This window comes from Cibotium barometz, chromosome 24 (assembly GCF_041138505.1).
Source record: "Cibotium barometz isolate CiBa-2024 chromosome 24, ASM4113850v1, whole genome shotgun sequence".
Classification (NCBI taxonomy): Eukaryota; Viridiplantae; Streptophyta; class Polypodiopsida; order Cyatheales; family Cibotiaceae; genus Cibotium; species Cibotium barometz.
This window is the reverse complement of record NC_141069.1, coordinates 29,890,675-30,034,853: the sequence shown is the minus strand read 5'-3', so window position 1 is coordinate 30,034,853 and position 144,179 is coordinate 29,890,675. Positions and strand designations below refer to the sequence as shown.

General features: G+C 40.1%; 2 protein-coding genes, 1 long non-coding RNA gene and 3 pseudogenes across 3 annotated transcripts; 2 read left to right on the top strand and 4 right to left on the bottom strand.

Annotated features, from left to right (window-relative positions):
- Positions 1-3,602: 3,602 nt before the first annotated feature.
- Positions 3,603-4,114, top strand: LOC147625162 (uncharacterized; annotated as a pseudogene).
- Positions 4,115-8,290: 4,176 nt separating this feature from the next.
- Positions 8,291-9,121, bottom strand: LOC147625161 (heat shock protein 82 pseudogene; annotated as a pseudogene).
- A 7,913-nt stretch (positions 9,122-17,034) lies between these two features.
- On the bottom strand, positions 17,035-17,491 carry LOC147625160 (heat shock protein 82 pseudogene; annotated as a pseudogene).
- Positions 17,492-30,878: 13,387 nt separating this feature from the next.
- LOC147625159 (uncharacterized) lies at positions 30,879-31,501 on the bottom strand. The gene is made up of 3 exons (XR_015269029.1): positions 31,436-31,501; positions 31,062-31,330; positions 30,879-30,944 (listed from the first exon to the last, which is right to left on the bottom strand). It is a non-coding gene; the product is annotated as an uncharacterized LOC147625159 (long non-coding RNA).
- Positions 31,502-77,105: 45,604 nt separating this feature from the next.
- Positions 77,106-81,017, bottom strand: LOC147625158 (uncharacterized). The gene is made up of 2 exons (XM_086818947.1): positions 79,212-81,017; positions 77,106-79,128 (listed from the first exon to the last, which is right to left on the bottom strand). Exons 1-2 carry the CDS (start codon positions 80,090-80,092, stop codon positions 78,969-78,971), a joined length of 1,041 nt encoding a protein of 346 aa, XP_086675073.1. The 5' UTR covers positions 80,093-81,017; the 3' UTR covers positions 77,106-78,968.
- Positions 81,018-84,562: 3,545 nt separating this feature from the next.
- Positions 84,563-138,221, top strand: LOC147625157 (uncharacterized). Its single transcript, XM_086817949.1, has 4 exons — positions 84,563-84,836; positions 84,933-86,077; positions 127,061-127,137; positions 137,882-138,221. The coding sequence occupies exons 1-4, from the start codon at positions 84,563-84,565 to the stop codon at positions 138,219-138,221; spliced, it is 1,836 nt and encodes a 611-aa protein (XP_086674075.1).
- The last annotated feature ends 5,958 nt before the right edge of the window (positions 138,222-144,179 follow it).

Here is a 144,179-nt window from a genome sequence, read left to right as displayed (position 1 = left end):
TGTCTATTACTTTGTTGCATCCTTTCCCTTGAGACACAATAGAGGTCATCCTTAGGTCTTCATCATCTCTCCATAGTCATGGGAGAGAGCTATCCACATCAACAAGAAACTCAGAAATATAAACAAGTGACTCTTGTACCAACCAACCCTCGGCCATGCTACCTTCAGGTCTTGCATTTTGTCTCACAAAACCCTTCAAGGTCTTCATGAAGCGCTCGAGGAAGAATAACCATCGTGCATGTATAGTACCGCATGTAGCAATCTCATCCACCAAATGCACTATGAGATGTAGTTGGCTTGTGAGAATAGAACGTGGAAATGTCTCCTCCACTAAACAAACCACCTCCACTGACATAACTCGAGCATTATCAAGCATGGTGGGATCTATTTCCTTTGAGCTCACATACCTAGAAATGAAAAAGTACACCATATTAGCAATATGAACACCTTGCATGGAGCATTGATACGCATCACATTTTGTATAATGTAAAGTACCTCACAAGCTCGCCCATCTTGTAAATACAATCTTTCACGTTCTTCGATGCACTACGAGAAATGCTAGTAGGTAGTATGAACTAAACACATGAGGAATGGTTGATTAGTTGCTTCTAATACACTCACAAATTTGAAAGGAAAAAGATATTATGCACATAAAATACTTACTTGGAGCATCTTGTGCCAATCATGAGATTTCAAGCACGGATTTCAGTGACGTAAACGAGAACATGTGAACATGTTAATAACACAAAAAATCTTGTGATCACATGTTATATTCACAAAGCTTTCACAAGGGCCTAAAAATTTTATCTTTGTCGGGCATAAAAAATCTTCTTAGGTGGCCACTGACCTGCTATTATGTGAAGATGGTAACATCAGAACATGTGAATAGCTTATTCCCATGTGTAGCCAAGCTTTTAAGGGGTTCCCAAATGGCAAGTGACATGTTATTTTGTGAATTGTTTCCTCCACATCGATCACACATACATTTGATTTTTTTCTCCAACCACATTTCGCGATGGTGGATACGGAGGGATTCATCCTCACTGGAGCTTCCAAAGTTGCTTGCATGGAACGTTTTTTAGTAGCTGCGGGCCGTGGAAAAGGAATAGCACTATTTTTTGTATATGCTTTTCTCCCAAGAGGATGCTCAATGAATGGTCTTGCTCGTTGTATAGAATTTCCAAAACCATCTTGTACAATTTGAAAATTCTCAGCAGGATGCAATGCTCTATGCTCGTCCCTTGCTTGCACCTCTTGCATTTGAAGCAATAGCCTTTGCATTAAGGCATCAAAATGTGCTTGTAAGCTTGGTTTTCCTTCCACCATGTGTACAATGCGCTCATAGCAATCTGCCTCATTAGGCTTCTTCGCATTTGGCTCTTGAGTACCTTGTTGAGAATGGTCTACATTCTCAATGCTATGAGTCTCCTCCATGACAGAAATATGATTTGAGCCAATACATGTGTCATGGCCATTGTCATACAACTCCAAACACTTACCAATGATAGTATTTAAATTAAAACCCTTTAGTAGTATGACCTTTACTTGGTGGCTTACACATATTGCCCTTCATTGCCCATCCACAATTAAATCAACCCCAATCACAATCCGCATTATACACAATGTAATGAATCTTGGCACCCTAAGGATTGACTTTTTACCTTTGCCACCATAACCGTTGTGCCTTCATTAAAAAATAGTATATCTCCATCTGGGATGCTTTGAGCTCTTTCCAGTAATGCTCAATCAATCTTTTTATGGCTTTTTTGATGACAAAGCCACCCTTCTTTGCCTCGTCTATATACCAAAAATACGACAAACATGTCGTCATAAGTTTGTGCAAAAGCAAATCAATTCTACGTCCCCATATGTACTTCTTGCCACATAAGAAACGAGACTTTAAAGCAACATGATATGACTCGATAGCTTCATTTGTATCTTGATTTGCATGTGGAAGAATCCTCATGCTTCTTTCCCACATCTCTACAAAAAGATAACGTCCTTGGAAGTGAGTACTAAAGCAAAAAAAATACATTAGCTTCCAATGATGTATTAAAGCTTCAATCAAACTTTTAACTTCATAAGCTTAGAAGGTTGAACCTACCAACTTTTGAAACCCAATAAGTACGGAAGTATTCAATAAAGGCCTCCTCATGTAAAAAGTCGACCAAGAACTCAAATACACTATCTTTTATATTGTCTATAGGAATGGCCTCTGAAGCTCCCCCTTGGACACACATGTTCATGATTGAACCTAGGCATCTAAACATGATAGCTCTAACTTTCCAATCTTGTACCTTCTTCACTAAGTGCTTCGACCAACTTCAACGAACGTGCCATAAATATAAATAAATTGGTATGTTGAATACCACCCTATTTTCAAGATTGCAATAAATTAGAAATAAAAGTTTAGCTAGTTTGACAAAGAGAAAGAGATAATACTTTGTGAGCAATAATGTGGGCATGCACATGATTTACCTGATGGCATTTATCTCGGGGGTTGCATCATCAACAAGACAATAGTGTCCGTATCAGAGCTTGATGTTATGATCCACGCAATTGGGACTCCATTTTGATAGTTATCAAATACTAGAACACTGTAGAGTTGGAACTAAACAGAAAATATTCAATGAGATAGAATCTTAACATTTCTACATATAAAGTAGCATAAAAAAAGTACATATATACTACATGCGTACCTTGTAAAAGTTTGTTCCAAACATCGAATCCATTGATATGACCCCATTGTTGCTATGTATGTTGAGCCTCTCAAGTTGCTGATGTGTTTGAATACCTAGCACAAATGGCTTATTGTTTGTAGCATCCATCTCCACATAGTAGAAGACATCTTGAGAGTGTTGTTGTGTCCACATGCGAACGCTTTGGACTCCACTAGAATGTAGCTCATGAGTACTACTTGCATGCTTCCTAGCAATATTTAAGATGTCTCTAAGTGATACGAAATCATCTCGTGACAATGTATAGCTAGGATTGTTCACTTTTTTTGGGTGAACAACTTGAATATGTGCTTCATGCACTTGAACATATAGGCTACCCGAACATATCCATATATGGACTTTACACACTTTTTATCGGTCCATTGTAGATGATTAGCATTGAAAGGACCCAGCGGTGGATATTGAAGGTGGATCCTAGTGTCCATTCTACACACACACACACAGACTAGGCGCAACACCGGTGATGCGCTGTTGCTAATGGTGATGCAAACGGTGATGCACTGCTAATGGTGATGTGCTGCAAATGGTGATGTGCTGCTAGCTTTTGTGGTGATGACGAAAACGCTCTCCCTTCGAAGTGAGCTAAATGCGATCTGCCGCATGTGCTGACGAATGTGTTCTCCCTTTGCTAGTTTAACTGAGCTGAATGCGATCTCCCTTTGATCTCCTTGCAGTGACTAAGACACCTGCAGCTTGAACCTCGCGGGCTTCAATCTGTCTGGCTCCGTGTCCCCCTCTCTCGCACGGAGGGAATTGTGTCACATCTTTGTGGCTGCTCCTAGGCATCAGCACCATCTGGCCACACTAGCTGCACAACACCTCTTAGATGGCTTTCCCTTGGAGATTCTTGATGGTGATGCGTGCATGTTTTGCAAAGCCTGGGTGGAGACAGTCCTGATAGAGTTGGATACCCTAACCAAGAAGCAACTGGTGGGCAGACCAGCTAAAACATTTGTTGTCAGTGTGATGGGCTTGCAGAGCAGTGGCAAGAGCACAGTGCTCAACCTAATGTTTGGTACGCAGTAGAGCAGACAAGTGCTAGCCGGTGTACTCGAGGGGTCTACATACTGCTAGTGCCATCAGAGCGGACAGAGTATGATTATGTGCTGTTACTAGACATTGAAGGAATAAGATCCGCAGAATATTTTGGTCTTGAACCATGAGAGGTCCGTGATAATCGGTTAGCCACCTTTGGGCTTTTGCCAGCAGATGCATCTATTTTCATGGTGTCCAATGAAGATGACAGCAGGCTTAAGGAAGTCCTCCCTATGGTGCTGTTGGCTTTCAAGGGCTCTGCCATGGCAGAGAGTTGTGGTGGCAGGATCAGAGCTAAGATGGTGTTCGTAATTTGCTTTCTGTGTGTTCGCAGCCAATAGCGAAGAGAGAGAGTGGCCAGTGGAGGTCGAGACTCTGGAGAGAGAGAGAGAGAGAGAGAGAGACGCTTAGAGGCCGCCTCCATAGTAGCTCAAAACTAGAGCAGCCTGTTAAAAAGTTGACGCTCTGTTAGCTTTTACCTGCTTATAGTGTGTGTAGAGGGGTGGGTTGAAGACCCCCTACATTTCCTAAACCCGCAATAGCAGGTTCTTGACCCCCTACACCTCCAGTCTTGAGCCCCGATGTCTTAGTCTTTTGCTGATTTTCACGTTCTCAAACTGTCACTGGGTGTTGAGCCAAGAAAGCGATAACTGTTCATGTGTGCGGGCTTTAGGCTAGCTGGCAGCGACGAGCCCGGGGGGCGGTCCATGCCACGTGAGCTGAAACGAGAGAAAGAGAGAAATGTGATACTCATGGGTTCCTCTACTTTAAGGGAACTCATCCATATGGGTTTCAATTGATTTTAATGAACTAACTAGTTTCCATAACCAATAAGTCAAAAGCCACTTATGTGGCTCAATTACAAGACTATCACTTAAAGGGAAAGAGAACTGGATAAAACACACAAAGAATAAGAGCAAGGAGAACAAGAGAAGATGAGACAAAACCTTTGGAGCAACAAAATGTATTTTGTCCTCTTGAGATGAGGGGTCTCGGTGCCTCTAAATGCCTTCTTATAAAATGTATGATTAGTTACGCGTGATGATGAGGATGCAAATGTCCAAAGCGACAAGTGGTAAGGAAATCCCAATGAAGCTAAATGTTTGTGCTCACAAACTTAGGTGGTGGTGGGAGTGAGAAATGGGTGTGCTATGGGTGTGTAGAAACTCTTTTACTAAGTGCTTGTGGTGGAGGGGAAAATGAGTAACTCACTATGGTGGAGTGATGTTAGATCTCTGTAGCACCGCTATGGGTGTTACTACAGGAGGGGATGGGGCCTCTGGCTCACCAGCCCGCAGAGGAAGAATGAGGATTGCCCCTCATCCCCCAGGCTATATAGTGTGTGGCCTGCTCTCCAGTAACTCAAGTTTATATGCTACGTCCCCAATATTCTTAAGGATTTTAAAAGGACCACAATATCTCGGAGAAAGTTTATCACACTTTCCCGTTTTCATGGTTTCTGACTGTGCAGGAACCTTGAGGAATACAAAGTTACCTTCTGCAAAAGTCACCTTTCTACGTCCTTTATCCGCATAAGTTTTAGCGCGATCTTAAGCACTACAAATGCTCTCACGTGCGGCTCTGAGCATATCATTCATACCTTCAAGGAAATCCTTGACAGATTGAATCTTCTTCTTTTCTAGGCCTACAGCCCATCGGAGATCTCGGCTGGAATCCATACATTAACATGAATGGTGTAAATCCAGTCGTCGCTGAGTGTTTGGAGTTGTTATAGGCAAATTCCAATAAGGGCAAGTACTCTTCCCAATTAGATTACTTCTTACTAACATAAGAACGCAACGTATCCCACTCTTTCAGTTTGACCATCAGACTTTGGATGTTTTGCCGTACTCATACTCAGAGTAGTATCCAACTTTTTGAAGACTTCCCTCCAAAAATGACTGTTGAACTTTCTATCTCTATCCGACACTATATTTGTGGGCAGGCCATATAGCTTGTAGAGATGTTCAATAAAGAGTTTTGCCAACTCTGGCATTTTAACAGTTTTCTTCGTGGCGATAAACTTTGCCATTTTAGCTAACCTATCCACTACCACCCACACCGAGTCATTCCCTCGACTCGTCTTGGGTAAACCAGTAATAAAATCTATGGAAATGCTTTCCCATTTCCCCCGAGGAATCTCCACAACGGATGGAGTAGTCCTCCAACCTTAAGACGTTTGTGTTTATTGACCTGATACTTATTGCATTTCAGCACATAAGTCTAAACGTCCTTAAACAAACTAGGCCAATAAAACTGTCTTTTTACTAGTGCATAGCACATAAGTCTAAACGTCCTTAAACAAACTAGGCCAATAAAACTGTCTTTTTACTAGTGCATAGGTCTCCTGAATCCTGGGATGATCCGCACTTGGACTATCATGACTTTCTTTAAGAATTTGAGCCCGAAAGTCACCAATAGTTGGTACACATACTCTACCCTTGTAGAGTAAGTACCCGTCGCCCCGTCAATGGAGTAATTAGCATATTTCTCCCCCCGACGACGAAGTTTATTACCTCCCTTGGAAGCCGTGGCAGTCAAAGGTGATGAAGGGCCTACGTCAGAGCTCTTCGGCTCCAAACTATACCTAGAAGACACGACTAGTCTCTCCGGACTAACTCTCGCTTCCCTTCCTGTTGCACCTTCGGCCAGTCTCTCTCCGGACTAGCAATCCGTGCCAACGAGGGAGGTGGTTACGTCTATGAAGAAGTGCATACACGTACAGCACACCAGACCTCTCTAAAAGATGGATCATGCTCACATAAACCACATAGTGACTCCAAGAAATCATTCTTGAAGACTGTGAAACTAAGTTTATTAAATTGTGGCATGCGACTAAGTGCATCTGCCACCACGTTATACTTACCTTTCTGGTAACGTATTTGAAGGTCAAACTCCTGGAGAATCTCCACCCACCGAGCTTTTCTACCCTTCAGTTTACTTTGACTTGAAAGCCATTTCAAACTTTCATGGTCCGTCTGGACCTCAAAAGGAGCACCATATAAATAGTGTCTCCACTTTTTCAATGCATGAACTATCGCTAGTAACTCTCGCTCGTAAGCCGAGTAGTTACGCTATCGTAACGTGGGCGGTATTGCTAGGTAGGTGCAAGACTTCTGGCTGTGAGAGTTGTTTCAAATCCCAGCAACAAGGAAACAGAATATATATCTCTTCAAGGGGCATAAGACATCTCCATTTTGCATGTACATGTGCCAATTCACTTCAAAACATTCCCAAATTCAACTTGATGATTGCACATAAGTTATGTGTCAAGAGCATGACCAGTTCCAAGCATAGATCTCCTGACCCTTTATCCAAGTGCCTCATACATAACACATGTAGGCACAACACAATCTTCAAAAGATTTCCACATACATGTGACCATTCACATCACATATTTCATATATTGCCAACATCATCATTTCAAGATGACTCTTGATCTCATGAAAACCTGCTTTCAGATTCCAACAACTCACAAAAGCAAAAATAACATATGATGTATATACATCATCATGTAATTTCCAAAAGCTTCATGTTCACAAAACTAAGATCCAATCAACCATTTTGTTACAAGGTTCCAAAATCAAAACCACCTTAAACTTTGGAACATTTAAACTCCAAAACTCTCAAATTCAAGAAAAACTCTCCAATCTCTAAGGCCATAAGCATTAAGGCTTTTACCAAGAGTTTTTATTTTTGGGGTAATTAAAGCCTTAAAACTAAAACCTTTACCACTCTAAGGAATTACGATTTTTTTGAAATCGAATTCATAAAAAAGCTTATCTCTGTTTCACAAAAATCGAATTTCATGTCATCTCCATGAGCTTCTACGGCGAATTCTCTCCTTGCATGAAATCGGGCCGTAGTTCTCGCTTCATATTTGAAAATTTTTGGAATGCATATCACTAAATGAAGCTTCTATTACTCTCCAATTCTAACCCCTACAAGGCTCGAACAGAAGCTATAATTCCAAAGCAAGATAATCTGCAAAAATCGAGCTCTGGTTTTTTCCCCTCCCTTTTTTGCACACTTCTCTCTCTCAAAAATGCATCGTCTTGTTATTTCTGATTTTTCCCGCAAGGAATTCGGGCCGAATTCCTTTTGCAGCCCAAAACTCGCGTTTCCCAAAATGAAAATACGTTGCGCCTCCTTTTTTTTTGCTTAGAATTCGGATATTCCTTTTAAAAAAATGCCTTCGTATTTTTCCCATGCAAGACGCCACCTTGACCTACGGGCTATACTGTAAACCAGCTACCTCTTTTAAGAGGTTAAATTAGTCCACTTCCTCCATCGTACTGCCCTCTACATCAGCATCGTCTTTAAGAGGTGGCATGTCTGCATCAAAATCTGCCGAGGCGGTAGAAGCATCATTATTTATACTCAAGCCCAGCTTTAACATCCTGTGAATCCTTCCTCCAAAGGTGTTGGGGTTCTCAAGGCTGAATCCAGAGGTAAGAAGCGCAGTTTTATGCAGTAGTAGGACCAAATCTTTCACAGACTTATCATTCTTATCAGCTTCAGACCTCTTTAGTTGCAGACACAAGTTTTTTGCTATCATACTCCTTAAGCTGTCCAACTGCATATTTATCAATTGCATCAACCAAAAAGAGTACCTCATAGCCCTTTTTCTTCAGACGCTCAAGGAAAGGAGAATTTTCCACAGCCTTCTTACTTTTGCCAGTGATGCAATAGATGTCACTCTGCCCATCCTTCATACGTGTATCATAGTCTTTAAAACTAGTCATATCGTCACCATTTTTAGTAGAATGATAACGTAGTAGGTCGGCAAGCTTTGCCCTGTTGGAACTATCCTCATGGATTCCAAGTTTAATGTTCTTTCCAAAAGACTCATAAAACTTGTCAAAATCCTCCTTGTTCTCTATAATCTTTGTAAACAGCTCGAGGCACTTCTTAACAAGATTTTTCCTTATAACCTTCAGGATCTTGTTTTGCTGTGCAGCATCTCATGGGAGATGTTCAGGGAAAAATATTCTGAATCAACCATACCTTTGACAAAGCCAAGGTACTCGGGAATCAACTCCTCACTCGCTTCCCCCAGTAACTGCTCTTGCCATCTTTGCAGCTGTTGATGTTCTCAAAGCCTCCTTTTGAAGCTCTTCCTTTAAGCTCTTAATACTTAGAAAATCTGCCTCATACTATGCAAGGACAAGCTCACAAGCCTTTAGCTCTGCCTCAGCTGCCCTTAGTCCTTCTTCCTTCAGCAATGTAAATGTTTCCTCTGGTGATGTAACCTTAGCATTCTCAGCATTGCTAGCATCTTTTAAAGCTTCTACCGTCCCAGAAGAAATGTTCATAATGCCATTTTGCATGGATGCATCTTCAACCATATTATCTACTCCCTCTCTAGAAGTGATCAGTTGCTGGTCCTTCAGTCTTTCTTGTGCCTCCATCAAGATTAAAAACTGCAACTAATCCCTCTTTCTTGTCAGCCCCATAAGAAAGTGATGCTGCTTTTGGTTCATTGATAATTCGTGCTACCTCAAGGTTCACTATAAGCATAAAAACTTCATGATTCACACCACACTTATGTACAGAGGATTCGAGACCTGGCTCCTCAGCTCGTCTTATTGAACCTCATTTACAATATGAACATATGTACATAGGCATCATAAAATGACTCAAGTCATGGCACTTAATCCCATGCATCTAGATTTATATTTAATGGCCTCACATGTATGGTTTCACACCATAGACGTGCCATGGCACGACATCGGCCCCCTCTAAACCTGCACATGCTCTGGTATGTGCCAAATCATCATCAAGATCCACATATATCTGGATGTCGTCTTCATCTTCTACATTACCAGGAAGATCATCCTCTTCCTCTTCAACCATATCCATGCTATCACTATCAAGCCTCTCATCTTGAGCCTCCTGCGAATCAAAAGGATCACTGTCATGCCTTTTTTAAACATCTTGATCCTTTTGCCTGCTACAAGATTCTTTATCTTTGTTCCATCAAGCTCACACAGGGTATACGTGGCATTTCCATGCACATGCTTGACAATGTAAGGGCCAAACCATCTTTTTGCAAACTTTCTTTGCACAGTGAACTGGTTGTCAAGACTACTATAATACATTAGGACCCAATCACCTTCTTCAATGGGTTTTGGCCGGAGTCTGTGTCTTCTATCAAATCTTTCTTTATTTTTCACCCTTGCATCTTTCAAAAGAGCTTTAGCAAGCTCTTTTAGCAAGCTCTACATCTTCAGGCCTTCTCTCCAACTGCCTCATTCGCAATGCAAGGAGGTCTTCCCTGTTCAATTCTTCCACCCAGGGTAATACATTCCAAGTTGGGACTACTTCTTCAACTGGCATTACCGGCTTCTGACCATACATTAATTCTGCAGGCATGTATCCTGTCACACTGAGCTATGAGTTGTACGGTCAGCCCATAAAGCATATGGTAGCAGCCTTGGCCACTCCCGCATTCTTCCTCTGCATGCCTTAGCCAAAGCTTTAATGATTGGAGGATGTCCTCGCTCGCTTTTACCATTGCCCTCAAGGTTGTAAGCACATGTTAGGGCCAATCTGATGCCAATTCTAGAAAAGAATTCCCTTGCTTCTTCAGCATCTAGCTCACCCCTGTCAGCTGTTATTTTTCCAACACAACCACTGGCAAATCACATCTTCCAAGAGAAATTTGCATAATGTTTCCATGCTCTTTGTTCTAACAGCACGCCCTTCTACTTGATTTGTCACGTCTTCTCTTGCAAGTACTACGTACCGCATCTGCTAGATTCCCAAGGGCATTGTAACTAGATCCACTACCCATTTGTAGTGCATGGCAGGTGGGTAGGTTGGTTGCAGGCCATCACGATGTCGCACATTCGAGTACATTTGACATACCATGCATGTTTCCACATATTGGGATACATCCTTGTACATTCCTTTCCACCAATATCTTTCCTTTATTTCGGTAAAGGTGGCCCACACGCTTCGATGTCCAGCCCAGAGACTCTCATGGAATTCTTTCATGAGCTTCCCTTGAGTCTCTTTATCACATATAACTCTCTGTGTGGCATAGCATTCCTCTACTTAGGATGCTTCCACAGGTATCCATTCTTTAGAAAATACCCATATGCCTTTCTGCGGATCCTCTTGAATTCTAAGTCAGACCAATTTTCCTGCCTTGTCAAGGTACTCAAGTATTGGCCAATAAGCAACCAATCTCCTTCATACATTTCCTCAGTAAAAGACTCAAGTGTATTTGATAAGCAAGCATGGTCCCCTTTTGCATGTGCAGTAGTATAGAACTTTGTGCCTACATCATCAATGTCACTAATCATCCCTTCTTCATCTTCATACCTGGCTCTTGATAGCATATCTGCAACTGGGTTATCCTTCCCTGCAATATGCTCAAATTCAAGATTTAGTGACTTGATATAGGCAATCCACCTGAGCATAGCGATATCTGGAGTGGTGCAGCTTGCAATCATCCCAAGGAGTGGCAAGCAGTCAGTTTCCACAAGCACGGATGTCCCAATGAGATATTCTTTTTCACATTTTAAGGCAATGACTACTCCCCATAACTCCCTCTTGATCTGCGGATAATTTCGTTGGCGAATGCTTAGTACCTTTGCTCCAAACCTGATTACATACCTGTGATCATCCTCATCATCTTGCCCTACTGCCCATCCTATCCCAGTAGGACTAGTATCAACTGTTATAATCACAGGCCTGCCACACTCATAATCTACCTTCCTTAGAGTAGGTGATGTTTGGAGCAGACATTTCAGCTTCCGCATAGCTTTAATATGGCATTCCATAAAAATCTCTGATTTTTCCTCAAAAATTGGTAGAGAGGATCTGTTACATGTGCATAATGTGGGATCCATATAACATAAAAGACACATGCACCAAGAAATCTCCTCACCTCTGTAATATTAATGCATATCTCTTTCATTCTTTGTATTGCATCTATCTTGGCTGGACAAGGTCAGCGTCCATTAGTATTACAAAGATGCCCCACGATTAGTATTTCACCAACCCCAAACACTGATTTCATTCCAGACAAAGTAAGATTCACCTCTTCAAGCCTGGATAGGATTTTGTCACAACCTTTTATATGATTTGCCACAAATTTGCGGCACCCCTTCAAATCCAAATCCCCATCTTTATCTTTCTCATCACAGCCCTTTATGGGCACATCGTCTAGAAAAGGCATAGTTATTTGAGAAATGAAGTCTTGCAAGACTTTATTCATACCATTCATCATATGTGCCATTGAGTTGGTGGCTCCCTGTGGTAAGGTGCACATCCTTACCAACAACCCAAAGGAGTTTTCATTGTGGTCAAGTCCCTACTTTGTATATCCAGCTGGAACTGATCATATCCCGAATACAGGTCACCCATAGAGTATATAGCTTTCCCTGCAAATGCTTCTGCAAACTCGTCCACAATCGGACATGCTCCCACATTCCTGATTGTGACCTTGTTTACAAGTTGCATGTCTTGAATGAAGCACAATGCTCCATTTTTCATTGGCACGGTAAACCATCTGTTGGAGTATGGAGCGCATGATGGCTCCAAAATTCCCATCCTGATCTTTTCTTTTAGTAATTCCATCAGCTTTGGCAAGAGAGCTTTTGGTACTGGAATCGGTCTCGCAGGTTCCAGGGCACATGTGGAACAGTGAAGATCACCATTGGCGCTATTACGCTTGGATCAACACAACCTATCTCATGCGGCTGAAAAGCAAAGGCCTTCCCATGTTTTACAAGCATCTCCTCAAAGCATTCCTTTTCAACTGGTAACAGGAAATCCTTGTCACCAATCTTCAGCTCTTTTAGGGTTTCCTGTGTAAACTTATGTCCAATTTTCTTCGGATCTCTGAGATTCGGTTGCATAGAGGCTTCATCTATTTTCTCCTTGCTTTCTGGTGGCAAGGGCAAGGCAACTAGTTTCACCTTCTTTGCAACCGTTTTATACTTTGTATCAACACGAGCATCCATCTCACAATACATGTTTCTACATTCCATTCCCTCAAATTCCCGGATTATATCATACATCCCCACAGATGACACTTTTACTATCTCATTTCCACCCTGTAAGCATGCGTTTTTCATGGCAAAAAGCTCATCCATAGTATCCACAAATGACACCTCGTCAAGCACACCTGAAATAAACTCATTTTTCTCCAAAAGACCACATTGCTCAAGACTTTTTTGTACATTTTGTACATATTGACGTATACCACGCTTCAAATCCTTGCTTTTTACAAAGACTATTGACCCATAGCTAGAGAATCTATGAAAGTTTGCTGAAAAGTTATTTACATTGATTGAGTCTTGCGAGAACTCATTACCCCTTGTACCATTGCAATCCCGCTTTACAATGGCACCTGGCCAAAATTCCTCATCTCGCTGTAGTTCATGAATTCTCTGTTTATCTTTGGGAGTGACTATTCTCGAAGAGACTCGCAGTTCCTTTCACGGTTAATGTAAACTGTCAAGAACTGTACAGCTTTCTCGCCATCTTTGCTCCTTATTCTTGCATATGTTGAGCCATCATCTAAGACCTTTGTCTCCATCCTCACAGCTGTAATATAGGGTTGCCCAAGGATGAGGGGATACGACGACATCTCCTGGACAAAGAAGTTCTGATCATCTTTCACATTCCCTATAGTTATCCTTACATTTGGACAGGTTGCATAGAGCTCTCCAGATGAGTTATTAGCCGCCTTAATCATCCACCCATGATCTACATCCATTGGCCACTTACATTTATTGTAGAGGTTTTTGGCCATAAGATTTATTTCAGACCCATGATCAATTAAGGCAACATACGGCTCTTCCAAGTCTCCTATTTTGACAAGGGTTTCAATGGTGGCCCTTGCCCAATGGTTCCTGGAGTAATGACTTTTTGCAAGAACTTCTTTTTTATCACCCTCATCCACAAAGCGCACTTGTCGTGCTCCTTCAGCAGAGTGATTACATTCCACCACATTCTCTCTCTCTTCTCCTTTTGCTGTACCTGTACTCCATGAGTCTTGGAAGTGCTTGTCTCTCCCTGTGATGGAATACATTCAATTATGGACTGCCTTTTCCTTCGTATAATATCAATTATCTCATCATGGAATTCTTTCTTTGCAATCCCCAAGACTTCCCCTAGTGTAAACTCCACCCTACTGTTTAGAATCCTTTCTTCTAGCACCTTTTTGAGATCTGTTGCGGCTTCAATATCATATTGGAGCTTGTAGAGCGGACTTTTCCCTTTACCCTTCTCCTTCTCATGCTTCATCTTTGCTGGCGCTTCTTCCATTGATACTTCTTGTGGAGGCTGGGTTATGTGGCGGAGGCACATGTGATGGCCCAGGGTCCTTCTTTCCATTACCACGAGTGACCCTTTTTGATGACCCTCCTTCCTCATTTTCCCTCTTACGCCTTTCCTCTACATGTGCCTCATTATTCTGGCATTTTGCAATGTAGGCATGAATAGATAAAGAATCCACAGGCTCTTCCCATCTAGTCTCAAGACGTATATAGTCTCTTTGCCTCATGCAAAGCCTGCTTAGACACCTTCTTTGACGCAATTAGCTCCATTGTTGATGGCCAAAAATCTTCACTCTCATAGTCTTCATCCTTCTCAGATTCTTGCTTTGATAGTCCGGCTTTTAATCCATAGGTTGCTACCTCAACCATAGAGATGGCATGGCTAGCAGCCATATCCTCAACCAGCTTTTTCATCCCTCCTTTCCCAAAGTTTGTGCTTAACGGAAGACCAGTCTCTGTAAGGTGGATTTTTCCATCTTTAAAAAATACAAGTTGGTTTCTGAGAGCTTCCTTATAGCTGGCACAGTCTTTCTTCGCATGTTCTGGGTCATCACACCATATACATCTGAATGTAAACCCTTCTTTGCTTTGAGGCCTTTGCATAGAAGCCTGCCCTAATGGTAGCCCTTTTTCCTCAATCCTAGACATCTTCAGTTTTAGGTCTCGCATACCCTTAATAAGCTCATCCATCGGCCCTTCTACCTTTGGGATTGCACCAGAGCAGGTTTTGGTAGATTCTCAGAGGTAACAGTTATAGGAGTCGCCGAGCTCATCACCATTTTATCCCTCCTTCGTTGCCGCTTTGCTAGCATGGTGACCACATCCTCGACATCACTCCAATCATTCTTTAACCCCTGCTCCGTATCCTTATCCTCAAGAAGAATTTCTAGTCTTTCTTGGAGATCTTTCCCAGCTGCTTGTAAGAAGAACTCTGTTTTTTCCCTGTCTAAGGTTGTGCGCTCTATCCTTGACACAGCTGGGCATAGTGCTTCTCAAACTCTCTTAGCAATTCTGTGGCAGAAATTCCAATTTTGGGTTTTGTAACCCACTCCAAGAAAGTTCGCTTGGTCACCCGCTCGAAATCCTCCATGAAATATTTTGCCTTCAAAGCAAGCTTGAACTCCTCCCAGTTTCTGCCACCATGTCCTGCCTGTAATCCTCTTATGCGCTCTCTTATTTCAGGCACACATACCAGCTCAAAGCTTCGAACCATATCCTCCTCAGTCACCCTGTTTAGCTCCATTTCCTTTGCGTAATTGCGCAGGTACTTTGTGATGTCTTTACCATCAAATTGATCCACCTTTTTCACGATTGACTACAGTGCTTTAGTCGTGGAAATTTGCCCCCTCTCAGCTACTTGTTGCTGTTGCATATACATAGTAAACATCTGAAACATGTGCATAAGCCCAGGGCCAAAATGAACCCCCTGTCCCTCAGGATTCTCAGCCATAGCTTGCACTGTGTATTTCACCACTAACTCTCACCCCAGCAGTTTCACGTCGGGTTTACCAAAGCTGTCGTGACGTGGGCGGTATTGCTGGGCAAGTGCGAGACTTCTGGCTGTGAGAGTTGTTTCAAATCTCAGCAAGGAAATAGAATATATATCTCTTCAAGGGGCATAAGCCATCTCCATTTTGGATGACATGTACATGTGCCAATTCACTTCAAAACATTCCCAAATTCAACTTGATGATTGCACATAAGTTATGTATCAAGAGCATGACCAGTTCCAAGCATAGATCTCCTGACCCTTTATCCAAGTGCCTCATACATAACACATGTAGGCACAACACAATCTTCAAAAGATTTCCAAATACATGTGACCATTCACATCACATATTTCATATATTGCCAACATCATCATTTCAAGATGACTCTTGATCTCATGAAAACCTGCTTTCAGATTCCAACAACTCACAAAAGCAAAAATAACATATGGTGTATATACATCATCATGTAATTTCCAAAAGCTTCATGTTCACAAAACTAAGATCCAATCAACCATTCTGTTTACAAGGTTCCAGAATCAAAACCGCCTTAAACTTTGGAACATTCAAACTCCAAAACTCTCAAATTCAAGAAAAACTCTCCAATCTCTAAGGCCATAAGCATTAAGGCTTTTACCAAGAGTTTTTATTTTTGGGGTAATTAAAGCCTTAAAACTAAAACCTTTACCACTCTAAGGAATTACAATTTTTTTTGAAATCGAATTCATAAAAAAGCTTATCTCTGTTTCACAAAAATCGAATTTCATGTCATCTCCATGAGCTTCTACGTCGAATTCTCTTCTTGCATGAAATCGGGTAGTAGTTCGCTTCATATTTGAAAATTTTTGGAATGCATATTACTAAATGAAGCTTCTATTACTCTCCAATTCTAACCCCTACAAGGCTCGAACAGAAGCTATAACTCCAAAGCAAGATAATCTGCAAAAATCGAGCTCTGGTTTTTTCCCCTCCCTTTTTTGCACACTTCTCTCTCTCAAAAATGCATCGCCCCGTTATTTCTGATTTTTCCTGCAAGGAATTCGGGCCGAATTCCTTTTGCAGCCCAAAACTCGCGTTTCCCAAAATAAAAATACGCTGCGCCTCCTTTTTTTTGCTTAGAATTCGGATATTCCTTTTTTAAAAAAATGCCTTCCTATTTTTCCCATGCAAGACGCCACCTTGACCTGCGGGCTATACTGTAAACCAGCTACCTCTTAAGAGGTTAAATTAGTCCACTTCCTCCATCGTACTGCCCTCTGCATCAACATCGTCTTTAAGAGGCGGCATGTCTGCATCAAAATCTGTCGAGGCACAAGCATCATTATTTATACTCAAGCCCAGCTTTAACATCCTGTGAATCCTTCCTCCAAAGGTGTTGGGGTTCTCAAGGCTGAATCCAGAGGTAAGAAGCGTAGTTTTATGCAGTAGTAGGACCAAATCTTTCATAGACTTATCATTCTTATCAGCTTCAGACCTCTTTAGTTGCAGACACAAGTTTCTAGCCATCATACTCCTTAAGCTGTCCAACTGCATATTTATCAATTGCATCAACCAAAAAGAGTACCTCATAGCCCTTTTTCTTCAGACGCTCAAGGAAAGGAGAATTTTCCACAGCCTTCTTACTTTTGCCAGTGATGCAATAGATGTCACTCTGCCCATCCTTCATACGTGTATCATAGTCTTTAAAACTAGTCATATCATCACCATTTTTAGTAGAATGATAACGTAGTAGGTCGGCAAGCTTTGCCCTGTTGGAACTATCCTCATGGATTCCAAGTTTAATGTTCTTTCCAAAAGACTCATAAAACTTGTCAAAATCCTCCTTGTTCTCTGTAATCTCTGTAAACAGCTCGAGGCACTTCTTAACAAGATTTTTCCTTATAACCTTCAGGATCTTGTTTTGCTGCAGCATCTCACGAGAGATGTTCAGGGGCAAATCTTCTGAATCAACCGTACCTTTGACAAAGCCAAGGTACTCGGGAATCAACTCCTCACTCGCTTCCCCCAGTAACTGCTCTTGCCATCTTTGTAGCTGTTGATGTTCTCAAAGCCTCCTTTTGAAGCTCTTCCTTTAAGCTCTTAATACTTAGAAAATCTACCTCATACTGTGCAAGGACGAGCTCACAAGCCTTTAGCTCTGCCTCAGCTGCCCGTAGTCCTTCTTCCTTCAGCAATGTAAATGTTTCCTCCTCTCTGGTGATGTAACCTTAGCATTCTCAGCATTGCTAGCATCTTTTAAAGCTTCTACCGTCCCATAAGAAACGTTCATAATGCCATTTTGCATGGATGCATCTTCAACCATATTATCTACTCCCTCTCTAGAAGTGATCAGTTTGCTGGTCCTTCAGTCTTTCTTGTGCCTCCATCAAGATCAAAAACTGCAACTAATCCCTCTTTCTTGTCAGCCCCATAAGAAAGTGATGCTGCTTTTGGTTCATTGATAATTCGTGCTACCTCAGTTGCTGGTCCTTCAGTCTTTCTTGTGCCTCCATCAAGATCAAAAACTGCAACTAATCCCTCTTTCTTGTCAGCCCCATAAGAAAGTGATGCTGCTTTTGGTTCATTGATAATTCGTGCTACCTCAAGGTTTACTATAAGCATAAAAACTTCATGATTCACACCACACTTATGTACAGAGGCTTCGAGACCTGGCTCAGCCTCAGCTCGTCTTATTGAACCTCATTTACAATATGAACATATGTACATAGGCATCATAAAATGACTCGAGTCATGGCACTTAATCCCATGCATCTAGATTTATATTTAATGGCCTCACATGCATGGTTTCACACCATAGACGTGCCATGGCACGACAACGCTGCGCACGATCTAACTTTTTACCCTCAAATGCAATTGGGCATCCCCTTTGCATAAGTACGGCCCCAATGGCCTCATTACTAGCGTCTGTTTCCAAGACAAACGGCTCATTTGGATCGACAATAGTTAAAACAGGTTTAGCTACTACGGCCACCTTGAGCTTATCAAAGCTCTTCTGTTGGGCTTCCCCCCAACTAATATTTTTAGTTGTTGACCTTAACTGGACAGTCAATGGGACTGCGATCTTCGCGTAGTCCTTCACATACTGTCGGTAGAACCCCGACATGCCAAGAAAAATCTACAGTTCCTTGAGATTCTTCGACACTGGCCATTTAAGAATAGCCTCTACTTTTTTTGGCTCCATCCGCGTACCATCAGCGGATATAATATGGCCAAGGTAGTGAATTTTTGTTTCAAAAAATTCACATTTTCTCTTCTTTGCAAATAGTTTGTGCTCTCGCAACAACTCGAACACTAGACGCAAATGCTCTATGTGTTCTTTCCGTGTCATACTGTACACAAGAATATCATCTAGGAAAACTACTACGAATTTTCCCAGATATGGAGGTAAAATGCTGTCCACCATCAGCGTCATAAACGTCACTGGAGCATTGGTTAGCCCAAATGGCATAACCAAAAACTCAAAATGCCCAAAAAACGGATCCTAAATGCTGTCTTCGCAACATCTTCTGCTTTAATTCTAACTTGATGATACCTTGATCTCAGGTCTACTTTTGTAAAGTATCTCGATCCATAGAGTTGATCAAATAACTCATCCATGCATGGCATGGGATACTTGTTCTTAATCGGTATCTGATTAAGAGCCCTATAGTCTATGCACATCCGCATAGATTCGTCTTTCTTCTTTACTAGAAGAATAGGCGATGCCTATGGACTTGAACTAGGCCGAATAAAGCCTTTGTTCAAATATTCTGTCAATTGTTTTTCCACCTCCTGTGCCGTGGAGTGGCTTAATCTATAAGCAGGTTTGCTTATTGGTTTTGATCTTGGCATAACTTCGATGCCATGGTCTACTTCTCGAGATGGTGGTAAGCCATCTAGCAAATCATCAGGAAAAACATCCTGAAATTCCTCTAAGAAATTCATTAAAGTATCTATGTACTTTTTCTTTAATGTCTCTTTCGCCTTGGATTTTTTCTTGTTTGAATCGCATGCATGCCAAACAGGGTTTTCAAACAGTGGGTCTCGTCCAAGGCTATTTTGTTTTCCTTGTTTGTCTATGCAAACATCATCTACAGTTTTATCTACACAAACAGAATTTAAAAGAGGGTAACAAGCATATACCTCTGCTATTATCTTGCCTCTGCGGACCGCTGTGCACAGCTCCATGGAGGAAATAAGTGGTGTGGCGGGGACAGTACGGTCGCCCTGCAGGGTAATGACTCTACCTTCATGCTCAAAACGTAGCGTATTATGTAGGTAACTCCGAGACTAGGGCCCAAGCCATACAGCCACTCCTTGCCTAGATATACGTCTGCTCTGGCTAAGTGCATGACCTGAAAGTCAAGCGGAGCCTCATAGTCTTGCATAGATAATGGGACCCCCAATACTACGGTATTCCATACCGTTTTGTCATACCCGTTGGCTAGGCCAATAGTATACTCATGATCGCTCTGGGTCTCAGTCAACCCCAACTTCTTGACTAACGAGTAGTTCAAGAAGTTGTGGCTAGCTCCATCATCGATAAAAACTGTGACTCTACGGCCACCTATGGTGCCATACATGCGCACAATGTCATATAGACCTACAGTAGGCTGTCACATCGCTGGTGCCACCGAACAAGCGTGATGCTCATCAGAATGACACATGTCACCTCTTTGAACTCTGCGGAACTGAGAGGGAGTCTCTGCACTGTATGCAACTGCCTACAGGATTTACCATCTCTTTTGGGCTTGTTGCCGCTCATGCTGGCTTTAAGCTTTGGACACTCAGCCTTTGTGTGCCCTACATCGTTGCAATTAAAGAAACGATTTTCCTTTTGCGCTTTAATATACTGCTCTTTCTTTTGGACTTCGTTGTCTCTTTTTTTCCTGGATGGTCGCAATTTTTTAGACCAATGACCACCCTGTCCTCCCTGGTCCGTCCTATCCCCTTACTTATCACTGCGGAACCCTTTTCTTTTAAGGCTTCACCTCCTCTTCTCACTACCCTTGGCCATGCTCGAACCATGACGTGCACTACGACGCTTGATGTCATCAAATATCTGCGCATACTTAATTGCCTCTGCTAAGTCTTTAGGCTTTAAGGGCCCTATGTACTCAAGGTGATCATCTTTGAGGCCTCTTTTAAAGCCTCACAATGTCTAGAATGCATCGATCCCCTTTAGCTTGAGTACTATCTCCCTATAGTCTAAAATGTACTGAGTCAGGGATTTGTTCTCCATATCGAGCACTTGTCCCATAACTCCCAGCTTCTCTCCGCCTCATTTACAGGCAAAAACTCTTTTTGAAACATCGTTTCAAACTCCGTCCAAGTGGCAGGAAGAGTTGTCAAACTCATCCACCACTTGTATGCTTTGCCGGTTAATGAGAGGCTAGCCTCTATGGGCTGCACCCAGCTAGGGTGCTGTAGCAGCGCGTGCAAGGCGCATGACCACTTCCCTAGAAACATGTTGACCGAGTCCTTGTTTCTCTCCTTCTCCTCGCCACCAAAACTAGGCGGCTTCAAGTCTTTCAAAATCGATGAAGCTGTCTCTATGAATGGCCCCGTATGCGGCCTGTACTCCTGCAACCACCACTGGTGAGGCTATGCTCACCCATGCCGCAGGAGCTTGTCTACCACAAGGAGTCGGAGTACTAACCGAGGCGGCTGTTAGTGCGTCTAACCGTGTGGAGATGCTCTGTAGCATCGTGACTAAGTCAGCCTGGACTTTGTTCATATTGTTCAGTTTTGCATTAAGATATTTGAAAAGTCCACTAGAGAGCTCCGTCTTTGTCAGGACGTCGGCCGGTAGGGGCCAATAGGTCATAATCATCGTCGTCATATTCCAAGAGGTCCTCCTTATTCCCCTCGGCGACGTCGGTGTTCATGTCATCTGGCTCATTCGGCCAGAAAGGGGTCATTTGCTACTGCGGCCGTTGCGGGCTCGCTGGGTCCTAAGGCGGGGTCAACAGACGAGGAGGGCACTGCCAGATCACGCGTGATTGATGAGCGCACTCCGGACCAGACAACAGTCGGGCATATATGGCCTGACAATTCGGTCGAGGTCGTCGAGGTCAAACTCACGATCGAGGACAAGAGTCCTGAAAAACCCTAGAGAAGTAGAAGGCGATGGAGACACACTATGCCTAGCAGACATATTTTAATTCTTGCACAAATAAAAATGCGAGAACTTGGAAATTACAAAAACGCTAATAAAATGAGCAGTGGAGAGAGAATAGTCACCCCCCTTATGGTCGCCCGAACTGTCATTGACTGCCGATTTGTGTTGCGTTGTGAGCCTCTACAAGCGTCACTACTCCAAGATCCTCCGATCCGAGAGAAAGGTGCGTGCAACTCATAAAAAGAATTAATTGACAGTTATCATGCGAACAACTGCTTGGAGCCGTAAAAGGAGGCAGTCATCAAGTCTCGTGTGTCCCTCTACGAGAACAGCTTCACCGAAACATGTCTCCCCAAATACAAATATCATCTCGCTGTGGGAACCAACCCGTGGTGCTGTGTAAAACTTTTTCCCCCCCAAAAAAAATTTACGGGGACACCCCCTTGCTGCTATAAATTTTTCCCCTGCGCGGGAACCTGTGCATGAACCACCCTGGTGTTGGATTTTTTTTTTTTTTTTTTTTGCATCCGGCCAGGCTGCCACTGCTGCCGGCGCTGGCCTGGTTGGCCGCTTGACCGCCACCGGCGCTAGCCTAGCTGGCCGCCCTGCAGCACCAGGCAAGCCGCCCACTGGGCTGCTGGCCGCCCTTGGGCAGGCCGCCTGCATAGCATGGCTGGCCGGGCGGCTCCTTCTCCCCCGGCCATCCACAACACGAAAGACCTGTTGGGTCTCTACGCAAAGAGCTAGGAGCCTTCGTTGCCTCTGCCTTTGCAAAAGCCTGTGCAAGAAAATCCAGGAAGCCCCGAATAGGCAAAGGGGAAGCGCCCACGCTAAAGTCGAAAGTCCGGCCTCCATAGCATGGCTTGCCATCTTCCCCCTTACATGATTCCCACACACACAGTGTGATATTACACAGTCGACCTCTTCTCCTAGAGAGAGTTAAACACAAAATTGACAAGCTCCAAAGCAAAAAACACAGAAATTGCTTACCTGCAATGGAGAGCTTGGGTGTGTGTAAGGGAGAGAGAGAGAAAAAGGAGAATAGAGAGAAAATAGAAACCCTTCCTTCCAGCTATGGCCAACTTCTTCTGTGTACACGGCTTCTTGTTGCTGTAGAAGATGATGAAGACCTTTTGGATAAGGTTATCCCCCCAATTTTGATTGAGAGCCAATCATTAAACGGTTGGGCCCACTTCGCATGCCACTCGCGATCCCGACGCCAAGCTTTGATACCAATGTTAGATCTCCATAGCGCCGCTACGGGTGCTACTATAGGAGGGGACGGCCTCAGGCTCACCACCCAGGCCTCAGGCTCACGCTGCAAAGGAAGAATGAGGATTGCCCCTCATCCCCCAGGCTATATAGTGTGTGGCCTGCCGTCCACACTAGCATGGCCGCTCATGACTCCGCATGGGTATCCTCTCCCACTGATGAACCTCGGATGGCCACGTCCTCGGCGCTCGGACCGAGGCGTTGACGCTAAAGCCCTGTCTGGCCATCCGGTCTACCGTCGGTCATCACAGGCGTTACAGCCTTCGTGACAAGTGAGCTTGGGGAGAGCACTCTCTTGAAATAGCCTTCCTTGCCTTGCTTCTTAACACACAAGAATTTTTGGGTACTAGGGCATGAGTATAAGGTGGGATTTTGTATGAGAGCTTGAGTGGGCTATGCAAATAGCTAAATTAGGCTTCGCAAGAGCTTATGAAAGTGCATAATGTGCCCAAATGTGAGTTTTTATGATGTGCATGAGTGCGTTATGTGTGTCTTCTTTCTTCCTATAGGGAGTGGGAGTGCTTGAGTGAGGGCCCCATAGGAATTTGACGAACCTCCATAAGCTATTCCAAGATTGTGTAATGCTTGGGTTGTGTAGAGCTTATGAAAGTGCATAATGTGCCCAAATGTGAGTTTTTATGATGTGCATGGGTGCGTTATGTGTGTCTTCTTTCTTCCTACAGGGAGTGGGAGTGCTTGAGTGAGGGCCCCATAGGAATTTGACGAACCTCCATAAGCTATTCCAAGATTGTGTAATGCTTGGGTTGTGCATGCATTAGCTAAGGTGTGGATAGTGTAAGAGGGTTTCCCCTTTGATGCATGGGCTTGTGCTTGTGCTTCCCCCCCAAATGAACTAGAAGTGAGGGGTTTATACACAACTTCTCCCACCCTTGGGTTTAAGACATGTCAAAATTTCCCACAAATAAAGAAATGGGATACAAGGCTCACTCTAGACCCTCTCTTTTCTTTAGGTAGAGGGCCTAGAATAAGGTAATGGCTAGAGAGAGGAGAGATTATACAATGCTTAGTATGAGCATGATACATATACAAATTGGATGGAAAAAAGGTAGGAAAAATGAAGAGGAATTTGATGTCGAGGTTTTGTTCACGCGCTTGGCATTGCTGGACCCTCGTCTTGCGAAGACTTCTTTGTGGAGGCCATCGGATGGCCCCCATTGCTAGTAAACTTATGTTGTACCTGCGAGGGGAATAGAGGGCTACAAATCTCACTATCCACGTGCATCACCTCGCCTAGGTGATGTTGCATGAGTGAGCTCCATGAGTGGGCATGGGCTTGAAGTGTGTATGCCTACATGTGCTTGTAAATGTACATAGACATATGGTGGGTGCCATGAATATGTAGATTAAGCATTTGAATGCTTATGTGCATGGTGATGGTAAGTGGTGCATATATGGTGCTCAAAATCCAAAGGTGTATAGGGTCCATGGGATATATAAATTATGTGCCTTATGTGTGTAAATGTTCTCCTATGTATTTTTTCCCAACCCCCTACTATAAAGACTTTAAAAATTTTCCTCTTAATTAGATGCCACTTCGTGGCATGCATGCCCATGGGGAGGGGGTTGGGAAAAAAAAAATTCCCCCTATATCTTCTCTCTCCTCTCTAAGGGCCAAAAGTATAGCTTTGCAAATTGGAAATATTCTTGACTTCAGGCATTGCTTGTTGAGGGGAGAAGGTAGGGATGATCTCCATTTTTGTCTTATACTTGCCCAAACATGCATGGCTTTTAAATAAACTACATGGCTTTTAAAACAACATTCCTTTTGCTTACTTTCACAAATGAAAACAACATCCTATGTACTTAAATGGGAATGGCTTACTGTTTGTGTCGATTGGGTCCAAGTCTCTTGCCCATAATAATGACTTTGGATCACATTTAGGAGAGCCACCACTTGTGGATCTTTAGCGATATCCACTACTCTACGAATCCACAGCCAAGATAACAAACACACAAACAAAAAGAAAAAAGAAGAGAAAAGCATGCACAATATCCTTATGGTCCCTCCTCTTCATCCTCACACAAGGCATTTTGCAAAATTCCATGCTGATCACTACAAAGATACATCAACCATCAATACTACAAAGAGGAGACGTGGATCTGGCCCCTACAGCCGCCGCTGGACGTGAATGGCACACTCCCAGATCTATACCTCTCTACGGATGGGTTTATTATGCACCCTACATACATGGACACACACCTCTCACATGGTATCTGGAGTGCTATTGGGTAGATTCGCACCTCTTCACACTAGTAGATATGAGGATATATCATCAGAGATCCACATATGCCAGCTTTGCTACCAGGAGGTTGAGTCAGAGGAACACTATATGTGTCATTATATTGACTAATATAAGATTTGAGAGAGGTACCATTGCCTTTTCCATGAAGATTGTATCGGATCATGGACTTTGACGACTAGAGGTGCCTAGGGCTCTTCATACTTGAGCTCGGACACCATAGAGAGATCCTCAATCATGAGGGAGAGGAGGGCAACGAAGCTAAAACCACCTAGAAAAAGAATCCTCACGAATTTTTTCAAGGCCAATACTACAATCCCATCAACCTCTACTCCCCCATCCATGAGCCTACCTCATTAGCAGACCACCCTCTAGAGGAGTCACTCTAGACATAGCCATTACCATTTGTAGAGCAAGATGTCCACAACCACGAGGCTACGACCCCCTCACCATCGACACATTTGAGCCATCATTGCCCGCCACTAGAGGAGCTTACCATGATGATTCAACTGTTCAACTTTTAGATTTTAACATCAATACAAAGAGGAGCCCCAAAGTTATGAAGAGAGAGAGAGAGAGCTATTCAAACACAACGCCCAACTCTTTTTTTTTAAATGCTACCTTATGGCTTTTTTTAATTTTAGTGGGGAGGTCATGATCACCCCCACACACCGCGATACTTCCTCCCCACCTTTGTGTACCTTTGATCACGATCATCCCCACATAATTTTAGTGGGGAGGTCACGATCACCCCCACACACACCCACACACATCCTCCCCACCTTTGTCTACCCCTACTTCACAATCTGTCACTTCCGCTTGCTTTAGGAGTAGTGATGGCTTAGATAGGGGGGAGAAAGGTGATTCAGCTAGTCTAATAGGAAATCCCAGGGGCAACTCAACCTAGCTAGTCACTCTCCGAGAAAGGGAAACTACAGGGTACACAATTTTTCATGTCCAAGGCTATGAGTGAGAGTTCCAAGAGCATCACAAAGTTTGTTGTGCTTTCAAAATTTGGTTTGATCATCAACTAAAGGACCAAAACATTCACGAGGGGGATATGGTACTCTTGTTTGGTGTAAGAGATAAAAAACAAAAACTTAAATACACCAGCATGGGTCATTCTGAGTTTGTGAAACGGGATACTGCTTCTTCTGATGATTGGGCATAAAGGAAAGTCAAGCGTATTCTTCATAGCAAGAGGTCTCGCATTCAACACCAAGCAAGGGAGGCAGTGGCCAACTGTAATGAGCGGCGTTTGCCCCCTAGCGGTGTCTACATTGAACTACTATTTTTTAAACCCCCTCATGCATGTATACACCATGTAAGTCCACCTAATAAAAAAATCCCCCTCCATTAACTAAGGTTCTGTGTTACGTGTACACTAAGTGACCCCAAGGGCATGCCAGCAGGTGTTGACCCGAAGGAGCACTCCCCCTATGGAAAGTCCAGCCACCAGGAGAGGGTCCCGCCACCGTTAACTAACGGAAGGCCGTTGGGAGGAAAAGCCACTTCGAGAGTGGGATGACATGGTAGTCTTGAAATGTAACCACCTTTGTATGCACCCTATATAAGGGGCTAGTATGCCATTTTGTTGTTGTTGAATCTCTAGCTAGTCTTGTAATGTGTTGAGATAGTAATGAACAAGATACCAGTTTGTTGTCGATTGTCTCTTCCTTGTGTCTATGGTTGTCTCCTGTGATATGTTTTCTTGCGTGAGGTCATCCTAGTCTAGGGATACTCATTGTGTTAAGTAATCTGATTAAAGAGAGAGAGTGTGTGGAGCATGAGGCGGCTGGCTAGAGAGAGGACTTTGGCAATCAAGGGGGCCAAGCATTGGTTGGAGGCCTACTACCTCGGAGCCCCACCTTGCTAGTTGATACCCCCGGGAGTGCACCTCCCCAAGTGTCAACAATAGTATTCTTGGACTTATACAGGATAAGCATAGTGCAAAAGATGTATGGGATGCCAAAGCAAGGTTGTTTGAGACGAGTATCAAAGCTCGCAAGCTACAGTTGAAGCAGGAGCTACACGACGTGGAGAGGAAGTCCACAAGTATTCAAGATTATGTACTAAAGATTCATAGCATTATGGGCCAGTTGGGTAGCATTGGTGTGAAGGTTGATGATGATGGTTTGGTAGGAGCTTTCTACATGGATTGGGGAAGGAGTACCAATCCTTTGCTACTAGCATATCTGTGAGAGACAACATTCCGTCCTTCAACGATCTCATCCCCTTGTTGATCAGTGAGGGGACTCGCCTTAAAAAGGAGGGTACAATTGCAAGCACAAGCAGTGGTTCTAGCAGTAAGAAAGAGGAACATGCATTAGTTGCAGGTGGCCGTTTTGGTAGAGGTCGCGGAGGAAATGCAAGAGGCCATGGTCGAGGAGGTTTTCAAAATTAGCAAAACCAGCCACAAAATCGGCCCAAAAACATCCAGTACCGGGGTGGATATGCAAGAGGAAGGGGGAGCAACAGAGTTCGACGTGGAGGTCAGTCAGAAAGAAAACCGGGATCATGTAACTATTATGGTATTGCAGGGCATTATGCATATGAACGCAGGGCATTATGCATATGAACGCAGGAAGAAACAGGCAGACATATGCTCAGGAAAGATCCCGCCAAATAACTATGCATCAGGGGATGAGTCTTATGGTGGAGACTTATTGGCTATGCAGCATGTCATTGGTGCTATGCACAAGGTTGATGAGGAGTGGTATGTGGATTCTAGTGCATCCAACCACACTACTTCTCATGTCGATTGGTTTGAAAGTATGCACCTAGAAACACAGCAATCCTTTGTTTACACAGGAGATGATGCTATTCTCATGTCGATTGGTTTGAAAGTATGCACCTAGAAACACAGCAATCCTTTGTTTACACAGGAGATGATGCTAAGCATGAGATCACGCATACAGGGAATGTACCTATTGAGAGTGATAGTGGTGCCTAGCAGACTCTTGGAGAAGTCATGTATGTTCCTAGCGGGTGGGGATATATTTCATGTGCTCCCCCTTGTCCTGTAGCGGGGGAGTGCACGAAACACTTTACACATGGAGCCAGCTCAGCGACGCTTACCCCCTCTCATGCCAACTCAGCGACGCTTACCTGTACGCCTGCATTAGCATTTACTCCTCCAGCCAATCCTCTGCACACATTGAGACTCAAGCAGCCTCTTGTTGGCTTTGGGCATCTGAGTTATTGTTATTATCGCCATTAGAGCCCAGATTGGAGAAGGTTATTATGGAAGATATGGGACTAAGCTCCACCAATTATTTCACGCATGTAGAGGGAGTGATTGCTGGGACGTAACAACACAAAACATGATAGAAAAGCAAGCTCTCAACCATCTGCTCGAGGTACATATGGTGAACCCGATTCTTCGAGAACAAAGAGGGATCCCACAGGAACTTGTTGAATATCCCAGCTAGTATATTGTTGATATATCTTGTTTTCAGGCACGTCTAGGAAACTCATAACGTACCCATCCTCGTCACAATGTAGACCATGCGTAACGGAAAATTTTCCTCCAAGGCATTATAAAACTATCACACAAACGTTTGGATTTCCCTATACTTTTGTTAGCTCAAAGTAAAGGAAACATTTCCTCCAAGGCATCATTTAAAAAAAATAATTATGATATTACATGAGTACATAAAAGGGATGTCTAGACTCTTGGTAATAATTAAAAGTCCACCTTTCATTCAAAAGATTACTAGTACTTGTCATTAATGTTTATGTTCAAATTGGGTCATGCAGTGCATCTCAAGAAAGCTATCTTTGGAGCAAACTATAAAGGCTGGTAAGGATAAAGGACTAATAGGAATAGTAAGTATGTTTGCTTGTTGCTTAGTTTGATGTTTGTGGTGCCAAGCTTTTGGAATATCATGACTTGTCTTTGATTAATTTATAGGATAAATCCATAATGAAATCGAGGCTATTGAGTCGAAAAGCCAAAACTGCTTATAAAGTAGACGAGCGCTTTGTAGTTGTAGTACCAGGAAAGCTACTATTGTTTAAGGTAACTCCTCTTCTATGATAGTATTTACATTATTTCTAGTTTACCTTAATCAATGCAATAACTCATAATACCCAACCTATGCATTGATTAGGGCTCTCATATTTCTTCAAAACGTGTTAGATATGTCACAACCTTGGCAAGAGCAAGGGTTGAGGTATGCTCTCATCTCTCTTATAACGTGTAACAAACTCACAACATAATGTGCATATGCTGAACAAATTCCTAATACTCCATACTATTCTTAACAAGCCTATATTCTCAAGTCGTTTTATATTGACTTGCTCTTAACAATCCTACATGGGAAACTAGAACAATAGGGGTACATTGACTTGTTCTAAACAATCCTTCATGGGTCCCACCACCATAATAAGGGCACACTTTCCTAGGCTCTCTAGGAGATACTCTCCACTTTGCCTCCATATGTTCAATCACTTTATACACAATTTTCTTACCATCCTTCTTGGAAGGTCTACTTTTAAATTGGTTCAAGAGTATTGAACCATTGTCACACATTCACAATCGGCATAATACACAATCGCCAAGGTGCTTTTTATAAGAAAGACTTTTCGATCAACATGCATCAATGCTATACATGGTTCAAAAAAGTTCATATCCATTAAAAGGAAGCTACTTGAAAGTTCATATCCATTAAAAGGAAGCTACTTGAAAAAAAAGTTCATATCCATTAAAAGGAAGCTACTTGAAAAAAAAGCACTAGCATAAGCATAATGAAGAACAAAATTCAGCCCAAGTGTTTCATGTCACTAGCTACAATGATCACTCTGCATCCCCATCCAAAGCTTTGGCATCCAAAGTTGCTTGCATGGAGCGTTTTTTGGTAGCTGCGGGTCGTGGAAAAGGAAGAGCACTATTTTCTGTATATGCTTTTCTCCCAAGAGGACGCTCAATGAATGGTGTTGCTCGTTGTATAGAATTTCCAAAACCATCTTGTATGTGTACAATCTGAAAATTCTCAGCAAGATGCAATGCTCCATGCTCGTCCCTTGCTTGCACCTCTTGCATTTGAAGCAATAACCTTTGCACATCAAAATGTGCTTGTAAGCTTGGTTTTCCTTCCACCATGTGTACAATGCGCTCATAGCAATCTGTCGCATTAGGCTTCTTCGCATTTGGCTCTTGAGTACCTTGTTGAGAATGGTCTACATTCTCAATGCTATGAGTCTCCTCCATGACAGAAATATAATTTGAGCCAATACATGTGTCATGGCCATTGTCATACAACTCCAAACACTTACCAATGATAGTATTTAAATTAAAACTCTTTAGTAGCATGACCTTTACTTGGTGCTTACACATATTGCCCTTCATTGCCCATCCACAATTACAACAACCCCAATCACAATCGGCATTATACACAATGTAATGGATCTTGGCGCCCGAGGATTGACTTTTTACCTTTGCCATAACCCTTGTGCCTTCATTAAAAAATAGTACATCTCCATCTGGGATGCTCTGAGCTCCTTCCAATGAATGCTCAATCAATCTTTTTATGGCTTTATTTATGACAAAGCCACCCTTCTTTGCCTCATCTATATACCAAAAATACAACAAACATGCCGTCATAAGTTTGTCAAAAGCCAATCAATTCTACGTCCCCATATGTACTTCTTGCCACATAAGAAACGAGACTTTAAAGTAGCATGATATGACTCGATAGCTCCATTTGTATCTTGATTTGCATGCGGAAGCATCCTCAAGCTTCTTGCCCACATCTCTACAAAAAGATAAGGCCCAGGTGAGTACTAATGCATAAAAAGTACATTAGGTTCCAATGATGTATTAAAGCTTCAATCAAACTTTTAACTTCTTAAGCTTAGAAGGTTGAACTTACCAACTTTTGAAACCCAATAAGTACGGAAATATTCAATAAAGGCCTCCTCATGTGAAAAGTCGGCCAAGAACTCCAATACACTATCTTTTATATTGTCTATGGCAATGGCCTCCGAAGCTCCCCCTTGGACACGCATGTTCATGATTGCACCTAGGCGTCTAAACATGATAGCTCTAACTTTCCAATCTTGTACCTTCTTCACTAAGTGCTTCAACCAACTTCGACGAACGTGCCATAAACATAAATAAATTGGTATGTTGAATACCACCCTATTTTCAAGATTACAATAAATTAGAAATAAAAGTTTAGCTAGTTTGACAAAGAGAAAGAGATAATACTTTGTGAGCAATAATGTGGACATGCACATGATTTACCTGATGGCATTTATCTCGGCGGTTGCATCATCAACAAGAAAGGCATTTGGATCCCATGATTTGTTGTAGTCAAATATTTTATTGCGAAGACTTGTAAGCCATTGGACAATAGTGTCCGTATCAGAGCTTGATGTTATGATCCACGCAACTGGGACTCCATTTTGATAGTTATCAAATACTAGCACAGTGTAGAGTTGGAACTAAACAAAAAATATTCAATGAGATAGAATCTTAACATTTCTACATATAAAGTAGCATAAAAAAAGTACATATATACTACATGCGTACCTTGTAAAAGTTTGTTCCAAATGTTGAATCCATTGATATGACCCCATTGTTGCCATGTGTGTTGAGCTTCTCAAGTTGCCAATGTGTTTGAATACCTAGCACAAATGGCTTATTGTTTGTAGCATCCATCTCCGCATAGTAGAAGACATCTTGAGAGTGTTGTTGTGTCCACATGCGAACACTTTGGGCATCACTAGAATGTAGCTCATGAGTACTACTTGCATGCTTCCTAGCAATATTTAAGATGTCTCTAAGTGATAGGAAATCATCTCGTGACAATGTATAGCTAGGATTGTTTACTTTTTTTTTGTGAACAACTTGAATATGTGCCTCATGCACTTGCATTGGAGTGTAACGTTTGCAAAGCATTTCAAAGACCCATGATTTTATTTCCAAAGAGAGCCATGGTGCAAAGGATAGGTTGTGGCCCAAAGTTGCCTTGATGCCTTCTTTGTGACAAAGCTCATCATTCTCATCAACATGATGCATTTGAATATAGCGAATGCAAGCTACATCTTCTAATAGATACAATCTTTTTACAAAGAAATGACATTGACAACCACACATGCGAGTGCCTTTTACACAACCTGGACGGCTTCCTTTCCCTGTCTTTGGTGTCTTTTCATTGCGAGGAACCATGATCTCCTTTCCACGCATATCTTTAGGACCATAAGCACACCAAAACAAAGTCTCCTCTAAGTAGCTATCAAGAGTTGGTTGCTTTAAGCTACCCTTTTCATGCCTTCGCACGGATTGCCGCCTAAAATTTGTTTCTGCATCTGTAAGAGACTCTTCTCCTTTTAAAAAATCTGTTAAGCGATCCCAGTGAAAATAGGCTACCCGAACATATCCATATATAGACTTTTCACACTTTTTATCGGTCCATTGTAGATGATTAGTATTGAAAGGACCCAGCGGCGGTGGATATTGAAGGTGGATCCTAGTGTCCATTCTACACACACAGAGACCAGAAATCCTAGTAAAAACCTTAGATTTTTTTTACACATAAATGAAAAGCATGAGCTCCTGCATACTTATGTGAATCTAATGTGGAGGTCTCCCTTAGTGCATCCCTTGGCTCATTCTTTGTATTGTTCGATAAAAAAATATCTCGACATACTTAGTGCTTCACCTTAGTGCTCGTAGATCAAACAATATCAGCAGGCTTATAAATATTCATATATATATATATATATATTATAGGCTTCAAAACTTGGGCGGTACAAATAGCATTTACAATATATACTCAAATGGGCGGCATACAATCAATGCATAGAACCCCGGCATTCTTTGAAGGCTCTCTCCCCTCTCTCTCTCTCTCTCTCTCTCTCTCTCTCTCACTCACACACACACCCCTTAAACACCTTAAAGCAATGTAATCAAACACCTTCAACCAGAGAGATGACAGAGCACAGCCTTACTTGGTGAAATGAAGGGAACTCCGCTTGCAAGTGTAAGAGTGCCAGCCTGCACAAAACCAGAGTTAGAGAAACGAGAGAAAGAGAGAGAGAGAGAGAGAGAGAGAGAGAGAGAGAGAGAGAAAGAGAGAGAGAGAGAGGGGGGGGAGGCTTACCAGCAGGTGAACAACAACGCGTAGGAGATGGGAGCTCAAGAGAGGAGCGCGCTACATGGGCCGGCTGAACCAAGCTCGGCATGCTTGAGTCTCAATGTGTGCAGAGGATTGGCTGGAGGAGTAAATGCTACTGCAGGTAAGCGTCGCTGAGCTGGCATGAGAGGGGGTAAGCGTCGCCGAGCTGGCTCCATGTGTAAAGTGTTTCGTGCACTCCCTTGCTACAGGACAAGGGGGAGCGCATGAAATATATCCCCACCCGTTCCTAGCATCACAAAGAATCTTGTGTCAGTGTGCCTTGGAAGAGCCAAGACCGGGATGATGCCCCATAATAGTTGGGAATGTCGGGAATACCGAGCTCGGATCAAGCAGCAAGTGGAGGTTGGGAAAATATCGGCCTGTCAGGCACGGAGACTTGACCAGATCTTTACTCGTCGTAAGAAACGTGCGCATGGGGTGGAACCAAGCCTAAAATTTGAAGCCAGAGGTAAGGCTTCATTGAAAAAAAATGAAGCCTTGAGGTCGACTAATGGGCTTCAAATTGAAGCTTTACAAATAATTTTGGAATTCATAGTCTCTCTCTCTCTCTCTCTCTCTCACGCACATGCGGCCTCTTTTAAAACGTTCCCCCCACCCACCATCGACGTGAGTCCAGCCTGCCAGCCTGGTACGACCATGCGGCCTCCATCAATTACTATACTTATAATTAGTAACTTGTATATAGTAAATATAATATAATATTATATACAATACTTATGCACTAAATAAATAGTACCTATATTATATATACTATATATAATATTTACACTACTATATATCTATATAGTATATATTACACTACTATTTTTTTGAAGCCTTAGTAATTTAGGTGGGCTTCATTTTGAAGCTTTGTAGGAAATTTTGGGCTTCACCATTGAAGCTTTTATAATAATATTGGGTTTCATTTGAGGCCCTACATTGCCATTGAAGCCCAAAATGGGCTTCAAATTTAAGCATTGGGTGGAACGATATTGGGACTTATACCAATTGTTCTTGAGTGATCGCTTGGCCGACGCTTGGAAGAGATTACGTGAGAGGCGTCCCCCTATCCCTATATTAGATACTAGCACTTGGCACACACATGCTACTTCATTATATCATGTACCAGATCAGCCCCCATTAGCTTATCCACAGGAGCCACCCCCCTCCCACTCTACTTCCTTTGCAATATCTATGGTGGGGAGAGAGCTATACACAGATCGCAGAGGGGGAGAGCAGCTGACCGCACAGGTATACGAGGTGATGCACCCACTATTTTAGCGCCTCTTGTTGCCCACACGTTTAATCGGGCCATCATAGAGGGACTTCCCCAATCTTGGATTATGAACCTCATCACACCTATTCATAAATCCGGGGATGCCATGGATCCGGGGAACTATAGGGGATAGTCATGGTAGGCTACCTCTTGGCCAAACTAGATGGATCAGTATTAGAGACAGAGCTCAGTGATATTGCGGAGAGAGAGGGGCTGCGGGCCAGAGGCCAGGTGGGCTTCCAGAGACACTATTCTAATTTCTACTCTTCACTTTGAGGAGCTTAGTTGAGCAGGCCCGGGGAGGAGACTATATTACTGCTTTGTGGATATTCGCGAAGCCTTTGACACAGTACCGAGGGCCAAGTTACTACAGCGACTGCAGACACTAGGTGTTCCACACACGACATGATATGGAGTATTATTAAACTCTATGAGCAGGTGATTGGGAGGGTGAGATGCCCGAGAGGTTGGTTTGAGGAGACTAGGAGCACTTTATTTTGCTAGAGAAGGAGTCGTCTTACTGGGATGATGATCTCCATCTTATTATATGCAGACGACATAGTTCTGATAGCCGACTCAGCAGAGGGACTACAGAGACATATGGTGGCCTTGGAGGAGCTCTACCAGGAGAGGGGGTTGACATGAACCTTGGGAAGACCAAGGTCATGATTTTTCATACATCTGCAGGGGTGAGGCGGCAGAGGACACATATCACTTATGGAGGCAGGGAGGTGGAGGTGGTGACATCATACGTATACTTGGGACTCACTTTCACGAGTCCGAGTGGGCATTTCTCCATGCGACAGGCATGCCAGGCCCGGTTGACACGGGATTATGCAACACTAGCTATGCTAGAGAGACAGTGTCATCATGTACATTTTCAGGAGCCGAGGACTAAGGGGTGGTTTTTTGATACTATGGTGACATCGGCATTGATGTATGCCGCACCAATTTGGGCTTCAGGACTTTCTCTGGAGGATTGGAGACAGATCGAGAGACCCCAGATTGTGATGCTATCTCGAGTTTGTAGCTCCTCCTATGATGATTGATTCATTGTTCCAGACCATTAGCTTCATACAGAGGATCAGGACGATGGATTTTGATTGGATTACCTACAGAGCATGGGAGGCATCACAGAGACTAGCATCACAGGGGAGAGGACACACATGGTATGCTACGATGGCGAGATGGCTCACAGAGCAGGGGATTGATTTCGATAGACTCCCCCCTTTTCAGAATGACCTGGATTCTCCATACATCAGACTCTCCCCGGTGGAGAGGAATCAGGTGATGAGATGCGATCTATGACAGAGGACATGGGTTGATCCACCTAGCCCCCTACACACGAAGATGGAGTACTACAGAGATAATTCGGCATCCTTCCCCCCAAAAGCCCCCCCTGTGTGTGTGTGTGTGTGTTTGTGTAACAATGTGATGCTCCAGGCTCCTGCAATGCAGCTATGGTAGTTGGAGCAGCAGCAGCAGTGTTGGAGTTGGGGTCAGCAATATATTGTCATCCCAATTGACCTCACGGGTTGCCCATTTATGGGGGACCCTATTTCTCGTCTTATTGTTCCATCAAGTATTCACGATAGAGTTTCTTTTTGGTAATTACTGGCATGTTGCGATTGTCTTCTCGCCGTTCTTATCTTTTGCTAGTCTAGCAGTAGTGGACGAATTGTTTCATAATTATTCTTGACCTTGACTTCTCTATTCTCTTGGCACTTTCACTTGTAATACATACTAATGTGTGTCTTGAATTTCTTTCAACCGTGCTTCACATTTTCTGTTTACTTCACACAAAACTCATACACTCAAAAGCTCATTTATGCTTATGACTCCTCGGTCTTCCTTGCAAATTTATTCCTCTTCTCAGTGGTGTGACGGTAATGATGTCGGCTGCTAAGTTAGGCGTGGAATCTTGGACTATAATGACTTGTGAATGGGTTGCCTTATACACATATTTGAGATCAGTATAAGGTTTCCTTCTTTGAACTTCATGGCAACAAAGAAGGGGATCTGCGAAGAGCTTGTAACTTTAAAAAAGCAAGTGTTTGGTAAGACATGGCTATTTGTCTATACTTGTAAGGAGCTTTTCCTTCTGTTTATGGGCGTAAACTCATTGGTTACAAGATCTTCAAACCAAGAAGAATTTGTTCTTCACCATTGTATAAGGAGCCGGCCATACTTGGAAAGAGCTTATCCTTCTGGTTATGTGTCATAAACCCCGGATCTCCGTGAGATGCACACCTGCAAAACAACCATGAAACATAGAACACATAGCCAAGTGATTTTCTTTCTTCAGTTTTCTTTTCAAACCTTTTATCATCAAAATCACAATCAAGTCCGCAAAAGCATCATTAGTTAGGCTAGTGGAGTGGGCTAGCAACGGCTACCACCGGATGACACATATAAGGAGGAGCCATCAGGTGGTAGAGGGTTATAGAATTTTGATGAACGGTAATCCGAATACCATTAAGTTTCATGAACTAGTGGCTATACTCTTGCAGTAAGATCAGTGCAAGCCAAAAAAGTCTAAATAGCGTGTTGCAGATAAAGCTTTTGTGGCTACTCAAGGGGCAGGCAGTTGTGCAAGCAGGCTGCTCATCTAACCAACCAGGTGCGTGCACGCATCATGCAAAGCCTTCGTTTTATTTTAAACAAATGCTTTGATTGAAGACTCTAGCCGGGAAAAAAAACTAGATGCCCCTTGCCAGTGCCCGAGTTTACTTTTTTAAAAGTGGTCGTGAGAGTGGCCCGAGTTTAGTGCATGGCCATCAAGGGCTATTGTTGGGGGAGTGCAAATGCTGGGGGGTGCACTTGTAAGAAAATATCCATATCACCTGCATTCAAAGGGTATTAAAAAAACCCCTTTACATAAAAGGGTATTAAAAAAACCCCTTTACATAAATGTTATGAGGCAATAAAATGACCTCTCTTCCTTAACGAAACTTATAGGTTTTTTTTCAAAGTGCCATAAAAAACCCCTCTTGTAAATATAATCCTGTAAATTTTTCCAAATTTTATCAAATAAAATACCCCACCTGGTGAACTCACATGATACACTTACATTTTTTGAGGTGCACCCCTTGAGTGCAAATGCTCCCAATGCACTAACATCATCAATGGTGCACACATACGCATGACCCAGTGCATTCCAGAGTTTGAAACTGCTAAAACATGCTCCCAACATGCATTTATGATTCACATTTTGCATTTGAGCACATATGGGGTGTATTGAGCCTATTTACAACCATCCTATCAAGTTAGATGCCCAAAATCATTTTTACAACTCCATATGACCAAAAACGCGTTTTTGGTCATTGAGAGTGTTTGGCATCCATTTTGCACAAAAACCATACCACCATGTTGCAAATGCATTGAACAAACCCCATATGCACACCTTGCATCATTGCAAGCATGTACTTGGCCCATTTCCGCTCCAAAAATGGCAAATTAGGCCATCTCCTTCATTCCAATGTGCCAACTCTGGGTTCTAGGCCAATGGGGGTGTCTATTAACCTTGCTTGACATGCCTAGGTGGTCAGAATCTCAAAAAACCCTCTAGATCATGAGATGACCAAAAATGCATTTTTGGTCATTTAATGTGTTTGGCACCCAAATTGCACAAGAGTTTCTCCATGACGTTGTTCATGCATCCTACAAGTCCCATAAGCAGTAAAATCACATTGTGCATCAGTGTAAGCATGTCAAGAACCCTAATCTGCTCCAAAACTGCCCAAAATGCTCATCTCCTACAATCAGAATTGTCAAGTCACTATCTAAGCCCATATGCGGGTGATTTAAGCCTTGTTTAACATGATTATGAACTCAAATTGCTAAAATCATGTCCAGATGCCTACATGTCCAAAAATGCATTTTTGGACAAATAGGCTCTTCTCTCATCAAAATCACAAATGAAGCATTCCATCATGTTCACAAGCATCTCACATGAATCCCAAGCCATCAAAATCACAATTTTCATCACCACATGCTTACCAAGTCACAATTCAGCTCAAAAAATGCCAGATTTGATCCTAACATGCACTTCAAAAACACAAATGATGAACCAAGAACATTGGGGGATGTTTTGAGCCATGCACATCATGCCCATGCACTCGAGTCATCAAAATCACCTACAAGTGCACACAGTTCTTTACACTACAGCGCCCGAGGACGTGCTCAGTTTAGGAGAAGGGGAGAATGTTCCGGGAGTGCCTAAACAGGAGTGCGGGGTGCCATGAAAGAGAAGGAAAAGGAGTCAAGAACAGGAGTGCTGAGTGCCATGAAAGAGAAGGAAAAAGAGTTAAAACGCATGACAAGAGAAGTATATGAATTTTTCGGAGATACTCACTATTTTAAACAATCCTTTGATAACTTTCAAGTTAGAAGACTAGCTTGACTCTTTATAGGCCCCTGCTAAACATCGACGAGCATGCAACCCCTCCTTCTCTTGTGCTCTGCACACCCAACACGCACCCCTCATACACACACTCTCCCCTCCTTGCCTCTCTTGGGATGTGGTGCATTTCAGGTCAATAAGATAAATGATGAGGATCCCAAGTGGTCAGATATCAAAGTGTTTTTGCTAACAGGGCAAATGCCTGAAGGGCTAACCACGAATGAGAAGAAGGCTTTTCTATTGAAGACCCTGAAGTTCACAATGATAGATCAACAACTTTATAGATTGGGCAGAGATGGAGTTCTCAGAAGGTGTGTGCCAACAAGTGCCAGGAGGTAGGTTATACAAGAGGCGCATGCAGGTGAATTTGGAGGTCATTTCTCTAGTGAAATAACTGCCAAGAAAATTTTGCAATATGGTCTCTGGTGGGAGCACATTTCACCAGATATGGCAGATTTTTGCAAAAAGTGTGACATTTGCCAGAGAACAGGTCCACCAACTGCCAGTGACATGATGCCAATGACAAATATATCATCCCAATTGAAGCATTCATGAAGTGGGAATTATACTTCATGGGACCCTTCAAAAAGGTTACATAGAGGAAGAACAGGATATTGTAGTGGCTACATACTATGTGACAAAATGGGCAGAGGCAAAGGCTTTGCCAAATAATACTGCCAAGAGCACCTAGGTGTCATCAAAACAGCCCTGGTTCTCCTTACACTAGGAGTAACCATAGATGGAATGCCAAGCTCCTCATTAAGACTCTACTCAGAGCCACTAGAGTCACCATCCACATATGAGTGACCTGCTCTGCTGACACAGGCACAAAAGGTTGATCTACCTTTTCCTTCCCTTTCTGTGATAAATGTGTGTACCTACATCATTTCTCAACCTACCCTGACCATGAGCTAACATTGGATCCACTGCTCGAGGTCTCCCCAGGTCCACTTAACACTTGTGATTGCTGCTCTACATTTGGTGCAACATCAACACTTCTTACATCTGCATCTTCTGTCGCCTTCACTACTAGTGCTGCATACCAACTACTTATCTCATTTAGGTGCCACCCCAATGATCTACCAATGGGTCACACAACCGGTTATCTTCTCTTGTGGCAAGGATGCTCACAAGATTGAAGTCCTTTGATGAAGAAAATCAGCAAGCTCTTCTTCAACTCTTCAAAGCCTCTTCTTGAGTAGCACCTCCATATTCACATGATAACCTTCTCTTGAAAAATGGTTCTCTACACTTGGTAGAGAAGAAGCTAGTCTTCTTGCCTTCCTGCTCTCAAAAATGCACAAGTTTACATGAACTCTCCTCCTCCAAAATGAAGGGAATCACCTCCTTTTATAGGTGAATTCCTTTATAAAAAGCTTTCTTAGTTCAAAAATAGAAAAAGATTGCACGGCAATAACCAGATTTCGAGCACAAGCAGTTCTCTACTACTAGGACTTCCAAAAAACTAACAAAATACCCTGCAGTGACAAAACAGGGCCCATAACGTACCTCAAACGTGAATTTGGCTGAAAAAACTTAGTCCAATAGGATAGTATACCTGCCGTGTATCTCCTCTACCATGAAGACAGCTCCTCAATCAGAGATGTGTAGCTCTCAAAGCTACTTAGGGGATGTTGTGCCTAAACCAAGAAGGGGAAAGAGATAATGGTGCTCTTACCCGTGTAGTACCCCTTTCTTCCTTACTTGTTCTTGCCTCTTGCTTGCCTCCTTAGCTCTCACACGAACTAGGCTCTGATACCATAAAGAGAATGTGAGGGAAAGGGAGAGCTTCAAACCCTAGCAAGCAAACATACACACACAAGAGTGAACAAGACACAAGAGAGAGATGGATAGTTGAATTTTCTTCTATCTTCTTCTTCTCTACTCAACCAACATAACATAAAGATAAGAGTACACACTATATGGGTTAGTACTCAAATACTACAACATATAAGGGTTGGTCCATAATGTGAACCCGACTAAATGAGCTGGTGCTATAACTATGCCAGTCTCTAGTAATCCAAAATGGCTGTCACACAACCTGTCATCTCCCACTGGCCGCATATCACCCATAATCTCACCAACCATGTCAGTGGTGTAAATGCAGAAGCTATCACCTAGGCGGGTCATCAATGTCCGCCGTAGCACTAGTTGAGCTTGATATCTCAACAGTGCTATCTTTAGTTTGCTGTGTTGAATGGGCTTCTTTTTCCAAACAAAAATTTGTAACTTCTTAGCATTTGCTTTAGCTAAAAGTTGGTCTTGTTTGCTTTTATTGTCCTTCCCTATTTTTCTGAAAGTATTTGCAGTATTGAACCTTGGGTAGGACTTTGGCACCCATATTGTTGTATCCAAGAATGGCCCAAGGGCCATTCTTGCATGACCCCACAAGGGACCATGAGTCCAAGAATGGGCCTAGGGCCATTCTGTTCATGCACAGCATGAGGAAGAATAACCCTAGGGCCATTCTTGCATGACCCCAAGGCCTCAAGGTCATTTTTGGGATGGCCATGGGGAATCCAAGAATGGCCTTGGGGCCATTCTTTTCATGCACAACAGGTGGAAGAAAATGACCCCAAAGGCCATTCCTGCATGACCCCAAGGCCTCAAGGTCATTTTGGATTGTCCATGGGATCCAAGGATGGCCTCCTTTCATGCACACAACAGGTGGAAGAATGGCCCTAGGGCCATTCTTGCATGACTCCAAGGCCTCAAGGTCATTTTGGGATGGATATCAGGGCATCGGAGAATGGCCATAAGGACATTCTTTTCATACCCAATATGTGGAAGAATGGCCCTAGGGCCATTCTTGCATGAGCCCAAGGCCTCAAGGTCATTTCAGGATGGCCATGGGGACATCCAAGAATGGCCATAGGGCCATTAGTTTCATGCACAATAGGAGGAAGAATGACCCCAAAGGAAATTCTTGCATGACAACAAGGCCTCAAGTTCATTTTGCAATGGCCATTGGGGCATCCAAGTATGGCCATGCGCAACAAGTGGAAGAATGGTCCTAGGGCCATTCTTGCATGACCCCAAGGCCCCAAGGTCATTTTGGGATAGATATGGGGGGCATCCAAGAATGGCCCAAGGGCCATTCTTTTCATGCACACCATGTGGAAGAGTGTGCACACCATGCACACCATGTGGAAGAATGGTCGTAGGGCCATTCTTGGATGACTCCAAGGCCTCAAAGTCATTTTGGGATGTCCATGAGGGCATCCAAGACATTAGGAATTTTTTGGACCCAAAAAGGGCCTCCTAAGGATTTCTAATTTTAAGGGATTAGAGCTTAAAAAGCTGGGCTTAAGGGAGACAAAGGCTATGATGACCCCTTTTTTTGCCTTGCCACATTAGCCATATCCCCCTAGTTTCAATTTTTAAAGGGAATATTCTCATACTCTCTCATACTTTTTGACTTTTCTCATACTTTCTTACTTTTTTGAATTTTTTATCTTCACTCTCTATAAAGTGAATCTTTCTTGTCAGTTTGAAATCTCCTTTCTCATTAACTCCCACCATATTCTCCTTCCACATCAGTAAAACATTCTCGTATTTAGGTGGGCTCCAAAAAGTGATTTTTGTAAACATTTTGAGGTGGAAAAAACACCACCCAACTAATATGTATGATGAAAATAATTTTTTTCCTCCAAAAAGCTTGTAATTCAAGGGTCACGTCAGAAGCCTATCAGGAGCCAATACATCTATAATTAACTGTCACAGGTCCCCACAACCCCATAAACATAACTAACTGTCAGATCCCGAAATTGTGGGGACCCCAAAAATTATTATTTTTTAAATTTTCTCATCAATGTAATTTATTGATGAAAAACTCCATGTTAGTATATTTGTATATCAAAAATATCATTTTCTACTTAGAAAAACGGATTTGTGTTAAACCTGCAACATCAAAGTTTTAACAGTCTCTCTCACTCACTCCCTCTCTCCCTCTCTCTCTCTCTCTCTCTCTCACACACACACACACACACACTCCCTCCCTCCCTCTCTCTCTCTCTCTCTCTCTCTCTCTCTCTCTCTCTCTCTCTCTCTCTCTCTCTCTCTCCCTATGTGAGGATCTCTCTGCTTTAGCTTCTTCCTCTGCTTAGCTATGGAGCCTTTGCAAGCTGTGTGTATAGCCCCTTGTGAAGCTAGAAAACGGAAGGTTGATTTACACATTCGTATTCCTGAAGAGTATGGCAACTCTAAAAAAATTCGTCCTACTGATGCACAATCTGTCCAAGCTCACAGGATAGCTAAGGAGAAAAATGTAGATCTTTGGGTTGATGGGCACCTCTATCCAGTTGATCCTCCATTAAGAGCAAACCCGCCTTTCCGTAATTTATCATCTTTTATGCAATTTGTTGGTGAAGGAGAGCTTGGCTTGTTAGGATACTGCAGAAGATTGACTACAAGTGGAGCTTGGCAAACCCATATTCTCTAATCTCAATTGCAAGCATCACAATTCAGCCTTTTACAATGTCAAGAAGGACTTAAAACATCATTAGATAAAATGAAAGAGATCCTCGCAGAGAATGTGGAGAAGGATGCAAAGATTCAAAGGCTAGAGGAACTTATCAAACGACTCAAAGCAACACCAAATGGTGCTCGTGAACACAAAAAGACATTGGCTAGTATAGAATCTGTTACATTTAAAGGTGGAGCACGGAAGAAAAGGATTCATACAACAAAATAAATAACATAAACTTTCATTATAAACTCAGTGATTTAAACAAAATAGTCATGATTTGTGTTCTGCCAAGAATTTTCTGCAAGAGGTGTGTGGTTCTAATGAAGAGGGATGAAAGGATTTGGTCAAAGCCATTCTAAATACCAAGGATATTCTCTCAATTATTAATGACCCTCATCATCCTAAAATACGCCAAGCTGTTGTCAGCAATGTAGTGAGCGAGATTACCACCTCCATCGATTCTTCATTAATTCAACATGCTTGTGATGCGGCTGGAATCAGCATGAAAGGGTACCAAGCAATCGATCAGGTTGTAAAAGATGCATTTCTAAGACAAGGAATCACTGGCACTTTATTGTTGGAATTAGGGTTGCAGGAATGCACACACAACTTCAAGAAGATGAGGAAGCTTGAGCACAACACAGTAGTGTATTATGAGTGCCAAAAATGAAAGATGACAAGCCCTAGAAGATAATGGGCGTATATACAATGCACGGGGGAAAAAACCTCCTAGTGAGGGAAAAAGTGCCCCGGCGGTCCTAAGTGTGTTCACACACATCACTACTATAATATGGTAACAAATCCCCCCTGGAGTGATGCGGTGAACAAGAGCTAGCACTCATGTATAGGGAAGTGTCTAGCTATGTGGACGAATCCACAAAAGGGAGTAAGCCCAAAGCTTTGCGAAAAGCTTCGAACTTCTCACGAGGCAGAGCCTTTGTGAAAAGGTCTGCAAGGTTATCCTGTGTTGGCACATAAGCCAAACTGATCTCTCCTGCAGAGAGTCTCTCCCTGACATAATGGTAGTGCACCTCAATGTGCTTCGTACGAGCATGGAACACTGGGTTCCGCGCAACTGCCAATGCGCTCTGACTGTCAGTGAAGATGGTGGTGGCAGATGGCTGCCCAACACCCAAATCAGCCATAAGGCGTCTGAGCCACACACACTCAACTGTAGCTGTGAAAGCTGCCCTGTACTCAGCTTCACAACTAGAAGTGGCCACAGTAGGCTGCTTCTTGCTCAACCATGATATGCATGAGCTTCCAAGCATGAAGCAAAAACCACTCGTGGACACGCGTGTGTCATAACAACCAGCCCAGTCAGAATCTGAAAAAACATGTAAATCTGGCGGCAATGATCCCCCCTTGGGATAAAACAACCCAAGATGCCGAGTACCACTCAAATAGCGAAAGATACGCTTCACTGCCTGCCAATGCTTAATGCCTGGGCTATGCATAAATCTGCTCACCTGTGAGACTGCAAACTGAATGTCTGGCCTCGTAATGCATACATAAATGAGGCAACCAACAGCTGTCTGATAGAGTGTGACATCAAAGTGATCTCCAGCATCATGAAGACTCAACTTCAAACCTGTCTCCATTGGAGTAGCAATAGGCTTGCAGTCTTCAAGGCCAAATCTCCGCAACAATGTTTCAATATACTTTGTCTGACACAAAGCAATACCTCCATCACACTGCTTAAACTGTATCCCCAAATAATGATGCAAATGCCCCAAATCTGACATCTCAAAAGAGGCATTCAAATCAGCCTTAAAATCAGCAATATGACTCTCATTTGGTCCTGTGAGCAGCATGTCATCGACATAGAGAGCAATGATTAGATGTACACCATCCACACGTTTAACATACAAAGTGCTTTCTGTTGGACTATTCTGAAACCCATGTGCAGTCAAATATGCATGTATTTTTTCATACCAAGCTCGTGGAGCTTGCTTTAAACCATATAAAGCCTTTTTTAACCTGCACACTTTGTTTTCCTGCCCTCTTTGAACAAAACCACGAGGCTGCGATACATACACCTCCTCATGCAAATCTCCATTTAAGAACGCAGTCTTTATGTCCAGCTGATGTACATTCCAACCATTATGAGCTGCTAATGCACAGATGCTACGAACAGTGGTCATACGACATGTGGGAGCAAAAGTCTCATCAAAATCAATGCCCTTCTCTTGAGCATAACCTTTTGCAACAAGCCTAGCCTTATGGCGATCCACTGTGCCATCAGGCTTACGCTTCAATTTGTATACCCACTTAGTGCCAATGGCCTTCTTGCCAGGGGGCAAGTCACATAAAGACCATGTACCATTCTTCATAATAGCATCGTATTCTGCTTGCATAGCAGCCATCCAATTTTCTGAACTTTGTGCCTCATCAAATGAAACAGGCTCACTTTCATCGCACATACTAGAAACAGCCAATGCATAACAATCTGACGCATAAGAGGCACCATGAGAGCCAGAACGAGTGCGACTAGACAAAGGGGCATCCAACTTGCTGTCACGCAAAGTCTGCACCAGCCATCTAGGCATGTTCCTAGAGCCCTCAATCTCTTGTCTCTCATCCTCAAGTGCATCATGCACATCTGCATCAGATATAGGCTGATCTGTGCCATCATTTAAAACCTGCATAGGCTGAAAAACTGCCTCATGAGGTATTGCACTTGACTGTGCACCACTGAAAAGAGGCAACAATGTATCATAGACATCACGTGAGCTGATATCTGTCTCCTTAGTACATGAAACCAAGGGCTGAACTGCATCTTCCACAAATACAACATCACGGCTAACCAAAATGCGCTTTGTCTGTGGATGATACAAACGATAGCCTTTGCTCTCAGCACTATATCTAACAAAAATACATTTGACAGCTTTGTCATCCAATTTTCTGCGATGTTGCACAGGCACTAATGCATATGCCAGGCAACCAAAAACACGTAAATGGCCAACAGATGGCTTGCGGCTATGCCAAGCCTCATATGGAGTGACAACCTGTAATGCTTTGGTGGGACACCTGTTTAGTACATAAGTGGCACACATGACAGCCTCAAGCCAAAAACCATGTGGTAGACTTTGACTCTTAACCATACATCTTGCCATTTCCATGAGAGACCTGTTTTTTCTCTCAGCCACACCATTTTGCTGTGGTGTATACGGCACTGTACATTGGTGTTTTATCCCACGCTCAGCCAGAAATGCATTAAATTCTGAAGACATATACTCCCCCCCTCGATCTGAACGGAGGGTGCCCATCTTACTTTCTGACACATTTTCAGCCATAACCAAAAACTGTTTGAAGCACAAAAACACTTCGGACTTTGCCTTCAAAGGATATACCCATGCATGCCTGGTAAAATCATCAATGAAAGTCACGAAGTAAAGGTAGTTTCCAAATGATGGAGTTTGCATGGGACCACAAACATCACTGTGAACAAGCTGCAATCTGCGTTCAGCTCTCACTGATCCATCTTTGGGAAAGGAAGCACGCTGCATTTTACCCAATATGCAGCCCTCACAAACATGCTTGACAGGTGCCTCAAGCTTAGGCAAAGAAGACACCATTTCAGATTTCTGCAGGCGCAGCAAACTTGCAAAATTCAGATGACCAAAACGTGCATGCCACAGTTTTGCATCTGAAATAGCCTGCGTATCCATAATAGCACATGCTGAATCCTCTACACATTTGCCATCCATATTGAGCTTATACAGCCCTCGACATAGTGAACCAGATGCTACAATGATGTCACCACAAGAGAGATCATGAACAGTACATCTGTCATCCACAAATTTTACAACCAAACCTGTTTTGGCAAATGCGGAGACTGACAGCAGATTCTTTTTTATCCCTGGCACATACAATGCATCAAAAAGTGTAAAGGTGTTGCCATTTGCAACATTCAGCACAATCTGTCCAACTCCTTCAACGGGATAAGAGGAGTTATTGGCACAAGTGACAGTATTCCCTGTGGGAGCAGACTCAAGGAAAGTGAATAAACTGCGCTGCGAGGTGATATGCTTAGTGGCACCACTGTCAAAGTACCATACATCTGAATCTACTGCAGACATACATGTGTCATGCAAAGATGGGTCATAACTGCACTGCGCATTGAATGCCCATTCTGTATCTAGCACAACATTAGCAGATTCATTGTTAGAAGGAGAGGCATCTGCAACAGCCATACCAGCCTCTTTCTTCTTAGCCTCTTTCGCAGCCAGCTTAGGACACGCTTTGATGACATGATCATTTCCCTTACAGTACTTGCAAAATGTCTTCTGTTTGTCACCCTTCTTCTCATCTTTGTCTTCCTTCTTTGGTTGCGCAGCATTTGCAGATTTCTGCTTACTAGAAGAAAAGCCAGCTTTACCTTTCCCGCTTCTCTGACTAGCAACGAAAGCTTGATCTGCGACACGCATAATATTCCTGTTTTGCCTTGACTGGTCTTCTTGCAGCAAAACAGAAACTAACTCCTCAAATGATAAGGCATTGGGATTGCCTTTCATCATCAAGCGAAGAGTGGAAGCAAAACCCTGATAAGAATCTGGTAGACCATTCAAAACAGTCTGCACAAGTGAACTGTCTAACAGGATTTCATCTGCAGAAATGAGCTGCTCTTTGAAATCCTTGATCTTTGTCAAAAAGCTATCCATAGAATCACCTTCGTTCATATGCTCACTCTCCAACTGTTTTCGGAGATAAGCAACACGAGCCTCATTTCTTGCCTGATACAATGTGGCAAGTACATCCCAAGCATCCTTAGAAGTCCTGCAGGAGCGAATATGTGGGATAATGGTACGTTTGACAGACAGCGCAATCAAGGCATGAGCCTGCGCATCTCTACCATCCCAACGAATCTGCTCTGCTGAAAGTGGTGGTTCTCGAACAGCTGCTACAGCACTTGTGCCTGCACCATCATCAACAGTACCTGTTTCTGATGTGTTTGCAGCATTCCCAGCCACAATAGGACGTGCATCAATACCCTGCACAATGTTCCATAACCCCTTTGCTACCAATACATGTCGCATCATATATGCCCACAATGGATAGTTGGTGCCATCCAACTTATCCTCAGCAGCCAACATGCGGAATACATCATTGTTGTCAGCCATGGCCAATGACTGTACTACTAGATGTAAATGCTGTCTGTAAGAGGTAAACTTGTATAAAATCGACCTGTGCTATATAGCGCAGTCCAAAACAGACGAATGGGCACCTGTCCTGCAGATTTTAATCTTGACAGAAAATCTGCAAAGTAGGACGATTTTGCCTGCGCAGTACTTGGAATGCAAAAACGGAGGGCGAAATGACTTCAGATCAAAATTCTGAAACGAACGAGCCCTACGGGCTCGCCCACGGCATATACTAACCTGCAGACGCTCGTGAAACCTCGTCGCAATCGGAGGAGATGAAGCGGCAGGTGCCGGTGATGCTGCCCGGGAGGAGGAAGCCTGCTCTGATACCAATTGTTGGAATTAGGGTTGCAGGAATGCACACACAACTTCAAGAAGATGAGGAAGCTTGAGCACAACACAGTAGTGTATTATGAGTGCCAAAAATGAAAGATGACAAGCCCTAGAAGATAATGGGCGTATATACAATGCACGGGGGAAAAAACCTCCTAGTGAGGGAAAAAGTGCCCCGGCGGTCCTAAGTGTGTTCACACACATCACTACTATAATATGGTAACATTTATTTCCTACACTCAAGGTGATTCACAATGTCAAGCGTATCAATAATGATGATGTGCAGCGAGCTATAGGACAGTTTTATCACGTTGAGGGCACACTAACATTAGACACAGGGTTGAGCAGAAAGAAAATCAAGACAACAAGTACAGAATTCCACTATGATGTTTACAATAACATCTTTGTTCATATTTGAGAGACTACAACAAGCTATGGTGAAGTTCTATGGTCTTTCACCAGAAGGTGAGAACTTGCAATTGCTACTATTCATGTTTTTCAATAGAAAATGAAGACGATTATTTTGTTTTGAATATTGTAAATTATCGTTTATTTACAGTTTTGGGGAGCACATTTTCATTTGTGCTCAGGCTAGATGAGTGCCAAATTGTGAAAGGTCGGAAGTTAGAACATATGAGCACTACACTCATGAATGAGGCCATGATTTGTGCATGGGAAAAGACTACCAATCCAAGTTTTAGTGTGCAATTTGAGAAAGAGGTCTGGTGGCTTGGTGCATTTGAGGTACCACAGGAGACACATGAGGTATTGACATGTATGTTTGAAAGGACTCCCTGGATAACAAATGTAATCAAAAAGCAAATTGGTCAACTTTTAGATGTAGAAAACATAGGAAAGTTCAAGGTGGATTGGCATCTTGGGGGAGATTTGAAGACAATTGAATGCATGATGGGTTGTGCTCAAGGCGCGACATCAAGATGGCCTTGTCCATACTGCAATGCTCAGATTGATATTCCTAGGCAGAAAAAGACAAATAGAAAAGGTATACAGAAGGTTGGTTATGTTGGGAAGGATGCCTCGAAAGGTCCCAAGAAAGGGAAGAAGCAATAAGAAGATGCAGTAGATCCAACCGAGTCAACTGATGATGAAGATGAGGAACAACCAAATGCAAGATGGGTGGAAGGTGTCATGTCTCGTGATATGCTAGGAGAACCAAACATGAATTCAAATTGGAGCCCTATCATTAATTTTCCACTAAAGAATATTCACTTTTGCACACTTCATGCATTCATGAGAATCTTTGATCGATTGCTCAAGTGCCATATTGATTATGCATTCACAATGCCTACACAAGAGAGGAAAGTTGCAGCCCTTGGTAAATTAGAGCATCTTTTGAATTCTCTGGGTTGCCATGGTGGAAACGTGAAAAATGGAGGGGCATAGGGCTCTATAAGAAATCAAGTTTTATCAGAGGAACACTGAGTTGCTGATAAGAAGAGACCCTTTTGCTTGCACAGTGAAGGAGATTCTCCAACGATATAGAACAGAGTTCCGTGTGCAGGGGATTGCCCTTGAAGCATTGCAAGAAGCCTCCGAGGCTTACCTTGTTGGGCTTTTTGAAGACACCAACCTCCTTGCAATACATGCAAAGAGGATTACCATATTTGCCAAGGACATGTAACTAGCTCGGCGCATTCGAGGCGAGTGAGACACGATCTAGAGATCTTAGATGTTAACCTTTTTTTTGAAGCAACTCTTTTGTTTCAAACCCCCCTTTGTAACAAGCCTATCTGGCTTTCATTTGTAACCTTTTGATAATTAAAATTTTAAGTTTCTCTTACAATGTCTCGGTGTCATCATGTTTGCTTAACATGGAGTGTCTCTATCATGTGCCAGTTTGTCACCCAAGGAATCAGAAATACTCCTGGAGGATTGAGGAAGCTGTGCCAGAACAGTGCGAATTTGGCCTATGCCAACAACGATGATGTAGGCTCAAAATTTGCACTATTTTGGCACTTCTCTCCTAGCCACTCAGGATCATTTCTGATGCATTTATAATGAAGTTGAGCACACTAATTGTGAGAAACACTAGTTTATAAGATAAAAACACCTTTAATCATGTGTAAAAATATAGTGTTTATCATCCAATGCATCAGAATTGTTCCTGGAGGACTGGGGAAGCTATGCTAGAACAGTGCGAATTCAGGCTCTGCAGCGGGCAGTGAAGGCTCAAAATTCGCACTGTTCTGGCACTTCTTCCCTAGCCACTCTAGGATCATTTCTGATGCATTTATAATGAAGTTGAGCACACTAATTATGAGAAATAGTAGTTTATAGGATAAAAACACCTTTAATCATGTGTAAAAATATAGTGTTTATCATCTAATGCATCAAAATTGATCCTGGAGGACTGGGGAAGCTATGCCAAAACAGTGCGAATTTAGGCTCTACAACAGTGGCCGTGCAGGCTCAAAATTCGCACCCCCAGCCACTCAGGATCATTTCTGATGCATTTATAATGAAGTTGAGTATACTAATTGTGAGAAACAATAGTAGTTTATAAGATAAAAACAGCTTTAATCATGTGTAAAATTACATTGTTTGTCATCCACTGCATCAGAATTGCTCCTAGAAGACTGGGGAAGTTATGCCAGAATAGTGCGAATTTAGGCTCTGCAGGAGCGGCGGTGAAGGCTCAAAATTTACACTGTTCTGGCACTGCTCCCCCAGCCACTCAAGATCATTTTTTTGATGCATTTATAATAAAGTTGAGCACACTAATTGTGAGAAATATTAGTTTATAAGATAAAAACATCTTTAATCATGTGTAAAATTACATTGTTTGTCATCCACTGCATCAGAATTGCTCCTGGAGGACTGGGGAAGCTATGCCAGAATAGTGCGAATTTAGGCTCTACAGTGGCGGTGAAGGCTCAAAATTGGCACTGTTCTGGCACTGCTCTCCCAGCCACTCAGGATCATTTTTCTGATGCATTTTTAATAATGAAGTTGAGCACACTACTTGTGAGAAATATTAGTTTATAAGATAAAAACATCTTCAATCATGTGTAAAAATATAGTGTTTATCATCCAATGTATCAGAATTGCTCTTAGAGGACTAGGGGAGCTATGCTAGAACAGTGCAAATTTAGGCTCTACAGCGACCATGCAGGCTCAAAATTTGCACTATTCTGGCACTGCTCCCCCAGCCACTCAGGATCATTTCTGATGCATTTATAATGAAGTTGAGTATACTAATTGTGAGAAATAATAGTTTATAAGATAAAAACAGCTTTAATCATGTGTAAAATTACATTGTTTGTCATCTAATGCATCAGAATTTCTCCTGGAGGACTGGGGAAGCTATGCCAAAACAGTGCGAATTTAGGCTCTGCAGTGGCGGTGCAGGCTCAAAATTTGCACTGTTCTGGCACTGCTCCCCCAGCCACTCAAGATCATTTTTGATGAGTTTATAATAAAGTTGAGTATACTTATTGTGAGAAACAATAAGTATACTTATTGTGAGAAACAATAGTTTATAAGATAAAAATAGCTTTAATCATGTGTAAAATTACATTGTTTGTCATCCAATGCATCAGAATTGCTCTTGGGAGGAGTGAGGAAGCTATGCCAAAATAGTGCAAATTTAGGCTATGCAGCACTGGTGCAGGCTCAAAATTCGCACTATTCTAACACTGCTCCCCCAGCCACTCAGGATCATTTCTGATGCATTTAATGAAGTTGATGCATTTATAATGAAGTTGAGTACATTAATTATAAAAATAGTAATTTACAAAATAAAAATACCTTTAATCATGTATAAAAATACATTATTTGTCATCCAATGCATCAGAATTACTCCTGGAGGGCAAGGGAAGCTATGCCAGACTAGTGCAAATTTGAGCTCTACACAGCAGTGGTGCAGGCTCAAAATTCGCACTGTTCTGGCACTGCTCCCCCAGCCACTCAGAATCATTTTTGATGCATTTATAATCAAGTTGAGTACATTAATTATGAGAAACAAAATTTATAAGATAAAATTACCTTTAATCATGTGTAAAAATACATTATTTATTATCCAATGCATCAAAATTGCTCTTGAAGGGTTGGGGAAGCTGTGCCAAAACAGTGCAAATTTGGGCTCTTTAGCAGCAGTGCAGGCTCAAAATTTGCACTATTCCGGCACTACTCCCCCAGGCTCCCAGGGTCATTTCTGATGCATTCACAAAAACATTGATGGTAAAAACTAGAAAAAACAATGATATACTTGATGAAAATAAGTTTGTAAAAATTATATTGTATTCATAATAAGAAATGATACATCATTTTTACAAAAGCTTTCTTACAATATTAAGCTTCCTTCTCTTGTTATTGGGCAGAGTGTGCTCAAGGAGTGATTGGGCTATTTCTCAAGGATCCTCTATGCCTATACTTTTGGCTATACCTATACAAGCAAGAAGCTTACCCCTAAATCTAGAACCAAAAACATCGAAGGCAAGGGATTTTTTAATCAGAACTATACATTTGGTGCTCTGTGCCATAGAGGCTACACAGAGCACCTTCAAAAAGAAGAGAGTGAAGGCAGATTGAGGGGTGTAGTCCCTGTGGATAATGGCGATGCCATCCACAGGAAGTCGACCAAGATAGTGCGCCAACGTAGCATCATGTCCATGAACCTTGGCCTGGTCTCTGCTCTGCTGCCGCCTCTCCCAGCAAATGCGTCAATTTCAAACACCCTCTGTAATCAAAGGAAAAATCAAAATATTTTCCTATGCATAATTACAAATGTTTCTAGGTTGTAAAAGGTCGATTATTACCTCTTGCTCAATGTCTTCTTTTGCCAAAGAGCTGGTGGGGGGCGGAGAGGTCAATCAAGGACTTAGCCTCATTCGTTTTTGGTGCTTTGGTCTCCTCCATTACTCCACCAGCAAGGGTATCCTTTTCAGCCTCTAGCTTGTCTTGTAAGGTTGTGAATTCCTCCTCTCGAACTAGGGCTTGCTTCGTGGTCTTTCTCAACCACATTCCTTGACCAAAGCAACTGTCTCTACGATAGATTCTCCAAGGGGTAATATAGCACTATCTAGGTGAGGACCGAGGTTGGACGTACCAAGGTCCACCTAGGTTCGATGAAGCGTTCAAGGCGCTAGATGTAGGGGCGGGCATATTGTTGAATGTACTTAAGCAGCTCAATAGGCACCCATCGATCATTGGGGCAATGGGGAAAGGAGATGGAGTGGGGAGCCAAGTATTGCTCCATGTATGCAATCTGCGTCTCATAATGTTGGGATGCAAGGGCGAGCAACTTTTCAAAGAGACTTCACAAGAGAACATAACAAAGAGCTCGCTCTTGCCCACCCATGGGGTGGTGGAGAGGAACTCATAGAAGTTGTCAAAGTGGGTAGCCATGTGAATGCAAAGAGAGTGTAAGCTCGTGCTTGGTTTCTATCGCGTGAAAATGAGAAAGAAAGCACCTTTGGCTATTTATAGTTAAAATTTAAAGTTTGGCCTTTTCACACACTAGACCGCTAGACAAAAAATTATAGTTTGCAAAAATATTACGATTTTAATTAAAAAAAGATTGGTTAAAAAAGAGCCTGCTACAAAATTACAAGCATGTCATCTAATCTAAAATTGTTATAATGTCTTCATTTTTTGCCCCTCTTGTGACATTTACTTCATGTTGATCTCCATCTCCTTGTTGACTTGAAAGCTTGTCATTGCCTTCACCTCGATCCTGAAACTCTTGCCCCTCACGTGCATCAAAACAGAGGCTATTTTCCCATATACTCAGTTCATCTTCAAGCTCTTCCACATGCCTACTATGTGTTGGTAGGGCTATGCACCTGCTGAAAATTCAAGGTCCCCCATTTGCCATGATTTCGAGACCATGGTTGTCCCCTCTCCTTACGCTTCCCAATCTGTAAAAATATAGAAAGTGGCACAATAACCAGAAAGTGTAAGGGTTAACTCTAGACATGTAGTGGAATCAGATATACCTTTCTTCTCATCAACTTGAAACTTTACTCTTCCACATTTTCAAAGCCCATGATGGAATCAGATATACCTTTCTTCTCATCAACTTGACACTTTACTCTTCCACATTGTCAAAGTGTAAGGGTTAACTCTAGACATGTAGTGGAATCAGATATCCTTTCTTCTCATCAACTTGAAACTTTACTCTTCCACATGATGCTAAAGTGTTGACGCGGGTCTGCTAGGCTCCAATGCTTACTGGCTGCCACTCACTTTGCATCATCACAGCTACCTCAATAGGCATAATTTCTTCTTCTGTGAGGCTTAAAGTGGGATCCATGTCTCGTGCTTTTGTATCCATCTTTGGTAGTGCAGACGCATGTACAAAATAGAGCGTGCCTTCAAGAACCTGAAAGACACTGTAGAATCTACTACATTGCACTTATACACATCACCTTGATGTGACCCCTCATTAACCTCCCAACCCTCTCCCTAGTAATCCTTGAATGAGGTCAGACCGTACCTCCTTACAAATATACATTATTTTTGTTTGGTGCATTGGCATAGAATTGAACATGTGCACAAAAACATGTAAAGGACAAAACCAATTTAGCCCTACTGACCTAGATGCCTTTGAAAACTTGAGTGATATCTTGATATCACTTACCATCTTAAACTTTAAGCATAAGATGGTCCAAGCATCAGGTTTGGGCCATTCGGGATTGTTAAGAGGGGGGTTGGGGATCTCTTCTAACTTGCCAAATAAACTTGGTTTTTTATCTACAAAATATGAGTGAGAAAAGAAAAAGATATTGTTCTGTACAAGATCACTTGGGCTTTGAGATACAAACATTGCCTCTCCAATGGATGCATGCATAGCATAGAAAACTCCAGTGAGGCTTTGGAGTGGCTGTTCCTCAACATAATTAGAGGGAAAAATATTTGCAGCAGAGAGATAAGAAAATGGAGAATCATAAGAAAATTTGAAACAAAAAATCCAATATTATCATGTTGTTAAAGCTGTGTTCATGTTACACTGACAATTTGAAGGAAACCTTGGTTGTTGGCCTTGAATGTACAGGTCTCCAAGGGTATACACATGTTGCACTATGGCAACAACCAGTCCTTCCTTCTTAGTATGCTCGAAACCTTATAGTCGCCCCTTCCAATGATGTAGCATAATCCCCAGTTGACGCACTCTCGATGTGGTCCCTTAGAGCTTGGCTGCATGTAGACCCAAGCCCCAACCCTGAATCTTATTGGAGCCCAAACTCCATTCTCATCTCTTGTGTTATGCAGCACAAGCTCTTCCACCTTCTCCCTAGGTCTTCTCACATTACTGGAAGAGGCCATGGTGGTAAGAAAAGAGAAGAAGGGAAAAGAAAAGCTTGTTTTACAACAGAAGAGTGGAGAGGAGAGAAAGTTCAGGGTTTTCAGTGCAGCAATGGAAAGCTTAAAAGAGGGTTAGAGTTTGAGAATAGGCTTCCTGAACCTAGAGTAGACTAAAGAGGGATAGAGTTTCTGCAGCAATGGAGAGGGAAGGAGCTTGAGAGAGAGAGAGGGAGCTTGAGAGAGAGAGAGAGAGGGAGATTGAGAGGGAGGGAGCTTGAGAAGGAGGGAGAGCTTGAGAGGGATGGAGTTTCTATAGTAATGGAGAGGGAAGGAGCTTGAGAGAGAGAGAGAGAGGGAGATTGAGAGGGAGGGAGCTTGAGAAGGAGGGAGAGCTTGAGAGGGATGGAGTATCTGTAGCAATGGAGAGCTTAGAAAAGGAAGAAAGAGGGAGAGGGAGCATGAGAAGGAGGAAGAGCTTGAGAGGGATGGAGTTTCTGCAGTAATGGAGAGGGAAGGAGCTTGAGAGAGAGAGAGAGAGAGGGAGATTGAGAGGGAGGGAGCTTAAGAAGGAGGGAGAGCTTGAGAGGGATGGAGTTTCTACAGCAATGGAAAGCTTAGAAAAGGAAGAAAGAGGGAGAGGGAGCTTGACAAGGAGGGAGAGCTTGAGAGGTATGGAGTTTTTGCAGCAACGGAGAGTTTAGAAGAGGAAGAAAGAGGTTCAAAATGAGCTTTCCAAACCTAGAGTATGTTGGGGGGAAGTTTGAGAGAGAAAACACACTTTTGGGAAAAAATTAAAAATTTTCAATTTTTAGGGTTTCTAATCTGCGCGATTCTAGGTGGGGGGACCTCTAAGTCTGGGCCCAAGAGGTAGGGGGACAAGAGTAGTAATTAGGCCCCGATAGCAAACCAAAGCCTAGGCCCCCTAGGGTCAAAGAAGTCAAAAATGTGTAACCAACCCTCTTCCTATTAGTCCATTCCTAATCAAAAGTTAATCCAAGAGGCCCTCTTTGGGTCCAAAAAAATTCCTAATGAATGGCCATAGGGCCATTCTTTTGATCCACAACAGGTAGAAGAATGGCCCTAGGGCCATTCTTGCATGACTCCAAGGCCACAAGGTCATTTTGTAATGGCTATTGGGGTATCCAAGAATGGCCCAAGGGCTATTCTTTTCATGCACAACAGTTGTAAGGTCCATTCTTGCATGACCCCCAGGACTCAAATATCCACAGTTTTACTTTAAAATGCATCCCATATAGCATGAAGTAGTGGCCATGGAGACATCCAAAAATGGACATTATTTTCATGCTCAAAAGGTGGAAGAATGGCCCTAGCATGACCGCAAGCCCTCAAGGTCATTTTTGGGATGGCCATGGGGGCATCCAAGATTGGCCCTAGTAGGGATATTTTTTTTCAAACACATGAGAAATAATGGCCGTGGGGCCATTCGTGCATGACCCCAAGGCCTCAAAATCATTTTTGGGATGGCCATGTTGCATTTTGGATGGCCATAGGGCATCCAAGAATGGCCCTAGGGCCATTCTTTTCATGCACAACATGTGTAAGCACCATTCTTATATGACCCCAATGCCTAAAATATCCACCTTTTTACTTTAAAATGCATCATAGTGCATGAAATAGTGGCCATTGGGGCATCCAAGAATGGCCCTAGGGCCATTCTTTTTCATGCACAACATGAGGAAGAATGGCCTTAGGACCATTCTTGCATGATCCCAAGGCCTCAAGGTCATTTTTGGGATGGCCATGGGGCACCAAAGAATGGCCTAGGGGCCAATCATTTCATACACAACAGATGGAAGAATGACTCCAAAGGCCATTCTTGCATGACCCCAAGCCTCAAGGTCATTTTGGAATGGGGATGGGGCATCCAAGGATGGCCTCTTTTCATGCACAACAAGTGAAAGAATGGCCCTAGGGCCATTCTTGCATGACCCCAAGGCCTCAAGGTCAGTTTCGGATAGATATGAGGCATCTAAGAATGGTCATAGGGCCATTCTTTTCATGCACAACATGTGGAAGAATGGCCCTAGGGCCATTCTTGCATGACCCAAAGGCCTCAAGTTCATTTCGGGATGGCCATGGTGGCATCCAAGAATGGCCTTAGGGCCATTCTTTTCATCCAAAACAGGTGGAAGAATAGGGCCATTCTTGCATGACCCCAAGGCCTTAAGGTCATTTTGGAATAGCTATTGGGGCATCCAAGAATGGCCTAAGGGCCATTCTTTTCATGCACAACAGGTGTAAGGGCCCTTCTTGCATGACCCAAAGGCCTCAAATATCCACTGTTTTACTTTGAAATGCATCCAAGAGAATGAAATAGTGGCCATGGAGACATCCAAGAATGGCCAAATGGCCATTATTTTCATGCACAACAGGTGGAAGAATGGCCCTAGGACCATTCTTGCATGACCCCAAGGCCTCAAGGTTATTTTGGGATGGCCATGGGGGCATCCAAGAATGGCCCTAGGGCCATTCTTGCACGACTTCAAGGCCTCAAGGTCATTTTTGGGATGGCCATGGGGAATCCAAGAATGGCCCTAGGACCATTCTTTTAATGCATAAATGGTGTAAGGACCATTTCTACATGACCCCAAGGCCTCAAATATCCACCATTTCATGCACAACAGGTAGAAGAATGGACTAAGGGGCATTCTTGCATGACTCCAAAGCCTCAAGGTCATTTTGGGATGGTCATGGGGCATCCAAGAATGGCCCTCGAGCCATTCTTTTCATGCACAACAGGTGTAAGTACCATTCTTGCATGACCACAAGGCCTGAAGGTCATTTTGGAATTGCCATGGGGCATTTAAGAATGGCCATAGGACCATTCTTGCCATGCACAACATGTGTTAGGACCATTCTTGTATGAGCCTTGGGCCGCCTCAAGGTCATTTCGGAATGGCCATGGGGCTTCCAAGAATGGTCCTTGGGCCATTCTTTTCATGTACACAACAGGTAGTAGAATGACCCAAGGGCCATTCTTGCATGACCCCAAGGTCTCAAGGTCATTTTGGGATGGACATTTGGCATCTAAAAATGGCCCTAGAGCCATTCATTTCATGCACAACAGGTGAAAAAATGACCCAAGCGCCATTCTTGCATGACCCCAAGGCCTCAAGGTCATTTTGGCATGGCCATGGGGCATCCATGAATGGCCCTAGGGCCATTCTTTTCATGCACGTTAGATGTAAGGACCATTTGTGCATGACCGCAATGCCTCAAGGTCATTTTGGAATGCCCATGAGGCATCCAAGAATAGCCCTAGGACCATTCTTGCCATGCATATGTGTAAGGACCATTATTGCATGATCGAAGGGCCACTCTTGCATGACCCCAAGGCCTCAAGGTCATTTTGGAATGGCCATGGGGCATCCAAGAATGACCCTAGGACTATTCTTGCCATGCACAACATGTGTAAGGACCATTCTTGTATGACCCTTGGGCCTCAAGGTCATTTTGGAATGGTCATAGGACTTCCAAGAATGGCCCTTGGGTCATTCTTTTCATGCACAATAGGTGGAAGAATGGCCCAAGGTCCATTCTTGCATAACTCCAAGGCCTCAAGGTCATTTTTGGATGGCCATGGGGCATCTAAGAATGGCCCTAGGGCCATTCTTTTTATGCATAACTAGTGTAAGGACCATTCCTACATGACCCCAAGGCCTCAAGGTCATTTTGGAATGGCCATGGGGCATCTAAGAATGGCCCTAGGACCATTCTTGCCGTGCACAACATGTGTAAGGACTATTCTTGTATGACCCTTGGGTCTCAAGGTCATTCTGGAATGGCCATGGGGCTTCCAAGAATGGCCCTTGGGTCATTCTTTTCATGTACAATAGGTGGAAGAATGACCCAAGGGCCATTTCTTTCTTGCATGACCCCAAGGCCTCAAGGTCATTTTGGGATAGACATTGGGCATCCAAGAATTACCCTAGGGTCATTTTTTTCATGCACAACTAGAAGATTAGCCCAAGGGCCATTCTTGCATGACCACAAGGCCTCAAAGTCATTTTGGAATGACCATGGGGCATCCAAGAATGGCCATAGGTCCATTCTTTTCATGCACAATAGGTGGAAGAATGGTCCAAGGGCCATTCTTGAATGACCCAAAGCTCAAGGTCATTTTGGAATGGCCATGGGGCATCCAAGAATGGCCCAATAGGTGTAAGAACCATTCTTTTCATGCACTTTTCTTTTATAAATTGGATTTATCTCCTCCCCACACTTGGATTGATCCTATTGGCCCGTAGGAACCTTAATTGAACCATAATCCAAATTTTTTTGAAAATCTAGACCCTTAGGCTAAGGTCCTTTATACCTATTTTCAATTAATTCCAATTGCACATTGGAAAGTTCTTTTTGAATTTCTGTTTCAAGGGAAACCATTTTAGACACTAGGAAGATTTTTATATCCAAAAATATCTCAATTTTGGATTACCTCCCTCTAGACATTTTCTCTCTCCAGGCCAAAATAGGGCAAAACAGGATCTTTCTTTTATTTCAGAGAGGGGAATAATTATAAGATCAGAAGGGAAGGTTCTTACACCTGTACACCTCAAAAGTTGGAGGGAGGAATCTTACATTAGCCAAATAGCAAAGGTATTTATATGGAGTTGCTGTAAGCTGTGGAAAACTTGTAAAGAAGGATTGATTTGTGTTGCAAGGAATAGGTTGAGCGGGTGGGTGGGCCAAGAAATATGTGGGGTTGCTTTCTTTGAGTACAGGGAAAAAGCTATTTTTTTCAAGACCTTGAGGAGATTTTGGGCTTACTAGAGTGCAGCAACAAGAACACACTGCTGTTGGATGATAGCCACTACAAGTGCTATACAAACTAGGATGGAACATACGTTATCCTGCCTACTCTTGATAAGCAAATAGAGTCACAGTGGATTAATTTTCTGGGAAGGGATGTTTTGGATTTTATGCACATGTGGGTGGAGTCAACTAAGTGCAGGGATCTTGTAGAAGAGGATGTTTTCAATGCAAGATCATAGTCTGTGATCAGTTCCGAGTGATGCAGCACATAGAAGAACACTTATGCTCTGGAGAAGCTCACATATTTTCCTATGGAGAGTGGATGCGCAAGGGAGTTGTTAGAGGGTGATAATGTGGTGTTAAATTTGCAGCAATGTGATGAGCTATGGTGGATCAAATGCTAGAATCAACATCATTAACAAAGAGATTAGATGATAATTAAGATGTGATTAGTGAGCAATCAACTGATAGCTTAATGTAGGCATGGGTAATAAAAAACCAACAAATTCTCATTAGGCCAATGCCTCAATTTATAGAGTTTACATCCAAGCATCTAATCCCACTGATTTCTCCTTGATTCACTCCACCTCTTTTGCTTGATTCACTCCACCTCTTTTGCTTGATTCTCTCCACCTCTCCCAGAATATCTCCACACCTCCTAAATCTCCTCATGCTACCCTTTATTCTCTCCTAGTAGATACTTCTCACCTTTTCACAGGTTCTCTCACATTTACAGATTCTCTTTTACAGCCTCTTGCTAAGGGCTTGTTCCTGCACACACCCTATTCACTTGTATATTTCAACACCTCCCCTCAAGTGAATACTCCTAGCACACCTGGACCCTATACCAAGTTTCCCTCTTACTTGATAGTCCGCGATCAGTGCCTCAAGTCCCTAAACGATAACCATTCTAGAGATTGGCATAGTTATAACACCAGCTCATTTAATTGGGTTCACACTATAGAGAACCCTAGTATGTATTTGGTTGAGTACCTTTTCATACTCTTATCTTTGTATATGGTGTGTTGAATGTTGTGTGAAGATGAAGAAGATTTTTAGCCTCTCACCTTGTGTGTTCTCTTTTAGGGTTTTGTGAGTGTGTGTGTGCTTGGCAAGAGCTCAAGCTCTCTTCTCCCCTGCATCTTTTCATGGTATCAGAGCAGCCTGGTTCATGCTAAGGGCTGAGCTGCAAGCAAGAGAATCACAGGAAGCGGTACGAGGGTAAAAGCTTCATCTTCTCTTCCCTATTTGTGTTGGCGATGTTAGGCAAAAATCTGAAAGGTGTTTTGGGCTTGTGTATATATGGAATGCATGGCATGTGAAGAGCTTGGCCCTGGAATGCCTTGGCAGATGTACAGGGTGGATGGCTTGGTAGTAGGCTTGTACAGGTTTGTCCGGAGCATGGTCTGCTGGAGGTGATATCAATCACTCGGTCGCTCTATATGTGTACGCGTCCCCAAAATAAGTGGGCACTCGTAGGTTATATTTGAAGGTGTGTGGAAGCATGGGGGGCAATTAAAAATTGAAGGGGCCAACGTTGCCTTGAATATGGTGTGAAATGGAAGGAGAAGGTGGCAAGGTGTGCATGGAGCAAAAGAGACCTTAATACACAAGGGCTTTAATAAATATTATGTGATTTTATAAAAAAGGTGAAAATATCAACCAACCAAATGGGCTGCAGCAGTATGGTGTGCGGGTGGTTGCCAAATGCAGGGCACCGACTAATTCGAAAAGGTGGCAGCACAACTGGTGCGAAGGTGGCGGCCTCTGAGAAAGATGGGATGCTTCTTTTGTTGGCGGTGTGGAGCTGACTGAGCGGGGAGAGTTGGCAGGAATGGAGGGCATCCCACAGCCTGCACTGACGAGGCTGGTTGGGTTTGCTGGGAGGAATGGAGCTGGATGCGCAAGGTCCCTGGTTTTGATGGGCTAGCATGGCTAGCAGCACGCAGGCAAGAGACGCAGGCGAGAGGTTCGCGGGCGGCTCGACTGGAGGGACCGACGTGTGAAGGTAGCCGTCTCAGTGGTGGAGAGATGCTGACGGCAACGAGTTTGCTGGGTGATTACTTGTCTATGGTGCCCCTGTTTTGGGCTGTCTTTCTGGTGTGGGTGGTGTGCATGCCCGAAGCTGGCTTAAAGATTTTGAAGCACAGGATGCGGCATATGAGCTACATGATGTTTTGACCTTAGGCAGGTTGAAAGAAGGCCTTTTGGAGCATTTTCAACAAGCGGAGGAGCCTAGTGTGCTTTGGCAGGAGTTGAGCATCTTGAACCAGGTCCAAGGCAATCACTGGGGATGATTTTGTGAAGGTATTTACATGTTTGTGGGGTAAGTGGTGTGTACGACATTGAAGCAGGAAGTTCCTCCTATGTTTTTGAAGAAAAGCTTGTTTATTGATGGTTTGCTACCCCATTAGAAGGTCAGGGTTGAGTTGAAGAATCCCAAGTCATTTGATGATGCAGTTAGGATTGCTAGGGAAAAGGAAGGCAAGATTTTGAAGCAGATGGAGATGGGTATTTATCCGCATGAAGGTGTTGTGTCTGCAAGGGATATGCATGTAAATTTGGTTGAGGTGGATAAGAGTCCTCTGCAAAGTTTGATTAGACAGGAGCCTCAACAAAGGCCAATACAGGTGCAAAGGGGGATGTTCTATGTGCCTTCTGATTTTTTTCCAAAGTCTTTAAAGCAGGTGAAAGTGGATAAAAAGTAGGTGAAGGAGCAAAGTGAAGATATGTGTTTGGTGAACGATGTGGATGTAGCTAAGGTTTTCCCTATTGATGTTGCGATTGAAACTAAGGATGTGCATGTTGAAAAGCAGGATGAGGAATCTAGCCCAAGGTTTGAGACCTTTACAGTTGAAGAGTTGCCAGTGGATTCTTCTTTGGATTGGGACGTCATGGCTGTACATGACAGTGATTTGGAAGGCTATATTGAAGATCATTTGCATTCAGATCTGGATGACATACATGCACATGGAAGCAAAGAGGATGATGCGCTGATGATAAAAAGGAAGAGGAGTTGGATACAGAATGCTTTGAGAATGATTCTTTGCCAGATTCTACAAGGGAGGAGGATGGGGTAGAGACTTGACTTGTGATGAAGTGAAGATAGTTTGCAATGCGGATATGGAGAGTATGGAGGAAGATCCTATTGTTATGGATTTTCTTGGATAGCTTGATGATGGTATGGTACCTGCGATGAATGAAGTGGATGTTTTTCCATTTGATGCATTATGTGCTAGGGAGTCTTTGGACAATGATACCAGGGGGGATTGGGCTGATGAAGAGCATTGTGATGTGGGTATTGTGCTTGAGAATGATATGTGGGAAGTTGCTAGCCTTGATGAACAGGAGCCAGAGATGGACATGGATGCAAATATGGTTGAGAGTGTAACTAAGGCTTCTTTGCGTGGTGTTGCTGAAATGCTAAAGGCAAAGTCCATGGATGACAAAGATTTTGAACCAGTTGAGTTGTATGGTTGTGAAGAGATGCCTATTTTACAAGAGTTGGAAGTGCTTGTGGACACTGCTGTTGGAAAGGATGTGGATTTTGGTCTGCATAAAGGTCAAAATGTTGGAACTAGGCCTTCACTGGTATTGATGAATTGGATGCTAGATGTTGCAATGCCACAGGTTTTGAAGACAAGGAGGTTTGTTGTGGGTGAAGTGTACTCTTATGGTTTATTTGAAGTGCAAAGACTTGAGGGTGATGCTGCCTGGTCAGAGTTTGTGAATGCTTATCAAATGATGGACAAAAATGATATTGTGGCACATATGGTTGACGTTTGGTATGTAGTGATGCAGCCATTGTTTTTTACAGATGTTGGGAAATGGGATGGTGAGTTACAGCTGTTTCCTTTTGATCCTGGTGGATAGCTATTGGACTTTATCTTTTTGCTACTAAACATAAATGCTCTAGCAGACAGGGGGTTGGCAAAGTATGTAGGCAAAAATTTGAAAGGTGTTTTGGGCTTGTGTATATATGGAATGCATGGCATGTGAAGAGCTTGGCCCTAGAATGCCTTGGCAGATGTACAAGGTGGATGTCTTGGTAGTAGGCTTGTACAGGTTTGTCCGGAGTGTGGTCTGCTGGAGGTGATACAGTCACTCGGTCGCTCTATATGTGTACGCATCCCCAAAAAGTGGGCACTCGTAGGTTGTATTTGAAGGTGTGTGGAAGCATGGGGGGCAATTAATAATTGAAGTTTCCAACGTTGCCTTGAATATGGTGTGAAATGGAAGGAGAAGGTGGCAAGGTGTGCATGGAGCAACAAAAGAGACCTTAATAGACAAGGGCTTTAATAAATATTATGTGATTTTATAAAAAGGTGGAAATATCGATCGACCAACCAAATGGGCTGCAGTAGTATGGTGTGTGGGTGGTTGCCAAATGCAGGGCACCGACTGATTCGAAAAGGTGGCAGTTGGTGCGAAGGTGGCGGCCTCTGAGAAAGATGGGATGCTTCTTCTGTTGGCGGTGCATAGCTGACTGACCGGGCAGAGTTGGCAGGAATGGAGGGCATCCCACGGCCTGCACTGACGAGGTTGGTTGGGTTTGCTAGGAGGCCGCTGCTGGATGCGCAAGGTCCCTGGTTTTGATGGACTAGCATGGCTAGCAGCACGCAGGCGAGAGGTTCGCGGTGAGACTGGAGGGGCCGATGTGTGAAGGTAGCCGTCTCAGTGGAGAGATGTTGGCGGCGACGAGTTTGCTGGGTGATTACTTGTCTATGGTGCCCCTATTTTCGGCTGTCTTTTTGGTGTGGGTGGTGTGGTGAACCGTGAGAGAAGTGTTCCAGCCGCCGGTGGCTGGTGGTGCCCTCGTTGGTGTTAGTGTTTTCCAAGGCTGTTGGAGGGACAACTATAGAGGCAGGTGTGATTCTGTGTCCAGAATTTTCGATAGCGACTACAGCCTTCGAGAGCTCTATGGGAGACACTGGCAAACGATCTGTGATTGAGGACCTTTCTTCACGGGAGTAAAGTGATAGGGCAACTATTCTATCCTATTGGACCAAGTTTTTCAGGCCGAAAATGCATTTCATGTGCGTTACAACCTCCGTTTTTGGAAAGCAATGCGGGTAAGTCATCGATTCTATGCAGAACGCTGTTTTAAGAACTGCATGAAGACAGATTGGTTGTGCAAACATTGTGTATGCTGCAAGGAGGTCAAACAGTTCCCATTGGGTATATGTATGCACATTAAGGTCACTGGTTGTGACATTTGAGTGTAGTACAGTAGTACCATTGCAGAAAATACAACACTTTGTGTAGGACAAACCAGAGTGCTATTTCTGGTAAATTTGTGTGTCTGGCAAGATGTCAAATGATGACATAAACCAGATTGTTGCTGAGAAGCTTGACAAGAACAACTTCCATGCTTGAAGGTTCAGGTTGACAAATTTCCTGATAGGAAAGGGTTACTGGTGGGACTACATAGAAGGTGAGCATGAAGAGGCACCGGAGATACCAGAGATCAATCCAACTGCTGCTGCATATGTGAAAGAGTTCAAGGATTGGAACCAAGGAGCTAGAAAAGTTATGTATTCGCTCTCTATCAGTATACAAGACACCATGATTGGGCACATACAGGATGCCAAGTCTCCCAAGGAGGCATGGGACACCTTGGTAAAACTCTATGAAATGAATACCAAGACACGAAAGATACAGTTGAAGAATGAACTTCATACTGTGGAGAAAAAGAGTATGTCTGTGAATGACTATACATTGAAGATCAAGGGTATTGTGGAATCCCTTGCATCCATTGGTGTTTCAATAGATGATGAGATGATAAGGTGGCAGTCTGTCTACATGGTCTTGGGCCACAATACAAGGCATTCAAGACGTCTATTCAGACTCGGGAGAACATTCCCAATTTCACAGATTTGGTGTCTATTCCTTGCATCCATTGGTGTTTCAGTAGATGATGAGATGATAAGGTGGCAGTCTGTCTACGTGGTCTTGGGCCACAATACAAGGCATTCAAGACGTCTATTCAGACTCGGGAAAATATTCCCAATTTCACAGATTTGGTGTCTATGATGATTATAGAAGAGAAGAGCTTGGGTGAAGACAAACAATCTTCACAAAACAAAAACAGTTCAGAGCAACAGGCCTTCTACACAAGTTTAGGAAGAGGACGAGATAGAGAAGGCCGTGGACGTGGCCAAGGAGGTGGCCAAACAGGTAATCATAATTATGGCCACAGCAGCAGCAATAACAGTCCCATAATTCACAACAACAAAAACACACAAGTGGAAGAGGTCAATTCAGGCAGGGGGAGTCAAAGAGGTCATGGAAATTGGCAAAGGCAGTATAATGATACACGTGGATGCTTTTATTGTGGTAAGCCTGGACATGTGTAGGCAGATTGTTATTAGAAGAAGGATGATATGCAAAGTGGAAAATTGCACCAAAATAACTATGCATCCTCAAGCAAAAACAATCAAGATAATGAAAGGTTATTTGTTATGTAGCATGTCGTTAATGCCATGTCTGAAAATGTTGAAGCAGCACATAAAGATGATGTATGGTACGTTGATTTTCAGGTGCTTCGAGCCACATGACAAGTCATGGGGAGTGGTTCAAGGAGATGAAAAACCTTGAAAGACCAAGTTTTGTGGAAACAGGGGATGACACTACTCATCCAATTGCCCATGTTGGAGATGTGCCATTGTCTATACAGGATGGCAAAGTGAAGTACCATGCAGATGTACTTCATGTTCCAAACATAACAAAGAATTTGGTTTCAGTTGGCTAGATGATTGAGCATGGTTTGCAGGTTCGGTTTAACCCTGATGGTTGTTATATTGAAGACTTTAAAGACAAGTGCAGGTTGGTTGCAAAAGGCAATAGAGTGGGCAGAATGTTTACATTGAATGTAAACATGCCTGAAGTGAGTGCTGCGATGTTTGCAAATGGTTGCAAATGGTTCAAGAATTGTTGGCAGACACAAACATTTGGCATAAAAGAATTGGACATGTGAATGTGCAGAGAATGAAGTCTATGCAGACTAAAGAAATTGTGACAGGACTGCCAAAGTTTAAAGTTGAAGGTATGCAGAAAATATGTGAAGCATGCCAATTTGGAAAGCAAACAAAGCATGTATTTCCACGTGACAGAAATGTGAGCAAAAATGCACTAGATGTTGTGCATTCAGATGTATGGGGTCCTTTAAAGACCATGTCTATGGGAGGCTGCAGGTATTATGTGACATTTATTAATGACCACAAAGTGTGGGTATACTTCATGAAGGAGAAGAGTGAGGTGTTCACTCATTTTCAAAATTTCTGAGTTATGGTTGAAAAGCAAACAGGGAAACATGTAAAGTGCCTAAGGTCAGATAGAGGGGGAGAGTACTTCTTCTCTAAATTTTTACAGAAGAATGGTATTCAGAGACAGTTTACATGCAGATACACTCTACAGCAAAGTGGAGTTGCTGAGCAGAAAAACAGGCACATTGCTGAGATTGCGCAAGCATTGATGGGAGAGAAGAATATGCCACATAGTTATTGGGCTGAGGCTGTTTCTATAGTAGTTTACATCATGAACAGGACTCCAACTGCAGCCATCCATGATGTAACTCTAGAGGAGAGGTTTACTGGCAAAAAACCTGATTTGTCTCATTATTAGAAAGTCTTTGGGGATGTATTGCATATGTGCATGTGCCAGATGAGCTGAGAACTAAGCTGGATACAAATGCTAAAAAATGTGTGTTTATTGGGTATTCCCTTGAGCAAAAGGGATACAGGAGTTATAACCCTGCTACACGTGAGTTGAGGGTAAGCAAGGATGTTGTTTTTAATGAGATGAGCAGCTGGTATGCTGCTGAAAAAGAAGCTGTTGGGGCTGATGTGAGTGGAAATGTGGTTGCATAGAATACAAGTTAGCAATCACAGTCATTGAGTGGACCAAGAGAGTCCTCATCTGGTGGTTCAGTTGTTGATAGACCATGGAGTGGCAGGCTGCATCATAATACCAGTCCTACAAATGTGATTAGTACATCACATAAAGGCAAAGAGAAAGTGGTTGAGCCCCTTAGTATGCCTGACATTTCTGCAAGGCATTCTCATGTTGATGGAGAGTCTAGTGGCTCAGAGATGAGCCTTGATGAGGATCTTGGGATCCAGCTATGAGAACACCTTGTGTAAAGAAGGCTATGGAAGCCATGAATGCAAAGCTACGAAGATTTGGGAGAGTGAAGAATCCTGTGCAGAGGTTTACCTACTATGATGGTTATGTGGCACATCACTATGCATACATGGTAAAAGTTATGCAGGTTGTAGAGCCCACATGCATTAATGAGGCTGTTTGAAATGTGTGTTGTGCAGGTTATAGAGCCCACATGCATTAATGAGACTGTTTGAAATGTGTGTTGGGAGAAATCTATGTATGAGGAGATGGATGCACTATATGGAAATGAGACTTGGGATTTAGTGCAATTGCCTGAAGGCAAGAAAGCCATTGGATGCAAGTGGGTGTACAAAGTAAAACATAACAGTGATGGAAGCATAAGCAGGTACAAGGCTAGATTGGTAGCCAAAGGATATGCACACACATATGGCATTGATTATGAGGAAACTTTTAGCCCAGTTGCCAAGATGGAAATAGTGAGAGTTGTGATAGCAGTGGCTACGTCAAAGCAATGGTCTTTACATCATATGGATGTAAAGAATGCATTCTTGCATGGGGATTTGCAGGAAGAGGTGTATATGTTGCAGCCACCTGGTTATGAGGATGTGAGTCACCCCGAGCATGTTTGCAGGTTGAAGAAAGCCTTGTATGGCTTAAAACAAGCACCAAGAGCATGGTCTGACAAGATTTCTGAATATCCTGTCACTATTGGCTTTCATGTAGCCAATGTAGATTTCTCATTGTATGTGAGACACAGTGATAGAGGGGTTGTGCTTGTTGTCATCTATGTAGATGACCTGATCATTACGGGGGACCATGATGCAGAGATCTTTGATGTAAAGATCTTACTTAGATAGAAGTTTGAGATGAAGGATCTAGGGGAGCTCAGTTATCTCTTGGGCATTGTGGTGATTAGGTCACCATATGGTATTGGATTACTGCAGAGACAGTATGGCTTGGACATGATTAGGTCACCACATGGTATTGGACTACTGCAGAGATAGTATGGCTTGGACATGTTGTCCAAGTATGGTATGACAGGCTGTAAGCCTATGTCAGTGCCATTGGATCAGAATGGCAAGTTGAGTGTAGATTCAGGTGAGATTTTGGAGGATCCTACTATGTATAGGCGCATAGTAGGAAGCTTGATCTACATGACGATCACAAGGCCAGATTTGAGCTATGCTGTTGGGTTGGTGAGTTAGTTTATGCAGATTCCTTGAAAGCCGTATTTGGATGCATTGAGACGCATACTGAGGTATGTGAGGTCTACTTTGCATTGTGGACTATTTTATGAAACTAGGATAGAGATATGTCTACATGGGTACATAGATGCTGATTGGGCTAGTAGTATCTTAGATAGAAGATCTACTGGTGGCTTCATGTATTCTTTAGGGAGTGCTACTGTGACTTGGAGGAGCAAGAAGCAGCCTACAGCTGAGTACAGAGGTGCTGCTATGGCAGCATGTGAGGTAGCTTGGTTGAGAAAGCTACTTACAGATTTTGGTCTATCAGTGGGGATAGACAAGTTGTCATTTTCTGTGACAACATTAGCAGTATACAATTAGCTAGGAACCCAATTTTTCATGCTCGCACAAAGCATATAGAGGTCCACTACCATTTTGTCAGAGAGAAGGTTTTGGTAGGAGATGTTGACCTTATTTATGTCAGCACACAAGATCAGGTCGCTGACATCTTCATCAAAGCATTGGGTACAAAGAAGCTCCGCAAATTCAGGGCTTCACTTGGTGTACATGAGATGGAGTTGAGCTCGAGGGGGAGTGTTGAGATATCGAGCTCATCTAGTGAGGCCGTGGACCCGCTTGGGGGATAGGCCCCACACTTACACCACTGGCATGGTTGGTGAGATCATGGGTGATATGCAGCCAGTGGGATGACAGGCTGTGTGGTGACAGCCATTCTAGAGACTGGCATAGTTATAGCGCCAGCTCATTTAGTTGGGTTCTCACTATAAAGAACCCTAGTATGTATTTGGTTGAGTACCTTTTCATATTGTGTGTACTCTTATCTTTGGGATGACAGGCTGTGTGGTGACAGCCATTCTAGAGACTGGCATAGTTATAGCGCCAGCTCATTTAGTTGGGTTCTCACTATAAAGAACCCTAGTATGTATTTGGTTGAGTACCTTTTCATATTGTGTGTACTCTTATCTTTGTATATGGTGTGTTGAATGTTGTTGGAAGATAAATAAGATTTTCAGCCTCTCACCTTGTGTGTTCTCTTTTAGGGTTTTGTGAGTGTGTGTGTGGTTGCAAGAGCTCAAGCCCTCTTCTCCCCTGCATCTTTTCACTCCTTACCACCAAAGGTGTCAAAAATTCATCATTTCTTTAAAATATCTCATTTTTTAAGTTATATCTCTTATTTGTCAACTAAACCTTATACTCAGTCAACTCTTCATCTTATGTGAGAATTTACTCATTTTTGGGTATTTTCTTTTATTCATTGGATTTATCTCATCCCAACACTTGGATTAATCCTATTGGCCCATAGGAACCTTAATTGGACCATAATCCATAAATTTCTGAAAATCTAGACCCTTAGGCTAAGGTCCCTTATATCATTTTTAATTGATTCCTAATACACATTGGAGAATTTATTTTGAACTTCTGTTTCAAGGAAATAGATTTTAGATATTAGGAGAATTTTTATATCTAAAAATATCTCAATATTGAATTACCTCTCTTTAGAAATTTTCTTCTCTCTAGGCAAAAACAAGGAAAAATAATATTTTCTTGCATTCTGAAATAGGGAATGATTACAGGGGATTGAAGTAAAAGTTTATTCATTATTCAGGCTCAGGAGGAATCTTACACACTTTGTTGAGAACTATTTCTTATTGCATGTAAAGTGATTATGGGATTACACCTAGAAACTGCATTGAGTGTGGTTAGACGGGGCTTCCTTGTAGGTCAAGGCTTGTAGACACTTTTTCTTTGTTATTACAAGGTATAATGGAATAAAAGGCATGAAAATGATGTAGAACTTCTCGACAAGTGTGCCCTTTTGATTGTGGTGGACTCTGTTATCCAATATAAGTGTATTCTTAGCATTGAACGCAAGATGTACTCTCCCATAATGTAGTTAGGTTTTTAAAGAAGATAGGTTTATACCTAACTTCCCATTGACTATATCATAGGGCTCCAAGAAAATACACCTGCTAGGTGCAATCTCCTATTCTAGAGACACTTTTCTTAATATGCCCTCATTTTTTGGATACCTGCAAAAACTCCATACAAAGACATGGAAGAACGTTCAAGCACCATTCCAGAAATGCATGAGAGTCTTTATGATGAAAGACATGACGAAACGCATTTATTGGGTGACGTTCTAAATATTTCGCATATAATGGGGATTTCTCAATAAATTTTTCTTCTAACAACCTTTGTAAGAACCCATTTAGCTCAAGCACTATAGCCCTTTTCTCCTCTTCTAGGAGACTCAACACATACCGAGGTTCAAGCATAGATAAGATCTCAAGGAGAATAGTTTCTTTGGATGGATGCATGCAATTAATCATGCTTAAGGCTATTTCCCTCTTTAGTCTCCACACTTCGTGAATCGGCCTATGAAACTATTGGCCCTTGCATGCCCTCAATCTGACTTGTATTCTTAATCTCAAGTGCTTCTCATGTGCAAGTCAATATTCAACCAAAACGAAAAGGCATGGCCCAATATCTGAACCATAACCATCAAACACATAACATACCTTGCATAAAAAAATTAAAAAATGAGGAAATCTATTAAGATGTAACAAAATTAAGAGGAATGTATAGATGGAGTGAAAAATGTAGTCATGTAGGGAAATAACAGAGTTTCCATTATAATGATGTTTGCATTACAAATACATGTTTGAAGAAGGATCCCATCAAGATTAGTAATAATTGGTGGTCCCAAAAAATCTTCCCAAATCCATTCAAAATTAGAAAGCCACTCTTTACCTACACATGCTTCAAGAACTTTTGCCAACAATAAAGAGGAAGAACATGCCTTGACATCCTTTCTGCTATACCAACCTACCTACTGCCACTTCTCCCTTGATCTCCCCATCTACTTTCCTAGCACCTCTATCCCCCTCTCATCTCCCAAGCTTCCCCCACCATCACGCTCCCTTAGGCAGCACGGTGGGTAGAGGGACGTCCTTAATGGACTCACTAGGTGGCCTTAATGCCATAAGTCAATCATGCCTCTCTACCATCATATGTCTAGGAAAAAGGGGAGATCCATGAAACCCCTATCAGGAGTAACAATAGTAGATGCACCCCCATGGCTACCCATTCAACTAGCTTGATCCTCTCAATGAGATTGATCTTGATGCCACCCTCATCAAAATCTTGGACTAGTGATAATGCACATACTTTATCCCTAACACCAATAGGATCAATGATTGCCACACAACCAATATATGCCTTATCAAGACTTATCTAGAATAGAACTTCAATCAATGGTCCAAATCTATCATAAGAGAGGGACAGTATGGGGGCTACAAATGACTATAGGCCCGGGAAACTCCAATCATGCATGACCTCATAGGGGAGAAACTTGTATCTTCTCAATACCAACAAGTGTTGGAAAGAGTACAACTATGCTCCAAGGTATCTTAGGATCAACCCTCTTTATTTCCTAATCAAATACTGGAAAGAGCTGGAGAAGAACCCAAAGCTACAGTTCAATTTCCCATGCATACCTTCACGTCTACCATGACCTCATAGGGGAGAAACTTGTATCTTCTCAATACCAACAAGTGTTGGAAAGAGTACAACTATGCTCCAAGGTATCTTAGGATCAACCCTCTTTATTTCCTAATCGAATACTGGAAAGAGCTGGAGAAGAACCCAAAGCTACAGTTCAATTTCCCATGCATACCTTCACGTCTACCTTGACCACCCCTAATCCTCTATGAAGAATGGATGATTTAAAAAATGTGTAAGTTCATCCAAGATTACAATGTAGTGCTAGACCCCTGATATGGTCCTCACCATTCACTGTTTTTGATTCATCTTTGTCCTTTTAGCAGAATTTCTTGACTAGCATCATGCAATTGATGATTGAGAATATTGGCCATGGCCTTTGACATCAAGGGTTGAACATTTGCCAAATTCTCAAGAACTATAAGTGAGTTTAGTGGATGCAAGGCTGGTGCATTCTCACATTTGAAGATATGTTTGAGGCATCCCACAAAGCCTTGCATCAAACCACCATGAAGTTTTGCTTTGACTTCTACTGGAACTTCATAAGCTTCTACCACTAGACTCCTATGGAGCTTAACTATCAATTCCAAGTGTTGTCACATGATTTTACCAACAACATTATGGATATTTAGGAATTAACAAAAAACAAACAAAGACATATTCTTAGAAATAAACAAGGATGGTAGCACATAGATTGAAACATTACACAACATTGTGAAGAAAAGACATTCGTTTTCCATGAAAATTATGTGAAGAAAAGACATTCGTTTTCCATGAAAATTATGTGAATTAATCATCCTTGATTACAACAATGCCTTTCTCTATATAGTGGGTATGATAGCTACATTACTGGAGATGTCAATAAACATCAACGCCTTATGGATTCTCCTCCCAAGGTAGTTAATATTCTCGAAGTGTTTAGACTCACATTCGTAGACTCACATTCGGCCTGGACTCGGGTTCTTCCAAACCAACATATGGCACACCTGCCCCGGTGGAATGGATTTCTAATCCATAGACCCAAACCCACTTTAAGCTTCACCCTCCATGCCCAGACCATGTTATGGATTATGGAAATTATTAAAATAATTCTGTGGTGAGACCATGTTATGGATTATGGAAATTATTGAAATATTTTTGTGGTGTACTTTTCATAGATATTTATTTTTTATTATTTGCCACATGGTTAGTGACTTATTGGTAGGTACTGGTCGTGCCATGTTAGGTAGATATGTTCGGTAGATAGTCACTAGATATAATCTTGTGCATGTGTTTTTAATAGCATATGAGTGTGGCAGGGCTAGTGCCGGTACCATGATGATGGGGTTACACATTTTTGTCATGCATATTGGATGCACATTTTAGTATCTCTATGTTCATGGTTGGCGATATTATATTTTTGGCAACATTATGCTTATGTGACATTTTATGGAGTGGATTTGTGGCCATCACTATCTTGGTCATAAAATGGTTGTGCACATATTTATTATGCACATTTGTTATGCGACATATTTTTTCAAATGGTTTGTTTACCCTTAGTAGATGGCCCATATTAGTTCATGCATGCCACTTTGCTAAAGTTAAGGCCCAAAGATGGTTCACATTACTTCATGCATGACACTTTGCTAAAGTTTAGGGGAAAGGCCCAAAATGGAGTGTAAAAGTCATTTTTTGGTTCACAAAATAATATATCTAAATACACTTGCTTGAAAGCATGAGCCATCAAGAAAGTGGGGGGAGATTGTACCCAATGTGTGTGTCGTGCATCTTCTCTTCTTTCATGTTCATGCAAGTTTATTTCTCAATATGCTATGGTGTTTTGAGAGAGGTAGAATGAGCTTTGTCCATTATTTTATTGAATTTGTGCATATGAGGACCACAACCCTATTGCAATAATGGACAAAGCTCATTCTACCTCTCTCAATATGCTATGGTGTTTTGAGAGAGGTAGAATGAGCTTTATCCATTATTTTATTGAATTTGTGCATATGAGGACCACAACCCTATTGCAATAATGGTACTAGAGCAAGGCCCACATCCAAAAGTGTTGTAGCGACTAGTCCTTGGTAATCATGTCACCATTGAGCAAAAAAAAAAACTATTCCTTGGAAAGCATGCCACTTGTTGCTGCGCAAAGAATCATCCTAGAGGCATGCTGCATGAATGTGCTGGAGGACAGTCTAGCCTACAAAATTGGGTACACCCAATGGTGACCAAGTATGTCATAGTGCAAGCCCACAGACTCGAAGGCCCAAGGCCCTATCGAGGATCGAGGTCATTTAGTAGGAGTAAGTGAGTAAAGCCCACAAGCTCCCTCTCTCTCTTCTCTTTCACCTCTTGGATACATGTAGATGAAACCAACATACTATATATACCCCTCTTCCCACTCCCCATGTTTTGCCTTATGGGATTTGTCCTTTCCTTCTCCCCTCTCCTCATTCACCCTCCCAATTTTTCATGAACCCACCTCCCCCCAAAATTTCTCCCCAAATTATACTATTCTGCTTCTAAAATCCACATCACCTCCAAATTCACCTCTTTAAATTCCCCCCTCTTCACCTCATCAACTCCGTCATTTTCAGCTACTACAACAATAAAAAATTTCATTGTTAATTCATGTACAAAGTGATTTTCAAGCTTCATAAGCAATGTGCTTGTGAAGGTCTCTCCATCATCAATTTCCATGTCAAATCAACCCTCTTGCTTCAACAACGCCTTCAAATCTTTATTTTGTGGTACAAAAGCAACAAATTGAAGCAGATTGGTCATGGAAGCATTACCTCTCATCCTTGATCTATTCAAAGCAAGGTGATCCTCTTCCCACATCCAACCCTTGGCATCTCTTTTCTTAATCCAATCGTGATTTGCATTTTGCAAACAAGGTAGCCAATTTTCCCAATTCAAAATGATTTCATATTCAAGTGATGATTTTCATGATCATGGCTTCACTAATTCTCCACTTCCTAAGCTCACACGGGATTAAAGACTTTCTTTGATCTAATCTCAACTCCAAGAAGAGAAAAAACACCACATGCACACACTACAAAAGTGACCATAGGCACGTTTATAGATGCATTTTGACAATAACACCTAGCCATTTGAAAATACAACCGATCGTGAGTTGTAGTTTTGAGAGACCAAAAAAATCCTTTAAAAACAATCCAAATCTAGCACCAAAAGAATCTTTGACGTGCCCAATAAAGTAGAACTTTAAAAAGAGACTTTTTTGCTTAACTTAAAACATACTTGCAAGTGATTCATTCGCTAAATTAAAAATTTGCCAAATTTTTCACTATTTGATGTCTAAGTACAAGCCTATCCCTACAAAATCTTAGAATATTTCAAACAAAAAAACATGACACAAAAGTTGCAATAGAGACTCACAACAAAGAGCTTCACTTTGAATACAAAATTATTGCTATCGTTACTAGAAAGCAAAATATAACTACTTTTATCGCACAACTTCAATGTCATGATTAAATTAATCTTCATTGATTAAAAAAACAAGTCTTATTATGAGACAATTCCTATAAATGCTTCAATAGAGACAACATTTGACTAATTTTTTGAACCAATCTCAAAACGCAAGCTCCTCAAAAAGATTTGTAATGCTAGTTTTGAATACAAACAAATGTTGTTCAAAACACTCTCAAAACCTAGAAATCCTTGAAGACCCCCAATGAGGATTTAAATACCAAAAATTGTTTGAAACTACAAGTGTCTAAATCTATTCTAGCATAGGAAATTCCTCCTCTTCATGACTAACTTCTTCATCAGTTTGCTCGCGTCCTACAATGAGTGGTGTTGACTCCGTAAGAGGAATATCAATATCCACAGTATGTGGATCTTCATAAGGCTCAAGATCTGCAAATTGCATTTCATCATCAGGTCCAAAGGGAGGCTGAGGTTCTCCAGATGCATCCACCACTCTTGGGTTTGCTGCCATGTTTTTCATTCCAACCTCTTGAAACTCATCCGGCAATTCTTTCATTGCAGTGACTCGTTGTTGAATAAAACGAACTTGAACTGGATCTAGCTCAATAGCAACAACATTCCTTCCTTTTTTAAGAGCACTAATAGTGGTTGTTCCTAAGAAAAAAAGAATCAACATGGTAAAGCTCACTTAAATGAGCAATATAAAATATGTAATAAGTTAAGGTTGCATGATTACCTGTCCCCGCAAAAAGATCCATGATCCACTCTCCTTTTAAAGATAGAAGCTCAATTAAATCCATCATCAAAAGTTGTGGTTTTTGATAAGGATTCATGATCTCATTTGAATCACCAGAAAGATCCCTGAGCTTTCGACACACGCCTGGTCTATCAAAAATATTTGTTCGGTTAGGTTTCGAAGCAAAATTAAAATTTCCTTTACTGTTCGGACCCGCAGGAGACCAGAAACCAATGGTAGCAAACTCGGCAGCAAAAGAAAGTCTGTCAAGCTTATAGCCTTTGATGTTAGGCTTTGTCCTACAAAAGAAAAAGTTAGCCTTTGATGTTAGGCTTTGTCCTACAAAAGAAAAAGTTAGGCTTTAACTTAAGCTTTTGTAACTTGCAAAAGAATGCTTGAAATTTAACATACCATATGCATAGCTGATGGACCATTTGATTGTCAATGAATGCTTTCTCTGCAGCAGAGATTTGATCATGAGCATGAAAAATTACCAGTGCCCATGATTCAGCCGTTGTGACCTTTTTGAAAGCGTCGATGACTCTTTTATATGCACTTACACCATACTTTACTTCATCGTGTATTGAGTGTGGTGCCTTAAATCCATACGGAGCATCAGCAATGGCTAAAGTAAAATGTTGTGCAGTCACAAACGATTCCATGTTCTCTACTTTGCCTTCATGAACAAAATATTGAACTGGTTCTGCAGACACATCATCAGAAATGAAAATATTTGCCTCTTGAATGGTCTCCAAAGTTTGTGCCTCTTCTAATCTCTTCCGCTCTGCCCTTGCGCGACTCAAATGTTGCTCAAACTCTTGAGGAATGCTCTTTATGGGAGCACGAGGTGCTCGAGACTTGTTAAAATGAAAATAAGTAAACATTAAATATATTCTAGAATACACATACAAAAATCAAAATCAATTTTTTAAAATATTTGATCTAAATTTTTACAAAACCTTCAAAAACACTTAAATAAAAAAAAATCTATTCAAATATGTAGTTTACTTACTGCATTTTTGAAAAGATAAATGAAACGCTCTAAGGAGCTTGGCTGACTAGTGATGGGATGAAACATTTGAACCTCGTTCCAATCCTTGCAATTAAGTTTTTCAATCATGATTCTTTGCATGTACAAGAAAGTCTTTTGCCTGTTTCAAAAAAACACAAAATAAAAAAACAACTTTACATGAAATAAAATAAGTAGATTTAAAAAGAAGAATTAGCAACGTACTGTTCTAATTCCTTTGCCATTTCATCGAGTGTCAAAGAACCTCCTTTCACTCGTGCCAAGATGGGTATGATAATATTTTTCTCGCGTATTCCTTGCATTGCTCGCCAATTCGTGATACGCATTTCTTCAGGAATTGGCTTCAAAGTGTCCTCATTCCCTGTTCCTTTGCCCTTTTGACTTCCAGGTGGGAGCTTTACTTTTTGCCCTTTGATTTTACCTTCCTCCCAAAGCTTGAAAATGTCTTCTTGTAGATCCCATATCTCTCCATCACGAAAGGCTAACTGAAAGAAATTGTCATGACCTCGAACATTTGTTTTTCCAGAGCGTCCAGCTTTGCTTGACTTCTTTGTGACAAGACCAACTTGCTCACAAAGCTTGATTTTGAAAGCTTCATCAACTTTATGACCTTGCTGAATATGATTGATCCACTCGTTGTGAAAAAATCTTATCTTTTGTAAGAAAGACATGGATAGTCGCATCTCGGAATCAATGTTGTGATCAAGGGCAAGTAGCTTTGCATCATCATCACCTAACCCAGCATAGACCCATGCTAGGACTGTCTTATAGCTCTCTACATGAGGATACTCAGCACATAACTCTTTTTTAGCAATGAGAGAGTGAGTTCCCCCCAAGACAAAGTATTTGTATTGATTGATTTTTGATCTCTCAAAACTCTCTTTCTTAACACAAGAAGACTTATCCACAAGAACAAGAAGGGGTAAAACATTTGTTGTTGGTTTCTCCTTCATCATTACTTTAAGATTACTCACATGTCCAGGGACAATGGTTCGAACTTCTAGTGGTCTCTTATTTGAAACAGGATCTAATGGAGGACGTTCTATATTAGACACTAGTAAAATTAAGGGTCTCTCATCAACCATATGAAACTTTTTGGCTTTATTTCTTATGGTATTAAGACCAGAAGATTCTGAAGGATCAGACTTTGGAGCTCCAGGTCCAGAAAGCAAAGTATCACTCACATCTTGAGACTTTGACCCAGAAGTCTCTTCAAGAACTTCAACATCTTCTTCTGAGTCATCTATGTCTGTACCTTCATTCTCTTCATAATCAGAATCATCAGTGGAGTGGTTGGAATTGTACAAATTATCATGATGCTCTTGAAATGCTTCAGAAAAAGACTACAAAAAAAGAAAAAGAAAAAGTCATTCTAAGTAGAAGAGGATTTTAAGACTTGATAGAGTGAACTTAAAAGTAAGAACCAAAGAGTAACTTATGTAAAAGTAAGAACACTTTAACCATTTCTTTGTATACTAGAATACATGGTAAACTCATTAAACCAGACATAAAAAGTAAGCCAAACTTCCTTCTTGCTAAAATTCATTCAAACTAAACAAAACAAACTTCTTGTATACTAGAATGCATTCTAGCATATGCTAGAGCAGACAAACTTCTTGTATACTAGAATACATACAAACTAGACTTGACTATTCCTCTAAGTGTTTCAAGATATGAGCTAGAAAGACAAGAATTAAATAGACTAAAAAACAAAGAATAGTTCTCAATGTATTCTAGAATACACAAAGATAAGAAGTTTTTTGAACTACGTGTATACTAGAATACATACAAACTAGACTAGACAAACTTCATGTTTATTAGAATACATGCAAACTAGAGTTGACTTGACCTCTACGTATTTCAATATATAAGTTTGAAAGACATGACTCAAACAAACTTAAAAAAGAATAACAGTTCTCTACATATTCTAGAATACACAAAGATAAGAAATTTTTTTAACACTAATGAAAAAAAGGTCGAGAGAAAGATATCCATACCCGTTTGCGAGTAATCATTGCATCTCTAAACTCTTGCTGGGTAAAAACAGGATTCATCTCTTCAAGCCGAAAATTAGCAGAGAAAACTCTAACTGCAAGAAACTTTCCTTTGTTGTTGTCTACCAGATGATGAATGATCCCACGAGATATACTTTCTTTGACTTCAACAATGCGACCATAAGTTAAATACTTTGTATTTTCAGAGTCTCCTTTTTCTTCCGCAATAGAAAGGAAAGGTGTGTTTGGCTCAACGATTGTCTTGTGCTTACCTACCATGCCAAATTGAATTGTCCAAGCAAATCCTTCTCGTGCTTTACCTCTTGCACTACTCCAAAGAGTTGTAGCTTCCATGCTTGAGGACTTTTTCTGCTGATGTTGAGTTAAAGGTGTGGTTCCTTGAGATGATGGAGGAAGTCCATGAGTAGCTAAAACCATTCTGCTTGATGGTGGTTGATCTTGTAACTCTGGAAACTGGTGAGCTGCTAAAAGTTGTCTTCTTGGCTCACTTGGACGTCTATCAGGGTTTGGAAGAGTCACAGTTACTCGAGGTGCTTGAAAGTGAGGACTAACTGGAGCAGGTTGAGATCGAGAAGGTGTCAAGACTCCTGAACGTCCTGAGCCACCCACAGGGACAGATGCAGTTGCTTGATTACTTTTCTTTTGCTTCTTAGAAGTTCGAGCATCACGTATTGGTGAGGCCATCTTAAACCTAAACAAGACAATAAAAAATCATTATCTCATTGCTAAGATAAAAAAATAGAGATAAAATCATATTTTTCAAAAATATGATTTGTTAAATGAAACAACATTTAAGATTAGTAAATGTGTATGTAGGGCAAACAAACGAGAAAGACAAAAAGTGAAAGAGAACAAATAGACATAGAGAGAAAGAGAGAGAGAGAGAGAGTGTGTGTTAACCTCCATGCAAGAACGGACCTAGATGTGTAAGCAAACATGAGATAGGAATGTAAGAGAGAGAGCTCCTCAGCACACTAGAGAAATAGAGGGAGAGAGAGATGTATTCTAGAATACAACAGGTTGTTTCCTCCAAAGATGTGTTTTGTAATTGAATTTCAATAAATGACTTTCTAGAGCTGTGTATTCCAGAATACAACTCACAAGAAGCTTCTAACCACAATACACAGATATAAAAGAGAGGAGAAAGCACTAAGAGATGAATAGATCAAACCCAAAACAATTAGGATCCTTTGTATCATCAAAGTACTTACAGAACCTCTTTCTTGAACACAATTTGAGAAAAATTTACCCCCAAAATCTATCTTCTGCTACGTTGCTCTGATGAAGATTCTGACCACTCCGTTGGCTTCAAAAGGGGGGTAAAACTCCAGGACACCTGGTTGAAATACTTGCAGGTCGCTCCTCCTCCGTTTTTTATATTAAAACTACAGTTTGCTGTTTTTTTGCCGCGCGCGCGCGATGCGAACTCAAGAGCTTTTGCTTTATCCCAAAATCTATCTTCTGCTACGTTGCTCTGATGGAGATTCTGACCGTTCCGTTGGCTTCAAAAGGGGGGTAAAACCCCAGGACACCTGGTTGAAATACTCCCGGGCTGCTCCTCCTCTGTTTTTTATGTGAAAACTACAGTTTGCTGTTTTTTAGTCGCGCGCGCGACGCGAACTCGAGAGCTTTTGCTTTCTTTGCATGTCTTCTAAAATTAGATAAAAAGCAAATCTTTTTTGCATGAAGGTCTATTCTAATGGTTTACATTGAGTTTGGTTTACAGTAGAACACAGCTTGCCGAAGCCGTGTATTCTGGAATACAACTCAAGTGAAGAGAGAAGTTGTATTCCAGAATACAACTTGATGAAGATGTGTATTCTGGAATACAACTCAAGTGTAAAAAAAAGTTGTATTCCAGAAAACAGCTTATTGAAGCTCTGTATTCTAGAATACAACTCAAGTGTAGAGAGAAGTTGTATTCCAGTATACAACTTGCTGAAGCTGTGTATTCTGGAATACAACTCAAGTGCAGAAAGAAGTTGCATTCTAGAATACAGCTTGTTGAAACTGTGTATTCTGGAATACAGTCTCAAGTACAGAGAAGTTGTATTCTAGAATACAACTTGTTGAAATTGTGTATTCTGGAATACAATCTCAAGTACAGAGAAAAAATATATTTTTGAATACAGCTTGTAAAAGCTTCATATTCTGGAATACAACTCAAGTGTTGAGAGAAGCTGTATTCCAAAATACAACTTGTACAAGCAATGGATTCTGGAATACAATCTCAAAGTGCATAAGTGTTAAATTTTTAAAAATGTGACTTCAAGCTTTGTATTCTAGAATACAAACTACTTAATACACAAGAAACATGGCAACTTATCGATTTTTGTGTTGTATTCCAGAATACAACACAAGAATTAGCTTTTTAAAAAATGAAGTCATTATAATTTTTAAAAATTATTGATTAAATCTTTATTTTATAAAATATTATTTTTTCAACCTCTTTTTTTCTTAATTTACGTATGAAATCTTCGTTTTGGTATTTTTGTGTATTTAAAAGACAAACAATTCTTTCAAAAAAATACCTTTTTAAAAAAAGTCTATTTTTGAAATCACTTACCTCCTTAGATAATATTTTTGTTTTTCTTCTTAGCCATAATTTCCTCGTAGCAAACTTTGAACCAAATGACAATGAAAGAAAAATTCAAAATTGTAACAAATAACAAAGTAATCAAGAAAATGCATACCTTACAGAATTAAACTCAAGAAAAATGCTCCAAATTTAAAAAAATGCTCTTGTGGCTCTCTTAGCGGCAGACCCTTGGAATGTGTCTCTAAAAAGGACTTCCTCTCATCTTTTAAGTCCCATATTTTATAATAATTAATAAATTTTAATATTTATATTAATATTATTATTTTTGAATCTAAGCATTAAAAGTAAGTTATTTGGATTTGAGATTACACTCCACTTTGTAGCTTAGACCATTGTTTTTTAGAGAAACTTAGAGGTGTGAAGTTCCTAGTCATGGCAGGGCAACAAAAGTCTCTCTCAAGCTCATTTTGCTCTTTTCAAGTGCCTGTATCCGTACTCACTCCTAAAAGTCTGAGCCAATCTATCAGTGATGATGATGTTACAAGCCCACTATTTGCTAATTTATCAAATTCTGATACCGATGTTCCAGTTTCTCCATCATTAGTTCAGCCTATTCGTGTGGAGACAACCACTCCCTTGAGAAGAAAAGACAAGTTTTTGCATCGCAATGCATTGAGAGAGGCATGTAGGGTGTATTGTTGTAAAAAAACTGCTTAAGGACACTTGGATTCAGAAAAATTAAGCAGGAACGTGAAAACTTCTTTGCTTTAAAACGTGCTCAACAAAATACAGCATTACATGGTTTTTTATTAAGGTCTGGAGAGAAGATAAAATATACAGTTTCTGGCACGATTGTGTGTCGAAAGTGTTTTTTTCAAGTGTTTTGTTTAAGCAATCAGCGGATGCAAAAGATCTTAAAGCAGTTGCAACGGGTGGAAGAAGATTCACGGTACTCATTTAGTACACGTGAGACTCCTCAGCTGTGTTTTCTCAAGAGCTGGATGGAACGATTTGTCACTTACAATGGTGAGCGTATGCCAAATTCAAAATTCACCCATTTGCCTGATAATTTTACAAAGGGAGAAGTTTACAACCTCTACGTGGAAACGTTGAAAGGAAGAAACATGTCATCTCTTTCATTTACTTCATTTCTTAGAGTTTGGAAACAATATTTTGCTGATGTGAAAATTCCCAAGAAAACTAGAATGGGGATTTGTCAAATTTGTGCAGAGCTCAAAGCCAAAAGAGATGTTGCAAAGACATTTGAAGAAAAAGGTATGTTTGATTTGTGTTTTTTGTACGTTTTAATTTATGAATGAGAATTCCAAGTGGTATAATTTAAACTAGCTTTACATTGTTTTGAGTTTTCAGGTCCTATTCTACAAGCACTTAAAGCTCATCGAGAACAACAAAGTACAGAGCGTCAAAAGCTAGCAAAGCATCGAAAGAAGTGCCTTGAGCAGAAAGAAATGTATTTGGGATTAGTCATAGATGGAATGGATCAAAAGAAGACATTGATACCCCATTTTATGCGTGCTCCAAAGAATTTGAAGGAAGAGAATTTCATACAACTACACGTTGTTGGAGCCCTCATCTTTAATGGCATCATGACGTCAAAAGTTTTTATAAACTTTCCAAATTTACACAACGACCCTAACTTGACCATCACCATAATTCAGAAAATAGTAAGTGAATGGCAAGGAGAATTACCTAGCACACTTTATGTGCAGCTAGATAATACGGCAAGGGAAAACAAAAATCAAATAGTGCTTGCTTATTTGAGTATGTTGGTGCAGCAGAAAGTTTTCAAAAAGGTCAAACTTGGATTTTTGTTGGTGGGTCACACTCATGATCAAATTGATCAGATGTTTAGTAGGTTTTCAGTCAAACTTGCTAGGAAAAGTGCATTTGACCTTCCAGAGGTGTGCATAATTCTTAAAGAAGCTTATGATCCTACGCCAGAAATTCATGTTTTGAAAGGCACCTATGATTTTAGAGAGTTTGCAACAGGTGGAGATTTTGCAAGCCCTGCATTCGCTCAGCTTAATGACCATAGTTTCCAACATCAATTCAAAATAAAAGAAAAAGAAGCTGAAACACGTTTGTGGTGTAAGAAGTACTCTAACTCAGAGGCATGGCATCCTCAGGATGGTTTGAAGTTTTTACTCAGTGTCCCAGAACGACAAATTCTTCAGGCAGCAAAAATGCTTTTGGCATCAAGCATTGAAGCAGCAAAAGCTCAAAAAGAAAAGCGACCCATCAATTATCAGCAATGTTTGATAGAAATTAAAGAGACCATACAATCAGCACATGTGTATTTTCCAGCTTGCTCACTTGGATGGTGGAATACATTTTTTCATGAGCAAGAAATCTTGATTGAGGAAGTTCAAAGCAATTCAAGATCACTGATAAATCTGGAGCCCTTTCTTTGGAGAGTACAAGAACTTGAAGACCGTGATGATAATATTCAAATGCCAAATCAACAAACAGAGTTGCCTGAAGAATTGCAAACATTGGTGCATGGGGAGACTCGCGAAGCGTATGTTGGTGCTAGAAGGACTAGTCAACGACGACTGCAAGAGAAGGAAATGTGGGAAGGAAATATTGAGGAGCTCACTGTAGGTGCAATGATTGCAGTGTTAGCAACAGATGATGAAAGCGGATGTCCTTTTTGGTTGGCAAAGGTACTTAAAGTCCTTGAGGAAAATGGAAAAGTAAGCTCAATTGAGGTCCACTGGTACAAGGTCAATGGAGATGATGCATTATCAGGAAAATATTATCCAAAGATGATTCGAGTAAATAAAAAGGGAAAGAAAGCAAATCGTAGTCAACGTCGCGTGGATAGCCTAAGCATGGAGGATGTGGAAGTTCTTGTTTATGGTTTTACCTTGAAAAAGTCGGGTCATCTACGAGAACAAACCAAAAAAATTCTTCTGGAGAAAGTCAAAGATTTAACACGAGAGGCATAAGACCTCTCATTGTAACCAATTTTGTGGACATTATTATTTTATTGCAAATTGAGTATTTTTTTCTCAAAAAATGTGTGATTTTATGAGCAGCTCTATCATCTTTCAAAGTATTGAAGTGTAAAACTTGCACTTTTTAACAGTTTTTTTTTAGCTTTTTAGGAGCTCATACTCTTTTTAGTTTAAAAAATAGTGTTTTTTGAGATATTTTAGCATTTTCAAAAATGGGTTGTATTTTTGATGGTTTAGTTGTACTTTCAAATGGCTGGATGTTCAATGTGGTTTAAAATATTACGGGTGTATTTATAAGCGTGTCTACCGACACGCATCTATAATAGAGGCTATAAGAGCATCTATATGCACATCTATAAGCACATCTATACTACATAATAGATGCGCTTATAGATTCGTCTATGATGATAGAGGCTATAAGAGTGTCTATATGCGCATCTATAAGCGTCGCGTCTATACTGCATAATAGACGCGTGTCTATACTGCATAATAGACGTGCTTATAGACACGCTCTGGAATTTAAAAAAAATTCTAGAGAGTTTCCTGTGTAGATGTACAAGTGCATTTTCTGCACAGGCAGCTCTCTAGTTTAAGGTTTTGCTTACTTGTACATAGAGATGAATCAAGATCAACAAAGATATCAACATAAAAACTTAAATTAAAGATAGATATGCACAAAAAGATTTGTGAACACACTTCAAATATTGATTAAAGAAGATAAGAAATTACATTTTATATCCAAAAATTTATCCATACATGATCGTAGCCACATAAGGCTTGAATAAAAACATAGATACATAAAGAAGATGAAAAATTTCATCTTATATCCAAGAAGTTGTCCATACATGATGGTAGCCACATGAGGCTTGAAAAAGAAACATAGTTACATAAACCAAAACTATACACGAAGAAAAACTAGCGCGCGCGACTACTCGGAGGAGTCATCACTCTCCGAGTCTTCTTGTCCTCCTTCTTGTCCACCTTGTGCCTACACAAAGTGAAGATATATATAAATAAAAATATTTAGTTTTATAAAGGTCGAAACATGTTTTTTAAATAGAAACAAAAAGTATTACCTACATTGGTGTTCTCCTTGCTCAATTGTATTGCTCGTCCGAGATGATCCCTTCATCGTGAAGGTAATCCCATGTATCTCCTCTCTCTATTGTGGTGGCGACAATGGTAGCCAGTCTCTCTGCTGGGGTAGGATCTCTACCCACCACAATGTCATGCTACATCACAAGACTGTGAGATCCCTCTGCCCCCTCCGCGCAATGGATTCTCGGGGTAGAGCTGACAGCGGAAGCAGCCCCCTCATGCACGAGGTAGGGTTTCTCACTCGGGGCCTCGCCCACAAATGTCCGGGCACAAGACTAGGCTGGTGGGTCACTCCGAAAACCGAAACCGAGAAAATTTCCCATGCCCCGGAAAGCAGGGACGATTCCACCTTTTTTGATTTTTCTTAACGAATTTTTCTAACGAGATCAATTCTAAACTATCCTTCATCTGAATAAATCAGATAGAAGGAAACTATCACTGATATAATTTGATCATTCTGAGTGATTTCAACGCTTTTTTCCTAATCAAGATCAGGCACAGGCGTTGATCCACTCAATTGAGAAATTTATTAGGGAATTAACTATCTACTCGAAGCCTAGAGTAATCCTAAGATTTTTCAGCTTGATTATTAAAACTCCATGATTCCAGCCTATAACCCCATCCGGCCCATGGGTTAGCCACCACCCTACCACTGGAATCGGTGGAACCAAACAAGTACTCACCCACCCATAATTGAAATGCCTTTCTTAACTTTAGCTTTAGAAAACAGATACGCACACACTCCTCTTTAAAACTTTAATAAAAACAATCCATTGACAAACAATTTACTGGTTACACATGTCATACTTCAAAATTTCCATTGAGTCTTTGTTTCTCACAAAACAGTATCACTTTGGACTCTCCGTTGAGACCAGCGAGTCAACAATGAGATCCAGTGATAGATTACAATAACATTGGTCTATCATATAATATCTTCCTCGACATCCATATGAGTGTCCTCGGCACCGCAAAAGCCCATGCATCGCCTGGTCAGAACCCTCCAGGATCCTCCTTAGGTGTCCTGGCACTTCACTCAGGGACCGCTTCATCGGCCCTCATCCATCGTACTGGAAGCGCACCATTTTAACCATACCGAGGCTGGTCAAGACCTTGGCAGGCTTTGCCGCGTGAGCTGTCCCTCGAACACTCCCCGCCAGCTGTTACAACTGAACTTCCCTTAGATAAACATATATGCCAAATGCTCCCTCCAGCATTCTGGCGTAAGACAGTCCTTTAAGAAAACAGGGTTTCTATGCAAGTTTTTAGTTTTGATTTTTGTTTGAAAACCATGAATAATCTTAAATCCGTATCTCATTACTTCTAGATCCAGGTCTGAATTCCAAACAGAATTCCTCGAATTCTGTCAACTTAATCCTCAGATCAAAATCAAAAGTCTTAACTTAGTTTCAGATTCGGTGGGTGTTTTGAGTGCATTTTTCCTGAACTGAGCACATCGTCACTGTGACGAAGGAATTAGGTCTTGGTCAATAGTCAGAATCAGAGTTTGGGTCTGGAAAGGTTCTTCTTAAACTATCTTTCTCGAAAGGTACTATTTCAGTATCTCTTTTTCTAAATTTCGTTCGACGAATATTTGCTTACAGATTTCTAAAACATGAATTTCTTATGATGAGGAATAAAATAATCATTTATCTCAATCTCCGACTTCGATAGTTTAATTGAATTTTCTCATTTACCATCTTAGTGAATATGAAACGGTAGCATTTCTTCTCATAGATTATCTACTTATTCATTTTTTCAATTTTTGTGAAAATTAAATAGAGGATTAAGGAGAACCCTTATTTAATTATAAAGATTCTATATGCATCTAATTATGCATAAAATCCGATTTTGATGAAAGTCACACTTTTATCATTAAGAAAAATCATTTATGGTGAAAATCACTCTTTTAATAAAAAAATTATCTTTTATGCACCCATTTATGCATAAAAACCATTTATGATGAAAATCACACTTTTAATATTTAAAAAATATCTTTTATGCACCCATTTATGCATAAAAATCATTTATGATGAAAATCACACTTTTAATATAAAAAAATATCTTTTATGCACCCATTTATGCATAAAAACCATTTATGATGAAAATCACACTTTTAATATAAAAATTCTTTTATGCATAAAAACCATTTATGATGAAAATCACGCTTTTAATATAAAAATATCTTTTATGCACCCATTTATGCATAAAAACCATTTATGATGAAATTCACTTTTTTAATATTAAAAAAATCTTTTATGCAACCATTTATGCATAAAAATAATTTATGATGAAAGTAACACTTTTATAATAAAAATAAAAATCTTTTATGCATACTTCTAGGCATGAAAATCAAATATGATAAAAGTAACACTTTTATAATAAAAATTAATCTTTTATGCATACTTCTATGCATGAAAATCAAATATGATAAAAGTAACACTTTTATAAATAAAAAATAATTTTTTATGCATACTTTTATGCATAAAAATCAAATATGATAAAAGTAACACTTTTATAATAAAAAAATATCTTTTATGCATACTTTTATGCATAAAAATCAAATATGATAAAAGTAACACTTTTATAATAAAACTAAATTTCTTTATACAAATAATCAAAATGCATCTTTTATGCATGAAAATGATACTTTAGAATATAGAAACCATAAGGATTACTCTTTTAGAATAATAAAAGATGAAATTTATTTCACTAATTTTCAAAAATTTTGCCATAACCTCCTTTGTATGGCTGACCATTTTTCAATTTTTAAGTCTCTAAAATTAATTAAAAGTGCACCAAGAGTATTGAAATTATTCTAAAGTAAACTTGTTTCTACTTATTTAAGAAAAACATTATAAAAAACTTGACTTTAATCATTAATCATTTACCTAGGATAGAGAATGGTTGGATTTACTAAAGAAGAGAGGGGAATGCCTTTTGCAATGAGGCATAACATCATTTGCAATGTAGAGATAGAAGACAAAAAGCATAAAAAACCATAAAAACCATAAAATAAATGAAAAAGAGAAGAATCACCAACTTACTAATGAATTTGAGAGCTTTCCTTTGGCTTGATGGTTTGAGGGTTCAACTCTTGTTTGAGACAAGAGTGGCCACCAATCTTCTAGAAGAAGGAAGGTCAAAAACTAAAAAATTATGAATATAATTCACTGTTTTTGGCACTTGGGAGAGACAGGGTAGCAGTGCAAAACACTATTAAGTTTCAATAAAGGAGAGGGCTTCTATTTATAGGAAAAAGTGAGCTTCTAACCAAGCCAACTGATTCTAGAATTTTCCAGATCAGTTTGGTCAATTTTTGACCATTTTTAAGTCAGTTTTGCTCACTTTTTGTATCTAGTTGAAACAAGAGAGAGGAGAGATAAAAATATCCCATTTTTTGGGATTTTAAAACTCATTTAAGCATGTGAAATAGGCGCCTCCTTCATGAGGGAATTTCCCCCATGCAAAGGTGTCAAAAATGCATCATTTCTCCTAAATATCTCTCTTTTTTAACTATTAACCTTGTCCTTTCATCTTATGTGAGTATTTAGTTTCTCAAGTAATAAATATAAGATTGGCATACTTCTTTTACCAATAACTATAGGTATTGTTTTATTTCTTCATTTATCTCCTCCCTACATTTGGATGAATCTTATTGGTCCATAGGAACCTTAATTTAAAATTTCAAAAAAATCTTCACCCCCAGGATAATGCCTCTTGAACAGATTATACTTAATTCCTAATGTACCTTCTGAAAATCTTTTTGAACTTCTGTTTCAGGGGAACTTATTTTAATAAGATGAGATATTTTTCTATCCAAAAATATTTAAAAACTGAATATTCTCTCTCTAGAATAATTTCTCTCTCTATGCCAAAACTGGTAGAAACAAGATCTTTTATATTTCTGAAGAGGGATTTGATTACAAGGGAAGACGCTGGACATCTTGAGAGGCTGGGGAGGAATCTTACATTCTCTCCCACTTGAAAAACACAAGATGTCCTCATCTCGCAAACTGGAGGTAATCCCGCAACACAGATCGGCTTCATTCTCCCAGGTGGCATCTTCAAAAGGATAGAACTTCCATTTTACTAATAATTCTCTGAGAATTCTGTTCCTGAGAATATTTTCTCGAACATCAAGAATTTCTTTAGGTTGGAGTTCCATCTGCCCTTGGGTTGAAGAGGTTAGGATTTCATCATCAAGCACATGATTTGGGCTTGGCACATATATGAACTTTGAGATGAGGAGGCAGAAGAAGCTCGTAGGCTAAGTCACCTACTTTCTTTGTAATCAGATATGGCCCACAATATCTGGGGGATAACTTCTTGTACTTCCCAAGAGATAAATAACTTCTTTTATATAAAAGTTGCAATATGTACATAGAGCAGCTCGGCTCCAAAAATTCAAAATCTCCTCGAGAGTTGCATAAGATGACGGTACTGTGGGCCATAGGCATGCCTCGATACAAACGTTCACTTATTGACAAGGGAGCTATTATTTTCTCCTCCTTAGGAATAAAACAACTAAGGAGTCTGTAGACTTGGCATGAAAGTCTGAAATTCCGAGGCGTCGAATGATATAGAATGACGCCAGGCACCATTTTCATCTTTAACAGAATCATAGCCAATGAGAGGTTCTGCCACAGCATTGCACGGTGGTCGCAAGAGGCGTGGACATACTGCCCTACAAACCACTTATGCTGTAGTCTCTCCATTGGGTTAGGAAAATATAAATCCTCGAAATGGCATGCAAGCCTTGCTCGGTTTGTTCGAGTTGAAGCGGAAGAAATGAGATGCTCGAAGGTGAACGCAGTCATATCTTGAGACTGGGTGAGGTCAAGAATACCAGATAAATAGGGAACTTCCATCTATAAAAACAATTTCTTTGATTAAAAATTCTTCATTAAAGAAGCTTACGAAATGAAAATACATTATGAAAATGCTTTTTCTAAGTTCTTATTATCAATTTTTGATAAGAATTTATTTATCTTTATTAGCTTTTAGCAAGGCTCTGATACCAACTGTGAGATCCCTCTACCCCCTCCGCGCAATGGATTCCCGGGAGCTGACAGCGGAAGCAGCCTCCTCATGCGCGGGGCAGGGTTTCTCACTCGGGGCCTCGCCCACGAATGTCCGGGCACAAGACTACGCTGGTGGTCACTCTGAAAACCGAAACTGGGAAAATTTTCCATGCCGGGAAAGCGGGGACGATTCCACCTTTTTGATTTTTCTTAACGAATTTTTCTAATGAGATCAATTCTAAACTATCCTTCACCTGAATAAATCAGATAGAAGGAAACTATCACTGATATAATTTGATCATTCTGAGTGATTTCAACGCTTTCTTCCTAATCAAGATCAGGCACAGCCGTTGATCCACTCAATTGAGAAATTTATCAGGGAATTAACTATCTACTCGAAGCCTAGCGTAATCCTAAGATTTTTTAGTTTGATTATTAAAACTCCATGATTCCAGCCCATCCGGCCCATGAGTTAGCCACCACCCTACCACTGGAATCGGTGGAACCAAACAAGTACTCACCCACCCATAATTGAAATGCCTTTCTTAACTTTAGCTTTAGAAAACAGATATGCACACACTCCTCTTTAAAACTTTAATAAAAACAATCCATTGACAAACAATTTACTAGTTATACGTCATACTTCAAAACTTCCATTGAGTCTTTGTTTCTCACAAAACAGTATCACTCTGGACTCTCCGTTGAGACCAGCGAGTCAACAATGAGATCCAGTGATAGATTACAATAACATTGGTCTGTCATACAATATCTTCCTCGACATACGTATGGGTGTCCTCGGCACCGCGAGCCCGTGCATCGCCTGGTCAGAACCCTCCAGGATCCTCCTTAGGTGTCCTGGCACTTCACTCAGGGACCGCTTCATCGGCCCTCGTCCATCGTACCGAAAGCGCACCATTCTAACCATACCGAGGCTGGTCAAGACCTTGGCAAGCTTTGCCGCGTGAGTTGTCCCTCGAACACTCCCCGCCAGCTGTTACAACTGAACTTCCCTTAGATAAACATATATGCCAAATGCTCCCTCCAGCATTCTGGCGTAAGACAGTCCTTTAAGAAAACAGGGTTTCTATGCAAGTTTTCAGTTTTGATTTTTGTTTGAAAACCGTGAATAATCTTAAATCCGTATCTCATTACTTCTAGATCCAGGTCTGAATTCCAAACAGAATTCCTCGAATTCTGTCAACTTGATCCTCAGATCAAAATCAAAAGTCTTAACTTAGTTTCAGATTCGGTGGGTGTTTTGAGTGCATTTTTGCTGAACTGAGCACATCGTCATTGACGAAGGAATTAGGTCTTGGTCAATAGTCAGAATCAGAGTTTGGGTCTCGGAAGGTTCTTCTTAAACTATCTTTCTCGAAAGGTACTATTTCAATTTCTCTTTTTCTAAATTTCGTTCGACGAATATTTGCTTACAAATTTCTAAAACATGAATTTCTTATGAGGAATAAAATAATCATTTATCTCAATCTCCGACTTCGATAGTTTAATTGAATTTTCTCATTACCATCTTAGTGAATATGAAACGGTAGCATTTCTTCTCATAGATTATCTACTTATTCATTTTTCTAATTTTTGTGAAAATTAAATAGAGGATTAAGGAGAACCCTTATTTAATTATAAAGATTCTATATGCATCTAATTATGCATAAAATCTGATTCTGATGAAAGTCACACTTTGATCATTAAAAAAAATCATTTATGGTGAAAATCACTCTTTTAATTAAAAAATTATCTTTTATGCACCCATTTATGCATAAAAACCATTTATGATGAAAATCACACTTTTAATATTAAAAATATCTTTTATGCACCCATTTATGCATGAAAACCATTTATGATGAAAATCACACTTTTAATATAAAAAAAATATCTTTTATGCACCCATTTATGCATAAAAACCATTTATGATGAAAATCACACTTTTAATATAAAAAAATATCTTTTATGCATCCCTTTATGCATAAAAACCATTTATGATGAAAATCACACTTTTAATATAAAAATTCTTTTATGCATCCATTTATGATGAAAATCACACTTTTAATATAAAAATATCTTTCATGCACAAATTTATGCATAAAAACCATTTATGATGAAAATCACACTTTTAATATAAAAATATCTTTTATGCATCCATTTATGCATAAAAACCATTTATGATGAAATTCACTTTTTTAATATTAAAAAAAATCTTTTATGCAACCATTTATGCATAAAAATAATTTATGATGAAAGTAACACTTTTATAATAAAAATAAAAATCTTTTATGCATACTTCTAGGCATGAAAATCAAATATGATAAAAATAACACTTTTATAATAAAAAGTAATCTTTTATGCACACTTCTATGCATGAAAATCAAATATGATAAAAGTAACACTTTTATAATAAAAAATAATCTTTTATGCATACTTTTATGCATAAAAATTAAATATGATAAAAGTAACACTTTTATAATAAAAAAATATCTTTTATGCATACTTTTATGCATAAAAATCAAATATGATAAAAGTAACACTTTTATAATAAAACTAAATTTCTTTATACAAATAATCAAAATGCATCTTCTATGCATGAAAATGATACTTTAGAATATAGAAACCATAAGGATTACTCTTTTAGAATAATAAAAGATGAAATTTATTTCACTAATTTTCAAAAATTTTGCCATAACCTCCTTTGTATGGCTGACCATTTTTCAAATTTTAAGTCTCTAAAATTAATTAAAAGTGCACCAAGAGTATTGAAATTATTCTAAAGTAAACATGTTTCTACTTATTTAAGACAAACATTATAAAAAAACTTGACTTTAATCATTAATCATTTACCTAGGATAGAGAATGGTTGGATTTACTAGAGAAGAGAGGGGAATGCCTTTTGCAATGAGGCATAACATCATTTGCAATGTAGAGATAGAAGACAAAAAGCATAAAAAAGCATAAAAAACATAAAATAAATGGAAAAGAGAAGAATCACCAACTTACTAATGAATTTGAGAGCTTTCCTTTGGCTTGATGGTTTGAGGGTTCAACTCTTGTTTGAGACAAGAGTGGCCACCAATCTTCTAGAAGAAGGAAGGTCAAAAACTAATGAATTATGAATACAATTCACTGTTTTTGGCACTTGGGAGAGACAGGGTAATAGTGCAAAACACTATTAAGTTTCAACAAAGGGGAGGGCTTCTATTTATAGGAAAAAGTGAGCTTCTAACCAAACCAACTAATTCTAGAATTTTCTAGATCAGTTTGGTCAATTTTTGACAATTTTTAGGTCAGTTTTGCTCACTTTTGGATCTAGTTGAAACAGGAGAGAGGAGAGATAAAAATATCCCATTATTTGGGAGTTTAAAACTCATTCAAGCATGTGAAATAGGAGCCTCCTTCATGAGGAAATTCCCCCATGCAGAGGTGTCAAAAATGCATCATTTCACCTAAATATCTCTCCTTTTTAACTATTAACCTTGTCCTTAGTCAACTCTTCATCTTATGTGAGTATTTACTCATTTTTGGGGGATTTTTCTTTTATTTTTTCATTTATCTCCTCCCTAAATTTGGATTAATCTTATTGGTCCATAGAAACCTTAATTTAAAATCTTGAAAAAATCTTTACCCCCAGGATAATGCCTCTTGAACAGATTATACTTAATTCCTAATGTACCTTCTGAAAATCTTTTTGAACTTCTGTTTCAAGGGAACTTTTTTTAATAAGATGAGATATTTTTCTATCCAAAAATATTTAAAAACTGAATATTCTCTCTCTAGAATAATTTCTCTCTCTATCTGGTAGAAACAAGATCTTTTATATTTCTAAAGAGGGATTTGATTACAGGGGAAGATGTTGGACATCTTGAGAGACTGGGGAGGAATCTTACAAAGACAAACATTATAACAATTATAACACAACTCAAATAGAGAGCATACAAAGAAAAGGCATGAAGTTGCACTATACATACAGACTCGGCCTCCCATGATGCACGACCTCCAGATCCAAAGTGCGATGATCCATATCGCTCCATTTGTATTCGTCGCACTTCTCTTTGTTGTTGGTTAACTACTCCTTCTAAGAGCTCCTTCTTGGCTTTCTTCCACTTGCCCTTATGAGCAGTAAATGGCTTACTATGTCCATTTTGACCGGCATCTATTCGGACTTTCTCCTCCTTTGCATGTCTCCTTACTAGAGACCTCCTATTCTTAAGTATGTCTTTGATTTTGTGTCACGCCCATCTACTTTTAAACCTTTGGTCAGGATTAGGATACTTCCTATGGATAGCTTTAATGCAATCATACCACTAGGCTCTCCCTTTTTTGCTTAAAATGTATAAAGCAGTCTTTATAGTGTGCAAAAACTACTTGACACGCAAGTAGTTTACCACCTCCTTCCCACAAGAGTCATCAACTATGCCACCCACATCTATGATATCATAATATGATATATCACAATGATGTGGTGGTGACTCTAAAGAACTATCCCCACCTCTAAAGCATTTCCCTAGGCATCCTCTATCTCGTTTATCTCCTCTACCTCCACTCTCAGTGCTAGTGCGGCGTTAGGTACGACCGCCACTATCTCCATAACTACCCTCCCTAGACGACAACTGCCACTCTCATGAGAGCCATGATAATTGTGAGGTGTCACATCTCCTAACGGTGGAGGTGTAGGAGATGTTGTAGCACTAACTGGGGCTAACGGCGGATGAGAGGTGAATGTAAAGGCAGATGAAGTGCCTAGCAAGGGTGAACTACCTAGCAAGGGAATCTATTGGGATGTGGGTGGACCTGATGGTAAAGGGGTTCCTGCTGCCTAGGCTACCAACTGCTCGGGAGTGGGAGTATAGCCAAAGATGCCCTCTACCTACCTAGCAAACCGTCCTATGGGTCTGTGGGACAAGAGAACGAGGACCCATGCCACATCTATACAAACAAAGAAAATATTAAAAAATTATTATGAAATGAAGACTTCTCGGCTCTTTAAAGATAGGAAAGCACTTACCTCTTTTTGGTGATGTTGAAAGAAAATATTAGAAGACCTACAAAACCAACAAAAGGGTGAGGAAAGGATTAGTAATGCACACATACAAAAGCCCTAAGAACCTAATGCATACATACAAAATAGAAAAGAGAGGAAAGAGAGAAAAGCATTTACCTCTTTTTGGTGATGTTGAAAGAGATTTTTTGGTGATGTTGAAAGAGAGGATTAGAAGATGAAAGATCCCTGCCCCCTCCGTGCAACGAATTCCAGGGTGCTAGCAGTGGAAGTAGCACTTCTTGCACAAGGTAGAGCCTCTCACTTGGGGCCTCGCCCCCACGGGTATCCGAACAAGAGACTAATCCCTCGCCCCCACGGGTATCCGAACAAGAGACTAATCCCTCGGTTCTTCCAACCCAAAAAAACTTCCCTCATCCAATTCCTCCAGGATATTTTATTCTAACGTAGCCAAGGTCTTCACTAACCAAATTGATTTGACCGAACCCGTAAGTCACATGGTCAGATCATGGAAGAGACTTGTACTTGGATCATAGAGACCAACGCGTTTTTCCTCATTAAGAGGCACATCTATTGATTTGTTTCTATAGAGCAAGGACTATCCGGGATTTACTTCAACTATTGTAACTTAACAGAATTGAGTCTCATTTTAGGGATCCATCGGTCCTCCAACCCCATGGGTTAGCCAACTGCCCAACCACTATAGTGATAGGATTCATTTAGGAATTTGGTTATGTTTTACCCCGGGTACTAGGAAAAAGAGTTCCCAGGCCCCCTAGCCCACAGGGCTTCAAGCAAACTTCAAGATAGTCACACCACTTACACACCCAATATGAAATTGTTTGTTTCTCATATTCAACTATCTTTAAAACAATCTTTTAATGATACCATAGTATCACTGATCATAATCCTCTAAAATATCTAGCTTGAATTCTAGTTTCCAATCATTCCTTCATCGGTGTACCTATGGCATCATTGGCAACCAGAATGCTCACCACCTGTTCACTCAGGGGTCTTTTCAATAGTTTCCAACTCATAGTACCTGGCAATATAATCACATAAGAAAAATCTAGATGGACTCTCTGTTGGAGAGATCAACTAACAGATCCATATAAAAGAGTCATGGACTCATCCGTTGAGGACCAGCAAGGCCAATTAATCAGATCCATACCCGAGTTCAGAAAACAACTCTAACTCCTTGTTCCATTTTCTTCCTCGACGCACACATGGGTATCTTCAGCGACCCAAAGCCCAAGCACTGTATGGTCAGCACCCTCTAGGCTCCTTCGCAGGTCACCTAGCGTTTCACTCATAGGCCGCTTCCTTGGTCCCTCATCCACCGTACCAGAAGCTCACCATTTAAATCAAACTGAGACTAGTCAAGACCTCAGCCGACCTTGCTACGCGAGACATCCTCCATTGACTCTCCATTAGCTGTTGCAACTTTATCACTTAGGTCTCCACGACCTCATTCACAAGATGGTCAAAATGCTTTCCCAGCATTCTTGACATAAAATAGTCATTTAAAAATAGGTTTCATAAATACAGTTTCTAAAACAAACTCTCATCTTTCCACATTGTTCCATATCATTTCTCGTTATTCCACATTCTTCTACATCAATTTACATTGCCCATTCCGCATCCAATCATATGTATTCCCATCGTCCTTCATCCATTCTCATCCAATCATCCAATCACATCATATTACATCTCATCGCATCTATCCACATATATTCTCATCCAATCATATGTATTCCCATTGTCCTTCATCCATTCTCATCCAATCACATCATATTACATCTCATCGCATCTATCCACATATATTCTCATCACATCACATCACAACATATCCACATCACATCTCATTCATTCATATCACATCACATCCATCTACATTCATTCAGATCCACATCCATCTACATTCATATCACATCACATCCATCTACATTCATTCAGATCCACATATCATCACATCACGTTCACATCTATTTACATCACTTCACATCCATTCACATCTATTTACATCACTTCACATCCATTCACATCTACCCAAGTCCACAACACATCACATCTCATCTATCCACATCATATCTCATCCATTCATATCTAACCAGATCCACATCACATCACATCCATTCACATCTCATTACATTACATTCACATCTCACCACATCCATTCACATCTCACCACATCCACTCACATCTCATCACATCCATTCACATCCATCACACCCATTGACATTCCACATTCATTCACATCTCGTCACATCCATCCTCGTCTTATCACATCTTGTTCACATCCGTCCACATTTCATCTCATTCATTCCATCCACATTATAGCACATCCACATCTATCCATATCACACCACATCCATTCACAGCTCATCACATTCATCCACATCCATTCATTCATTTACATTTACATTCACATCTATCCACATACATTCATTCATTCACATGCATATCTATCACATCACATCACATCCTTTCACATCTCATCACATTCACATCCACATCCATTTACATCACATCGCATCTCATCACATTCACATCCACATCCATTTACATCACATTCACATCTTATCGCATCGCATTCACATCTTATTACCGTTTTCTACTTTCGATATCGATGGGACTTTTCTAAGTTTCTACCAATTGATTAGCCTAGTTAAAGGTACTTTTTCTCGAGATGGATATTTTCATATTCTTTCTCAAATTTCTCAAGTGAAATATATTCAATATTCTTCTTTTTGAGTAAAAAAATTCATGGGATTTACAAAAATCAATTCTACCCATATTTCTCAATAAAATTAATAATGCTCAAAATTTCACTTTTGATAAATACTCATAAATTAAATATGCCAAAAACTCCTCTTTTTCAATTCAATTACTTGGATCTCAAATATCATGGGCATTCCTCTTTTTGTATAAAAAAAAATTTACCAAAAATTCCTCTTTTACCATTTAATTACTTGGATCTCAAATATCATGGGAATTCCTCTTTTTGTATAAAAATAAATTTACCAAAATTTCCTCTTTTCTCATAATCAATTAATTATGCATAATTATAAAAAAATTATTTCTCATGAATATGATGAAAATCATTCTTTTTGCATAGGATGTCCAATCCTGAAATATGGTAGGAAGTCCTCTTTTAGCATTATGCATAAAAATATGATGAAAATCATTATTTTTGCATAGGATGTCCAATCCTGAAATATGGTAGGAAGTCCTCTTTTAGCATTATGCATAAAAATAAGATATGTATTGTTTTCTGAAAATTTTTCCATAGCTTTGCTCTACTATTACTGATAATTCTCAAATTTTTCTAAAGAATAAAAGCTTGTAATGAAAATATGATAGTAGTTCCTCTTTTATGCTTAAAATCAAACTATTAATTTAAATCATATTTTTAATCATAATCATAAACTTAATTATGATTATCCCACTAGATTAAGCTGATTCCATTATTTCTCTTTTTCCAAATTGATAGGATAATCTATTTCTCATTTAGAATCAATCAAAGCAGTTTTTTAACTACTTTTAAATAATCTAAAAGAAATAACCATTATTTTGTTAACACAAAATCATAAAAATACTATTTTCTTAATCTCTAGCTTATCAATCATAGAGTTTAGCTTTAAATTAAGAGACTATCATTGAGAAGCCTCCTTTTTCAAGGGATTTAGCCATAAAGATGGCTATTCTTTTAGCGAGAGAGATTTACTTAAAGAAAGCATTATAAATAAGCATAAAGATTAACTTTCTCTTAATTAAGCATTAACACTTTAAGGGAAAGCTTGATTTGAATTAAAACAATCATTTAGAAAGCTTCTCAAGCTTAAGAGGTGTTGAGAAGAAGAAAGTTATAGGAAAAATTAGAAAAAACCATAAAAAGTGATTTTACCTCCAAGTTTGGCTTGATTCTCTAATTGCACTGAAGCCCCCGACCAATCAATTGGTCCACCAAGAGGAGAAGAGAAACTCCAACAGTTGTAGTAGAGAGAGAGAGCTCCAAACTCCCAAGAGAGGATAATTTAAGGGATAATAGAAAATATGATTATTTTAATATAATACTGGCATGGTATAGCTCCAATATTCAATTAGAAATGACTGAGGGTCTATTTATAGGTGAGAGAGGCCACTAACCAAGTCCAACTAGGTTCTGGAATTTTCCAGGTTCAGTTTGACTCAACTTGGACAAGATTTGGACTATTTTGGCTCCCTTTTTTATTTGGTTGATCCAGGACAGAGGAGAGATAAAAATATCACCATTTTTTTGAATTAAATTTCTATTTTAGGGGAATCCATTTTAGACACTAGGAGGATTTTTATATCCAAAGATATCTCAATTTTGGATTATCTCTCACTAGATAATTTCTCTCTCTAGGCCAAAACAGGGTAAAACAAGATCTTTCTTCTATTTCAGAGAGAGGAATAATTACAAGAATAGAAGGGGAGATTCTTACACCTTTACACCTCAAAAGCTAGAGGGAGGAATCTTAGAGAAGGCCTACAAAACAAAACAAAAATTGGAGAAAAGAATTAGTAATACAAAACCCTAAAAGTGTGAATACCATGGATACACAAGGAGGTTTAAGTATAAGCCTCTTATGCATAAGAGAGAGAGAGAGAGAGAGAGAGAGAGAGAGAGAGAGAGAGAGAGAGAGAGAAGAGAATACCATTCAAAAAATTTAAACATAAGAAGCTTATGCATGAGAGAGAGAGAGAAAGAGAATACCAATCAAAAACCCTAATTCTAAACATACCATTCAAAAATCATGAATATATGAAGAGGTGGGAGAGCAAGTGGGATAGAGATTACCTTATGAGGAATCGTCCTTGTTTTCGGGAGGAGACTTGAGAGGAGACTTTGTGAGGAGAAGACAAAGGGTGGGGAGGAGACTTTGTGAGGAGAGGACAAATGAGGTGCAGCCATCATGAGAGGAAGAGAGGGTTGCAAAAACTTAGGGTTATGTACAGCAGAGGGAGTAAAGGGGATGTGAAAATATTTGCTACGTCCACGTGGGATTATTCGAAATTTTTTTATAACAGAGCGAGGCTATATGCACGGCTATTTGCATGGAGCGTGCCGTGCAAATAGCCACGCATATAGCTGCATAAACCCCGCCAGATTGCAAATTCACCCATGGCCCCTCTTTGACTTCCATCTCTCTCTAGTTTACGTGGCTATGTTGCACAGCTATGTTCTCATTCTCTTGTAGTGACATGGAATCCTTATTGGAGCATGAGAAGCATGCTCGGTGAAAAGATGCAGGGGAGAAGAGAGCTTGAGCTCTTGCAAGCACACACTCACAAAACCCTAAAAGAGAACACACACACACTCACAAAACCCTAAAAGAGAACACACAAGGTGAGAGGCTGAAAATCTTCTTCTTCTTTACCCAACTCTCAACACACCATGTACAAAGATAAGAGTACACACATATGAAAAGGTACTCAACCAAATACATACAAGGATTCTCTATAGTGTGAACCCAACTAAATGAGCTCGCACTATAACTATGCCAATCTCTAGAATGGCTGTCACACAGCCTGTCATCCCACTGGTCGCATATCACCCATGATCTCACCAACCATGCCAGTGGTATAAGTGTAGGGCCTATCCCCCAGGCGGGTCATCAGTGTCCACCGCCTCACTAAATGAGCTTGATATCTCAACACTCCCCCTTAAGCTCAACTCCATCTCATATACACCAAGCGAAGCTTCTCTGTATCCAATGCTTTGGTGAGGATGTCAGCGAGTTGATCCTGTGTGCTGACATAAACAAGATCAACATCTCCTGCCAAGACCTTCTCTCTGACAAAATGGTAGTGGACCTCTATATGCTTCGTGCGAGCATAAAAAACTGAGTTCATGGCCAACAGTATACTGCTAATGTTGTAACAGAAAATGACAACTTGTCTATCCACTGATAGACCCAAATCTGCAACAAGTAGCTTTCTCAACCAAGCTACCCCACATGCCGCCATAGTAGCACCTCTGTACTCGGCCTCTGCACTGGGTGGATAGAGCAACCGTAGGCTGCTTCTTGCTGCTCCAAGTCACAGCAGTACTCCCCAAAGAAAACATGAAGCCACTAGTAGATCTTCTATCTGAGATACTACCTGCCCAATCAGCATCTGTGTACCCATGTACACATATCTCTATCCCAGTTTCATAAAATAGTCCACAATTCAAAGTAGACCTCACATACCTCAGTATGCGTCTCAATGCATCCAAATGTGACTTCCGAGGAACCTGCATAAACTAACTCACCAGCCCAACAGCATAGCTCAAATCTGGCCTGGTGATCGTCATGTAGATCAAGCTTCCTACTATGCGCCTATACATAGTAGGATCCTCCACAAAATCTCTCCTGAATCTACACTCAACTTGCCATTCTGATCCAATGGCACTGAGATAGACCTACAGCCTGTCATACCATACTTGGACAACATGTCCAAGCCATACTTGGACAACATGTCCAAGCCATATTGTCTCTGCAGTAATCCAATACCATGTGGTGACCTAATCACCTCAATGCCCAAGAAATATCTGAGCTCCTCGAGATCCTTCATCTCAAACTTTTGTCTAAGCAAGATCTTTACATCAAAGATCTCTGCATCATGGTCCCCCGTAATGATCAGGTCATCTACATAGATGACAATAAGCACAACCCCTCTATCACTGTGTCTCACATACAGCGAGAAATCTGCATTGGCTACATGAAAGCCAATAGTGACAAGATATTCAGAAATCTGCATTGGCTACATGAAAGCCAATAGTGACAAGATATTCAGAAATCTGCATTGGCTACATGAAAGCCAATAGTGACAAGATATTCAAAAATCTTGTCAGACCATGCTCTTGGTGCTTGTTTTAAGCCATACAAGGATTTCTTCAACCTGCAAACATGCTCGGGGTGACTCACATCCTCATAACCAGGTGGCTGCAACATATACACCTCTTCCTGCAAATCCCCATGCAAGAATGCATTCTTTACATCTATCTGATGTAAAGACCATTGCTTTGATGCAGCCACTGCTATATCACAACTCTCACTATTGCCATATTGGCAACTGGGCGGCTGAAAGTTTCCTCATAATCAATGCCATATGTCTGCATATATCTTTTGGCTACCAATCTAGCCTTCTACCTGCTTATGCTTCCATCACTGTTATGTTTTACTTTGTACACCCACTTGCATCCAATGACTTTCTTGCCTTCAGGCAATTGCACTAAATCCCAAGTCTCATTTCCATATAGTGCATCCATCTCCTCATCCATAGCTTTCTCCCAACACACATTTCCAACAGCCTCATCAATGCATGTGGGCTCTACAACCTGTACAACTTTTGCCATGTATGCATAGTGATGTGCCACATAACCACATCATAGGTAAACCTCTGCATAGGATTCTTCACTCTCCCAGATCTTTGCAGCTTTGCATTCATGGCTTCCATAGCCTTCTTTACACCAGGTGTTCTCATAGCTGGTATCCCAAGATCCTCATCAAGGCTCATCTCTGAGCCACTAGACTCTCCATCAATATGAGAATGCCCTGCAGAAATGTCAGGCATACTAAGGGGATAAACCACTTTCTCTTTGCCTTTATGTGATGTACTAATCACATTTGCAGGACTAGTATTATGACGCAACCTGCCACTCCATGGTCTATCAACTGAACCACTAGATGAGGACTCTCTTGGTCCACTCAAAGACTGTGATTGCTGACTTGCATTCTGTGCAACCACATTTCCACTCACATCAGCCCCAACAGCCTCTTTTTTAGCAGCATACTAGCTACTCATCTCATCAAAAACAACATCCATGCTTACCCTCAACTCACGTGTAGTTGGGTTATAACACGTGTATCCCTTTTGCTCAAGGGAATACCCAATAAATACACACTTTTCAGCTTTTGGATCCAGCTTAGTTCTCAGTTCATCTGGCACATGCACGTATGCAATGCATCCAAAGACTTTAAGATGAGACAAATCAAGTTTTTTGCCAGTAAACCTCTTGGAGTTACATCATGTATGGCTGCAATTGGAGTCATGTTCATGATGTAAAATGTTGTAGTAGAAACAGCCTCAGCCCAATAGCTATGCGGCTTATTCTTCTCTCCCATCAATGCTCGCGCAATCGCAGCAGTGTGCCTGTTTTTTCGCTCAGTAACTCCATTTTGTTGTGAAGTATATCTGCATGTAAACTGTCTCCGAATGCCATTCTTCTTCAAAAATTCAGAGAACTCATTGGAGAAGTACTCTCCCCCTCCATCTGACCTTAGGCACTTTACATATTTCCCTGTTTGCTTTTCAACCATAACTCTGAAATTTTGAAAATGAGTGAACACCTCACCCTTCTCCTTCATGAAGTATACCCACACTTTCCTTGTGTGGTCATCAATAAATGTCACATTATAATACCTGCAGCCTCTCATAGACATGGTCTTTGTAGGACCCCATACATATGAATGCACAACATCTAGTGCATTTTTGCTCGCATTTCTATTACGTGGAAATACATGCTTTGTTTGCTTTCCAAATTGGCATGCTTCACATAACTTTTGCATACCTTCAACTTTAAACTTTGGCAGCCTTGTCACAATTCCTTTAGTCTGCATAGAATTCCTTTAGTCTGCATAGAATTCATTCTCTACACATTCACATGTCCAATTCTTTTCTGCCAAATGTCTGTGTTTTGCAACAATTCCTGAACCATTTGCAAACATCGTAGCACTCACTTCAGGCATGTTTACATTCAATGTAAACATTCTGCCCACTCTGTTGCCTTTTGCAACCAACCTGCACTTGTCTTTAAAGTCTTCAACATAACAACCATCAGGGTTAAAAACCGAACCTGCAAACCCTGCTCAATCATCTGGCCAGATTCTTTGTTATGTTTGGAACATGAAGTACATCTACAAGGTACTTCACTTTTCCATCCTGCATAGACAATGGCACATCTCCAACATGGGCAATTGGATGAGCAGTGTCATCCCTGTTTCCACAAAACCTGGTCTTTCAAGGTTTTTCATCTCCTTGAACCACTCCCCATGACTTGTCATGTGGTTCGAAACACCTGAATCAACGTACCATACATCATCTTTATGTGCTGCATAGTTGTTTTGCTGCAATTTTTCATTTTGCATGTCAGCTTGCTTCTTATAACAATCTACTCACACATGTCCAAACTTACCATAATAAAAGCATCCACGTGTATCATTATACTGCCTTTGCCAAGTTCCATGACCTCTTTGACTCCCCCTGCCTCTAAATCGGCCTCTTCCATCTGCGTGTCATTGTTGTTGTGAAGTCTGGGACTATTGTTGTTGCTGCGCCATAATTCTGATTACCTGTTCAGCCACCTCCTTGGCCGCGTCCACAACCTCCTCTACCTCGTCCTCTTCCTAAAGTTGTGTAGAAGGCCTATTGCTCTGAACTGTTTTTGTGCTCTTCTCTTCTATAATCAACATAGACACCAGATCTGTCAAATTGGGAATGTTTTCCTGAGTCTGAATAGACGTTTTGAACACCTTGTATTGTGGCTCGAGACCACATAGACAGACTTCCACCTTATCATCATCATCTACTGAAACGCCAATAGATGCAAGGGATTCCACAATACCCTTGATCTTCAATGCATAGTCATTCACAGACGTACTCTTTTTCTCCACATTATGAAGTTCATTCTTCAGCTGTATCTTTCGTGTCTTGGTATTCATTTCATAGAGTTTTACCAAGGTGTCCCATGCCTCCTTGGGGGACTTGGCATCCTGTATGTGCCCAATCATGGTGTCGTGTATACTGATAGAGAGCCAATACATAACTTTTCTAGCTCCTTGGTACCAATCCTTGAACTCTTTTACATCTGCAACAATCGGATTGATCTCCGGTATCTCCAGTGCCTCTTCATGCTCACCTTCTATATGTAGTCCAAAATAACCCTTTCCCATCCAGGAAATTTGTCAGCCATGGAAGTTTTTTTTATCAAGCTTCTCAGCAACAATCTGGTTTATGACATCATTTGACATCTTGCCAGACACAAATTTACCAGAAACAACACTCTGGTTTGTCCTGCACAAACTGCTGTATTTTCTGTAGTGGTACTGTACTACACTCAAATGTCACAACTAGTGACCTCAATGTGCATACATACACCCAATGGAAATTGTTGACCTCCTTGCAGCACACACAATGTCTGCACAACCAATCTGTCTTTCTACAGTTTTTAAAACAGAGTTCTGCAGAGAATCGATGACTTACCCGCCCCGCAGGGCTTGAAATTGCCTGCTTTCTAAAAAATGGAGGTCGTAACGCGCCGGAAACACGTTTTCGGCTCGAAAAATTTGGTCTGATAGGACAATATAGTTGCCCTCTATAGCTTTACACCCACAAAGAAAGCTCCTCAATCAAAGATCGTTTGCCGGTGCCTCCCGTAGAGCTCCCGACAAGGGTGTAGTCGCCAACACAAATAGGGAAGAGTAGTTGAAGCTCTTACCCTCGTATCGCTTCATGTGCTTCTCTTGCTTCCCTTAGCATGAACTAGGCTCTGATACCATGAAAAGATGCAGGGGAGAAGAGAGCTTAAGCTCTTGCAAGCACACACACACTTACAAAACCCTAAAAGAGAACACACAAGGTGAGAGGCTGAAAATCTTCTTCTTTACACAACACTCAACACACCATATACAAAGATAAGAGTGCACACATATGAAAAGGTACTCAACCAAATACATACTAGGGTTCTTTATAGTGTGAACCCAACTAAATGAGCTCACGCTATAACTATGCCAGTCTTTAGAATGGCTACACATAGCCTGTCATTCCACTAGCCGCATATCACCCATGATCTCACCAACCATGCCAGTGGTAGACAAAGTCAAAGAGTCTTTCCTTCCACCTCAGTTTCATTTGTAGGCACATCGTGCATGGATAAACTTTTCTTAGAATGATTATGACACTGTGTCACAATACACTGAGCATTTTTGGCAAACATTATTACATCTTTGCATGCTAGAAGATATTGATGATGACACTTTGTAAACAAAAAATATGAGGATGGTTTTGAAGATATGCATATCTTTGCATGCTAGAAGATATTCATGATGACATTTTGTAACAAAAGTATGAGGATGATCTTGAAGAAGGATTGCAATCAGCGGTGAATACATTCCAACCTTCTTCTCTCCATGAGGCTATTTCTCTTACTCATGATACAGAGAAGAAGCTTTGCTCCATCAACAAGTTTGTTAGGCCTATGCAAGGACCTAGTCTAACAAATCGGCAATCATCTTTTGTGGGTAATAATCATCCATTTAGATGATTGTTCAACCTAATTCTTTCATTTCACATTGCATTAGCAATGTGAAATGAATCATTAGCAATCCATTTAGATGATTGTTCAACCTAATTCTTTCATTTCACATTGCATTAGCAATGTTCAAAACTCATACACACCCACATTTCTTCCTAAAAATGTATTTAATAGGGAAACATCAAAGATAAATTTTGTAAATTAAAATCCCAAGCCTAGTCACAATGTCTTATCGAAAGCACCTAGGCCTACTCCTACTTGTCATTGTTGCCTGAAGCCGGCGGGCCATATTGCGGGAAAATTGCTTTGCAAAGTTACTAACTCCAAAGAAACCAATTGATGTGGTCCACTACAAGAAGCCCGCGAGGTCGATTATGACACCATTCTAGAATGGATGGAGGACACTCTTCATGAAGAGGTTAATGAAGAATCAAACAATCCTCGAGGTATTACTCAATCTATCCATTTATTAGTACGCATGGTAGGTTCTATCAATGGTCATCAAGTTTGTGTTTTGCATGATGATGGGAGTTTGCATGATTTTATTTTAGAAAATCTTGTAAGGAAATTACAACTGCACACATCTCCCTCTACATATAAAGTAAAATCTGCATTCCAAGGAACTCGTTTACAATGGCACTCATGAAATAAAAAGTCTTGAAATTCAAATTGGGTCATATAAAGAGCATCGTGATTTCTTAATTTTATCTTTACAATCCACGAAAAACATTTTAGGAATGCCATTCTGTCATCAACACAATCCTAACATTGATTACAACACTCATACTATGTAATTCATACTTTCTGTCATTAACACAATCCTAACATTGATTACAACACTCATACTATGTAATTCATACTATGTAATTCACATACTTTCATCCATCATACAACACTCATACTATGTAATTCATACTATGTGATGTAAACCAGATAGAAGGACTAACTTGGTTTGAAGAAATCAACGTTTTTTTCCTAACCAAAATCAAGCACAACTGTTGATATAATCATTTGAGGAAATCAATGGTATTTATAACTAGACAATTACTCAACCACCCATAATTGAATGCCTTTCTTAACTTTTTCTTTCGAATATAGATATGCACACACTCCTCTTTAAAACTTTAACATATAAAATAATCCATTGGCAAACAATTATTGGTTACTGATGTCATAACTCAAAAATTCCATCCAATCCCTTGTTTCTCAAAAAACAGTATCACTCTGGACTCTCCGTTGAGACCAACTAGTCAGCACAACGAGATCCAATAACAGATTACAATAATCATTTCGTCCATCATACATATCTTCCATGAAATACGCATGGGTGTCATAAGCACCGCGAGCCCGTGCATCTCCTGGTCAGGACCCTCCAAGATCCTCCTTAGGTGTCCTGGCACTTCACTTAGGGACCGCTTCATCGGCCCTCTCCCATCATAATAGAAGCGCACCATTTTTCAACCATACCGAGGCTGGTCAAGACCTGGCATGCTTTGCTGCATGAGCCGTCCTTTGAACACTCCCCGCCAGCTGTTGCAACCGAACTTCCCTTAGAAAAACATATACCAAATGCTCCCTCCAGCATTCTCGCGTAAGACAATCCTTTAAGAAAACAGGGTTTCTAAGCAAGTTTTCAGCTTGATTTTCTTTTGAATACAAGAAGTATTTCTTGAATCAGTATTCCCAAAACTTCTTAATCGAAATTCTGAATTTCATACCGGAATTCCTCAAATTCTATAACCTTCATCCATAGATCAATTCGAAGGGTCTCAAACTTAGTTTCAGATTTGGCGAGAGTTTTAAGTGTATTTTTCTAAATTGGTCACACCTTCTTTCCTCGAAACACACAAAAGAGTTTTGGTCTTGGTCATAATCTAATTCAAGGTTCGAGTCGGATAAGATTTTTCTTGAACTATCTTTCTCGATAAGGTTTGGTAATTCAGTTACTATTTTACTGAATTTCTTTCTTTAAATATTCACTTAGTTGATTTCTAAATTAGTTACGAATTTCAATGAGCAATAAATTAATCGTTTATCTCAATATTTTGATCTCGATAGATTTCTTGAATTTTCTTTTTTTACAATCCGTGTGAATATAAAATGATAGAAATTTCTCTCTTAGAGTATTTAATTATTCATTTATCAAATACTCATAGAATTTAAGCATAGAATTTAAGAGAATTCTAATTTTGATATAAAAATTCTTTTTTAAAAAAATCCATTATGCATCTTTCTAGGCATAGAAATCAAATTTAATAAGAATAACACTTTTATAACAAAAAAATTCCTTTATGCATCTTTTTATGCATAGAAATCAATTTTGATAAGAATAACACTTTTATAATAAAAAAATTCCTTTATGCATCTTTCTATGCATAGAAATCAAATTTAATAAGAATAACACTTTATAATAAAAAAATCCATTATGCATCTTTCTATGCATAGAAATCAAATTTAATAAGAATAACACTTTTATAATAAAAAATTCCTTTATGCATCTATCGATGCATAGAAATCAAATTTAATAAGAATAACACTTTTATAATAAAAAAATTCCATTAGGCATCTTTCTATGCATAGAAATCAATTTTAATAATTAACATCAGTGATATCCATGCATATTCATAGGTGAATATGTACATGGAGTAATTATAATATTTCTTTTAGAAGCAAAAATGGTGGGAATTACTCTTTTGGAATAACATAAAAACAAACTTTCTTTTTCACAAAATTTTGGAAAATTTTGCCATAACCTCCTTTGTATGGCTGACCATTTCTCATTTTTATCTTTCTTCACTTAACTTAATAAACCCAATTTAGAATTATAGAACTCTAATCTACATAATTTTCTAAATTCAAGAGAGTAAACAATAAGAAGACTTTAATTGATCACTTAGTTAATCTTTCTAGGATTAAGAAAGGTTGGAAGTAAAGAAGAGAAGGGGGTGGCCTTTTCATCAAAGGCATAGCATTTGAATTTAATATCATTTGCAAAACATAAAAAATCAAGAAAACCATAGATCTTTCTAGGATTAAGAAAGGTTGGAAGTAAAGAAGAGAAGGGGGTGGCCTTTTCATCAAAGGCATAGCATTTGAATTTAATTCAATTATTTGCAAAACATAAAAAATCAAGAAAACCATAGATCTTTCTAGGATTAAGAAAGGTTGGAAGTAAAGAAGAGAAGGGGGTGGCCTTTTCATCAAAGGCATAGCGTTTGAATTTAATGTTAAGATCCTTTTGAGTGAAGATCCACTTTAAGCTCTGATGATCTATCATCAAAGTGAATCTTTGACCCAGTAGGTAATGTCTCCACAACTTCAGGGCATAGACTACTGAAAGTAGCTCCAAGTCATGGATAGCATAATTTCTCTCACGCGTTCTGAGTTTTCGGGATTCATAGGTCACTGCATGACCTTCCTCCATGAGCCTCCTAGGGCAAAACCACTAGCATCAAATACTACCTCAAAGTGTAGAGAGAAATTTGGCAACTTCAGAATGGGATTGGTTACCAAGGTGGTCTTCAGCTTATCAAAAGCGCTCCTGGCAAACCATTGAAACGGGGTATTCTTCTTGAGAAGATTAGTCAGGGAGGAAGCTATGAGAGCATACTTAGGTATAAAAATTCTAAACCAACTAGTTAATCCCAAGAATCCCCTGACTTCTTTCACTGTCTTTGGTTCAAGCCAATCTATGACTGCTTGGACTTTTGCGAAATCTGGAGCGAAATCTGGAGAAATTCTGTCTTTGGATACTAGAAAGCCCAGGTATTCAACATGGTCGACAGAGAAAGTGCATTTGCTCTTTTTTGCAAAGAGTTGGTGCTTCCTTAGAATCTCAAGAACTTTACGGACATGAGCTTCATGGTCAGCTGCATTCTTTGAGTAAATCAAAATATCATCAAAGAAAACAAGAACAAAATCATCCAAGTATTCTCTGAGAATGTCTTGCATTAGGTGATTGAATGTAGTTGGGGCATTTGTCAATCTAAACACATGACAGTAAATTCATAGTGCCCATAGCGAGTATTGATGGTTGTCTTCGGGATATCTTGATCATTAATCCTGATCTGGTAACACCTTGATTTGAGATCTATCTTTGTGAAGATCTGGGCTCCATTTAGCCTGTCTAGAAGCTCATCAATTCCGGGGATAGGATACTTATTCTTAACTGCTGTCAGCTGATTAAGACCTCTGTAATCCACACAGAGTCTTAACGTTCCATCCTTCTTTTTCTGAAAGAGAACTGGCACTCCCCAATGTGAAACACTGGGTCTTACAACCCCTTGTTCTAACAGCTGCCTAAGCTGTTCCTTGAGTTCAATGGCTTCAGAGACTAGCATTTTGTACGTGCGCTAGGCTACTGGCTGAGCTCGGGGAACAATTCTATCTCATGATCTACTTCCGAAATCGGAGGCATCTTAGTTAGCTTAGCTGGGAATAAATCATCATACTCACTTAACCATTCTGGTTCTTTAGCCTTTAACTTTGTGTCTACTCAACTCATTTTGATAACATAAATGAGCTGCTTCTTTCTAAGTCCTTTCAGTAACCTAGAAACCTTTATTAATTGTAGATCTGGGGATCTGAAAATTTTAGTTCCTTGAACTTTGTTCCCGTGAAGGTCACCGAAGGAAATGGTTCCATTGACAGGGAATGTCAGCTTGATTTTTGTGGAGCCAATCCATTCCAAGGATTCGGTCGAAAACTCCCAAAGGTAAGACTCTAAACTGGTAGTCACTTACATTCCCATCTAGATTAAACTGAATACGATTTGTCTCATGGTGAGTGAAAAGAATCTTCCCACACTGGCCAATTCAACTTGCATAGGTTTCTCTGATTTCTGTTCTAAGACTAGCTTACGCAAGCATATTGGGGAAATAAATGAATGAGTACTGCTTGAATCAATTAAAAGCTTAAATGGCTTACCCTTATGCTCAGTTGCAGCATGGATGATAGAGAATTGACGATTTGGCCCTTGGTTTTCAATCGCAGCATAAATATGACCTCGTTCCTCTTCCACCACTTCTTCTATCGTAACTGCTCTAGGTGCTGCAGATTGGGGCGGAACTCTTTCTCTTTGGTTACCCCAGTTCTGGGAGGGAGTTCTGAGATTACTCTAAACAAAGGCAGATGGTTGAGCTGGAGTCCTCCTGGGGTTGCCCTGATTTTAGCAAGACGAACCCTCATTTGACTGATATGAAGGGGCTGGTCTCTGCACTCTGGGTCCTTGACTTCCCTGTCCTCTTGACATGGCAAGAGTCGAGCAGTCTTTAAGCTGGTGACCAAAACCCTGGCACCCAAAACACCTGTTTTCACTTCTAAGCTCATCCCTTTGAATCCTTGAAAGAGGTGGGGCTCCTAAGAAAGTGTTCTGAGGGAAGGGTCTTCCTTCACTTTGAATTTCCTAGCATCTTGATTCTGAATATGGCCTTGCTGCCTCTTTGGGGGTGGAAAGTTTGAAGCACTTCCCGGGGTTTGGAACCTTTTAAAGTTTGAGGGTGTAGGCTTTGGCAGGGCCTTAACAACAAATGCTTTGGCAAAGTCCACATTGAGACTGGTTTGGCATTTTTCACTAAAGTGTCCAATGACTCGTTCATCCCTCGAATGAATCTGGCCATCAGCTGCTCTTCATCCAAAAGTGGAGAATATTTGAGGAGAAGGGCAAATTCTTGATGGTATTCTTCAATCGTCTAGCTATCCTGATTCAGTTCCAAGAACTCATTCATTTTGGTTTCCAGGAAGCCCGGAGGACAGAACCTCTTCCTGAGGTAAGCTTTATGATCTGACCAGGTCTGGGTATTTCGGTCAAGACGGTTTGTCTCACAATGGTTCCTCCATGCAACCCTAGTCGTTTCCACAATTTTCAATCTCGCGAGAGCCATCTTACTCTTCTCGTTATAACCGGTTACATCAAAATACTCTTCCATTGCCTCGATCCATTTTTCCACTACTTCTCCTAACTATTCCCCTTCACCCTTGAAGAGACCAGGTTGGGATCGGTGCAGGGCTTTACGAACGTTCGGATCTAACTCTTCATCATCGGTAAGGGGATCCGACTGCCTACCACGGCCCGCGTGCCTCATGATTCTGACAAAATGATATTTTTGTCAATTTAACTTTTGTTGAAATTTGAGCATAATGATGAGCTATGGTGGATCAAACACTAGAATCAACATAATTAACAAAGTGATTAGCAAATGATTAAGATGTAATTAGTGAATAATTAGCACATAGATTAATGTAGGCATGGATACTCAAAAACCAGCAAATTCTCATTAGGGCTATGCCTCAATTTATAGAGTTTACATCAAGCATCTAATCCCATTGATTTCTCTATGATTCACTCCCAGAATATCTCCACCTTGATTTCTCATTAGGGCTATGCCTCAATTTATAGAGTTTACATCAAGCATCTAATCCCATTGATTTCTCTATGATTCACTCCCAGAATATCTCCACCTTTTGCCTGATTCTTCCACCTCTTCTCTTTTCCCTGAATATCTCCCAGAATATCTCCACACTCCTAAATTCCCTCATGCTACCCATTATTCTCTCCCAGTAGATTCTTCTAACCTTTTCACGGGTTCTTTCACAATTACATCTCCTCTTTTACAGCCTCTATCCAAGAGCTTGTTCCCACACACACCCTATTCACTTGTATATTTCAACACCTCCCCTCAAGTGAATACTCCTAGTACACCTAGACCCTATACCAAGTTTGCCTCCCCTTACTTGATAGTCCGTGACCAGTGTCTACTCCTCCCCTCAAGTTATCTCAGCACACCTGGACCCTGTATCAAGTTTCTTTCTTACTTGACAGTCCGCGACGACCAGTGCCTCAAGTCCCTAAACTCCTAGTCCTTGACACACACTCTCTCTCTCTCTATGTGTCCAAGGCTACTATAAGTGCCCGTGACCTTGACTAAAGTGCTCACACATACATCTACCACGTGGCCTACATCATCGGTGGCTCAGAGGTGGTTTTACTTTATTGGGGCAGGTTACATTAGGTTGTGGGGTCTCTCTCTCTCTCTCTCTCAGAGATTTTCACATGGCTCCTCACTCTTTGGAGCCTCACATCTTCTCTTGTCTTCAGTCTTCTTGTCGTGGCAGCATCTCTCCACGCGTCCTCTCTTCTTTCAGTCTTCTCGGGGCAGCTTCTCTTCTTGTGGCAATTTCTCTTCTCATGTCCATGTCTTCCTTCAGATCTTCTTGGTGTGGATCCTCTTCTTGGGAAGAGATATTCTTCTTCTTTCATGGTTGGGGCCATGAGCTCGTCCGTCAAGTCATTTTGCTCCATGTGAGCAACATGTTTCAATGTTTTTCTGACAGTTCCTTTGGGCTTTTTATGTTTATTTTGTATCATTATGCAATGCAAACCCAAATTTATGCGGGAGGTCTTACCTCTTGCCTTATTCTGGACAAGGGCAGTGTCTGTTCCCATTTTTACACTGATGCAATGTGCCCAATACATAATGCGTATAGCATTCATTCTCATGCACATTCCAAATGCAACTATGGCTGTGAATAATCTTGAATTTGAGTGAGATTTACAGGCATTAACCAAGGGTTAAATGCAAAATGATGATTTTCACAATTTTATCAGCACAATTTTACCAGAAATTACATTAAATTAAGGGTAACCAATTTGTACGGGATGGTTGGAGTATCAAGCCAACTCCGATTTGCAATCTGAAGTTATAGGGATCTGTATCACATACCTAATGGTTAATTTGAATCCTCAATTGTACCAAAGTACAGTGATTAGCATTGATTAATCACTGATTAGCAAATTAATGCTCTATTTTGTGTGCAAAAAACAGAGTATGCAGGGAGTCCAGATCTGGTGCCTTCCACTTCAAATGAGCTCAAATGCTTTCAAAGACATCAATAGCAATGAGTCTAGTAGAAAATTAAGCCAAGAAACACAAGATTTGACCAAATAATGAAAGCTTAATCTCTGTTTTACCAAAGTCACCTACAGATTTGATGAAGAGCTTGGATCTCAATGTAGACTTGATGAAACTCAATTCTGTCTTCACCAACTTGTAGAGCATGCTTGATTACCCCTTGGGCTAGGAGGAATTAGAAAGATTTGACCTGATGAAGTAGCAATGGCAAAAATAGCTCAGAAAAACGGTGCCCAAAAAATCTACGATTTCTCCCTCATCGCTTGACGGTTTGTGCTTTTGTTTGGATAGGATTGAAGAGCTTTGAGGTGGCTACCATATGCTGGAAGGGCTTGCCCTAATTTGATGTGTGCAAGGTGCTAGAGACCCTCCACTGGCTGGGGGTGAAGGGGAGAAGTGAAAACTCACTAAAAATTTGATTTTTTGCTAATCATCTACTAATCCTAATTAATTAACTAATGGGCTCATAAATCTGATTGATTCTAGGCATGGCTCTGATACCATGTTGAAATTTGAGCATAATGATGAGCTATGGTGGATCAAACACTAGAATCAACATAATTAACAAAGTGATTAGCAAATGATTAAGACATAATTATTGATTACTGATTCTCTCCACCTCTTCTCTTTTCCCTGAATATCTCCCAGAATATCTCCACACTTAATTCCCTCATGCTACGCATTATTCTCTCCCAGTAGATTCTTCTAACCTTTTCATAGGTTCTTTCACAATTACATCTCCTCTTTTACAACCTCTATCCAAGAGCTTGTTCCCACACACACCCTATTCACTTGTATATTTCAACAACTTTGTCATCAGATTTATGGCTATTTAATTTTTGAGATTTATTTCTTAAACAATAAACATTCCATCATAATTCTTGAAAACAAGATTCACTCTGATAATTTTATTAACCAATATTCACAACCATGAAAACAATTTGGAATCTTTTGCAAAACATCATTTATTATCAAAAGTTTTTGATATATACATAGAGCGTCTCGGCTCCAAAAGTCACCGCCTAAATCGCATACGCATAAAAAGGCGATACTATGATGGAGACATGCTATGATATACACGATTCATCACTGATAATGGTGCTATAATTCTTCTCCTAGGAATAAAGTGGCTAAGAAGTCTAAAAATACGGCAAGAAATTCTAAAATTCCGGGGTGAGTGATTATAGAGTTGTACAACATGAACAATTCCTAGCCTTATCAAGATCATGGCTAGCGAGATATTCTGTTTGAGACTCTGTCATTGATTGGTATTGACGCGAATACTTCACCCTCCAGAGAACCACATATGCTAACGTCGCTCTACTGGATTAGGAAAGTATAGATCCTCAAAGTGACGAGCGAGTCTCACTCTGCTTTCTCGGGTTTTGTAGCAGAGTTGATGAGATTTTTGAAGGTAAAGGCAATCATATCATGACTCTGGGAGAGTCCAGGAATGCTAGACAGATTTGGGATATCCATCTAAAAATCCAGTTCAATTTATGAAGTTCATTTCAAACATAATCTTAACAAGTGAAAACATTATTTCCCAGATTTACTTTAAAATTTTAGGCAATTTCTGCTGCTCTTTCGTAAGTTTACAATAACGCTCTGATACCAGCTGTGAGACCCCTCTGCCCCCTCCGCACACCGGATTCCCAGTTGCTAGTAGTAGCGGAAGTAGCTTCCTCTTGCGCGGGGTAGGGTTTCCCACTCGGGGCCTCGCCCTCCAGAATGTCTGGACACAAGACTAATCTGGTGGTCATTCCGAAACCGAAATCGAAAAATTTTCCCTTGCTCGGAAAACGGGGACGATTCCACCTTTTTTATTTTCTTAACGAATTTTCTAACGGGGTCAAGAGACTAAACTATCCTTCACCTGATTAAACCAGATAGAAGGAAAACTATCACTGACTTAGTTTGAAAAAATCATTGTGCTAAGCAAACAACTATGTAGTGGACTAAAATCACCGAAACTGACAGGTTCCTCATTTAGAGCGGGGCTAGGTTTATAGATGGTCCATCATATGGTCTACCACCTCGTTTTAAGAAGTCTCAATCATATCTATCATATCGTTTTAAGAAGTCTCAATCATATCTATCTTGATGTACACATGGTGGCTTTCAAAAATAGGCATGTGTATTGTTGTGGATAGCCACATGGCGGCTTTCAAAAATAGGCATGTGTATTGTTGTGGATAGCCACGTGGGCAGCCACCCCTTTTTTGATATATTAGGGACCTAATTTCATCCAATGTGGGAAGTGTTGACATGAGGTTGAAGATAATGTTGAGCCCAACATTTTGATCTTGTAGCATTGAGTTTGAAAATGGCTAGCTAGGAGATATGGTCTTCTAAATAATTTACGGGATACCAAAACATGCCTTGTGGGTGATCCCCCGCCGAGGACACTTTTCGGTGGTTTTTTGGAGCAAATGGAATCCAAATGGGATGCGACCTAACAAGATCTACTGGGAAATTTCATCCATACATCTCAAGCCAGTTGGCTTGTGTTTTGAGTGACCCACAAATCATTATAGCCATTTGTTTTAATGGCCCATCAGACATGCTAGGAAAGAGGTGGAGCCTTGTACCCACATGGCATATGATGATTTTAGAGTGTCAACAGGCCATTTAGACATTCTGGTGAGAGCTATTTTAATTCTCACACTAGCTACAACTAGCTAGCACTACAAGAGGGCTTGATAAGATCAGGTAACTTGGGGCACCATCTCCAAACAGAACCACAAAACACTATCCCAAGTGAAGTTCTTGGTTTTCCTCTACTATAACCTAGTGGTTTCCTCAGAATAGTGGCTACTTGTGGGAACAAACAACCCAAAACTGTCTTCACCTATAGAGTGGCCCAATACCATTTCCACTTGTCCAAATCCAACCAAACTTGATAGGAGTAGTTCTCTACCTCTTGGTTATTTGCACAATAATCCCCAACTCAAAATTCCCTTAGTAAGCCCTTCATCAATTCACAAACATGTCCACGACTTTAGCAACTTCTAACATTTGGACTAGACACTATTTCCATTGTTACACCTTCTCAGTAGACCCAAAAGTGATGAAAACTATTCAAATCTGTCCATAGGCATGTCTCAGACTCTCACATAAATTTTCATGTGAATCACCCCAAGGGAAGGCCTCTAGTAGTCAATAAGATCCACTGGTCCTTATGCGATTCAAAACCACCCACCAACAGTGGCCAACTTGGCAATTTTCACCCTTGCAAACACCTGCCTCTCTTGTTGTCAAAATCTTATAAGACCTAGTATTATTCAAGAATAGTATATGGAAATAATCCACACCAAACCATGTGGCCTAGTTCACCATATGACCATGCTAAAATTTTGGAAACAAGCAACAATACCAAACCTAGAACCTATCTTCTGTACTTAACTAACTATAGAAGTTTTATTTTCATAAATTCCACTCTTCAGACCCTTTCCCTTACTATATCTCACCTCTAGTTCCACTTGTGCTCCATACCACACTACTCCACACAACCCTAGAGTCTGACTGCTAAATTGTCACAACTCACAAGAAGACACCGAGTAGAGAAAGGGAAAAGAGAGTTGAATTCAAGTCCTAAAATTAATCTTATATACCCATGAGATTCTAGGAAACTGGGCACAACACCAGTTGTCAACAAATCCCACTCTTCACATACCACACTTCACAGATAATTCTTCATAGACAATATATATCCAGCATTGTCAAATACACCTTTAGACATATGAAACCACCTATGTCCCCTTGGTTTATCAAGAGTTGTATTCAGCTTGTAGATTTGACTCTTTTTTAATAAAGTTGTTCAATATTTAGTTAAGCACACAACCAAATTGTACTAGAGACCAGAAACCTCCAACACAACCCAAAGATGCATGAAACAAGATGCTGTCCAAATTTGCAACAGTGAAATTTCAGAATTCAGTAAATAAGAAGATGCAAGTATATTGATCATAACAAGTGAAAATTTATAGAGAAAACCCAATTCCACACTTAGTACAACAAGAAGGCTACAAATCTCTTCTCTTTGGCATTCTGCATATAGTTGTGTAGCTCTCCCTCATCAACATAGAACACGTGGAGTTCTCTTCATGCAAGCTGCCCAAAATAGTCCACTTTTTTAAAAATGGGGTAGCCTTTTCTAGTTTTAGCTGCATGTGGCCCCTTCTATGGTTCTAAAAATTATTAAAAATATTCTAAATGTATTCCTAAGGCTGGATACATATGCATGCTATAAATTGTTTCTAAAATGGATTAACATCTAGGCTTAAAGATGACTTGGACACTGATTATTTGACCTGTTTGAACACAATCTTAAACCTGACCTGACACTTATTTGAATATGTACAAATGAATGAAATCTAATAAATGCATGGTAAAATAGAATTGTAGAAACTACCTAATTATGATCTAGGGTATCATTAAACACTACATCGTCGGATTTAATTTGCTCCATATGCTAAACAAACAACTATGCAATGGACTAAAATCATCGAAACTGACAAGTGCCCATTTTTTAGGAACTTTAGAGAGTCTACCAGAGATATCTATTTAGAGTGGGGATGGGTCTATAGATAGGTTCTATAGATAGTCCATCATATGTTCTACCACTCTTTTAAGAGATGGCTCGGTCCTATCTATCTTGATCCACAAATGGCTGCTTTCCAAAATAGGCGCACATACTGTTGAAGATAGCCATGTTGTGGGCAGCAGCCCCTTTTTTAATACAATAGGGACATAGTGTTATCCAATGCTAACATGAGCTTGAAGAGAATTATGAACCCAACATTTTGAGCTCTAAATCATTGATTCAGACATCGTAGCAGCTAGGAGATATGGTCTTCTGAAGATCTATTGGGATATCAAAAAATGCCTTGTGAGTGGTGTAGATGACACTTTTCAGCGGTTATTTGGAGTAAATGGAATCCAAATGGGATGCGAATTGACAAGCACTACTAAGACATCTCATCCATACATCTCAAGCCATTGGGCTTTTGTTTTGAGTCATGTATTGCAAGATATGGACATACTTTACTTGGCTTTTGAGTGACCCACAAACCACTGCAGTTGTTTGATGGCCCATCAAACATGCTTGGAAAGGTGCGGGGCCTTGTACCACCCAAACACAAAATAAAGTGTATCTAGCAAACCATGCATCTAATGGAGGTGTGGTATGGCTTCCCTCAAAGCTCAATATCCCAAATCTACTCCTAAATCATCTCATTATTTTCTTTAATGTAGTCCAAAATTGTAGGGCAAAACATGGGTTATTCAAAACACCGAATTCTCAGACCACAGAATGCAAAATAGAGTGTATCTAGTAAACTGTGGATCCAATATAGGTTTGGTATGTCTTTCCTTAACTCTCTTGAAATCCCAAATCTACTACAAATTGAAACCTTCTTTAGGTGTGGTCTCAAATCACAAGCCAAAACATGGGTTGTTTGAAACTCTTATATAGACTCTAGAATGTCAGAACACTAAATGCAAAATAGTGCATATCTAAGAAACTGTGCATCAAATGGAGGTGTAGTATGGCTTCCCTCAAAGCTCTCAACATCCTAAATCTATTCCTAAATCAGCTCATGATTTTCTTCATGTATAGTTGCAAATCATAGGTGAAACTATGGGCTATCCAAAACTTTGGACTATATCGGACCACTCAACACAAAATAAAGTGTATCTAGCAAACTATGCATCCAATAGAGGTGTGGTATGGCTTTTATTAAAGATCTTAATATCCCAAATATACTCCTAAATCATCTCATCATTTTCTTTAGGTGTGGTCCCAAATCGTGGGGTGAAACATGGGCTATCTGAAACTCTGAATTATCAAACCCCACCGAACACAAAATAGAGTGTATCTAGCAAACCATGCATCCGAATGGAGGTGTGGTATGGCTTCCCTTAAAGCTCTTGACATTACAAATCTAGTACTAAATGAGCTCATGATTTTATTTATGTATGGTGTTTAAAACTCTAAAACTACAGAACCACCAAACACAAAATAGAGTGTATCTAACAAATTGCACATCGAATGGAGGTGTGGTATGGTTTCACTCAAAGATCAAAATATCTTGAATCAGCTCATAATTTTGTTTACGTGTGGTCCCAAATCATGGGGAAGAACATGGGCTATCCAAAAACTACCGGACCACCAAATGCAAAACAGAGTGTATCTAGAAAACAATGCATCAAATGGAGGTATGGTATGGCTTCCCTTAAAGCTCCCAAAATCCAAATATACTACTAAATCAGCTCATAATTTTTCTTATGTGTGGCTCCAAATCATGGGTGAAACTATGGGATATCCAAAACACTGAAGTACTAGAACACTGAACACAAAATAGAGTGTATCTAGCAAATCATGCATCCAATGGAGCTGTGGTATGGCTTCCCTCAAAGCTCTCAGTGTCCCAAATCTACTCCTAAATCATATCATGATTGTCTTTAGTGTGCTTCCAAAATCGTAGGGTGAAACATGGGTTTTTCGAAACTCAAGACTGTCGAACCACCGAATACAAAATAGAGTGTATCTAGCAAATTGTGCATCTAATGAATGTGGTATGGATTTCCTTAAAACTTTTGACATACCAAATCTACTACTAAATTAGCTCATGATTTTGTTTGTGTGTGTTCCCAAATCAAGGGGCAAAACATGGCAAACCTCATGATTTTGTTTGTGTGTGTTCCCAAATCAAGGGGCAAAACATGGCAAACCTCATTTTCCGATCATCGGCACCCTCCATCTTGAACTCCACCCTCACCAAGATTAAGGTTGGGTAGTAACACTACCTAAGTAGCTAAAATGTGTTCGTATGTGCCTAAGATGTGTTGTTGGTGGAGGAGATTGAACTAGAGGGTTTGGCGATGTAGTTTGAGGAGGCCAGAGGAGGGTGGTTGGGGAGGGATGGAAAGATTGGGTAGGTTAGTAGCTACATCCATCAACCTATCCACCTTCCTCTTGTTTGTAGATACGACTTGATCTTGTTGGGGCCTAGCATTCAACTTTGTAATGTGTCATTTGAGTTGAGAAATGGTTAGTTCCTTTGCATTGATGGCCCTTTGAAAATCCTTACAGTGCTCTGATATCTTGTTGTGGACCTTGTCCACGAGCTATTTTTGGTTTTGTGCCATAGTCTCAACTCTCTAGAGTGCTACCTAGACAGGGTAAGTTTATCCTCTATTTGTGCTTTAGGGCATCTTTGGCCCCCTTGACGTTGGTGTGTAGTACTTCCTCCTCGCTTCAAGGTCTTGAACTTGCATCTTATCATTGAGGGTCATGGAAGCATTTTTTTGAGTTTCTAGCTAAATAATGGTGGCATGCCTCTAAAGGAGTGCTTGCTAGGCCACATCCTTCTACTCCTTTTATCTAGACATGTATTTAGTATGTGCTCACAAATTTTATCTAGCATGCACCTGAAGGAGTGCTTGCCCGGTCACATCCTTCTAAATTTCTTTATGCATCTTTCTATGCATAAAAATCAAATTTAATAAGAATAACACTTTTGTAATAAAAAAATTTTCTTTTTGCATCTTTCTATGCATAAAAACCAAATTGAATAAGAATCACACTTTTGTAATAAAAAACATTCCTTTTTGCATCTTTCTATTCATAGAAATCAAATTTAATAGGAATACCACTTTTATATAAAAAAAATTCCATTATGCATCTTTCTATGCATAGAAATCAAATTTAATAAGAATAACACTTTTATTTAAAAAATCCATTATGCATCTTTCTATGCATAGAAATCAAATTTAATAAGAATAACACTTTTATAATAATAAAAATTCCATTATGCATCTTTCTATGCATAGAAATCAATGTAATAATAATAAAATTTTTATAATAAAAAAATCCATTATGCATCTTTCTATGCATAGAAATCAAATTTAATAAGAATAACACTTTTATAATAAAAAAATTCCATTACGCATCTTTCTATGTATAGAAATCAAACTTAATAATTAATATCAGTGATATCCATGCATATTCATAGGTGAATATGTACATGGAGTAATTAGAATATTTTTTTTAGATGCAAAAATGGTGGGAATTACTCTTTTGGAATAACATAAAAATAAACTTTCTTTTTCACAAAATTCTAGAAAATTTTTCCATAACCTCCTTTGTATGGCTGACCATTTCTCATTTTTATCTTTCTCCACTTAACTTAATTAACCCAATTTAGAATTATATAGAACTCTAATCTACATAATTTTCTAAATTCAAGAGAGTAAACAATAAGAAGAGTTTAATTAATCACTTAGTTAATCTTTCTAGGATTAAGAAAGGTTGGAATGTAAAGAAGAGAAGGCGGTGGCCTTTTCATCAAAGGCATAGCATTTGAATTTAATTCAATCATTTGTAAAACATAAAAATCAAGAAAACCATAGATTTTTCATTAAAATTTGTAAGCAAAGTAAGAAAATTAACTTACATGGAGCTTGTAAGCTCTCCTTTGGCTTGAGGGATTGAGGGTTCTACTATTGTTTGAAGCAATAGTGGCCACCAATTCACTTTGGAGAGGATTAGGCCAAAAACAATTGAATTATTAAAAAATTCAATGTAGATGGCTCAGGACGACAGGAGTAGAGTAACAGTGCATAAACACCATTAAGATTTTACAAAGGGGGAGGCTTCTATTTATAGGAAAAAGTGAGCCTCTAACCAAGCAAACCAATTCTAGAATTTTCCAGATTAGTTTGGTCAATTTTTGACCATTTTTTGGTCAGTTCAGCTTACTTTGTGGATCTAGTTTTGTGAAACAGGAAAGAGGAGAGATGAAAATATCTCACTTTATTGATTAATAATTGGGGGTAATGATGAGAAAAAGGCACCTACTTCATGAGGGAACATCCCCACTCTGAGGTATCAAAATTCAGTTTTTTAATTCTTTTCTTTGGTCCTTAGTCCACTCTTCATCTTATGTGAGAATCTACTCATTATTGGGGGGGTTTTCTTTTATTCTTCAATTTATCTCCTCCCTACTCCTCCCTACATTTGGATTAATCTTATTGGTCCATAGGATCCTTAATTGGACCATAATCCAAATATTTCCAAAAATCTAGACCCTTAGGCTAAGGTCCTTTATACCTATTTTCAATTGATTCCAATTGCACATTGGAAAGTTCTTTTTGAATTTTTGTTTTAGGGGAAACTATTTTAGACACTAGGAGGATTTTTATATCTAAAAATATCTCAATTTTGAATTACCTCCCTCTAGACATTTTCTCTCTCCAGGCAAAAATAGGGTAAAATAGGATCTTTCTTTTATTTTAGAGAGGGGAATAATTATAAGATTAGAAGGGGAGGTTCTTACACCTGCACACCTCAAAAGCTGGGGGGAGGAATCTAACAATATGGGAAAAGGTGTCTAAGGGGCTGAGTCCCTCACAAAGTAGGATTGGATATTTGGAAAAAGAGCTAGTAAAGTCCATGAAACTGAACTAGAAGTTACATGTTCAAGGGCAAACAACCACTAGAAATCACTTGACCATCTAAAGTGGTGACTAGATTAGAGCTTGCCTTAGTTAATTATCAGGAGAGCTTTAGCTCAAAGGAGTAGATAGCTATGGATGTATTGAAGAAACATTCTTTAGTCCTTCAAAAACAGATGACACCATGTTAGATCATCTACTCATAGCCTTCAAGAAGGCCTACAAAGAGAAGCATAAGGCTAACTCTAAGGAGTAAAAAGAATTTTTGGTGGAGATTGAGGATCATAATAAGAAGAAGTTAAATAAAGAGGAGAAGCGGAATACCAGATCTGACAAGCAAGAAGAAGTAGATTGGGGAGGCAGGCAACACCCTCTAGGATGTCCCCATAATGTTCAACTTCATGTTGATTTAATGACTACTACTACCAAGGTTGAGGTGGACTAGCTCAAGACAAAGTGCAACCAACATCACACCAAAACAAACAATGCACCAACCTAGCCCAGTTTTTATGACAAGTTTGTTTATATGTTCAACATAACTGTTCGGCTCTGCTGGCACGTGTGGTTGCTCAAGAAAATGTGGTGGAGCCTCCATCTTGGCGAGATGAATGGATTTATTTTTATGCCAGGATGCATTGAATTAGCAGTCTCTCCCTACTCTCTGGCAAGTCCCCCAAGTGTGATTTTACTCCTTATTACAATGGGCAGGGTGCTCCTCAGGCTGTGGTTGCAGCTATGCAGTACCAGTTCTTATTGCAACTGGCTGCTGCCAACTACTCAAGACGGTGTGTTGCCAAGAGGGTTGTGGTCCTCATGCACAAATTTAATAAAATAATGGACAAAACGCACTCTACATCTCTCAAAACTTGCATGAACATGAAAGAAGAGAAGATGCACAACACACACATTAAGTACAATCTCCCCCCACTTGCTTGATGGCTCACGCTTTGAAGAAAGTGTATTAAGATATATTGTTTTATGAGCAAAAAATTACTTTTATACTCCACTTTGGGCCTTACTCCTAAACCTCATGGGGGTCACTCATAAATATGTAAGCATGGCGTTATTTATAGATTGGATAGAAAAAGGGTGTGTTTTATTCATAAAAATTTTATAGATAAGGGGTTTCTAAATTAGGCCTTGAATGCACGCGATACATATAGTGAACCACCCGAGCCCTAAACTTTAGGAAAGCGTCATGCATGAAGTAATGTGAACCATATTTGGACCTTGAGTTTACATAGTGTCATGCATGAATTAATATGGGCCATCTACTTAGGGTAAATAAACCATTTGAATAAATATGTCACTATAGCAAATGTGCATAATAAATATGTGTGATGCCATTTTATGTACAAGATAATGGCAACCACCAAGCCACTACATAAAATGTCAAATAAAAAAAATGTCGCCAAAAATATAATATTTCTAGGAACATAGTGATACCAAAATATAATATTGCAATGAACGTAGTGACGCCAAAATGTAATATTTCCATGAACATAGGGAGACCAAAATATAATATCTCCATGAAAATAGTGATGCCAAAATGTGCATCCAATATGCACGCCAAAAATGTGTAACCATCATCATGCCACCTGTACTAGCCCTTCCAATGATCTGGTATAAAAAATGTATGCATAAGATTATATCCTAGTGACTATCTAGCTAACGGAGCAAACTTAACCTAGAATGTCTAAACACTGAACGACCTGATTTTCACTCTAAGCTCATCATATTCCATTTGGGTACAAGGCCTTGCCCCTTCATGAGCACGTATGATGGGCTGTCAGACAAGTGCAGTGATTTGTGGGTCATTTTGGAGCCAAGCCAAGTAAGTCTATATCTTGCAATACATGACTCAAAACACTAGCCCACTCGTATGAGATGTATGGATGAGATGTCCCATCAGTGCTCATGCGAGATATATGAATGATAATTCCTAGAAATTATTGTCAGGTCGTCGTGTTCCATTTGGATGCCCATTTCTCCAAATAACCACCAAAAAGTGTCATGGGGACCACCAACGAGGCATGTTTTAGTACCTTGTTAATTCTTCATCAGACTATATTTCCTAGCTATGATGTCCAAAGTCAATGCTTCAAAGCTCAAAATGCCAGTCCCACAATTCTCTTCAAGGTCATGCTATAAATTCCCACATTGGATGACATTAGTTCCCTACTGTATCAAAAAGGGTCGGCTGCCCAAATGGCTATCCACAAGAGTTCACGTGCCTATTTTTGGAAAGCCGCCATGTGTAGATCACGATAGATATGATTGACCCATCTTAGAAGGATGGTATATCATATGATGGACTATCTATAAACCTATCCCCACCCCAAACAGACTCTCTCTAGCTCATTCTTTCAAGTCCCTAAATATGGACACTTGTCAGTTTTAGTGATTTTAGACCACTACATAGTTGTTTGTTCAACACATGAAGCAAATTGAACTTGGAATGTCCAAACACTAAACAGACTATTTTGAAACTTTGAACTCATCATATTCCAGTGGGTACAAGGCCCTTCCCCTTTCCAAGCATGTTTGATGGGCCGTCGGATTGTTGTAGTGATTTGTGGAGCCAAGCCAAGTATAACTGTATCTTGCAATACATGACTCAAATCACAAGCCCATTGGCTTGAGATGTATGGATATCCACCCAAGAGTATTCATCCCCCTCTTTAACCTCTCCAGGATCAAGACCTTGATGTTGGGGATAAGCTCCTATCTTAACGGTTATCAAGAAGAAGACAAGACACTATTTGCAATTTTGGACAAGTTACAACAACTCTACATCAAAAGTGACTCAAATTGTCAAGTGCATATGATGGCTCAAGGAGTTCATGTAACTGATTTAATTGACATATGAATTACTATTTTCTTTCGAGATTTGGTGCAAGTATTGTAAATTTGGGCCAATTTTTAGCATTTTGAAAAGCGGTCAAAATATAAACCTTCATTGTTTTTTATGATTCGCTTATCCAAATGCAACCAAACTTGATATATTGATCAATGACATCAAGAAAAAGAGACTCATATGGTTGGTTGACAAACTTATAGTTTCAAACAAGATTTTACCTAAAATAGCAGGTGGATTTGACCTAAAATAGTAGGTTTTACAAAACCTTAATTCAATCAAAAACCCTAATTCAAAAGTGGGCTACAGGGTGATGGATTGATTTCTTATCATCTCTTCTTTGTGCCAAACCATAGCATGCACCGTTTTGACAAGCGTTGAAGGGAAACCCTAAAATTTTCAATTTCTACATTTTTAGGGTGGTTTTGGACTGATTCAAGTGTCAAATGTGGTTGAGATATGGATGGATGGCCCTTGATTTTCCAACCATGGAGATATAGAGATATTTTTATTTGGATTCCATTTGTTCAAAATATGAAAGACCCCTGTACTAAAGAGAATATGATACGTACACATATTTGGCAAATAATATATACAATAAGAAGTCTAAATTTCAAATAACATGAAAATGATTGGTCTAAATATATGCATGCATATACTATCTTTTAATTGTTTGGATACCAAAAAACATTGTATAATACAAGAAAGTTGAAATTAGCATTATTATGTATCCCACTTGGTTGTGACCATGTCGAAGAAGATTTCCTAGAGGATTTTGATCTTGGCATCCTCATAGTAGGGACTCTTGTGTTAGATCTTGAAGCCGATAGCATTCCATTAAAAATGAAGAAACTGATTTAGCCTTCCATTCAAATGCATGTAAGTTTTAGCTTCCATTTGGCTTCCATTCAAACTTTTTAGTCTTCCATTCAAGATGCACTAACCTGTTTACACACACGCACGCACACACACACACACACACACTTAGAGAACAACACATTAAAAAAAATAGAGGAAAGGAGGAGAGAGAAAGAGAGACCAGAAACGTACTGGAGGAAGTAGCTGGCAGGAATGTAGTGAAGGAAACAGCTATAGAAACTCAGATGATGAGGGAGGAAGCCATTCAACATGTGAGGAAAATGATATAATTACACTACCACTACTCTTATCATCGTGTGAAATGAAATTTAATGTATTTTGTTGATGTGGGTTCTTCTTTTATATTTAAATCCTTTGGCCTTTTTTGACATGATAACATTTTTTAAATGTTTAATTGGTTTTGAGAAAAACTCAACCAACCCATTCTCTAAAAGTAGGCCACCTATCCACACTTCTAGTGGTATACAATTTGGTAACATCATACAATTCGGTTGTATAGATCTTACAATAGAAAAATTAAGTCGTACATTTTGATTGAAAAATTAAGTCGTACAATAGAAAAATTAAACTTCGTACATTTTGATTGATACACATTTAAAAAAATTATTTATCTATAAAAACACTTTCATTTATATGCATATGATTTCATCTTGTATGCAGCTGGACATTTGTAAATAGGGGCCTACAATGTGTAAAAAATCAAATCCAATAAATTAGTTGAGATGGATTTTGGATAAGTGAAGGGTTTTTCAAAGTTAATTGTCAAACTCTTTATCTTGTATACATTCAACAATTGAAGAGGTGATGTTTGTCATTCCACTTGTGAGTTGTCATCCAACATTCTCTAGAATAAAGGCATCTTCTTTTTGGCCTGCCAACAAAGGGAAGGGCATAGCATTGGGGTAAATGTTTTTCTCTTATGAAAAGTTTAATGATGGGAGGGTAAGGGTTATCATAGTGTACACATGGCATTTAATAATTCGTTTTTAGCAACTTTGCTGTTTTTTCATGATGTTTCTTATTTGTCTTGTTTGAATTTCTTCAAGCATAGTTTTCTAGGCTTTTTTATTAATGGCTTTCAGATCTGCGATTTATGTGGCAAATATTTTCTGATTTCTTTAAGCATGGTTTTCTGATTTTTGATCTTATTTTCTTGTTTGAATTTCTTTAAGCATAGTTTTCTGCGCTTTTTAATTAATGGATTTTAGTATTGCGATTTCTTTGCCAAATATTTTTTGATTTTCTTTTTCCCTTAAGAAATATTTTTTTTTCTTTAAGAGGTTTTTTTTTCCTCTTATATCCTTCTATGATTTTGATTTTTTCTTTTTGGTTTTTTTCCCCAGAATGATGCTCGTTTAATTTTGTGCTAATTTTTTATTTTTTGTGGTCTATTTTTTTAATGAATATGTGGCTTATGTCGCTCTCATTATTTTATTTATTTTCATGATTTTTTTTCTTGTTTTATTTCCAAAATGCTTTGGTATTTAACTTAAGAGGTTTATATTTTTGATTTGATAATTGATTTTTGAATAGTTTATAACAAGTATCTCTTTTTATTATTATAATATATATTTTTGAATTTTTTTTAATTTATCCTTTGATTATTTATTATTTTTTAATATAAATTCTTTGGTATATTGAAACTATTTTTTGAGTATATTTTCTATTTTTTTTCAAGATTGCTTAATATATGTATGGGTTTTCTTTTCCATTTTCTAGAATGCTTTGTTATTATATGTATGGCACTTCTTTTTTTTCCTAGATATGTTTGATTTGTTTAGTCATCTCTTGAACATTTGTTTTATTTTTTATTTCACTTTTTCCTTTTTCCCTTGGTGAAAATAGTCTATCTTATAAGATGGGAATAACTGTAAAATATATATATATATACTTTTTTAATTATAGAAAATAAAAAAACCATATAATTTTATGCTTAGTTGTGAAGCTGTGAGTAAAACTATATAAGGTATAAGAGGGTTAAAAACATCATGCGTTCTTGAGTGTTTCTTTTAGACAATCCTCCGCAAAACTAAAAAGCAATGTTTTTTTTCCCTGCTTTACAGATTTCTTGCTTTGCAAATCTGCTGATTCCCTAGCTCTGTTGTTTTTCCCTAAATCTGCAGATTTCTCCTTCTCTGCAAACCCACTTATTTCTTGCACAGATGAGAACTTGTCTTCTCGTCAAGTGGTATAGTTTAACTATGGCCTCGTTTTAATGGAACGTGACCAAGGTAATTGTCTTCTCTTGAGCTGAAAAGAAATCTATGACCAAGGTAATTATCTTCTCTTGATTTGAAAAGAAATCTATGACCAAAATCTTATATCTTGCACCTTACTCTTATAATCTTTATGAATAGACAATGTTGCTGATGAAGGATCATCCAGCTTCGATAATTGTGAGCCGTTAAAGTCTCCACCACAAGAACTTTTTCCTAGTGGCTCCTTTCAAGTTGGGGCATTGGCTTCTGCGCTACTTGGGCCATCCGATCTTCGTGGCTTTGAAGATCTTGCCCTTGTCACCCCCTTCCTATTGAGACACCAACTGATGTGGGTTTTCCTTCCCATTTATATGGTCAAAAACAAAGTGGTGATGAGGGAATGAGTGTCTATAGCTAGAAATCTCTTTCCAGATAACAAAAAGAGAGGTGATGTTCTTATTCGTTTTATTTTAAGATTGTTTGTGTCATCTGTCTTAAGTGGTGTTTAAATCAAAATCTTGTTTGTGCTAGCTTTGTCGATGCTTGAATCACCTTCAAAAAAGCAAGCTGTCATTGAATTTAGGGGAAATCTCTCGTCCTATATACTCCTCCTCTATTATATATATCTCAAGTTACCAATACTAAAGTCCGCTTTGCATTAGAGGGAAAGGTGCTAAGCAAGTATGGTACTTACAAGAGCACTCGGGATTTTAGAAAATACTTAAAAGCTGATCTTGTTGATAGGGAGAGTTTGCAAACCATAACACTTGTAGTAGGAGATCCTTACATAAAAAGGATGTAGAGAAAATAGAGCGTGAAACTTTTATAAGGGTAGAGGGAAGTGTAGTTGTGCCAAAAAATTCTGCTGATGGAGGCTCTACAAGCTTTTCTTTGCATGTTGATACTACTACGTATATTATTAAAGCGGAGCCATTTGATGTCAACCTAGTTTTTATGCGTGAAACTACTATTCAGAAATTTTTGGCTAGATCCTTTAGTTATCCCTCTATAAAAGGAACCTTGGCTTTTGTTGTTCTTCAAGTGGATAGTGTGAAAAGGAATGCGGGAAATGCCTTTGATCAATTGATGGTAGCAGATGGACCTGCCTTGACTAATCGTGCCACGGTATGATGCTTGTTTTAAAAGGAATGCATGTGGCTGTATTTTTTACCTTTTAACTCATTCCTTATTGCAGTTAAGCTTCATAAATGGACGTAAGGCACTTTTCCATCAACTTGTCGGTGAATTTGAGCTGGAAATGTTGTTATGTATGTTGCGTGCAATGTGTGCATATGGAAAGAGAAGTCAAATACAATATCAATATTAGATATCACTATTCTCACTCCTATTTTTGGTGAGCGACAAAATCTTGCTCTTCAGAATGCATTTCAAGCCCAAATACACGAAATGGACTATGGTCAAGAGGTAAAGAGAATGCATGGTTCTTTAATGTATGGTCAAGAGGTAAAGAGAATGCATGGTTCTTTAATGTATGGTCGTTTTACTTTCTCTCAAACCAAGTGTTTTGTAGGTGGTTGGAATTATTTTCTATTACCAACTTCAATGATGCTTTGGTGGCAAAGAAGAGTTCTCTTTGTTGCAAAGATACGAAAATTAACCAAATTTTAGGAGGCTATTGTTTTGCTTGTGGGAAAGCGGTTGACATTTTGATGGTCCCATGTATTGAAGGCTTGATTACTCAAGAGCATAGTGGAGTTATCACAGCTGTCAAGTTGGTTTATGTGATTGTTGAGCAAGTGCTGCAATTTGAGGATACTTTCCTCAACCTCTACAATCAGAATCCTATTCTTCTAAGAGTGGCTCTTTCAGAAGTTGAAGTTTTTGGGAAATTTTTTATAGATAGCAAGGCGCAAGTTGTGTCTTTTGTTCGTGCTCAAAGTGGTTAACTTTTGTGCAAAAAAAAATAGTTTTTTGTGCTCTTGTGGCTCTAGCTCTACCCTGTTGTAGTCATATAAATGCTCCAAGAAACCTTTGTCCATACTTTTAGCCCAAAACTTTTGCTTATTTAGCCAATCTTGGATCGATAAGCTATTCAAAAAAGTTTTTCTTGATTTTCAACCAAATGTAATTTTATTGATAATGGATGCTTTAATTGAAAATGATGTGTTTCTTCGTAAATTGTCTCTTGATGATACCTTCCATTCATTGCATCCTTGGAACTTGGATGTTGTTATTGCTATTCACTACATGCTCAAATCATCTTAGAATCTTGACCAATTTAGAAAATGGGTGCTTGGAATTTTTTACCAAGCTATTTTCACGAATCAACATGATGTCTTGCTACCATGTAAGTCCATTATCGATAGTCTTAGGCAAAATATAAGCTGTAGTGATATTGAGGCGCTCATTGAAACCTCCTCCAATTCAATCACAATTACAATGACTCTAATTGACATGTGCACTCGTGAGCTTAATGTTTGTATTGAGGTGTCTCTTTACATGTCTCAAAATGATAAACCTTATGTAATTATCTTTGGTTCAAAAAGGGACAATTCCTCTCATAATTTAAGCGTGCTTGACATGGGTGGCTCTATTCAGGGCAAAACGCAAGAGATCAATATGGAGCCAAAGTGAAATAAAGAAGCTTGATGAAATTGTTCAAGAAATGGTTGCACTCAAAGTTGTTGACATCGCCAAAACAATTCTTGTTATTGTGTCCTTTATTGCATCCATTGCATTCTATTGTGCAAAAAATCTATAAAGTCAAGGCAAAACACTTGGAAACTGCACCATTGCAATTAGCAAGAAGACTCCCTTGGAAAAGTACATTTTAACTATTACTGATAGACCAAAGCATCCATGTGCATCATGTCATAGACTCATGTTCTCAATGCAACCTGCCTAGCCACCAAAATATTGTGAGCATTTATGTGAATCACCAACTTTGAAAGTGTGCAACACGTGCATGGTCGCCCTACAAAAGCGGGTGTCTCCCAACCTTGCGAGATTGGCAGCTCAAGGTTTTAATGTGTCGATTCCTAGTGTTCAAAGCATAAATTCAATTGAGGCATGCTTAGTCTCCATTCATATAGCATTTTCTCAAGTTCGGGAGCTTTGATAATATGGCTAGAGCATGATGGAGACTCTACGTTCCCTTGATGATGTGGAGTCTTGATAGTATGGCTAGAGCCATAGAAGGGTGGACAAGTACATCACAACTTGTCCCATCATCGAGAGGTATCCTGGCTGCCCTCTATAAGAGAGAGGGTATCACAATTGTTTGTTCTAGAGGATGGGCGAGTCACGATCGGAGGGTCACTTGAGGTGGCTTAGTGCACCCATGCAGCTGTGGGCAGCCCACATTCTACTGCGATATGTGGGCAGCTGTGGGCAGCCCACATTCTACTGCGATATGTGGTGTATTATGGTGCCTTGCCCCATCATCATGAGATTTCAATCTTTGATATTATGGCTAGAGCCACAGCAGGGTGGACAAGTACGTCACAACTTATCTCATTTTGAGAGGTATCCCGGCTACCCTCTATCAGAGAAGAGAGGGTATTATAGTTGCTCGTTTGTGAAGATGGGCGAGTCGCAACCCGGAGAGCCGCTTAAGGTGGCTTAGTGCAACCATGCAGCTATGGAAGCCTACATTCTACCATGATATGTGGTATATTATGGTGTCTTGCCCCATTATCATGTGATTTCAATCTTACACAGTAGTTATATGCAGAGTTCATGTTGGGTCTCAAGGTAGATTATCATGATCCTCGACCTCGCGCTGAACATGGTGTAGGTCAGCTTCAGGAACAAGACAAGAGCCCTCGTGAGCCCTCGTGAGCAAATTGGGCAGCTTCAGGAACAAGACAAGAGCCCTCGTGAGCCCTCGTGAGCCCTCGTGAGCAAATTGGGCATCTCCCTCTTGGACTTTAGACACCTGATGGATTGGAGATGCTACCCTTTGCCACAATGCATGAGCTAGGTGTGAAGATCGGTCACCAGTTCCATCGTGCTACAGAGTCTTTTTGACACGCCATAGCTCTCTTTGTGGAGCCGGTAGTTATCCACCTATATTTTATCTTGTTTATGCAGGGCCCCACACAGTTTCACACCCATGCTTCTACTTCAGACCAGGCCGAGGAGAGAGTTGGGGGAGCATCACTTTTACCCACACCCCCTAGCCATGTGAGAATAATATTTAAATTAATTTCCCATTTCTCAAGTATGCTTTCTTGTATTTGTCTAAATATTGTTCACTTTAACTTTTCAGGATGCTAAGCTAGATGAGCTTCATCGACAGGTGTGATAACTCACTATAGAGTTGTAGGAGTGGGACTAGGAGATTGAGCGCCAGAGACAAATAGTCCATGAGGTGGATGTGGAGCGACGGATCAACATACTACCGCATAGAGAACTACAAGAGGGAGTCGGCCAGACTTGATAGAGATGCAGCTTGCCATTGTGTGATGCCAAGCATGGTTATCTATCCCCTTCTACCAGACTCTTTGGTTGGGAGACCACGTGCACTCTGGTACTACAATTTTTGGAGTTTTTCTCTACGAGTTTGACACTTGAGGGGGTGGTACACATTAGGGTGCCACCACCAATTTCATCTTTACTGCCTTGTTTTCTCATTGGTGATTGACTGCTAGGTGTCTGACTTGTTAGTGCATTGTAGCATTTGGCCTATATCGCCTTTAGGGGATAGATGACTTGTACCCATGGTAAGTAGTGACTTTGGATCTTGTCTCATGGAGGCCCATCAGTTGAGGAGGAGGTCGGCATAGAGAGTACGATGGGCTTGCATTGATGAGCTTATTTTATAGGCCCAGTAGGTTGCTTTACGCACCCTAGTTGGGATAGGAAGTTTGGTGGACCGAGGTTTTGAGGCATGTATGAGGTCGATGGAGCACACTACACATGCTGCTTGGGTGTACATTGACCTCCACTTATAGGAGATGAGTCACAAGCATAGAGGCAATGTGAGAATAATATTTAAATTTATTTCCCATTTCTAAGTATGCTTTCTTCTATTTGTCTTAATATTGTTCACTTTAACGTTTCAGGATGCTAAGCTAGATGAGCTTCATCGATAGGTGCGATAGCTCACTATAGAGTTGTAGGAGTGGGACCAAGAGATTGAGGGCTAGAGACAGGTAGTCTATGAGGTGGATGTGGAGCGATGGATCACATACTGAGCGCATACTACCGCATAGAGAACTACATGTGGCAGTGGGCCAGACTTGGTAGAGATGTAGCTTGCCATCATGTGATGCCAGGCATGGTTATCTATCCCCGTCTACCAGACTCTTTGGTTGGGAGACCATGTGCAGACTTTAGTACTACAGTTTTTGGAGTTTTTCTCCACGAGTTTGACACTTGGGGGGGTGGTACACATTAGGGTGCCACCACCAATTTCATCTTTACTACCGTGTTTTCTCATTGGATGATGACTGCTAGGTGTCTGACTTGTCAGTGCATTGTAGCATTTGGCCTATATCGCCTTTAGGGGTTAGATGACTTGTACCCATGGTAAGTAGTGACTTTGGATCTTGTCTCATGGAGGACCATTGGTTGAGGAGGAGGTCAGCATAGAGAGTATGATGGGCTTGCATCGATGATCTTATTTTACAGGCCTGACAGGTTGCTTTTACGCACCCTAGTTGGGAGAGGGAGTTTGGTGGACCGAGGTTTTGAGAAACGTACGAGGTCGGTGGAGCACACTACACATGGCTGTTTTGCTGCTTGGGTGTACATTGACCTCCACTTAGGGGAGATGAGTCACGAGCATGGAGGCAATGTGATTGACAAGGAGCTTAGTGATGCAGTTGCTGCTACACGTGGTGAGTCCTCAGCTATGGCAGAGAAGCATCTTAATCAGAGGACCATTGCAGAGCAAGCTGTACAAGATCCAAGGAGGAGGCAACGGGCATGTCATCCTAGAGCTTACCAAGTCCTCTTAAATGAGTATTAGCCATCATGTAAATGTATATCCCATCATATTTTTGTATCAACCAGTTTACATGCCATTTGTATGTATGACCTCATGTTTCTATATATGGCATCCACTAAGTTGTATCACATTTTGTTTCATATATTGGACTATGTCTTTTCTAATTTTGTATTTTTATAAATTTTGTATAGGTAAGGTGCCATGCTCTTTTTTGCATAGGAGACTCCTTGGGCACTATTAGAAAAATAGTGCGTGATAACACATTGTCCTGCCTATCCAACATCCAATGGTGGTGAAACTTTACAAGTGGAGGGGTAGCAACTCCATCGACCCACTCACAATGTTTCATTCGCATTCGGACTTCATGTGGGTGTGATGTCCTGCCCAAACCTGTAATGTTTTGCATAAGGGACTCCTTGGGCACTATGCAGAAAATAGCGGGTGTGGCAACACATCATCTCGTTTATCCAGCATCCGATATGGTGGGTGAACTTTACGCATGGAGGGGTAGCCATCCCATGGCCCCCATCCCATGGCCCCGCTTGTAAAGTTTCACCCCCATAGGATGCCATAAGAGTGTGATGTCCCACCCAAACCCTCTATTTTTTTCATGGCACTTGCAAAAAATAGTGGGTGGTAACACATTGTCCCATCCATCCAGCATTCTATGGTGGTGAAACTTTGGTAGTGGAGGGCTAGGTGCCAATGGGCCCACTCGGAAAGTTTCACCCCCATCAGGACCCCATGGGAACTATGGTGAAACTTTGTGAGTGGATGGGTAGGAGCCTCATGGACCCACTTCAAAGTTTCACCCCCATCGGCCATACGGATATGATGTCCTACTCAAACCGGTTTTTTTTGCATAGGGGACCCCTTGGGCACTATGCAAAAAATAGCGTGTGACAATACATCCTCCCGCTCATCTGATGTTTAATGGTGGTGAAACTTTGCGAGTGGAGGGGTAGTAGCCCCATGGAACCACTTGAAAATTTTCACCCCCATTGGTGGATGCCATAAGAGTGTAATGTCCTACCCAAACAAGCTATTTTTCGCATAGGGGACCCCTTGGACACTACAAAAATAGCGGTGGCAACACACCGTCCTGCCCATATGGTGTCCGATGATGGTGAAACTTTTAGAGTGGTGGGGTATTAGCCACATGGACTAACTCTCAAATTTTTCACCCACATCCATACCATACGAGAGTGACGTCCCACCCAAATCTGATTTTTTTACATAGGGGACGCCTTGGGCACTATGCAAAAAATAACGGGTGGTACCTCACCATCCTGTGCATCCGGCATCTGATAGTGGTGAAAATTTGAGAGTGAAGAGGCAAAAACTCTATGGACCCACTCACAAAGTTTCACCCACATCGGACGCCATACGGGCATGACGTCCCACTAAGATCCGCTATTTTTTGTATAGAGGACCCCTTGGGCACTATGCAAAACTTCACAATATCAAAGATGACAGATACTACGATGTTGATGTTGATACGGCTTTGGATTATGGAAGATCAACTCAACAATGAAGAAGTGGGTATGCAAAGCGAAACAGCATGTACTTCAATCACTCCACACTCTTTGCTACGTAGTATGAAAGGATCTATCAATGGAAATGATATCACTATTTTGCATGATGATTGTAGTACACATGATTTTATTTCTGAAAAGGCAGTTCACAGGTTGCATTTGGAGACTCATCCTTCGTGTTATAAGGTTAAATCTGCATTTCAAGGCACACACTACATGGGAACTCATGAAGTACGTGACCTTGAGATACAAATTGGACCTTGTAAACAAAAACGAAACTTTCTCATTGCACCTTTGCATTCTAGTAACATCATACTTTGTATGCCATTTAGACATGAATTCAATCCACATATTGATTATTCCATGCATATTATGGATTTCACATATAATGGTACTCTCATGGAATTAGTTGGTGATCGTTCTCTTGAGATGTATCCATTATTATCCCATACCCAAGCTAAACGTGTACTTCAGAAGAAATCACGTGCATACATGATTTTAGTTAATAAAGTGCAAGCATATGAAAATAATCTCACTCCTTCTCAGCAAGTATTCATGGCTAGGTTTCAGGATTGTTTTGTAGACGATTTACCTCCTACCTTACCTCTTTCACGTCCTGAAGACCATAGTATAGAGATTATTCCGAGTAGCCAACCACCTCATAGAGCTCGTTATCGTACAAATCCTCTTCAACAAAAAGAAATAGAATGCCAAATTAGAGAATTATTAGACAAGAAACTTATTCAACCTAGTAGTTCTCCTTTTGGTGCACCTTATCTTCTTGTTGAAAAGAAAAATAAGATTTACCGCATTTGTATTGATTATAGAGCTCTAAATAGAGTTACAGTTAAGAATAGATATCCCATCCCTCATATTGATGATTTGCTAGACAAGATTAAAGGTGCATTTGTCTTTAGTAAAATTGATTTAAAATCTGGATATCATCAAGTTCGAATGACTAGTTTTGACATTTATAAAACTCCTTTTCGTACTCAAATTGGTCATTATAAATTTTTGGTTATGCCTTTCGGTCTAACCAATGCACCTCCTACTTTTGCACACATGATGAATCCTATATTTCTTGACCCCATCAAAATTGTGTCATTGTTTTCTGTGATGATTTTCTTGTCTTTAGTAAGAATCATGTAGAACATGAAGAGCATCTTGCATTAGTGTTTAATCTTCTTAAAGAAAATCAACTTTATGCTAATCCGGATAAAAGTATCTTTCTCCAAGATGAAATTAAGTACTTACCTAGGCCACATTGCTTTCGGCAGTGAAGGTATCAAAGTTGATCTAAAAAAAGGTAACAATTATTGAGACTTGGCCTACCCCAACATGTGTTAAAGAAGTTAGATATTTTCTTGGTTTGGCTGGTTTTTATAGCAAGTTTGTTTGTAATTTCTCATTGATAGCACTTCCTTTGACAATTTTGCTTAAGAAAGGTCTAGTTTTTCGATGGGGTGAAAACCAACAAAAATCATTGATAGACTAAAATATTTGTTGACTCATGCCCTAATCCTCCAACTTCCAGACTTTACTCGGCTGTTCTTCCTCTCATAGTCATTGATGCTAGTGGCTCAAGAATCGGTGTTGTCCTCATGTAGGATCCTCATGTAGGATAGACATCCTTTGGCTTATGAGAGTAGAAAATTGACACCTTCTAAAATTTCGTATAGTACATTTATTAGCAGTTGTCCATGCCTTATGCATGTGGAAACATTATCTTATGGGTTCTGAGTTTATGATTAAGACTGACCAACAAAGTATTAGATATCTTCTTAATCAATCTCTTATCTCAGACCGTCATATTAATTGGGCATCTTTTATTCAGAGCTTTCATCCTCATCAACCTAGTAAAGAAAATGTAGTGGCTGATGCACTTAGTTGACGACCTTCTATTTCTAACATTTCAGTGCTTGACATTTATTCTTTGCATGATATGCATGACTCATATGTTACAGATCCTTATTTTTCTTATATTTGGCACAAGTTAGACACTAATAATTGGTTGCAGGTTCATGATTACACATATAATGATGGTTTCCTTTTCTTTCAAAAGCATTTATGCATTACACTTCCTTATAGATCTTTCATTCTTGAAGAGATGCATCGTCTCCCATATGTTGGTCATTGTGGCATTCTCGCTACTCTTCGCACCATAGAAGAATATTTTTATTGGCCACAATTAAAACATGATGTTACTTCTTTATATCGAATTGTGTAACATGTCAAGGAGTTAAAAGATGCCAAGGAAAATAGTATGGGCTACTCATGCCTTTACCTATTCCCGCGGCACCATGGGAAGAAATTTCTATGGACTTTATAAGTGGTTTATCTACCACATCTTCTCGAAATGATATGATCTCGACAATTGTTGATAGGTTTAGTAAGCAAGCTTATTTCATTACATGTCATAAAACATTGAATGCTTCACATGTTGCACAATTGTTTATTAAAACTATCTTCACAAATCATGGTTTACCTAAAATCATTATTTCAGATCATGATTCTTATTTTTGTAATCATTTTTGGCTGGCATTGTTTTCCAACTTAGGCCCTAAGATTGATTTTAGTTCTGAATATCATCCAAAAATTAATGGACAAACTAAGGCCACAAACAACACTATTTTAGATCTTTTAATAAGGTATTACACTATGTCATCTCCTACAAATTGGGATCAGTATTTGCATCTTTTACAATTTGCATATAATAACACACCTCATACAACCACTGGCAAAGCTCCTTTTGAGATTGTCTATGGTAAGAAACTTCCAACTCCAATTACTAGACTTTCTCATGAAGTTCCAACGGGGCCGATGATTTTGTTGTGACTCATAACCGTTCTATTATTAAGGCTCAACAAGTTTACACTAAATAAGCTAACAGCATAGAAGATCGAAGAATTTTGAAGAAAATAATTTAGTTTCGCTTTGCATAGAAAAGCACAAATTAAAGTCTATTTGAGAAACATCTAGCCATTAAATTATCTCCACCATTTTATGGGCCTTTTAGAATTACTACTAAGACTAACAATAATGCTTATCGTTTGTCCCTTCTTGACCATTCAAATATTCATAATTCCTTTCACATTAGTCTACTTAAACCCTTTAAAGGTACACCATCTTCTACCCCCATTTATGATGACCCACCTCTCCTAAAGGCTAATATAGAAATTTTAGTTCCTGAAGCAATTCTTGATCGTGAGCAAACTACAACTTGCAATGGCAATGTTTATGTGAGATACTTGGTTAAGTACAAGAATCATCCTATAGAATAATCTCAGTGGATTCCAGACCATGCCCTTGCTACACACTCTGTCCTGATCGACTCCGTTCACAGACAGTTGTAGTGAATTTTACACTTGGTATTGAGACCCGTGTAGTCGTGTAAAGGTCACCGATTTGAGAAAATTGGCAATTTATATTTGGCATTGGTATGTGTGAAGGTCTGGATATTTATTTTATGTGCAAGCGAGATTGATCACCTCTAACTTGTCACATATTTTGAGCTTATATTGTGAATGTTAGTGCAGGGTTAGTGTGCAAGATGTGCATGGATCCACTGGGCTTTTACTTGGGCAAAAATTTATTGGCGCGTGGTGCGTGGCCATTATTTATGATCGGCAATGGCAGTGATATTTTATGTGCACATTAGTGTGCAACTGAACCTTAGAGTGTTCACACTTTTGTATTTAGGCTTATGCAAGCCCAAAGTGGAGATCCATATTTTTTGCTACATGTATTTTTGGCTCTTGCTTTTTGTACAAGGAAATATAATTAAATGCACCCTGAAGTCCTAGGACGTGAGCCACTCTTATGGTTGGGGAGATTTAACCCATTCTTGTGCTGCGTGTATAAGTTTTCATCTATTTTAAGCTTGAGTATTTTCTTTTAAGTTATTTTTATGGAGGGCCACAACCGTGAGCTTCCAATAATAATAAACCCTAGATTAAGAGCTTCTAGCTCTAATACCATGAAAAGAGAATAGAAGGGAATAAAGGAGACGTATCTAATCAATCATTGCTCTCAATTCATCAACACACACCAAGTAGAGAAGCTCCTTAGCTTTCCTTCATTCTCTTCTACAAAACACAACACACTACATAATGATACGTTCACACTAAAATAAACCTAGTGCTAACATCCACACACTTGTCCAGTTGGGCATAGCCATTATTGTCCACACACATACTGCTAGTCTAGTGTCCATGCACTAATGTTATCAACCAATTCCCAATGAGCTTGCATTCTCAAAAACAACAAGTAAGTAGCGATGGAGAGAAACACAACACACAAAAGTATATTGATGAGAATGAGTGAAATACATATGGTGGCATGATAAGGTCTCTTACACATGCTCATAAGGTCTCTTACACATGCTCATAAGAGCGTGTATATACGCTCAGGGAAAAAAATCTCCAAAGGAGGGAAAAGTTGCCCC

Bases quoted from the DNA above. Each gene is read 5' to 3' on its own strand.
- LOC147625158 (XM_086818947.1), bottom strand. From the start codon at position 80,092: ATGGTTGATGAGAGACCCTTAATTTTACTAGTGTCTAATATAGAACGT. The intron at 79,129-79,211 runs GTACGTTGCTAA...TTTTTGAAACAG, and splicing joins ATGGCAAAGGAATTAGAACA to GCAAAAGACTTTCTTGTACA.
- LOC147625157 (XM_086817949.1), top strand. From the start codon at position 84,563: ATGGAACGATTTGTCACTTACAATGGTGAGCGTATGCCAAATTCAAAA. The intron at 86,078-127,060 runs GTGCATGGGGAG...TACAATGGGCAG, and splicing joins CTGAAGAATTGCAAACATTG to GGTGCTCCTCAGGCTGTGGT. The intron at 127,138-137,881 runs GTGTGTTGCCAA...CTTATTTTACAG, and splicing joins GCTGCCAACTACTCAAGACG to GCCTGACAGGTTGCTTTTAC.